This window comes from Patella vulgata, chromosome 8 (assembly GCF_932274485.2).
Source record: "Patella vulgata chromosome 8, xgPatVulg1.2, whole genome shotgun sequence".
Classification (NCBI taxonomy): domain Eukaryota; kingdom Metazoa; phylum Mollusca; class Gastropoda; family Patellidae; genus Patella; species Patella vulgata.
Genome location: NC_065886.2, coordinates 48,993,728 through 49,136,664, shown reverse-complemented (window position 1 = coordinate 49,136,664; position 142,937 = coordinate 48,993,728). Strand labels below are relative to the sequence as shown.

At 35.6% G+C, this 142,937-nt stretch overlaps 4 protein-coding genes across 10 annotated transcripts; 1 reads left to right on the top strand and 3 right to left on the bottom strand.

Annotated features, from left to right (window-relative positions):
* Positions 1–21,758: 21,758 nt before the first annotated feature.
* LOC126830388 (ubiquitin carboxyl-terminal hydrolase) lies at positions 21,759–41,951 on the bottom strand. The gene is made up of 9 exons (XM_050560773.2): positions 41,810–41,951; positions 41,685–41,696; positions 39,372–39,500; positions 33,252–33,393; positions 29,586–29,668; positions 28,942–28,989; positions 28,264–28,339; positions 27,125–27,183; positions 21,759–24,274 (listed from the first exon to the last, which is right to left on the bottom strand). The coding sequence occupies exons 1-9, from the start codon at positions 41,849–41,851 to the stop codon at positions 24,185–24,187; spliced, it is 681 nt and encodes a 226-aa protein (XP_050416730.1). The 5' UTR covers positions 41,852–41,951; the 3' UTR covers positions 21,759–24,184.
* Positions 41,952–45,933: 3,982 nt separating this feature from the next.
* Positions 45,934–104,211, top strand: LOC126829623 (TBC1 domain family member 1). Of its 6 annotated transcripts, none has more exons than XM_050559590.2 (18): positions 45,934–46,786; positions 63,214–63,957; positions 65,066–65,158; positions 65,441–65,582; positions 66,424–66,515; positions 67,694–67,819; positions 68,594–68,686; positions 80,262–80,351; positions 85,369–85,628; positions 86,412–86,599; positions 87,635–87,763; positions 91,429–91,584; positions 91,726–91,884; positions 95,302–95,453; positions 96,070–96,162; positions 96,539–96,698; positions 98,509–98,678; positions 99,021–104,211. In XM_050559590.2, the coding sequence occupies exons 1-18, from the start codon at positions 46,379–46,381 to the stop codon at positions 99,546–99,548; spliced, it is 3,783 nt and encodes a 1,260-aa protein (XP_050415547.2). In that variant the 5' UTR covers positions 45,934–46,378; the 3' UTR covers positions 99,549–104,211. The 6 variants fall into 6 exon arrangements, with proteins under 6 accessions (XP_050415547.2, XP_050415548.2, XP_055958590.1 ...); XM_050559591.2 differs by lacking the exon at positions 45,934–46,786 and adding an exon at positions 54,911–55,049; XM_056102615.1 differs by lacking the exons at positions 45,934–46,786; positions 63,214–63,957; positions 65,066–65,158; positions 65,441–65,582; positions 66,424–66,515 and adding an exon at positions 66,585–66,607.
* Positions 104,212–105,417: 1,206 nt separating this feature from the next.
* On the bottom strand, positions 105,418–112,636 carry LOC126829644 (ubiquitin-conjugating enzyme E2-17 kDa). Its single transcript, XM_050559653.2, has 5 exons — positions 112,476–112,636; positions 111,819–111,899; positions 111,608–111,723; positions 110,955–111,043; positions 105,418–105,866 (listed from the first exon to the last, which is right to left on the bottom strand). Exons 1-5 carry the CDS (start codon positions 112,517–112,519, stop codon positions 105,702–105,704), a joined length of 495 nt encoding a protein of 164 aa, XP_050415610.1. The 5' UTR covers positions 112,520–112,636; the 3' UTR covers positions 105,418–105,701.
* A 16,090-nt stretch (positions 112,637–128,726) lies between these two features.
* LOC126829630 (uncharacterized) lies at positions 128,727–140,719 on the bottom strand. 2 transcript variants are annotated; one of them, XM_050559612.2, is made up of 8 exons: positions 140,559–140,707; positions 140,367–140,392; positions 132,689–132,984; positions 132,283–132,426; positions 130,959–132,059; positions 130,491–130,760; positions 130,057–130,182; positions 128,727–129,864 (listed from the first exon to the last, which is right to left on the bottom strand). In XM_050559612.2, exons 3-8 carry the CDS (start codon positions 132,942–132,944, stop codon positions 129,668–129,670), a joined length of 2,094 nt encoding a protein of 697 aa, XP_050415569.2. In that variant the 5' UTR covers positions 132,945–132,984; positions 140,367–140,392; positions 140,559–140,707; the 3' UTR covers positions 128,727–129,667. The 2 variants fall into 2 exon arrangements, with proteins under 2 accessions (XP_050415569.2, XP_050415568.2); XM_050559611.2 differs by lacking the exon at positions 140,367–140,392 and having other exon boundaries at positions 140,559–140,719.
* Positions 140,720–142,937: the final 2,218 nt, after the last annotated feature.

Below are 142,937 nucleotides of genomic sequence, written 5' to 3'. Positions count from 1 at the left end.
ATCTGGATGAACTTTCTCGGCCAATGCAGGCTAGCGAGCTAGCGTCTTACCCAATTAGCCACGTGATCCCTAATAATATGCAACGTTAGCTTACAGTTGTTGTACAAATAAATAAATATTGCGCGTATATAGGAATTTACACCCCCTCCCCCTCCTCAATCTACTGTATAAAACAAAGTCTAGTCATATTACTATACTATTATATTGATATACAGCTATTTGATGTTTTATAAACACCCCATTACTGATTTGTCAATATAATTATTTAGTCAGTGACAAAATCACTTTCTCTTTGTGGAAATATTTAGACATATTTTAACAATAAAATATATATCTTAAATACTGAATTGAACCTTTATTACAATATATCTTCATCTGATTGACACCTAATTTATTCCTTTAAATTATGGCCCCCCGTATATACCCCATAACAACCATGTTCAACGCCTACTGTGTACTTTTTAGACACCGATGCTAATAAAACAATATCGGAAATTATTCAATATACATAATTTTAAAAATACCCAAAAAACAATGTGGGAAATATGCATATCACACACAAAGATATTATACAAACCATCAAAGTTATTTAAAGCTGTCATGTAAAAATATATGCCCTTTTTTACTCCTTAACTTTTCTATGTATATTTTACACGGAGAGATAAAAAATAGTGTATATTTTATTTGAAGAAAAACATAAATTCTAATCCTTTTTCTTTCTGACCACACAATAATTCTCTAATCTGTTGAATAAACAGGTTTAACACGCTACCGTGGTACGTTGTATTATTTATAATACATGTATTTGTAAAATACACAAAAAAAATCAAATATCTACAGCTATTATTCATAATATACAGTATATAATCAAGACATCTACATCAAAAAATATAATAAAAAAATAGCTGTTGATACTAAATACCAAACCGGCAATGTAGTCTTTGAAATGTATAGTTAATTAATTTAAAGTTTGGGATTGAAACCCTTGCAAACCACAATAAATCGAATCTTGAATTGTAATAAAACAGAATATATTTATTTTAATAGAAATAGAATATAAAAGTTAAATCTGTGAATAGTTAATCACCAGCAAACTTTAAATTAATTATGAAAGTTGCATCTATAAACGGAATATAAATAAAAAAATAGTCCAGAAAGAGAGAGAGAGTTAAACGGCCACTCGACACAAACTAGGTCATTTCGGGACTAACATGGTTTAATTTTATTTCAATAATTCGCTTGCGCGTAGGGATCTTTAGCAGTGGGAGGAAACTGAAAGATCCGGAGAAAACCAACGAGGTTGGACAGGCGACCCTACTCCTTGTCATTACAGACCTTATGATATAACCCGCACTCGCTAACCATTCTACCATCGACCACCGCCCCCCCCCCCCCCGTCCAATTTTACAAAGACACAATGAATCGAATGCAGACGACTATAATGAAGGATATAGTCAACATCCGCCATAACTTTCGCCCAATCTTTAAATGATGGACCTGTTTTTTATTTTGTTTTCTTAATTACATGTTAAACAATCAACTATGGAGTTCGATCCCTGCATTGGCCGAGAAAGTTCATCGTGGAAAATTTCATAGTTTCCAAAAATACAAATAACGCACCGTATTCAATGAACAGTTAGCACCGTGAAATCGTTTACTTGTCAGTTGTATACAAACCCCAAACTCTATTCTTTTCATATAATTCACGATACATACAAATGTGTTAATGTGAATTTTTAAACATTTACAATGTCACGTGTACTTATATATTATTCAAATGTTAAACATCTAGTGATAATAACTAGACATACAAACTGCTCTCTGGTTTCTAGGGATCCGTGTCGTTAACAAGGTGTTGGAAGTACAATATTTAACAAGTATATAATTATTTGTCTAAGTGAAGCAGTATCCGTGTCGTTTATATTAATATATCAACAAATACTTGTTACTGTAACAACCTAGAAGGAAAACTTCTTTTGAACCAAGTGCATGTAGCGGTATTCCGACAGAATGTCATCCCAGTAAGACTAGAAATGCATACAGATGTCCCTGTTTGACTGGACACTTTTTGGGACACAATAACTTAACTTCTAATTGAGCTAGAATGTTTAAACTTGGTGTAGGTGTTTATTAGGTGAATGCCTTGACGGTTGATGCTTTGGGACACGATAACTTTAGTTCCAATTAAGTGAGAGTGATGAAACTTGGTGCATACTTCATTACACCAATGCCTTGACTAAGTTCGATTATGAGCATTTTCTGCTCAGGGTAAGCAGAGCGATAAGCAATTTGATTGGTCAAGACTTTGTAACACAATAACTCTCCTGCCAATTGATGTAGAATGTTTAAACTTGGTGTAGGCATACATTAGGCGAATGCCTTGAGGGAGTTCGAAGATGAGTATTTTCTGCTTAGGGTAAGCAGAGATAATTAATTTAATTGGTTGATGCTTTGGGACACATTAATACCGTGACTAAGTATTATAATCAGTATTTTCGGTTCAGGGTAAGCAGAGCGATAAGCAATTTGATTGGTCGAGACTTTGGAGCTCGACAACTTTGATTCTAATTGAGTGATAGTGGTGAAACTTCGTGTATAGTTTCATTACATCAATACCTTAACAAAGTTCGATGCTGGGCATTTTCTGCTTTGTTTCACTACCAGGTACTTTAAAACCTGACTAAGTTTCAACGTGAACATTTTATGCTTAGACAAAGCATAGATAATCAGTTTGACCACTCGATACTTTTGAAAAAGATAAACCTGCAATAAATTAATACGTGTCATCTGTTTATTTTGGGATTTCGGCGGGGGACATCAGCCTCACTGTTGGCTTGTTTGTTCTGTTACATGACGTGTTTTACGAGTTGGAATGAGTACTGATTACTCAATAGACGTAACAACACTGGTTCTGACACTGTTCGGCCATGCTAGGCGGCCTTACGTCGGACCAATTCTGACTCAAATCATCACGAAATCCTCACCTTTCAGTATACACCAATGGACTTCCTAAACACAGCGTGCACGAATGGCTAACCCTCTATCTTTTCAGCTCACCAATAGAGAATATGTAAAAACGATATAGGATCTCGTCTCTCCCATACTGCAAAATCTCCGTCAACTGGAAGCAGCATTGCTTCGGGAGTGGTGAAGAATTCTACAAGCAACCATTCAGAGCCTTGTCTCCACCATGCAGTGACAATGCGTAACCTGTGTGACTGCTAGAGGTTACTTACGTTGTGTCTATTTTTCAGCCTAAAGTAAAGTGGCCTACGTAGATTGTTGATTTTCTTTTATCGGTAGATATCCAACCGAAAACATGCCAAAAACCCATGTCAACAGTATTATGTCTCGCTAGTCAAATCAGCGGTGCGTTTTTATTGCGTCACAGTATATTTAAAAAGAAAACATATTTAACAGAAAAAGGAATCACCATGAAAACATACATAAAGATATAAGACGAAACAAGGTGTTGTGATTCAAGATACGCCCACATTTTGTAAGAGACGGACAGAGAATAAGCTTTCGTTCAATCAGGGGCCATAAACCAGGACGTTACGCGACCATATCGAAAGGAATCGAGATCTTGGGATATAAACATGTTTTAAATCTCATCATAATCGGATAAAAATTGTGACGTCTAGAGTTTCCACAAGCTAAAAGCGTGATTTGTCATACAATCAGGTGTCATAATCCATGAAGTTACGGTCCAATACCTGCCAACATCGAAAGGAACCGAGATCTTTGGGATATAAACAAATATTTTAGTTTCGTCAAAATGGGATAAAAATTGTGACCTGGAGATTGGCACTAACAAAATGTGAACGGATGCACGGATATACGGACTGACGACATAATACGACCATGCACACGGAACCGAGTCAAACCTGGACCATTAATCAAGAAATGTTGTTTAAAATTATATTTGTCAGACCATTGCGACAAGAACTAGTAAACGTACTAAATGTGCTATGTATATATTTTTTGGAAAAAAAAAACCCCAACTAAAAACAACAATACTTTTTGTATTGGGCTAAAAAAAAAATCACTGGTCTTAATAAATAAAATAAAAACATAAAAACCTAACTTGACACAAACTAAAAGAAAAAAAAACATGACTTGAAAAGAGTATAATACATGTGCTAAAACAAAGTGTAGAGATTATGCATTATGCAAATAATAGTGTAGCTAATTTTAACATAAAAAAAATTGATTGGTCGATAATCTTTTTAAAAGTTTAATAATAAAAGACAGAAGATTACCGGCTTTAGCTTAATTATATCAGCATGAACTCGTTGGGACTTTCATCCCTGAGGTGGTATCACGCTATTAGAATGTCTTCTATCGTAAAACCACAAACGCATTTTCATGACGAAAACTTTGAGCAAATCAATCAGATATCATTTTCGTCAGCTGACATGTTTTAGCTTACAGTTAGAACGGAAATAGCAACTCGGTAATGTGCGGGTATGTTTGTGTGATTATCCAATGAACGTCAAGTAATTATCAAATCACTAGCCTCAAGCAGTTGTTATTAACATATTGGTAACGTAAGGGATAAGGTCTTGTTTATCAAGCATAAGTTGTTATTCCATCTAAAGACTATACAGCGTCCAATAATATACTCTTTTTGTTTTTTTAATGGTACTAGCACGGCTTTTGCGTCTATTAATAAACACTCTTTTTCCACCCAACTCCTTTGTGTATTGTCTTTTTTATTCTGTTCAAATGCCCTTTTCAAATATACTAAATAGCGGCACTACAATGTGGTGCCGAGGTACGGAATAACCGAGTTCCCTAACTAGCAACATAATAGTGAAAAAGCTTGATATTTTATTAAAATTACAATTAGTTTCCCACTATTTGATCGCCAGTATCATCTCTTTAAAAGTAGGCTACATTTTGGTTGTTGCAAAAGAGACGATTATACGATTAGGTATATGTTAAGGTATATGTGTAATTAAATGAATTATATACTAAGACACTATGAAAACACACCTCTGATTTGACTGGAAGTGCTGGCAAACATAAAGGAGCAAAAATATGAATTTTGGCATGATTGTAATATTGGCTGGACATTTACTGACACAAGATAACACGAAAACTTTACTTTAAAGCGAAACGTAGGCAGTAACGAAGCTGACTCAGAATTGGTCCAAAGAAGGCCGCCTGGCACGAACAGTGTCGGAACTGGTGAACCCATGCGGAGCAGCAGTACCGGAAGCCGATGGCGTGCGATCCTACAGATCTTGATGGATAATGTGTATGGCGGGGTATCAGGTTCAAAATGCGATCTGCATTAGAAAGTAGAAAATAAAAAGCAAAAGAGAAAATTATTATCCAAAATGGACATTTTCGTGATGGAAACATATACCGCTCGTGCTTTTTAACCTAATACGTCCACCTTTTCAACTTTAATTCGTAAATATTCTACAATACGGTATTTTGCCGTAAAAATAAACGATCCCATAGATACCGTATTTTAATGACATGCAGAAATAGTCACGTGATCAAATTTATTTCCGTAATATGCATGGAGAAAATCTCGAGCAGAAAATCTTGTGTAGAAAATCTGAAGTTGAAAATCGAATGTCAAAAGTTGATTATTGAAAGTAGAAATTCTGTTGTTGAAAGTAGAATATTTACGACTTAAAGTTGAAAAGGTGGACGTATTAGGTTGAAAAGCACGAGCGGTATATGTTTCCCACACGAAAATGTCCATTTTGGATAAGAATGTTCTCTTTTGCTTTTTATTTTCTACTTTCTACTGCAGATCGCATTTTGAACCTGATACCCCGCCATAAATGTGCGGCTTCTATCGAAGTGTTGTCATGCGTTGTAGTCTAGACCTTGGCCGATCTCTAGTTAACGACGAATACTGGACACGATTGACCAGTCTCGGGAAGGTAGTGTGGTGGCATCCCAACCTTCTTGTGACATATCTGGTACTCAGTATGCTGTGGTTTGCGCCTACTCTTCATCGAATTCTAAGTATCGAGGATTCTTTTACGAGCACGCCAAAGTGTTTCGTTCCATTCGAATGACTGGTCCCACTGACTTGGAGAACATCACGCTGAAAAACTGCGAGCACTGTTTCAGCCAACACCGGGATCAAACGCCCTGGCATATCGTTTATCAAAATAGTCAAGAGCCGAGAAGGGAGCACTGCAGAACACCAACGGTTACATCCTCGGGGTCTAAGGAGACGTTCTAGTACTCACACATATTATACACATATTTCACTGGTCTACTGATTCCTGGTTGTTTGTTTGAAACATAATAACTTCACTAGCCTTAATTCGAACATCGCTGCTTTCCTTGCATGTATAGTAAGCTTACTTTAACTGGTTTGGTCGATTCTTTCAAATGTTATGAGTTTACCTTCTAATCAAAACATATCAACTAACTTCAGACTAGTGCAATTTTACTCAACCGAATACCGATTTTAGTTGAGTATCACACAAAAGGTGAAAACTAAAGATTTTAATTAAAAAGTTTTAGAAAACCCCTAAATTCGACCCCGGAATTTAAAACAGGGAAACTGTGCTTCATGACAATGTTATCCCAGGTATCCAGAATCCCTCCATGTTTTGCATTAAATATATCTTTATAATTTTTCAGTTTAAATGGGCGATAAATAAGGTGATAAGGCGGAGTATATGTGGCCAAAACCGTAGGTAAACGGAAATATTCACTTTCCGCTGTGATCTTCTAGCGCGTGCTTTTAAAACCTATGTGAATAGAAGTTACAAGCAAGAAAACAGTATCAGTAAATTGTGATAAAAGTCTACACCTTCAAAATAAACACACCGACTTCGTCAAAAAGCATTGCCAGACATTTTCTGTAATGATCCAAGGGAGACAATTCTCTAGGTAAATAAAAACGGACGACATTTACACGCGGATTTATTCCACGGTTTTTCAAACCAAAACACAATCTTAAAGCGCGGTGGAAAAAAACTTGCTTCTGAAGTATGAAGATTTGGGCACTGTTCAAACAAAGCGAAAACCTTATCTACTTTTATCATAATAGGACACGCGGGACTAGGAAAACACCTTACTCAAATAACTAGTAAATAGTACTGGTTGTTCATGCTAATTGCATGTCGACTGTTTTGATAGTAAATTGAAGAATACATTAAGTACATTACCCTATTTAGTTCTACTGTTTAAATAAACCGGACAACCTTCACTTTTTAAAAATAAATATGTTTGTTTGAAGTTACACTACGGCCTACGAGTGAAAACCTCAAATATAAACGTGGACTAGATCAGCATTCCCCGGGTGTGGTTCTCTTCTTTCATACATATACTTTTTATAAAAGTTTATATAAATAAATTTAAAAAGGTAGAAATCGATACTGGTCAAGCGTATAACAAAATATGATAATCCTGATAACGATAACCACAAAAAAGGTAACTAGCTTACTACAAGATTTAACCGTTATGCTTAGGAACGCCAAATTAATTAACGACTAGCTACTTGAAAAATATTATTACTGAATTTTCTTCCAAACCACTATCTAATATATAAAATAAATTACTAAAAAAATACAGATTCGTGAGTCCAAACGAGTCATTTTAATATTTACAAACAACATGATAGACGAATGTCATATCACATCATTGGCCATTTTCCATCAACAACAAAAAAAAATACCTCCATCATTTGTATGGAGAATAGTAGATAAAAAAAACGACCGAGTAAAATGTCAGGTGCTGGATGAGAATTCTAATATTTAATATAGAGAAGCATGTCAGATGATGGATGAGAATTCTAATATTTAATATAGAGAAGCATGTCAGATGATGGATGAGAATTCTAATATTTAATATAGAGAAGCATGTCAGGTGATGGATGAGAATTCTAATATTTAATATAGAGAAGCATGTCAGGTGCTGGATGAGAATTCTAATATTTAATATAGAGAAGCATGTCAGGTGATGGATGAGAATTCTAATATTTAATATAGAGAAGCATGTCAGGTGATGGATGAGAATTCTAATATTTAATATAGAGAAGAATGTCAGGTGATGGATGAGAATTCTAATATTTAATATAGAGAATAATGACAGTTGATGGATGAGAATTCTAATATTTAATAAAGAGAAGAATGACAGTTGATGGATGTGTATTTTAATATTTAACAAAACATTTTACCATCAATAAAAAACTACGGTCTTTAAATTCTACAAATGAGAAAGTAATTGTAATGATTATATTCTGAAACTAATGTTGTTAATTATACCATTGATGAAATGGTCCCATGCAGTCAATTCTGGATAAAGGAGAACTACATATGGATTAATATAGTTCTAACATTTAATATAGAGGGGAATGACAGATTCTGAATGTCAGATGATGTATGATTTTTAAGATATGGGAGAAGGTCTGGTGATAAATGATAGTTATTTAGATATTTTGATCCCAATGATGATGATTGGTGGGGTGGGGGGGGGGTGTCAATATTTAGAATAGTAGATAGTTTTAAGATATTTTTGATATTCCACTTTCCTCACACCTAATACTGTGCTTTTTCTTTATACACATTTCTAAACCTGATATTACGAATTTACCCCCATTTACCCCCAATGTTTTATAACATGTTAATTAGTATTCAAGTCACGTTATCAAGTAAATATTGACAACCTACACTCGTCTAATCCATAGCTAAACTTATCACATGCTATATCACATGACCGTTGAAAAGTGTCAGTTATTTTACCGTTTGTACCGTGTAAATATCTAGGAATTCTTGTGACAATTTACTATTTAAAGTAAAACTTCTGAGTATATGTACATATATTATGCCAAATATCCAATGTTTTCCGTTAGTGTCAAGTTTGTTCTTACTTGCTTATAAAGGTCACGAATGCAATAAACAGCCCGTTATAGTACGCCGTTGTTTCTGTTACGACAAGCAGCATGCCCCACCACCCTTTGATAAGGATAATGATGAATAATGAATTATCAAGCTATACATTCGCTTCAGAGATCTACAAAAACATAATTATAACATCATTAGAAAATGAATGCTTAAAATAGAAGAACCCCCCCCCCCCTAAAGATTAACCAGCGGCTGTCAGGCAGGATACGCCCACATTTTTGAGAGATGGATAGAGAACAAGCTAAAAAGAAAGTGATTTTTCCTACAATCAAGGGCCATAATTCATGAAGTTACAATTCGATATGCGCAAATATCGAAAGGAACCAAGATCTTTGGGTTATAAACTTACATTTCAAGTTTCAACAAAATCAGATAAAAATTGTGACCTCTATAGGGTCTACAACCTTGATATACCATGTTTTTACGCTATTTGAGAACGAAGGGCGGCCATTTTGTCTGTCAATTTTGGGCTGAATTTCACGAAATTCGAACTCAGCCGTCCTTAGGGTGTAACGGTGATATAATTATACGTTTTTTTAAATCGGATAAAAATTATGACCTCTATAGGGTCCACAAGCTAAAAACGCGATTTTTCGTATAATCCGGGGCCATAATTCAGGAAGTTATGGTCCGATATGCGCGAATGTCGAGAGGAACTGAGATCTTTGTGTTATAAACTTACATTTCAAGTTTCAACAAAATCGGATAAAAATTGTGACCTCTATAGGGTCCACAAACTTGATATACCATATTTTTACGCTATTTGAGAACGAATAAGGGCGGCCATTTTGTCTGTCATTTTTGGTCCGATTTTCACGAAATTCGAACTCAGCCGTCCTTAGGGTGTAACGGTGAAATAATAATACGTTTTTTTTAAATCGGATAAAAACTATGACCTCTATAGGGTCCACAAGCTAAAAACGCGATTTTTCGTACAATCAGGGGCCATATTTCAGGAAGTTACAGTTCGATATGCGCGAATATCGAAAGGAACCGAGATCTTTGGGTTATAAACTTACATTTCAAGTTTCAACAAAATCGGATAAAAATTGTGACCTCTATAAGGTCCACAAACTTGATATACCATATTTTTACGCTATTTGAGAACGAACGGCGGCCATTTTGTCTGTCAATTTTGGGCCGATTTTCACGAATTTCGAACTCAGCCAGCCTTAGGGTGTAACGGTGATATAATAATACGATTTTTTAAATCGGATAAAAATTATGACCTCTATAGGGTCCACAAGCTAAACACGCGATTTTTCGTACAATCAGGGGCCATAATTCAGGAAGTTACGGTCCGATATGCGCGAATATCGAAAGGAACCGAGATCTTTGGGTTATCAACTTAGATTTCAAGTTTCAACAAAATCGGATAAAAATTGTGACCTCTTTAGTGTCCACAAGCTAAAAACGTGATTTTTCGTACAAACAGGGGCCATAATCCATGAAGTATCGATCCAATACATGCCAATATCGAAAGGAACCGAGATCTTTTGGAGATAAACCTATATTTCAAGTTTCGTCAAAATCGGATAAGAATTGTGACCTGTAGAGTGTCCACAAACAAATTGTGGACGGACGGACGTCCGGACGTCCGGACGGACAGGGGCGACGACAATATACGTCCACATGAAAATGTGGGCGTATAATTAAAATTGTAACCCATACAGGGTCCGCAACCTTGATTTACCATATTTTTACACTATTCGCGTACAAACGGCGGCCATTTTGTCCGGCAATTTTGGTCCGATTTTCCTTAGGGTGTAACGGTGATATAATAATACGGTTTTTTTAAATCAGATAAAAAGTATGACCTCTATAGGGTCCACAAGCTAAAAAAGCGATTTTTCGTACAAACAGGGGCCATAATTCAGGAAGTTACAGTCCGATATGCACGAATATCGAAAGGAACTCAGATCTTTGGGTTATAAACTTACATGTCAAGTTTCAACAATTCGGATAAAAATTGTGACCTCTATAGGGTCCACAAGCTAAAAAACCGTGATTTTTCGTACTAACAGGGGCCATAATCCATGAAGTTTCGATCCGATACATGCCAATATCGAAAGCAGCCGAGATCTTTTGGGGATAAACCTATATTTCAAGTTTCGTCAAAATCGGACAAGAATTGTGACCTGTAGAGGGTCCACAAACAAATTGTGGGCGGGCGGACGGACGGACGGACAGGGGCGACGACTCAATATACGTCCACATGAAAATGTGGGCGTATAAAAACACATTTTATATGGAAAACAATCACTGGTTTGTACACATATAGCACGCCGTTTCAACAAATGTCTTTAAATCGTTTTCAAGCACAAAACGATAAGAAAACTTTAAAGAGTTACTGTGTCCCAAAAACTGTGACGGACAGACAGATAAGCTGATGAACTGTCGACCTGGGGAAGATGATAAAATCAAATTGAGATTGTTTCTTAACTTTTAATTAGAATCCAATATGATAGACGAGAAACAAGTATTCACAACAATAACTATATCACATAACATGGCACGTGTAAAATAACAATGCGATATTTTAACGAAATGGCTATAATTACATGGCTTAAAGTACAAAAATTCAAAGTCCGTAGACTGGATATTAACCCAGAAGACGTCATACTCCTTATATTAGTGTTCTATCAAGATCTAGGCTACATAAGGCCATGACAAGCTTCACACATTGAATATGGCTAATGGTTTTAGGTTATTTGGGCAATTTTATACAAAGCTAAGTCAGACAGGGGCCAATTCCATATGCAAGGAATATCAATGGCATATGATAATAACTTATCAAAATAAATGAAGGAATGGCTGGAACAAATAATATAGTGGTTACACTTATTGATAAAACTCATGTACACAGTTTTTATGCATGTCAGCGTTGTGAAAAAACTTATATAATAGACCTCGTTTGTTGTTCAGTCCCTTTAAAATGAATAATGACTGTTTAGAAGATCAATATAAAACTGGAGTTATGTTTAAGACTTTCATTATAAGCGTAAATAAATATAATAACCAATTTTAGTAATATAAAAATATTTCCGATGAAAACTATGAGCGCATGGTCACGTATGATATAAAGTTGCGATATTTGCCAATACATTGTAGTTCCAGAATTAGTTTTTGTTGTGGGCGATCCAATCTAGGGTTGGGGTTAGGATTATAATAAGCGGGGGTTATAATTACGTAATTCCCCACAAAAAGGTTGATGACGGAAATTAAATGGGGTTTAACATCCTACTGTTCTGCTCCGACTGGACTAATGAAGACGTGCATACGTCACACAATTTGCTATGAGGGAAAATTTGCCCGGGGAGCGGCACTACGGCCTACTCTTATATCGAATTCCAACAGCTGAGGTATCTTTTTCATGCATGCCAATGTGTACACGGAACCTATAGGTTTTTCGTCCAATCCGAACGAATATATATTTTCAATATACGTTTGTACATAAATCTAATGAGTACTCATAGCTTGAAATGTTCGCCTGTCTACTGCGTCGAATGGTGATTTTTACGCCTGACAGGTGGACTAAATTTTACTTGATGTTCAGTAGGCTACACAATACCCACGTCCACGTCACGTACATTTAATTATTTGTTTCTAAATGCAAGAATTAAGCATGGAAATACCGCGAAAAGCCGCCATTTGTACTGTTTACATTTCGCTCTGTCGTAGGCTACAGTTACACACAGTTTGGAAGTAGTCAATTTTATAATGATTAACAATGAATTTCACGCCATTTACGCTGGTTTTCATCAGCTTGACACTAGTTTATAGCATTATGAAGTATTATATCTAAATAAATTAAAACGCGCCCCTAAGTCACCTGAAATAATTCTACCGTAACGACACCACAGGAAAAAATTGAAATCTTTGAATCTACAGTCATTTATTGCTTTGCCTAGCCCAATTACAACAACCAAACTTTTTCAAAAATTCGAATTTTTTCCACCCAGCTTACCTAAATTTCATTTCGTCTTATATGGCCGAAGTATGTAAATTTATATGTAGATTTCAATGGCGTCTGCAAAGCAGTTTAGCAGAAGGGGATGTATTTTTTACAGCATGTTGTGTTGCACATACTGACACTAGCGAGGTAAGCAAGATCTTATTTTCTTACTAAAATGTTCCTTTACATTGTGCACTGGGATTGACACGCGACCGTTTAGCAATTGAAAGTGTTTCGACAAGGATTCAACAGGACGTAAGTTTAGTTATAGTCCGGTCGCCAAACCCAATATTTCGAGTGAACCTGGAAATTATCTACAAAGGTTTTTTTTTATGATTGATTTTAGTAGACTATCGTGTCCTCTTTCAGAATCTGCCCAGTGAACCTCGGTCACCCTTGAGCGTTTTGAGAAATTCAAGATGGCGTCCAAGACAGTCACCATTTCAAATAATCCCCTATAATTCCCATACTATTTAATCTAGGATGATAAGTTTGGTGTCTAAAAGTATGTTCCAGGGCTCAAGGAATACACTGAAATCATTCATTATGTTGTGGGGTGATTAGATGATAGTAAAATCTAAAATGCCAGACAATATGGCCCTTTAACTGATTAGCGTCGGTTGAGAGCCATTATTTCATCAAACCAAACTATATCTAGAGACAGACTATATATTTCTGGACCAAGGAGCATACGAGTGATACGATAAAACCACATACATGCCTACCAGCGGCTCCATGGCCACATGGGCCGGCCCTGAAAAAGGGGGCACAAGCTGTTGTTTGAACATTTAAAAAAACAAATTCTACCCACAAAATGACGAAAATAAACCCAACAAAACTAGGCAATATTTAGTTTAATCCTTTGATCGTGTTTCTGGCTGCAACCTACGATAGTACAAGAGCAAAATACTGTACATTCTAAATCATCCCTAGTGCATCTACAAGCAAGCGTACTGCAAGGGGTGTCACTCTTGCATCCGCATCAGATGAGCCACATGACAGACCCGGAGGAAGTTGGTTGGTTGTAATGTTCTGAATTTAGTATCCTTCACCCAGCAATACAGTTCCGGATCAAGTTCCAAAGGATTACCATCTTTCAAATGTATCATTCATTGAGCAAGACTACATGGTTTGGATGGGATGATGACATACATTTCCAGTTTTGGATGCCCATATCCTCCAGTGTGTTTCAGGCATCGATTTGCTAGATCTCTGTCCATAACAATCTGACATAAATACAGTGGCCCGCGTTAGCACTGATCCGACGAGTGAGAGAGAATACAATCAAACTTCCGCCACTTCAAAAGCTGTTCCTTTTCCCATGACGTAGCATCATGTAACCGTGTCATATCGAGTAAGAGTATGAGCTGACAGGATTTCAATGATAACTGACATGGGTTTCTCTGCAGTTTGACCATGATCAACGGTTGTTCTTTCTTTGATTGCTGATTCCATTGTAACGTGATTCTTGTCAGCTTGTTATTGACAGAGCGCATGCAAATCGATGCCCGAAACACGCTGGAGGGTATGGGCATCCACAACTGGAAATATATCATCATCATCCCCACCTAAACCACGTAGTCTTGCTCCAACGAATGATGCATTTGCAGGGAACGTAAAAAGATGCCACTACCATGCTATTGTGTTCACGGGAAGATCGTAATCCGCCGGAACCTGATCCGGACCTGTATTGCTTGGTTAAAAACACTAAATTGAGAACATTACAACTAGTTAACTTGCTCCTGTGGCTCATCAGATGTGGATGCAAGAGTGTCGCCCCAAGTATTACGCTTGCTTGTAACTGCTCTAGGGATGGCTTAGATTGTACAGTATATTGCGCCCATGCTGTCGGAGGTTGCAACCAGGCACACGACTAAAAGATTAAACTGTTATATTACCTAGTTTTGTGGGGGTTATTTTTGTATTTTGCGGGTAGAATTTGTTTTTTTAAATATTCAAAACACAGCTTGTGCCCTTCTTTTCAGGGTCGCCCCATATGGCCCTGGACCCCCGGATAGGCATGTATTTGGTGTTATCGTGTCTCTAGATATAGTTTGGTTTGGGGAATTAATCGCCCCCAACCGCCGCTATCGAGTTAAACTTAAAGGGCCATATTGTCTGGCATTTTGGATTTTACTATCATATTCTAATCACCCCACAACATAATGAATGATTTCAATGATTTCCTTGGTCCCAAAAACATACGGTTAGACACCAAAATTATCATCCTAGACTAAATACTATGGGAGTTATAGAGGATTATTTGAAATGGTGGCGGTCTTGGACGCCATCTTAAATTTCTCAAAACGCTAAAACCCGGCAGATTCTGAAAGAGGACACCCTGGGCTACTAAAATTAAGCATAAAAACTTTGTAGACAATATCCAGGTTCAGCCATGGTTCTGTCGGACTATATTTATTATGGGTGAATGAGCTGTCATGAAAAATGTTGTGTCGAACTTCAGAAGACAGGAAAGTTCACCCGCGGATCCCAAGTGATAGCTCTTAGTTTTGTAGCTGTCATTTCCCGAATCCACCAAATCCATCATCCAGGCAAAAAATAACAAACATGTACTACCAACAGCGTTTGTTATATATAGAAAAAACAACATTGTGGCAGATGAGAAGCGCGTGTTTAGACTTGACCAATCAAGTACCGTTTTACAAAATGAACAGCCAATCGGAATTAACAAGACACAGAAACCCGTTATATCTGTAATTAAATGGAGTTGCTTCCCTTTCACCACTGTGAATCTCAAATTTTAAGTGACAGTAATGTAACGGGTAAAACACAACATTAGTCTAGTTTTCAATTTGTTGATGTTATACACAGTTTGGAAACAACTTTCAGAATTTACAGTCTATCTCTTATATTTATTATTTGTAATGATGACTTCTCCTAATGACCAACAAATTTCAAGTAGCCTATATAGCAATATTCGCAATCTGTTTTACAGAGTATTTGATTAACGAAAGTCTTTTAATATCTCTGTAAAAGATGACTGCCATCAACACATGACGTCATAACACGCGGCGTCATTCATTGGCTCCATGGCGCGTGCATTGTTTACATAAAACATTACTGATTTGTAGCAGAATGGCGCGTTTTACTTATTTTAATACCCATTTACACTAAAATAGGAAATAATTTTTACTTACAAATATTTCAAACGTCATTATTTATTTTTCTAATACATAAAAAATATGTTTTAGAATTTAATTAGTCGGAGGAAAAAAAATAATATTTGTGGCTCATTAAGTCGCATTGATGTCATCCTTATCAGTGATTGTTGCGGCCTCGCGAATATTCACTGCGGATCAGTGTGGTATATTCGTTGTTGAGTTACAGCAATAAACATGTCCCAAAAATAACCATTTTATGCGCTATGCTGTCTCATTTGAATAAATTGCATTTTGAAACTCAAATTAATATATTTTTGGTGACTTTTTGGAAAGGATATAAATGCATGCTTATAGAACATTTCCTTTAATAACTGTTGGTATTTGAATTATACAAATAGACAGTGTATTAAGGGAGTAATGACTAAATTACAAAAACGTATTTCTGTCAAATTTTCAGAATCACAGTGGACATGTGTTGAAAACCACTGAAAACATACAAAAATAAAATGTGATCTTCAGTAATATTATACTTTTCAATGTGCAATTTTAAAATCTGAAATATTTTTTATTTATTTGAATTTGAAGTTGATTTTTTTTTCTCACTTTTTAAAGGTTATAGAGTGATCATACTTAAAAAGCTGCTGAAATGAAAAAAAGTATAAATTATAATGACTAAAATATTGAACTATTGATATAGGCAATTATTTTTTTCACCCTGGTGAGACACTTTTGTCACAAATACTGTGTTTTAGCCTAATTTATAGTGGCGATATCCTATTGATTTTCAACGCGTTCTGATAGTTTGAAATATCTTGTGAAGCTCTAGAGGCAAAAGTAAATATCCGATTGACTTTATATTTACATACCATAATATAAGGTCCTGAGTCGAAGATGTCTATTGATTTTCAACGATTTCCGATAATTACTGCTAGAGTTATAGACCTTGATATTAAATGTTTTGTATAGTAAATGTTAGCATAGGGCAGAACTTGAAGCCAAATGGGTTGTTACTCGTAATCAGATTTTAGCGTATGTTTCGTTGTGTGGCAACCTATCTGAAATTCAAAGCTCTATTCATTATTATAGGTAAACCTGGAAAGGTCGCCCTAAAAATACATATTTTAATCTGTTATTGTTATCAGCTTGGTCCATAATTCAGAGACCTTATGTGGACATTGTTTCATCTCCGAGAACAATAATCTGTTTAAAATGTGTCTGGTGTTTCAGGTAACGAACTGTAGTAATTAACAACCACAGCATATTTACATAAGAAATTAAAGTAAGTCTGAAGATTTGAGATAAAATGAGAAACATTATGTTTCTAAAATTAAAGAAAAAATCGGAATGTCATTATAAAAAACCCAAAAAAACCCCAAACCAATTCCTATGTCCACTGTCCAACTCTTATCACGTCTAGACTATAACTATCAACCAACCCAGATTTTGGAAGATATCAACATATCGAAGAGAAGTGATAACATTTACACTTTCCTTAATATCAGTATATGATTACATATCTCGCTATTTAAATGCCTATATTAAATGACTGACTGATATTTGTCTTAATGGTTCAACAAAATAAGGAGTAGTTACGACATTCACATTTTAGCATCGTATGCATGCATGGACGTTGCTGGTGGACCTTATTGGAGCGTTAAAAAACAAAATGTACACTTGTAATAATGATGGAAATCATCAACTATTTCAACAATATATATTCAGATTAATTATATACAATCTTAAAGAGAGAGAGAGAGAAATGGGGTTTAACGTCCACTCGACACAAACTAGGTCATTTCGGGACTAACATATGGTTTAATTTTCTTTCAATAATTCGCTTGCGCATAGGGGTCTTTAGCAGTGGGAGGAAACCAGAGGACCCGGAGAAAACCCACGAGGTTGGACAGTCGACCCTACTCCTTGTCACGTACAACCGGGGATTCGAAACCACGCCAGTCGACTCAATGACAGACTTTATGATACAGCGCGCGCACGCTAACCATTCAACCATCCAACCCCCCTTACAATCTTAAAGGCAAATGGTATAATATAAATAACAATCAACCTAATGCTTATAGCCTATATAAAACTGCTTTCAGACTATGATATGAAAATGAGCTGGTAATGCAATAAAATAAGAATGATTATGTAGACTAGGGTTTTAGACTATAGTCGTGTGAAGAAAAGTGTTAAATAATAATTTAAAAAAATAAAATCAAACAAATGAGAAAGGAAAGAAAATTGGGGGAGGTGGGGAGATCGGCGTGCATGTAAAAAAACCCATGACAGTTGGAATTCGAAATAAGAGTAGACCATAGCACACTGTATGCAATTTGCGAGTCTTCATTAGCCCAGTCAGGGCAGAAAAGCGGGACGTTAAACCCCCTTTCATTTGATTCCATGCCTTGGAATTGGAGCAGTTATGTTGCTGCTGTCCTCCATAATATGATCTCAAGTACACGATGAATTGTTGGAAATGTATAATTATAGACTTGTCACCTTAGTCAAGCGTGAATTACTTGTAGTCTTCTAGCTGTCTCCTTGATAGTAGTGATATTGGATCGTTTGGTCGATTTACATAAATAGCCTTTGAACTGTCGCAAGGTTGATCTTCTCTTAACATGTTCTGTGAAATTATTACCAGGGGAACATGATGGAAGGGCGAAAATACATGCATATTTTCAGTATTGCGATTGGTTACGTGTAACGTGGGGATTCAGGGCAGTGACACAAGGGGAAAAATTATATGGAAGTTTCCACCAATTAGGGTGGCACCTAAAATAGGGTAACTTCAAACCTTTAGTTGTGTTAACTGATAACACCATATTCGGAGGAGTGTAATTCAGGTGGCAACTGCTACTTCCATTAGTGTAACGTCTCAACTTTAGTGGCGTAAACTGATACACCACATTCGGATTACATTTAAATAATTTACACTCGTGGGTTTAAATTAAGTACGATTTGTATAATTTACACTTCCATGTTAATTATTATACCCTAGCTGGTATATTTAAAACATTGTTGTAGAGAAGTGTTGGGTTGGATATTCCTTTCAAGCAAAGGAATTCTAAGTTAAAAAATCATGAAATTGAACATAGTTCTCTATGGTAATAAGTTTAGGGCGTTAGTCCATTGGCTAACTCGCATCATTTTACAACGACTTTAAATTTACAAATATCCACCAGGGCCCTTATTCACGATAACTTAAACTAAGATACAGTCGAAATTTTAAGAAATACTGCAATTCGATTGGCTGACCAGTAAAATTAATTTGCATATATCCAATTTGCATATTGGTCAGCCAATCGAATTGCAGTATTTCTTAAAATTTCGATTGTATCTTAGTTTAAGTTTTCGTGAATTAGGGCCCAGACTTATTTAAATTTAACTGATGTTCAGCAATTAGACACCTTGTATTAATTTACAGTGAATATAAATCTTGAAAAGATAGGTTGCCAGGCAACGAAACATACGCCCACAGCAGCTAAATCGTCCGGACAGTCAACACGAATTGTCACATATTTTTACTTTTTCGGTAATGAAACATTTATAATACATTAAAATCTGATTAAGAGTAACAACTCATTAAGTAATTATCAGAAAACCATTAGAATTGGTTTGGTTTTTATAAAGTTTTGCCCCATGCTAACGTTTAGTATAGGAAACTTTTAACATCATGGATTTAGCTGTTCAAGTCATAAAAATTCATTGCAAATCAATATACGTGTTTGTCTCAAGACCTTAAACTCTGTGTATGAATCTGAAGTCAATCGGATGATAACTTTAGCTTCTAGAGGGTCACAATGTTTTTAAAAGAGATCAAGGGCCATAACTTTGGCAGTAATTATCGGAAATCGTTGAAAATCAATATGATTCTTCGTCTCATGACCTTAAACACTGTGTATCAATTTAAAGTCAATCGGATATTAACTTTAGCCTCTAGAGCGTCCACAAGCAACTGTGGACGCCTGACGGACGGACGGGGGCGACGACAATATACGACCACATTTCAATGTGGGCGTATAAAAATCAATACATATTCTTACAACTTAGTTCATTTATGCACGTCATATGAATTAAGAATACCATTTAGTACCCGATAATATTTTGGATTATTTAGAGAGAGAGAGGGGGGGGGGGAGCTGGAGAGAGAGAGAAATGGGGTTTAACGTCCACTCGACACAAGCCAGGTCATTTCGGGAATAACACATCGTTCAGTTTTATTTCAATAATTTGCTTGCGCGTAGGGGTCTTAAGCAGTGGGAGGAAACCGGTGGACTCTGAGAAAGCCCACGAGGTTGGACAGGCGACTCTGGTCCATGCCACGTAAAACCGGGAAATCAAAACCACGCCAGTTGACTCAATGACAGACCGTGCTAACCATTCGGCCATCCAAACCCCCGGATTATTTATACTTGAGCTATTATTGTAGTTTGCTGTATTTAACCTTTGTAGTTTGCTGTATTTGATATATAAACATAGTAACAACATAAACAGTGTTTCAGACTTAATTCAAATAAAGTCCTAGACGATAGTGTCAGTTCTTAATAAATCCCGATGGAACATTGGGCTTGAATTGGGATGTGCGGTAATTGTGATATTAGACGGTAATTATGATATTGGGTAGTAATTGTGATATTAGACGGTAATTATGATATTGGGTAGTAATTGTGATATTGGGCGGTAATTGTTAATTGACGATGATAGATTCTCCTGTGCTTCTTTCCGTTGATCTAGAACTACAAGGTTTTCTAATAGAAGAATTGTTGGTGGATTTGCCAACTTCAAGCAACATGATTTAAAGATTTTGTGATTAATACAGCAAGTGATGTGGTAATACGTGTATCTCGAATTTCTGATTCCCTAAATTTGAAGGTTTCAAGTTCTAAGTCATTAGCCGGAAAAAGACGGTAGTGAGTCGTCGTATGAGCTAACTAAATTGGATTGGGCAGTACATTAACTATTTTGTCTTGTTCAGATACAGGTCATTTCGGGACTAACATATGGTTCATTTTATTTCAATAATTAGCTTGCGCTTAGAGGTCTTTAGCAGTGGGAGGAAACCAGAGGACCTGGAGAAAACCCACGAGGTTGACAGGCGACCCTACTCCTTGTCACGTACAACCAGGGAAACGAAACCATACCAGTTGACTCAATGACAGACCTATGATACAACGCGCACGTGCTTAACCATTCACCCTTCACCCCCCCCCCCCGTTTTACAAAGACACAATGAATTGAATATATGTTATCGAATGCGCACGCGCTAACCTCTATAATGCAACTTAATGGTTCGATCAAGAATCTCTGAAATGAAATGGGGTTTAACGTCCTACTGTTCTGCTCCGAATTGGGCTAATGAAGACGGCATATGCCATACAGTGTGCTATCAGGTAAATTTTGCCTGGACAGCGGCACTACAGCCTACTCTTGTATCAAATTCCAACTGTCAAGGGATCTTTTATGTGCACGCCAATGTGTTCACAGGACCACGTTTTTTTTGTCCCGTCTCAACAACTAGACCGCAGTCCTTGTCAGGCCCTCCGTCCTGCATCACTGATAAGTGGGAACCACGCCGGAAAATCTGGATGGACTTTCTCGGCCAATGCAGGGATCGAACACCCGACCTCCAGGCTAGCTAGGCAGCATTTTACCACTTAGCCACGGTGACCCCCTCATGAATCTCTACCTTATGGTATTTTATACTTGGGGGTATCTCAGCATTTTGGTGGGACTTAATAGGGGGCTCCTACTCATTGGTATATGACTAATCTACTGCTACAAATACCTGTATATGTGTGTAAAACATTTATTTCCACAATAAGCACTGAGCAGTTAAATATTTACATCCCAATACAAAGCACTTCAATTTTACTTATCTATAACATAAATTAATGTCACTGATTTCTACCACATAAATATAATAATATTTATTGGAATGTGGTAAGAAATGACAATCTTGGAACTGGTACAGAATTTCAAACTAGAGGTCAGGATTATTTTGCAAGATATATATTGCTTGGAATTTGAAAAATTGTGTAGCCAAAAATATGACTCACTCCCACATTTGATTTAAGTTGGTTCTTTGCCCGTGGCCTTTTGTTATGTTTTTTAAAAAAGATCTCTTGCAATCAACTATACAAAAGTAGATTGCCAGGCAACAGAACATACACACACCACGGCATGCCTAAGTTGTCCCACAGTTCATAATAGTTGTCACTTATTTATTCTTTTGCGGGTAATAGACGCATTAAAAAAGCACTAAAATACTGGTCAAGAGTAACAACCCATTTAGTAACTATCTCAGAAATTTGATTGTCGTCTTGTGCTAACGAGAAATATGAATGACATACCAAAGGAAATACAAGCAGACAGACGGCGTGGCGACAATATAGCACTACAATAAAATATGATTACATAAATTAGAACTGATCTCACGAATTTAGACATGTAATGGAATGCACAGCCAATTCTAAATTAAATTGTTTCAAATGCATTTAATAACTGAACTTGAAATACACGGGATAATAATTCTATAGAATATAATCACTCTTTATTACCGAGCGACGTCTTGACAAGGCTTTATAAACACTACACAAGCTTAAAGTTGAAACATAGCTCAGTAATAACAGTACCTGTATTCTAAATTATGAAAATCAGCAATCATATCAAGGCCTACAAATACAATAGAAAAATAGGTTCACAATTGCAAAAGTACAAAAACCAATGTCTTCAATATAAAAATAAATGTCTGCTCAATAATATTTATTTAACCTACAAAGAATCTTTCTGAAAAGATTAATAAATCATTATATGATATTAAGTTTTCACCGGAGTTTGAAGAATTATAATGGAAATTGGCCACCTCAATAGTCAATACAATTAATCACTGATTGATGATGTTAATTCTGTAGATTTTACAAACAGTCGGAGAATAGGTTAAACAGATTCCAAATATAATCTTAGAGTAAATATCTAGGCTATGGTGGGGGTGTGAGGTGGATATTATAGTTGGTCCATAAGGTTTTCATCAAATGAAATGAAATGGGGTTTTAATGTCCTATTGTTCTTCACCAAGTAAGCAAACAGGTAGACACTGCGTCTGCTTTTCTTAAAATTCCACTTTCAAGTCTTCTTTCTTTGTCCCTTCCACATGACCAGATGATATCTAGCCTTAAAAAGTAGGTGATGTACTGAATGTTTTTTTCTTCCTAAACTTTCTGGTAACAATGGGTCCTTAGTGTAGATATTTGTGTTAGAATTAATATCCTGTCACAGCCTCAACTTACAACTCTTCATCTCCAGAATAATTAAAAAAGCCGAAATCTTCTGTATAGCTATTACATCCACAACTTGCTTTCAGAACTTGTGGATCAACCATACCAAAGATCTTTACTTATATCTGGAATATGTTTTACCATGTAAAATAGATGAACAGCAATCAATCAGTCACTTTCTGTATATAGCATACACACTATTTAAATTTGGAGTATTAATCAACTTGTAATCAACAAAAGAATTGTCTGGTAAGTATTTCTTTACATAAACTAAACAGGTGTCACAGTTTGACTAGATACCTGTTTCGTTAGGTTCCTTTAATATGGATTTTGTTCTGATTTCATATGGAACTTATTTTATGACAGCTTTGTTGCATCACTTATCTTTTTATCATTTTTAGAAATCTTTCCAACAACCATCTTTATGTAATACTCTGCTAGACAACTCTCCAACAACCAAATTAGTGTAAATAATTTATTTGGTACTCTATTTCTTATTTATTTCCATTTTTTTTTTTACTACTTATTTTTATTTGGTTAAGATCTATTGAGTACTATTATGTAAGCTATGGTTGTTTTGTTTGAGTTGTAACTAAACAAAAATTAGGTACTGTGTCAGATAATGACACCGAAAGTGATACAAACCAAACAGAACTTCAATTACGGATATACAAAATGACACTCCTAAATAAATTATGCATAGAAAAGCAGTTTGAAAGCTATTAATAATGTGGATAAAATGGTGGATAGACTAAATGTAAACAATACATTATAACTCACAGTCATCATTCTATACTATATATTGATCATTAAATAATAATAGTGTTGGTGATGATTGGTTTATAAATAACAGATCAATACAATAAATACAAGCTCCATTTTATTGTTTGCAGACAATGTAGCAATAATCCTGTGTGTAGTGGTCACCATCATTTAATCTCTCTAATCTTTAAGACGTATCAAAGCCATTAAAGTAAATGATATTTGGTCTGGATCCCTTTTCATAAATTCTTTTACCACATCTGCTGTATCCTATTTAAATAAGCAAATAAATCAGATTCTATATTAATATGTCATGGCATAAAAATTATCCAGGTCTAAGCATAGGCATGAACTATAGTATTCATAGTACACGATTTTACTCAGTGTCCATAATCTTGTTGTTTATTTATGATTACATTGTCACTTTGTAAAGTGCCCCTGAACATGTTATATAAAAGGGCGCACTATAATAATAATAATAATAATAATAATAATAATGTTGTGTTTACTGAATTCTGCATTCAATTTAAACAGTTGAATGATTAATATCCCATCTGTCGAATCAAATATACATTATGTAGTACTTTAGAAGTAAACCACAAATTCAGATTTAAAAAACACACACGTTTACTTAATAATGAGTGGTTAAAACAAAGTCAAGGGTATCACAAAACATCTTTTATAGCATCTAACGTTTCGTAAGTGTAAAAACTTACTTCCTCAGAGGGGGGGTTGGATGGCTGAATGGTTAGCATGTGCGCGCTGTACCATAAAGTCTGTCATTGAGTCAACTGGCGTGGTTTCGAATCCCTGGTTGTACGTGGCAAGGAGTAGGGTCGCCTGGCCAACCTCGTGGGTTTTCTCCGGGTCCTCCGGTTTCCTCCCACTGCTAAACAACCCTATGCGCAAGTGAATTATTGAAATAAAATTAAACCATATGTTAGTCCCGAAATGACCTAGTTTGTGTCGAGTGGATGTTAAACCCCATTTCTCTCTCTCTCTACTTCCTCAGAGAACACAACTACACAAATGAAATTTGAAGCACAAGGGAAGTCATAGTAACCAGTGATGTCATAATGTTAATATGACATAAAGAATCATTCTCCACACAAGTATCCCTCACTACATTGTTTTACCTAGAGGTCATCGGTCACGTGATTTACTACATGATGAAAATGTCATCTGTCAGAAAAAATCCTGGCGTTATAAACACTAAAATGAATTTTACGAAAAAATGTCATCAAATACTACTCAGAAAAAAAAACCCAGTTTAAATGAGCCTGTTTCGTGTGTTTAAAACCAACTAAATGTATTAGGCCTGACGTTCTAAAATTAGCATGATAACATGCACAGTTCGTATTTACGACCCTTTAACCCAGAAATATTACTAATTTTAATACCCCTGTGGTCATCTTTAATAGACAGTATTTACAGTTTCCCTTCATCACTGAGTCTTAAAAGTATTAAATAGTGAAATGGTCAATTTGATACTACAAATTCCTTTAAAAAAAAGGCAACTTTCTGATTTCTGTTTGCTAGATTTAAAGATGTTGAATCTGCTTATTTAGTTAGGTTCTTGCTAAATTTCAATGTGACATAAAAAAATTTGCACTGCGAACAAGCATAATCAAAAGTATCGAGCAATCAAACTGATTATCAACTATACACTAAGTTTCATCCCTCTCTATCAGATAGAATCAAGTTATCTTGTCCCAAAGCATCGACCAATGAAATTGATTAGCTTTAGCGGGAAATGTTAATCATTGAACTCGGTCAAAATATTCACCTAATGAACATCTCCATCAACTTTAAACATTCTATTATTGAATTATTATTTTCAGTTCTTCTTATGAATAGCCGGTTTCCAACTTCAGTCGGTAACACTAAATTATTTCCTTTATTTGCACTCATTTCAGAATCTACAAATTGTTGTTACAGATACACCATGGCAAAGATCTCCATGTTAAAATTATATTTAGAATCTTTTTTTTTTACCATTTCTATCACATGTAAACTTGGGGGTCGGCAAGATTTTCTTTTAATTATTAATTCAAATGAACTTGAAAGATATTTTAAACAACAACTTTTATTACTATACCCCCTTGAGTACAGACGTGATTTTAGTTTTTGGAAAATATAGATTTGGGGGACCCTCGTCTGAAAATGGCGATTTTAAAGTAATGAAGGGATCTGAAAATAAATTTTAAGGTGCTTTTCGTCAACTAATTTACTATGAATCTTTGCCTAAATTTAATTTATATTTGTACCATTTACAGAATACTTATTAATCAAAAAAAAAAATACTGTCAATTCCGTAATTAATATCTTTCCGGCACAGTTCACATTTTGCTACTCCTTGGACATTAACTTTACTATTTACAGAAGACTTGTCAATTCATACATTTTCAGCACATTTCACATTTTTTTACTCCTCAGAAGTTAACTTTACGAACAAAACGTCCGACAAGCTCGCCTTCCACCTTCCCACTTCCATATATTTTTAAATCCTTTGTCTAATAATTTGGTGTCGGCATCTCGATCCACGACCTTAGAAATGGTATAAAATAAGTGACAGAGTTATATATATTTCTATATAGCTATGTTACGTACACAGTGACATGGCGATCTTGCAATGTTGTTTTTTGCCTGTGTGACTCGTATTTCCCGCCACAACGAACCATTCTAGTTAGCTTTTGTAGAAAGCAATGAGACCTCGTGGACAAGTGCCATTTTAGCCGCGAAGTAGTTTGTTAAACGGAGAAAATTAAACTGGTTTGTATTAGCTAATATCAGTGCACGCTTCGTACTACATTGTACTACACACAAAAGGATTCGAGGAGACGATTACGTGCACAGTGACATGGCGATCTGGTAATGTTTACATTGCCGATATCCGCTTAGCAGATTTAGAAGTAATGGATAGATATTTTGAGGTGAATGAGTTACAAATTTGTTAGGAAATGATTTTTGATGATATTAGTGTGCACGTTTCATTATGCTTTCGAAACAAGGACTTGAATTAAAGCAGAACAATATAAAAACAAGAGTGTTGTCAAAAATTGGAACTGACTCATGTCTCTGAGTAAATAATGTAAACAACAACTGTTTTTGCTATACTACCTTAAGTAAATTATCAGCTGTAGTATCACGATGTCGTACTGGACCTTCCTTTCTTCCATCTGTTAATAGATATTGGTACAAATATTCAAATATATTGCTAAACATAGATCAGTTCTAAATTCTTAAGATTTGTAGCAATAAATCACTGTATTGCCTTTTATCTGTTTAATTTTCAGTATCTCTAATAGGTTGGTGGTCAAGTGGTTTAACATAATGACTTATTGAATCAAGTTGTTTAAAGGAGCTAAATCAATAATACTTGGGACCTAGAAATTGACACAAATGGGTCACAACGCATATAATTACGTAATATGAATGTATATAAACTGATTTACATTTAATTGTTTCTATTTTTACTCTAATTTCAAATCAATTATGTTCGGTGAAATATGCCAGAAGTCTCAATCGAGTGGCAATCTCTAGCTTCTGGTTATTTCAGACTACTCCGACAGTATTTATTGCGCATGCTCTCCAGATAAGAATATGGTGTCACCTTTTCACATGACTTATGGGATATGTCTAGCCTCATTCTTTGAGTCCCTTATTACAAATTGCACTGAAACGCATCCTGGTACACGATTTGTTTACCAATGGTAAAATGGTTATTTTGTCTTAAATATTGAATATCAGAAGCCCATCTTTCCCCAGTAATTCACAACATCAATGTTGATTTAAATTCACAAATAATTTGTGTATTCAATGTCGAATACTGTGGAAGATAATGAGTTAAAGACTTAGGTACTTTAACACAAGGTCTCATTGAGTCAAGTGGTTTAACATGAGGTTTTACTGAGTCAAGTCGTTTAAGGTTTCGTTGAGTCAAGTGGCATGATTTCGATCCCAAACATTGATGTGGGTTTCTCTGGGTCCTTCGGCTTCCTTCTATTTAAAGTCTCTTTTGAACGAGTGAGTTATTGAAAAAATTGTACATGTTAGTCCCAAACGACCTAGTTTGTGTTGAGTAGATGTTAAACTAGCTATGTATTTTCAATGTATGGAAGTGGTTACTATATTTGAATATTCAATAGTTCTGTGTGCAATGCAAGACATAATTTTTGACTCTAACCTTACACCAGTGATCACTTTAAAAACTATGATAATAATTGAAGTCCATGCAATACTAGTAGTCTAAGACTTACCAAGTTCGTATAACCCACCATCTTTATGAATGAAAGTTACAAAATGTGGATTGACATCTTCCGCTTGTGAAGGAGCCTTAATATAAAAAAAACCCCAAAACATCACTACATACATATTTACACATTCCCTATTTTTAAGTAATTTACAGCCGTAACATTCATCCAATTTTTGTGTCGATTTGTATCTGAGATGAAGCCTTAAAAAAAAAAGTGAGGGAAGAAATCTGATGGCGGGAGTAGGCTACACATTGACAAGGGAGAACCACGCCATACAGGGGTAGCTTTAGTGTGGATAATTTATGGATCTGTTCCAGAGTCGTAAACCTCGTAAATGTCTTTTTTTCAAACAATATTTTTGTTCAGGATGACTGACTATGTTTAGATCATACATGTATCTACGAGCCACATCCGCCTCCATATCTTTTTTTTTCCACCCACATCACATGCTCGACTAAACAACTTATTATTTACCCCAGGACACTGCGCTACTTTTTGGCTGGACACACCTATGGCTTGTTCTTATGTCAGTATTGTAAGATATTTACTCAACGAACTGGATAGTGATATATATTATACAGCAGATTTGATCTAGGATCCATCAAGGAATCTAATCTCTATTGTGTTCACAAGCTTTTCCGACACATAATATAACCCTGGCTAATCAAGGCAGAAACATACCTGGGTTTGTCCTTCTTGAGCACTGTCATGATGAGCTGAACCCATTTGCTGCAATATAAATATAGACCAGCATATACTTGTCAACCATTTTTTATTGGAGTTAATAGATGCCAGAATAAGGTAACCAGAAGTCGCGGTCAGGTTCAGAAAATAGAGTCAATAACCTTCCATTTCCATTAATAAGACTTCAACTACAGATATTTCTTATGTTATGTAGTATATTGTATTCTGAATAATATTTATGATCCCCACACTTTACCCAATTCATGTAGGACATGTCAGGCATACATGGATGAAACAGAATCCCTGACATAAGACTGAAATTTGCCCATTCTAACCCACACACCATAATAGTGAAATTGTTTCATAATTGGTGCTATTTTTGACAAGAATATGAATACGTAGTGTCAAGTTAATGTTTGTAAAATATGTAATTGTAACCTAGGGCAAGATTCACAGTTGTCCAAAGAATCCAACAGATGGTTGCCATGCAAGATACGCCAACATTTTGCAACAGATGGACAGAGAATGAGCTAAAACAAAAAGTGATTTTTTTTGTACAATCGTGGGCCACATTCCAGGAAGCTACGGTCCGATATGCACGAATATCAAGAGGAAGTTATATAAATACACAGTCAACTTACCTTATCACTTTCCAAAGCAGCGGCTCGTTCCTCTGGACTTAAATCTTTTGTTGCTTTCAAAAATTTGACAAAATGTTTGGTATCTTCAAAAGAGAAAGATAGGATGCCAGACAATGAAACTTTAGGTAGATAAAAATTAAAAGTATTTGCTAACGTTTCCAAATTGTGGACGGAGAACAAATTATAGGGTTCATCCTGTCATAGTCCCAATTTGTCACATCAAGAACACTAGCCTCCAGCACATCTAAAAAAAAATTGTTGGACTAACGTATCGGTCAATGGAGAACGATAAAGATAGGTTGCCAGGCAACGAAACATAAGCCCACAGCCGCTAAATTGTCCGGGCAGTCAACAAGAGTTGTCGCATATTTTTACTTTTTTCGGTAATGAAACATTTATAATACACTAAAATCTGATAAGAGCAACAACTCAGAAAACCATTAGAATTTGTTTGGTTTTTATAAAGTTCTGCCCCATGCTAACGTTTTGTATACAAAACTTTTAATACTGTATCATGAATTTAGCTGTTCCAAGTCATAAAAATTCATTGAAAATCAATATACTTGTTCGTCTCAAGATCTTAAATTCTGTGTATCAATCTGCAGTCAATCGGATATTAACTTTGGCCTCTAGAGCGTCCACAAGATTTTTCAAAGGGATCAAGGGCCATAACTTTGGCAGTAATTATCAGAAATCTTTGAAAATCAATAGGATTCTTCGCCTCGTGACCTCAAACACTGTGTATAAATTTAAAGTCAATCAGATATTAACTTTAGCCTTTAGAGCATCCACAAGGTTTTTTAAGTGATCAAGGGTCATAACTCTGGCAGTAATTATCGAATATCACTGAAAATGAATAGACTTCTTCGTCTCATGACCTTAAACACTGTGTATAAATTTAAAGTCAATCGGATATTAATTTTCGCCTCTAGAGCGTCCACAAGATTTTTTTTAAGTGGTCAAGGGCCATAACTCTGGCAGTAATTATCGGAAATCGCTGAAAATCAATAGGCTTCTTCGTCTCATGACCTTAAACACTGTGTATAAATTTAAAGTCAATCGGATATTAACTTTTGCCTCTAGACTGTCCACAAGATTCTTTGAAGTAATCAAGGGCCATAACTCTGGCAGTAATTATCGGAAATAGCTGAAAATCAATAGGCTTCTTTGTCTCATGACCTTAAACACTGTGTATAAATTTAAAGTCAATCGGATATTAACTTTGGCCTCTAAAGCGTCCACAAGATTCTTTGAAGTGATCAAGGGCCATAACTCTGGCAGTAATTATCGGAAATCGCTGAAAATCAATAGGCTTCTTCGTCTCATGACCTTAAACACTGTGTATAAATTTAAAGTCAATCGGATATCAACTTTAGCCTCTAGAGCATCCACAAGCAATTGTGGACGCCGGACGGACGGACGTGGGCGACAACAATATACAACCACATTTCAATGTGGGCGTATAAAAATCATCTTTAACACTATTTGCGTACAGGGAGCAGTTTCGATCCTTTTTTCACAAAATTCTAACTCAACCATCCTTATGGTGTTTTCATGAAATTCCAACTCAACCATCCTTATGGTGTAACAGTGATATATTTAAACATTTTTTTATAAATTGGATAAAAATTGTAACCTCTAGAGTGTCCACAAGCTAAAACGAGATTTTCCGTACAATCAGGGGCCATAATCCATGAAGTTACCGGCCAATACATGGCAATATCGAAAGGAACCAAGATCTTAGGACGATAAACCTATATTTCAAGTTGTGTCCAAATCGGATAAAGATAGGTTGCCAGGCAACGAAAAATACGGCCACAGCAGCTAAAGCGTCTGAGCGTTCGACAAGGGTTGTCGCACATTTATTCTTTTGTAGGTAATTGGGGGTATTTATTTACAAGACGATTTCATACAGATCAGATTATAATTTTTCGTCGTTTGAGGGTTCACAAGGTTCTACACACTAAAGGAAGGGCCTTAACACTGGAAGTAATTTACAAAAATTGTTGAAATTTGACCAGCTTTTTCATTTTACTAATTCAAATAATGCATATAAATTTCATACAGATTGGATTATAACGTTCACAAGTTCAACAAAGTAAATCAAGGGCCATAAATTAAGAAGTGATCGACAGAAATTGCTGAAATTCAATAGGATTCTTGATTTCACTAATCTAAATAATGCATATAAATTTCATATAGATTGGATGATAACTTTCATCATTCAAGTGTTCACAAGGTGAAACAAGTGCCATAACTCTACAAGCAATTATTTGAAAATGCTCGAAATGGGCTTAATCTCTAAGTCACATACTTTTTCCCAGTATAACTGAGACATCGGGTGGATCCAACAAGTAGTTTTCAAGATTGTATGCTCTAGTGGAAAATAAAGCGGCCACCATCACTAGAACTGCGACGCAGTAATGACCGGTTTCACTGGTGCCACTTTACCCTTTGATTTTATGTCACTTCCGATGCCTCGTTACCCTTGTAATTATGTCACTTCCGGTACCAATGAAACCGTTAAACAGATTTCCAACTACGTATTGCACATGTGTTATAAAAGAGACACAGAATCAACCAAATCCAGCAATGCGGAATCAACCAAATCCATCATGCAGAATCAACCAAATCCAGCAATATCAATTCCATTTATACATTTGCTACATGTTAAAGATAGGTTGCCAGGCAATGAAACATACAACCACAACAAGAGTTGTCGCAAATTTTTACTTTTTTCGGTTATGAAACATTTATAATACACTAAAATCTGATTAAGAGTAACAACTTTATAAAGTTCTGCCCCACGGTAATGTTTGGTATACGAAACATTTAATAGCATGGATTTATCTGTTCAAGTTATCAAAATTCATTGAAAATCAATATACTTGTTCATCTCAAGATCTTAAACTTTGTGTATCAATCTAAAGTCATTTGGATGATACATGTAACTTTAGCCTCTAGAGCATCCACAAGATTTTTCAAAGTGATCAAGGGCCATAACTCTGGTAGTAATTATCAGAAATCATTGAAAATCACTAGGCTTCTTCGTCTGCTAACCTTAAACACTGTGTATAAATTCAATCGGATATTAACTTTGGCCTCTAGAGCGTCCACAAGATTTTTTGAAGTGATCAAGGGACATAACTCTGGCAGTGATTATCAGAAATCGCTGAAAATGTAGAGGCCTGTTTGTCTCATGACCTTAAACACTGTGTATAAATTTAACTTCAGCCTCCAGAGCGTTCACAAGATTTTTTGAAATATCAAGGGCCATAACTCTGGCAGTAATTATCGGAAATCGCTGAAAATCAATAGGCTTCTTCGTCTCATGACCTTAAACACTGTGTATAAATTTAAAGTCAATCGGATATTAACTTTAGCCTGTAGAGCGTCCACAAGCAATTGTGGACACCGGACAGACGAATAGATGGGAGCAACAACAATATACAACCACATTTTAATGTGGTCATATAAAAATTGTGACCTGCAGAGGGTCCACAAACAAACTGTGGACATCCGGACAGACAGGGTTGATAGCAATATACTTCCATATGGAAGTGTGGGCTGTAAATGAATGACAATGGTGCTCTCTCTGACGTCCGAACTTAATGATATCTATGTGATGTGTATCCTCGTTTAATAACGTTATTTTAGTTCTCTTACCATCAAACTGGATGTCATCTGCATTATTAGCTACAGCATGAACCATGGCAACTGTTCCACAAGCATTACGAATTGACTGCTTCATATAGTAAATTGGCACTGATGGATTTGGTTCAACAGTTCCAATAGGATTCTGCTCAACCTACAATTATACATTTTTTTTTTTGTAAATATACTCTTAAAAAAATATAGGGGATATTGAAATGCAAATACATATACCTATGTAGGTTGTGATATGATAAATAGTCATGGACACTTGACATGCTTTGAGAGTAAATTCACAGATGAAGAACTTATCGCTCCAACAGAACCACTGAGCTGCACTTGCGACACGCAATAGCGCCACACACGTGGGAGGGGTTCATTGTCAAATTTGACACTTCAAGGAAGGGTTGATGAAAACTGCCGCATGCTGGTTTATCCTATCCATCTTTGCTTTATCTTCCTATCGGTTCTTGCATAAGACTTACTGTTTAGCGTATCTTTGCTTTAGTATGTTACATTTAATTTGCAATGAGAGGTCTTCAACATGATGAACGTCTATGTGCTATTGGCATGCTTGAAATGGGATCTACACAGCGAGCAGTAGCCAACATGCTTAATGTGTCACAGTCTGTGATCAGCAGACCGTGGAACCAGTACCAACAAACACACAATGTTGATGATAGACCTCGTTCAGGTCGTCCTAGAGCCACTACACAAGCCCAGGATCGATACATTCGTACACAGGTCCTGCGAAATCGAGGACAAACAGCCAATCAGCTTTCTGTCAATTTGTATCAGGTTACAGGAATTCGAGTTTCACCCCACACAATTAGAAATCGGCTACATGCAGCCCATTTGCATGCGCGACAACCGCATGTTGTTCCTCCATTAACTTGCCAGCACATGGCAAACAGGCGTCAATAGTGTAGGCAGCGTAGAAATTCGGGTTATCGTTGATGGGTGCGTGTAATGTTCTCAGATGTGTCTAAATTTACTCTGGATTTCACCGATGGGCGTGCTTGCTTTTGGAGGCGTGTAAATGAGTGTCAGTCATGCTAACGTTAACGTCAGACAGTATGACAGATTCGGGCGTGGGTCTGTTATGGTGTAGGGAGGAATCACCATGACTTGCAGAACGGACTTGCATATTGCTCAAGGAAGGGTCACTGGTGTGTACTACCGTGACCACATCCTGGCACCGATAGTTCTGCCCTTTGCTCAACGTGCAGGTAGACGTTTCATCTTTCAAGATAATAATGCCCGTGCCCACCACGCTCGTGTCATGAATGACTACCTCCAGCATCACCATATTGTCCATATGCCTTGGTCAGCCATTAGTCCTGACCCCTATAGAGCATGTCTGGGACATGATCGGGAGACGTGTTCGTCGACGTCAACGGACAACACTGCAAGAACTGGCTGTGGCACTGCAAGAGGAGTGGGTCAGATTGCCCCAAATCGTGATTGGATGGTTGATTAGGAGCATGCCACGTCGAATTGCTGAATTGCTGATTGGTGGAGCAATTACTCATTATTAAGACAAAAAATCAAAAACGTCCATTTTCACTTTTGACAGTGTATCTCTTTGCATGTGAAATGGGACCGTCAGATAAGCCGCCCTTATGAACTGTTTATGTTCATGTGCAGGCAATTGGCCTGTTATTAACATACACTGGTTACCTCTAATAAAAACAGCAGTGCATTTCCACAGTTTTGTATTGTTTCTGAATATCCCCTACTTTTTTTGAATAGTATATGTTATTTCCATTTTACAAATAAAATATTGATCCACATCAGTCAACTGAAATGATCCATAAGTCAAACAAGTGGTTGTCATGCAAGATATGCCCACATTATCGGAAATCGTTGAAAAACTATAGGTATAAATAAAAAGTCAATAGGGTGATAACTTCAACCGCTAGCATGTTCAAGATTTTTCAAAGTGATCAAGGGCCATAACTCAGGCAGTAGTTATTGGCAATCGCTGAAAATCAATAGGCTTCTTTTTCTCATGACATCAAACACTGTGTATAAATCTTAAGTCAATCGGGCATTAACTTTAGCCTCTAGAGTGTCGGCTCACGCACCAAAATGGTTGCCGTCCATGCTTATCAAGTTCATAAAAAATCCAATCAGAATTGTGGCATGTATATATTAACTTTAGCCTCTAGAGCGTCCACAAGATTTTTCAAATTGATCGAGGGCAATAACTCTGGCAGTAATTATCGGAAATCGCTGAAAATCAATAGGCTTCTTTGTCTCATGACATTAAACACTGTGTATAATTCTAAAGAGAGAGAGAGAAATGGGGTTTAACGTCCACTCGACACAAACTAGGTAATTTCGGGACTAACATATGGTTCAATTTCATTTCCATAATTTGCTTGCATGTAGGGGTCTTTTGCAGTGGGAAAAAACTGGAGGGCCTGGAGAAACCGGGGATTCAAAACCACGCCTTACTTAATGACAGACTTTATGATACAGCGTGCACGTGCTAGTATAATTCTAAAGTCAATCGAATATTCACTTTAGCCTCTAGAGCGTCCACAAGATTTTTTGAAGTGATCAAGGGTCATAACTCAGGCAGTAGTTATCAGCAATCGCTGAAAATCAATAGGCTTCTTTGTCTCATGACATCAAACACTTTGTATAAATTTTAAGTCAATTGGGCATTAACTTTATACAGTTCCTCCCAAATTTTTTGGACCGAAATCGGGGCGACGCGACGAAAAAAACCTCTCAGAATTCTCTTAGATTTCGCGGTGAAATTTCTCTTGATTCTGCGGCGATTTTTCTCTAAGATTCGCTTTGAATCCACCGTGTTTCGCTAGGAATTTACCGTGTTTCTCTAGTAATTCACCGTGTTTCGCTAAGAATACACCATCTTTCTCTAAGAATACATCGTGTTTTGCCATGCTTCCCGCCAGGAATTCGTGAGCCTACCTTAAGTTAGGGTCGAACTAATATTGTCTATAATAAATTGAAGGAGTTGTAATATAGTAATGCTGCCGTGAAAATGGGTACATATATAATGTACAGGCCCATTTGAATAACAACAAAATGAGTTAGGTAATCCCGGGAAAACGTTTATTGGCATTCTGTATCGGTTGGAATTTTTTTTCCAACGCACTGTACATGCATTACGTGGGGCCAAAATGTATGCAAACTATGAACAACTTACAATTTTTTAAACATATAAATTCATCTACGTCTATAACTTAGATGTAATCCATCAATTATTGGCTGCTACCAAATCCAAACTTTAAATTATATACGATGAGCTTTTTCACATTACTTCATTACTCGCAGCTTCAGTTAATCTAAATCAATAAAGCGCAGTGTCATAAATCACTCCACGGTGCACTTAAAGGTAAGTCACGTGGTCAGAAACGTGGGAAAAGATTGTTACTATATTCTTACGCTGCGTTATTCGGCGAAAAGTATTTAGTAAATCTTGACTGTCACTGGTATATGATAATAATGGATTACGACGCATTAAAACAATATGGGTAGGAGGGGTACACTGTGAAGATCACAAAGGTGACAGCGTCATGTATTTGTTTTTTTACAAATTATGTATACATATAATACCGTACATTAACATGCATTCAACTAAGGAATATTCTTATGGGATTTTGCGCAGCCTTAGAAAAATCTCCGCTGTGACAATATACACTACACTTTTTGAATAAAGCCATTTCACACATACAGACATGTACATTACATGCACATGTCATATATTTAAACAATGGCCACGAGTGTGTTAATTCTCTCCTTCACTCCGTTATAATTTACGTATTTTAAGTACACTTTCTGAATGATTCCATTCTTTTGTACAAATCCATGTTTTAAATGTTGTTTTAATAAATTGATAATTGTGTTTGTTTTAATATGCATCTGTTTTCTTTGAAATAATAAAGTGTTATGCACTTATGCGTAGTATTTTTTCATCATGAAGTACATCGAAGAAAAACAATTAAATTGTTGATATAATAAAGATAAATATTTGCTAATATGTACTTACCGGCAGCGGACATTGTTAAGTTATGTATATACTCACCTATAAATTATTCGTCTCTTTGTATTGTCATTTAATTATAAATAACATATTGTCTGTGTTATATTTTTAAAATGAATAAGTCAAGCCTTATAATATAATTTAATTGGTCTGAGTAGCAAAGATAATATGGGTCCGATATTATGCAATATCGATGCAGGTTCAATCACGAAACTTGCGTGTACACCGCCTAAGTAGTATAACTTTCAAGCTTCTAGATTTTAAACGTAAACATATATGTATAGGCTTATAGATTGCAGTTACACAGGGTACATGTATATGCAGTAGGAAATCGGGAAATTGGACGTGCAAAAAAATGGAATCATTCAAAAAGCGTACTCAAAATAAGTAAATTATAACGGGGTGAAGGAGAGAATTAACACACTCGTGGCCATTGTATAAATATATAATATGCGCATGTAATATACACATCTGTGTGTGTGAAATGGCTTTATTCAAATCCGCTTCTACAGAAATGAATTGGTCGACATAGAGTAGATGTGTATTGTCACAGCAGAGATTTATCTACGGCTGCGCAAAATCCCGTAAGAATATTCATTGGTTGAATGCATGTATATGTACAGTATTATATGTATAATTTGTAAAATAACAAATACATGCCGCGGTCACTTTTGTGACCTTCACAGTGTACCCCATCCCACCCATATCGGATAGACAAAAAAAGTATTCGGATCACAAATCTCGATCCGATTTTCAACACTATACAACATGCAAGTTTATGACTGAGTGGGGATGTGGGATTTATTCACCGTAGAAGGTATTGATTACCGAAACGTATCACAAATACTTTTTTTTATTTTCTAAAATTATTGAGGGGGCAAACAGAGGGCAGACCAGGGAGTTTTTCCGCCGTGTTCAGCGATTCTAGTCCCAAACTCCAGCCGCGTAGTGTAGCCTCTAGTGTCAGATCATGCACCAAAATTAATAGTTGCCGTCATTGCTTACCAAGTTCCAAAATAATCCAATCAGAATTGTGGCATGTATACGATATACACAAACACTGGGCGTGACTCTGTCCCTTGGGGTTGGGACATGCACCAAAATCAATAGTTGCCGACCTTAGGTAATAAGGTATACATATGCCAAGTTCCAAAACCATGCATTAAGAATTGTGGCCTGTAGATAACACACAGTCACACAAAGAAAACATTTTTGTGGCTCTGCCCGTGGGATCGGGGCATTCACCAAAAACAATAGGGATCATCCTTAGAGTATAAGGAATAGGTATGCAAAGTTTCAAAAGGATCTGTTAAGAATTGCGGACTGTAGGTGATACACAGCCACAAACAAAAATTGGGCATGGCTTTGTCCCAGGGGGTTGGGCATGCACCAAAATCAGAGGTCATACCTAGGGTATAAGGAATAAGTATGAAAAGTTTTCAAGACGATCAATTAAGAACTGCAGCCTTAGGTGACACAGAAAAAAGAAAATGGGCGTGGCTCTGCTCCTGAGGGTGGGGCATGCACCAATATTGATGATCCTTAGCGTGTAAGGTAGAGCTGTGCGATATCCCTGGAAAAGGATATTGCTATATTTTTTGAAAATATCGCGATATAATCACTCTATCGCAATATTCTATGTAATGTCAATAATTTCAGTTTATCACTTTTTAATCACTGGAAATTTAATAGAAGCATGGATAATTATAACGGTATTGGTTGGGTTAAATAGTGAGCGAGAAGTCACGTGATGTAAACAAACCCCATTATCAGCATTTGCTAACTTTGTGGAATGAACACTCAGGAGTATAACAGTATATGTTGGTATTTATTCTTCATTAAGCAATAAAATATCGGAAAGACATTTTTTCAATATTTATGTTAAAATATCATCTAGAAAAGTCAAAATCGCGGTAAGTTCGGTATTTCGATATTTTTCTAAAGACGGTATTTTTGACGGTTTTTATTTCTGTGAGTGTGACGGTTTTATTTTGAATAAAGGATTAAGTATCCAGCCTGTAGACGACAAACAAATACAAAAAATGGGTCTGGTATGCACCAAAAACAATATGAATGTGGATGTATAAAAATAATAATCACTATAGCAAGCTACCTACCTTTTCTGTAGAAGGAAAGAGAAGAATAATGGCATCAACAGGTTGTGGAACCATGGCTAAAATTTCATCATCTAATCCATAGATATCGACAAACTGACAGCTCTCAGGTATACCCAGGGAATGAATATACTACAATTATAAAATATTACATACTGAGATGGAAAATATTACAAACTGAGCTGGAAAATATTACAATTATAAAACATTACAAACTGATCTTGAAAATATTATAATTATAAAACATTACAGATTTTCGGGAGTGAACGCCATATTTCGGATAAGAATTGAGTGGGATATGCAGCCACTGGTTTGATCAGCACAAGTCTAATAATAGATAAATTGACAATAGATAACTAGCCTAACAATTTATATAGAACATTTGAAGCCAAAATATCGACCTGCAATAGGCAGATTTAACTCTTACATAATGCATCTTTAAAATTGAAAGCTGATTCAAATCATTATAATTTACACAACATAATGTAGTAATTATCGAATTGTTAATAAACCATACATATACCTGCAGATATAAATCCAAGGCCCAAGCCAAACATAATCTCCCAAATATTTAGTTGAAGAATGGTACCACCTTCATCATATGGAAGATGAAATGGGACAATATTCATGATTTGTGTTTCTACACTCCAGTTTCAACATTTTATATACAAAAGCAATATTTTAAACTCATCATTGTTGTTTCTACATTTTTATGCACAAAATCAACATTTTTATAAAAACAAAATATTAACTTTATGTTTCAATTTTGCCATTTTATCGATAACATTTATATCATTAAGTAAAATCAAAATTTATAAATTTTACTTGACAAAGAAATAAATTCATTACGTTTCAAAGTCAAAATCTTGAAATGAAAAAAAAATGTCCCGAAAAATATATTTGAATTATAGAGATTACTTCCACCTACTTCACCGCTTAGTTTTTACCAGTTTTTCTCCAATCTACGGCTTCATTTTTACCAACATTATTACACCAAAGGGCATTGTAGTACCAACATTATTACACCAAAGGGCATTGTAGTACCAACATTATTACACCAAAGGGCATTGTAGTACCAACATTATTACACCAAAGGGCATTGTAGTACCAACATTATTACACCAAAGGGCATTGTAGTACCAACATTATTTCACTAGAGGGTGTATGTGTACAACTTTGATACAATCTATAAATTAGTCTCACTAATAAGACCCATATTGTCCCATTTCGTCTTCCATCCCATAAAAGCTGTTAATCGCAGGCAGATAAACTTGCTTTCGTTTCGTATTTACAAACTACACAAATGGTAATTAACAACTTACCAAAAGGCCCTACTCTTGAATTGAATCACCTCTGGTACAATATAAAATCCATTGTACATTCGAAAGCATAGGCTAAATAAGTTCTCGCTTGAAACAAATGGGGCTGCATCACTTGAATCAGGATAGGTCAATTCGAATAAAAGGATGAAAGTTATTAGTCCGAACTCAGTTTTTAGTTTGGGCGTTCGCTGTTAACACATCTAAATATGCCGGTTGTCTGTAATATTGTTTCGATCTCATATCGCTTGCAATTTTCTTGCTTTATCTTTTGAAATATTTTTATGACAAAATTCTACCCTGTATTACAGTGTATTCGTAGAATATTGTGGTAGGCTACATATTTGCCCTTCCTGTAACTTATGGAGCAGAACCCACCCTTAACCGTCTAATGCTTGTGCTAATAATATGTTTACTTTTAATTTACCAGCATTTATTTCTATTAATTTAAAGCATATGGGTACTATCTAAACAGATATTTTTGAGAGAGAGAGAGAGAGAGAGAGAGAGTGGGAGGGCTTAATGTCCCACTGACACTCTAGGTCATTTCGGGACTAAAGAAATAGAAAGACATTAAAATAAAATGTTCCCCCCACAATCTTTCGGTTCAACTCAACTACACTTGTTTGTACTGTAGCCTTCATGCAGAACTCTTCCAAGTAGTTTGTTCATACTGATGAAAACACTTTTATTATTTTGCATGGAGAATTTATAGACCCTTAACAAATTCACATTATATTAAGAAAAATGTGACAATAAAATAATTGTAGTGCCGGTTGAAGTATAGCCTACAGTACATTACATTTTAACAAAAGTAAAGCAATGTCAATGCATCTGATGTCATTTGCACTGTCTGTACACCAATACGTTGATGGTCCGCATCATAATTTGTTCATTTCATTTTCTACATTTATGTAAGCCATGTCATTATGTCTGACATAATGTCTGACATTCTCGTTCAGACGAGTCACAGACTGGATTGACAAACAGGACATACCTTGTTGAGTACCTGGAACAGAAAGGAATAACGGATAAAATAATAACATACATATGTCACAAGATATATAATAACTTATGTTACTTTAACATGTCGATGTAACGAACAACCAACTATCAACTTACTTCGGGATTTGACTCCAAGGGGATCCAACGCTGTTCAGACATTTTCTCAGGAATCGTCCAGATTCCTTGTATCGATTTTATTACCCACGTGCACCCAACCGATACAAGTTGGCAAACAACAGGTTAACTGTTAATAAGTTTATATCAAGCCAGCAGACATTAGTGTAGTATACATGCAACATTGACAACTCTTCCAAACCAATTTGTATATGGTTGAGCAACCTTCGATTCAAGTGTATTTTATTATAAACCTTATATTGCACCTTGTGGAAGGCATTCAAAACTTTTTAATATGGTTTGCCTATGGAAGTTATTCTATAACACACAGTGTGGGAGACTTTGTGTGGATAGGTTGTATACTATACGTATATTATAGGCTACGAAAATAAATCGAAAAATAGTTTGTCGCATGGCTATAAATCAAGTTGTCTTAAGTGCGCTTTTTCAATTTTCCTTGATTTGATATCTGTAACATGGCCCGACTGCCCCCCCCCCCCGCCCGCCACCGAAAAAAAAAGTTGCCGACCATAGTTCTAAAATACCTATATTGTTTTTAATAGACAGGGATCGTCATGTGGAGTATTGATTTGGGGACTGTCGCGTGGGCTCCTGCCTTGTCAATAAGCTCATTGTTCAGAGTTCGCTTGAGAATGACTTTCTGGACTGGAAAACGCGTTTGCGGTCGTCCAATTTTCGAAATTTTCCGGGAGAGAACTCCGGCACCCCCTCCCCCCCTTCGTCGGTCCCTGGGTAACCACATTGTTATTAGAGACAAAATAACACCGACACTCAACGGTCTTTGCATATCCACACCATTAAACATGCATTATGTAATCGCTAATTCCTCTGTCTACATGTATTTTGGCTTCAAATGTTATATTACGTTATTATTTAGACGTTTGTTCACATGACAAGCCTATGACTCTCTAGACTAAGGATGGCACAGATGTACACGGATTTTAAATACGATCGACATTTAATGATTTAATTTAAAAATGGAAAAGAAGCATGCAAGGTCGTTTTTTTTTTCGTTCATTCCTAAAGTTTTACGTAAAGTGATATCGTAGACAGTAACGGTTTGCCTGTTTCATTGTTTGGTCTTGTTATTTAATTAATGGGATTTCGAGTTTTGATTTTACATAGTTAAAAAAGTAAAAAAGGGTGCATGGGTTGTGGTGTATATATGTTTCTTTTGTAGGTATACCGTTGAAGTTTTGGTCTTCGTTTTGTGGGAACTATGGAAATTGATTCTTATGTTTGGTGGAATTTATTTTTTGTATCCTTACATATTGAGGAGTTACTTTTGTTCTAGAAGGTTTTGTTGTACATTTCACTTTGAGGTTGTTCATCAGGTGTCAGTTTGTCACTCATTATAGCGATAATGAACTCGTATTTAAGTCAATTTCTCACTAAGTTTTTACACTTTAGATTTCTTCGATTTACGTAGATAATTAACTAACCTAGTCTCTATCAAACAGACAAACAGTTTATTTTTTATAACTATAAGGCAACAGCCTACAGTACACATACAAAAACTGACAGATAATGCTATACGTTATATCAAATGTTCAAATTTTATTTTATTGCAAGTTACTTTCTATCTGATGACACATGTGTTTAACGAAGGTAAGAGGTATCTCAACAAAATTGAAACTTATACGAAATTTGAAATATTCTTATGGAAGACGATATTTACAATTAAGAACTTACTATTATGGTTAAAAATATTCACAATAAATAAAGTAACTAAAGTTAAACCTTCTAGTAATAAACTTTGATGTGTCTCTTTAATTAAAACAGATATGACGCCACCCTTTGATGTTTTTAACCAGTATAAGTGGGTGAGACGCTGGCTCGCTAGCCTAGAGGTCGGGTGTTCCATCCCTGCATTGGCCAATAAAGTTCATCTAGATTTTCCGGCGTGGTTCTACTTGTCAGTGATGCATGCAGGACGGAGGGCCTGACAAGGACAGCTGTCTAGTCGTTCGGATGGGACGAAAAACCGAGGCCCCGTGTAAAAATTGGCACGTAAAAGATCCCTTGGCAATTGGAATTCGATATAAGAGTAGACCGTAGCGCCACTGCCCGCCCGCCCCCCCCCCCCATATATAGCAAACTGGCGTATACCCGTCTTCATTAGCCCAGTTTAGGAGCAAAACAGTAGGATGTTAAACCCCATATCATTTCATTTCATTTCATTTTTAACCAGTATATAGGAGAATGTACGCTTTTCTTAAACAATTGTCTATTATTTATAAAACTGTCAATTATTTATTGAAAATAATGGAGAGTTTTACCAATAATAGACACTTATCTGAAAAATGAACATGTATTTTGGGATAATTTATTCTCTGAACAAATTAAATTACAGTACATGAAGTAACTTTAAAAATTCATAGATTTCGAAATGTCAGATGACCGAATGTTGATTTCACGTGTTTGTCCATGTGTAGAATTGACTGTTTCCATATTATCTATTTTGTTGTCCGTGAATTTGTTCGGCACTTGATCGATGACACGTTTTTATACGACCACATTTTCATGTGGACGTATATTGACGTCGCCTATGTCCATCTGGACGTCCGTCCGTTCACATCTGTGTTTGTCGCCTATGTCCGTCCGGACGTCCGTTCACATTTTATTTGTGGACACTCTACAGGTCATAACTTGAAATATAGGTTTATATCCCAAAGATCCCAGTTCCTTTCGATATTGGCGGGAATGGGACCATAACTGCATGGATTATGGTTGTCACTGTATGGTACCGTACTCTAGAGGTCACAATTTTTTTTATCCCATTTTGTTGAAACTGAACAGTACCTAAACCTTGCGATATTGGCGCATATTGGGCTGTAACTTCTGGATTATGGCCCCTGATTGAACACAAAAATGCGTTTTTAGCTTGTGAAACCTATATCACCATAATGACGGTTGAGTTCGAATTTCGTGAATTGGTGTGTGCCTTTGATCCAGTGTTACTGTCACATATATCAGAGTATATATTAAATTTCAAATCAAAATTTGGACGGCTAGTACCATCCACATTAACCACAGTACTAAGAATATTATCAATATCTAAATCATTTTCGTGAGTATCCTTTCCATCACAACTTTGACGGCTATTATTCCCCATATTAAAAACATCACAATTTCTACGGCTATTATGTTTCATATCATCTTACCAAATGTAATCAGTACCCAAATGCTTATCACAAATATTCTCATCCATTAATATTTGTTTTCGACTGTTTTATAAATATGCCGTCTCCACTTGAAGAATATTTTGGACTGTCTATGTATGCTTGCATTATGACTGGAATGTTTGGTTTGGTTATATGCATTTATTTGCATGCTGTTTTAAGAATATATCCATTATTTATATGGCTTGTTCTTTTAGAAAACTACCCATTATTTGTATCTCCATCCGTGCTATGTTTTAAGTTAGATAACAGCCCCCCCCCCCCCGGAATTTACGCCCCTGCCTGGGTGATGCGCCTTCGGCCATTTTGTGATGGTAGTTGCACTTAAAATATATGCTGTGGGGCACATTATATCGGTTTGTCACATAAATTAGTATTTGTAGGAGCCAGTTCGTAATTTATATCCACGCCTGTTTTTGAATAGCCTGTTTTTTTTTTGTTTTTTTTTTTTTGCGACGTACATGTTTTGACGATCTTTCACAAACAAATAAAACCAATCACACTGTTTTTTGATTTTGATACCCTTATGTGTTTTGTGTTATTATTTTCAAATGAAAAAAAAAAACTGATTAAAAACCGGTACATTAAGGCATATATATATATGAGACAAAAAGAACCCCCAAAACCGGGACGTATGACCAGTAACTTGGAGCAAGTTGTGTTATTGGCTGTGTTAATGTCAACTGGTTTGATAATAGTCTATTGCCTGCCAATTTGTGTTCGGTCGTGACCCCTCGCAGTCTTCTATTTACTTCCGGTTCATCGAATATTAAAGTTATTGCAATCGTTCGCTGTGTAAATTATGAACGATTATATACATTGTCATGAAAAGAGTCGTTAAGATTTATGTTCACACGTTAGTCTTAGAAAATAACCCTCAAGGCCTACAGTATTATTTTTAAAGATTCTTTCGATTTAATTAGTACAGTATGACGTCACACAACATCAATGGCGGCCTTGTAAAAGAGTAAACAGGTTAGGTTGAATATCCTGCGATTCTGTTTATATATGGACTGCTATATTGCATCGCCGAATGGAACTTGCCAATGCCTTTGTTCGTGTAAATATTTTCATACCTTTCATTGTGCTGTCAAAATAAATTAACGGAATGTTTTTTTGGAAAACAGCTTGTAAGACTGATTGCGGTCGTGCCTTTGGCCTTTGCTATTCGTCTGCTTTATGACTTTATGAATTGCCTTCAAACGACACCTCACACCTTTCCTCTCGTTTTGATGTGCACACATTAAAAGTGTAACACCGACAAGGAAAAAGTTACGTAGAATAACTTACGCAATGACATTTATTTTCGACTTCTGTTTAGTCTGAGTTAAAGTACTTTTCGGGCAATCATAGGGTCCAGGAAGGCAGGATGGAGTCAAAGAATGAGGTACACAGCCACACTTCGGCTAATTTGAAGACCGTTTCACACAGTCACGGATCAACGCATCCAAATGTTAAAAGAGTGTTCGAGGTGATTTACATGGGGTCATCTGTAATGGACAGAAGATATACACAAAGTGTGCAGCCATGGGTTATGACAGAGATCCGAAGAAGAAAATATGGATCTCGAGAAGTAACGCTTCAAGTTCTGTCACATAACCTGAAATGTACAGCATGCGATGCTGAAGGTCTTCAAGACCTCTTTGATCACAAATTAAAAGATCTGACAAGATTTGCCAAATTGCATCAAGATCCAAGATGTTTTGCCTATTTAAGAAGGCAACAACTGAACAATGATTTTGAATGCCACGTCTTCATTGCAAATAAAGAGTCAGTTGTAAGTATACATAGCAGCTCTTATAATATCAAACTGTGTCACTGTTGTTGTTGAAATGCATAATTCCGAGTAAATTCAAGGACAACTCTTCACTTCAACATAAACAAAACCCACTTGCTCCAAATACAGTACCGATACATGTCCGGGAACAAAATAAATGTCGACGATTGGTTAGCATTGCGAAGCAGATTTAATAAATTTCACTAATCAAATAAAAATATTATTAGCAGTTTTGATTAGCAGTTTTGGTCATTTGAGGTGCAGTTACAATTTATCATGAATACTCAATAATTAAGCTTATTAATTAAATGTAACACTTTTCTTTTATTTACCATAATAGCCTACGTGTATTTACAGTAGCCTACGGCAGTTATTAAATTTTGGCGGTTATTGCTATTTTGGAAAATATTATTTTTTTTTATTCATTTTTTGCGCATAACTTGCAAGTTACTGGTGTCACACGACATGAATTGTATTGTGGATGGAATTTTCGACACCAAGCATTTACGAAGATTTACAGGTGCTAAGCAAATTCCAGACGACATATTTCATGTTGATGTCATGTGGTCTGAATTACCCCACGGCAATGATGAACTGGGTGTAATTTTGTCTTAGTCAATGTCACATATATAGCCGTCATGAGTTTAAAATCATACATAATTAATTGAAAATGCATGTAAATAAATTGTTATTGATTCATTATGTTTTATTGTGCAGAAACTGCTTTGAATGCCAAACTTTCAGTTTTGCAAATCGGCAGCTTCCAACTAATTACTAATTCAAGCATTGTTTTGATCATTGTAAAAGTTATTTCACATCGAAAATCATGAATATTATGACCAGACTAGGCAATAGAGAAACGAGTGAAGACACACAACATAGTAATCAATCTTTCCAGACGCATAACAAATATTTCCATGCATTTATTATGTCTGGATAAGCGTGACGAAAAAAGACTGACTCCCGAAATGAATGACATGTTGTAAAATGTAGTATATATTTTTCACGTGCTCTTGGTTCCACAGTCTTCGTCATAGTTCTCTATGATGTCATTTCTGTTTCCGTAGAGTTAGTTAGAGATTATTTTTAAATGTTTTATTTAATACCTTGAAGAAGAAGAGGGTACCTCTTCGAAACGTTGGTCTAACAATATCTGATGATGAAAACAGTGTTAGTGTCTTTTTTTTTATCTACTTTAATATTTATCTAGTGAAGAACACTTCCGTATCGGATTCCTCGATCCATTGTTTTAATATTCCTGTTGGCCGCGGATTCTACACAAGTTATGCATATTATACACTTCTTAAAGGACCTAAGTCCGTAACTCAAAATCCTCCAAAATCTTCGACATCGAAAACACGAATTATTGGTCAATTTAAATCAACATTGATGATGTAAACTTACCGGGAAAAGATGAGCCTCTGATATCCGATATTTAAGATAAAATAATTTTTTTAACATTGGTACACGAATCGTGTACCATAATGCGCTTCAGCCCCAGTTGTATTGAGGGACGAGGCTAGACACATTGCACCAAATCAAATGGAGTTATGTAGACTAGAATAACTACATGTAGACGCTAAAAATTTGCACTCGATTGAGATAGATGACTTATTTCGCCGAACATAACTGATTTGAAATTGGAGTAAAAACGGAAACCATTAAATGTAAATCAGTTTATATACATTCATATTACAGTATTATATGCGTTGCGACCCACTTTTGTGAATTTCTAGGTCCCAAATGTTAGCGATTTAGCTCCTTTAAATCAAGGTTATGTACCGTAATCAGATTAAAATAAATACAATTACATACTGGACATCACCGCATAGTTTTTGGATGGTCTCTCTTATTATGGTCAGGTCAAAATGCATTGGCTGAGAAAGTTCATCTGGATTTTCCGACGTGGTTTCCCCTTGTCAGTGGTGCAGAACGGAGGTCCAGTATATACACTGGAATGCATGGAAAAGGTCCCTTGGCAGTTGGAATTCGATATAAAAGTAGGGCATAGTGCCGCTGCTCGGGTAAAATGCCCTTTATAGCACACGATATGGCATATGCCCGTCTTCATTAGCCCGGTCGGAGCAGAACAGTTAAACCTCATTTCATTTCATTTCATGATCTGCACAATTTCATGATGAAAAATATGTGAGATCTCAAGCAATGTATCAAGCAATATTTAGTTATTTTGAGAAACAGAATAAAATGAAATATAAAAGTTTCAAAAAAGAGATTGCCTATGCATTAAATATACCTGTAAAATCCGCCTAATAACTTCAAGGCGTTATGGCTCAACGAAGAATGCAAAAGGAACGACAATTCGAGGTATGTCACTAAATATTTGCCATTTTGCTATTTGAGAAAAAAGAAGGTGTGTGTGTGTGTGTGTGTGGGGGGGGGGGGGGCTAATGGTTTAACGTGTGCACTTTAGATCATAAGGTCTGTCATTGAGTCCAGTGGTGTGGATTTGATTCCCAGCTTGTACGTGACAATGAGTAGGGTTGCCTGTCCAAATACATGTAACTCTCACTTGTAGTGTAGTGCTATAGAAATACATGTAACTGACGCTTCTAGTGAAGTGCAATAAGACAATAATCATAATGTAGACATTTATAAAATGCTTTATTTCATATGAAAATATGTAGATTTTGAGTAACATTTGATATTTTGTTAAAGATACCTTCCCGCATACAAACATGTACAGTGCACTCTGTCACATTCGACTTCTGATCACTCCGGCACTCTGTTACATCCGACACTATTTTCATGTCCCGATTTATTTCCTTATTACTTCAGCCAAAAAATCTCTGGGTAATTCGACCTCTGTACGTTCCGGAGTACGACATCAATCAGCTGCCCCGTCATACGATTTCCATTGAATCGACACCGTATAATCCGGCCTTCAATCGGTGGGTGTGAAGCAAACACTTACCGATCAATTATCCGTGAGATTAAAACTGGATGGGTGTGAAGCCACAAAAGATTAACAAGTAATCACCAATCAATTATCTGTGAGATTAAAACTCGCTACCATGGGTCTTTGTTGATTACTTTGATAATTGTAATCTCTTGTACGACAGTTGTGACAAATACTCAAGAATATCCACGAATTTTCCCCCCGAATTCACAGTCGTAAAAATATTCCTAGCACCTGTTGGAAACATTCGTTGCGCATGCCGATTGAACCTGAATAACCTATAAGTTTGGTAACCCTACGGATCTCTTCGCACCGTGTGCCGACGACCTGGGATGCTCGAGTCACAGTCCGGAACGTCCCGAATTGACAGAATTGCAATCGAGTGACGCGGAATTCAGTCCTGTCACAGTTCTCTCAGTCCCGACGACGGAGGTGGTGTGAGTAGAATTGTGACGTAATTAAACACGACGAACAGGTTTCGGCTGCATGGTTGGATGAGATATTTATATATCCAGTCGACGCATGCGTTGTAGTCCGAAGTACCCATGTTCACTCGATTGTCGCTACTTTTGGGATAGAGAGAATTCAATTCCGGAACGTTCAATCGAATACGCCCATTATCAATGAACACGTGATAGCAAAGACAAGAGTGCGATCAACTGAAGACGGCGAAGAAGATAAATTAACGACAGACTTGACCTATTTAAAATGCCTACGCATGTTAAATGAAATAAAAATTATGTAATAAAATTTTGAATGTGCAGAAAGGTCGGATGTGACAGAGTGCACTGTATTTGGACTAAAAACATATTCAAACTAATTAAAGGGGCATTATGGGAGATTAGATAAAGAGTTGACATTCTCTTTATAATAGTTAAAAAATAGATAACGTAAATAGAATATGCTGAAAATTTCAGTCAAATTGCTCCTCTCTCAACCAAGATATTAGCTTTTGAATTTTACGTTAGTCTTGATCATCATTGCTAAAGTCGGTACGATGAAAAAAAAAAGTCTTGATTATCCATTTTTACGTTTTAATTATTTTTCAAAAAATGTATTCCAATCCGCTAAATATCGCAGACTAGTGATGGCATCGAGAGTTGATTATGGTCTGGATAAGTTAATTAATGTCTAATTCATGATTTAGATAACATTTCAGGCCTAAAGAAAGACGCTGCAATAGGCAGATTTAGCTCTCGCATAATGTATCTTTAATCTATCAAAATTTTGCTTCAAGTCCTTCTCAAAACATTGTATTCGTGAGGGAGAATCCCTGCTATAAAAAATTTATTAAAAACTTCATGTTTGTGTCATATGACTTGGCTGACGCAGTACCTAGCAACGGGTTTGATGCCGAGGAGAATTCATTTACAAGATGATGATGTCTTAAATCAATGTCCATTTATTATAAATATCGAAGCATAATTAGATTCTCTGATTATCCACTGCCCATGTCTTTTTCTGTGGTTTTTATCTCAGAAATTGTTGTACGTTAAAGCTTACCATCAAGTTTATAAATGCTGGGAAATAAGACAATCTTTGTGTGCATCCTTTGATGTCACTCAAGCAGACATCCCTAATCGTCGGGTTGTCAGTTAAGGGAGGGGGAATTTGGATGGCCGAATGATTAGCGTGTGCGCTCTGTAACATAAGGTCTGTCATTGAGTCAACTGGCCAGGTTTCAATTCCCCGGTTGTACGTGACAAGTAGGGTCGCCTGTCCAATCTCGTGGGTCCTCTGGTTTCCTCCCACTGCTAAAGACACCCACGCACAAGCAAATTATTGAAAAAAAAATTAACCACATGTTAGTTCTGAAATGACCTAGTTTTTGTCGAGTGGACGTTAAATCCCATTTCTCTCTCTCTGTCGGTTAGGGAAACAGAACCCTTACATTTTTGTCCTGTATGTGCTCCATGGGTGTTTTTCGGGGAATCCGGTATTTTTCTAGTAAGATTGGATGTTTCTACTTTTGATACATACCAAAATTTGCCATACTCTTAATGGAAATAACCACCCGATAAATACTGTTGTGGGAAAGTATCTTTAAAGGTCAACAATATAGATTTGAAAAATCAATGAATTCCACATTTGTACTTGAGCTTCTGTTGAGCTGTGCCTCAAGCTCTTGTCTTATGGCTTGTAGGCATAATTAAAGACAAAAATAAGGTTAAAGTAAGGTTATTCATGTTAATTTTATGAAATATATAAATATTTGATTCAGTGTATTGTAAACATTTTGAAGAAAAAGATTAAATCAATGATTTTAAAAAGAAAAGAAAAATTTGTAAGCTCTATGGGTCTGAGTTTTTGAGACACATGTTTGGCTTTGAATGTTGGGCTATTTATAAGGAGGAATCCGACCGAAAATTCGAAGAGTTATTATGCATCAATTTTATGTGCAGTTATTGGCTCAGTCTATGAAATCTTGTAAACACTCTAGGGCAGGTCAGAGTTTGTTTTTAAAACTCTTTTTCTAAACTTACTTAGATTGTTGAGCTAGTGATATTAGGAGGAAGAATGATGTTAATGTCAATTGTGCATAAAATTTCTATAATTATTGCTTTGTAAAGCTACACTGTTCAGAGTTTTGCAACAAAATGTTTTTGACTTGATTGTTTTGAAGTTAAAAGTAGGATACATGTACCTCTTGAAATTCTAAGTTACATGTACATGTACCCATTAGAATATCTCTGAAAATTTGTGTAAACATCCTTCGGTCAGAATTTTTTAGATTCTTAAGCAGGCATTACATGTATGCAAGAGCTCAATCAGCCTATTGCAGGTATTTCTTTAGGCCTTAAATGTTATATAAATTATTAATTCGACATTAATTAATTAACTTACCATGACCATAATTGACTGATGCCATCAGATTTTTTCAATATTTAGTAGATTTGAATACGAATTGTGGTTGATGAAATAACCGTAAAAATGGATAATCAAGACTTAGTTTATTAATATTATCGTAACAACAGTAGCATTGACAATTGAGGCTACACTGTCACTGTTTTTGTAACCCCGATATCTAGGCTCAGAGTGAAGTAATTTGACTGAAAATTTCAACATACATGTATTCCCTTTTTGTTATGTATTTTTTAACTGTTAGAGCGAGAACTGTGAGCTCTTTATCTAATCTTACCTAATGCCCCTCTCAGGAAGAAGCCATCAAGTCGTACATTATTTTGTATCTAAGTTATTACCCCAGTCACTAAATCAAGTAAAGACTCAACCAGTTACAGTTTTTGCTTGCTATTTTAAAACCAGTAAACCCTCCAGAAACTTTTTTTATGCCCACATGGAAATGTGGTCGCATATTGCCATCGTTCCATCCTCAAAAACTTCTTGTGAACACTCTACAGACTACATTTATCATCTGATTGTTTTGAAATTAATATATGTTGTTTACACCAGTTAGATGAAGAGGCCTATTTAATTTCAATAATTTCTGTTAATTTTTTCTCGAGTAATTGCCCTTGTTTCACTTTGGTGAACCTTGTGAATACTCTAACAACAAAAGACAAAAGTTATCATTCAATCTGTATGAAATTTATATGCATCATTTAAATTAGTGAAACGAAGTAGCCTTTTGAATTTCAGCAATTTCTGTCAATTACTTCTAGAGTTATGGCCCTTGGTTTACTTTATAGAACCCTGTGAATGTTTGAATGACAAAAGTTATCATCCGATCTGTATGAAATTTATAATGCATTATTTAAATTAGTAAAACAAAAAATCCTGTTGAATTTCAACAGTTTCTGTACATTACATCCAGAGTTAAGGCCCTTGTTTCAGTTTGTAGAACCTTGTGAACCCTCAAACGAAGAAACTTATAACCTGATCTGTATGAAATTGTCTTGTAAATGCTACAAATTACCTACAAAAGAATAGATATGAGACAACCCTTGTCGACCGCTTAGACAATTTAGCTGGTGTGGGCGTATATGTTTCGTTATCTGGCAACCTATCTTTATATATGGACGTCACCCCTGTCCATCCATCTGTCCATGTTTAATCTCATGAGACGAATAAACCAATTGATTTTCATTGATTTCCAATAATTACTGCTAGAGTTATGGCCCTTGATCACTTCAAAAAATCTTGTGGACGCTCTAGAGGCTCTAGAGACTGAAAATTTATACAAGGTGTTTATTCCTTGATCACTTTGACAAATCTTGTTGATGCTCTATAGGTTAAAGGTATTTTTACTCAGTGTTCAGTGATTTCAGATAATTATACCCCCGATCACTAGAGGCCCACTAGAGGGTAAAGTTATCTTTAGAGTGAGTGCCTTTAGTGTATATGGTCATGAGATGAAGAAGCCTAGAATTCCTTTGAAGTTATTGTCCTGGATCAAGTGATTTTCTGATTGATACACAGTGTTTGTTCTGATTACTGGTACGTGTTATATAATAAATTAGGATGAACTAGAAGTCAGAGGGGTTGGGATGTCCTAGTTATGTAGAGTGTCGCGCTTCAGGCTCTAGCTTGGTTCGATCCCTGGTGTGAGCTTGGAGATAGGGGTGCCTTCACAACCTCTGGTTTCCTCCCACAGGAAAGATCCCTGCACATGCTCTAAGATAATAAGATTAAGACACCTTGTCTGCGATATCACCCTGGGTGGTAGCAGACGTTAAACACCACGAACAACAACTAGAAGTCAATCAAATTTTAATTATTTCTGATGATTACTTAATAGGTTTATAGTATAAACTTTATACTCTTGATCAATTTTTAATTTCTTGTAACTAAAAGCTCCCATTACCTACTAGAATATGCAACAACTGTTGTGGACTGCTGTGGTGGACGTATGGTCTATTGTCTGGCAACCTGTGTTTTGATTAACTGATATTTCTGAATATCTGTTGAAATATTTCAAGAGAAGTTCTAATGAAGCATTGGATCGTCTACATCTAGTTTAATAGCTTATTTTTACTTATCTGCCTTCTCACAATTTAATTTTCAACTTGTTTATGAAAACATTGCTATGCTCTGTTAAGAATAGGAGAACGTAGTATTAGGAGTGGTTATTATGCTGCTGTATAAATAATTATAGATAACCTTGGTATATATTATATTGACAGTGGTTGTTATCTTCATCAGTTTATTTCCTATCGATATGATGACATAATTCAGCCGGACTTGATGAGATCAGTTATATCACTTATTATCATATAGGATGGTTGATCATGAGACGCCATATACCACAGGACTCTTATAGTCTTTCAGCAATTTTGTAATACATTTAGTGAGTAGGCTACAGAGTTCATCAGTATGCATATCCACAAAGGCGAAAAAAGTTTACTTAAAAGATTGTTTCATCGTAAAAAATTACAAGACTTGGGACAGGTAAGGCTTGCAATGTCATAATTTACTGGATGTAATCTTTATGTAAAATTTATGTAAAAACAATAATAAATCCAATCTGATTTGTTCGCACTATCATCCGGGATTTATTGATCTGCTTATTAGTCCACCTTAGACAATAGGTTGTATGTTCAATCTAGTTGGGGGTGTAAGATTGAACACAAAAATTAACAACTCATTTCTTCTCTGTATACGTCTATATTCTTGGACAAATCTTATAACAATAGTAATATATATACAATAATGACCAACAAGCTAGGTAACTTAATAAGGAACAGCATCTAAGAAATAACTTATCAGAGACCTGCCCTTCAGTGTCCTTTTTGCTGCCTGTGGTCAACTGCCTTTTAATCTACAATCTTTCCTCTAATATACTAGAGGGTACTTGGTAAAAATAAACAATAAATAATAATTTAAGTCAAGTGACAGTCATTCATTTTTTTTACTGAGGTGACTACTTGGGGCCTTGATTATGTAATGTATATTGATGGATTATCCCATTAGTACTATTGTCTATAATCGTGGGTGCCCAGTGCTCTTCTAGTATTAAATACTATCAGGTACTACTATCAGGGTCATATATAGAGAGAGTCTACCTACTGTTGCCATGGTTGCCATTTTGTTACAAAACCTAAGAAATTCTGCTGCGACAACAGGAGTGTCTTTTGTGTGCCCAGGAGATAATGGGCATTTATCAAACACTATAATTAGTTTTGATAGAAATCTTGAAACATAAGTTGAAATGGAATTTCACAAAAACTCATATTTTACACACTGTTTTTCTCCAAAAAGCAGTAAAAACTTAAAAATATACATGAAGAGTTCACATCAGAAGTTTACTGGTTTACCACTTTTAAAGGCTCCTTATTATGTAAACCATGTGGGTTGTCAGCCATGATATCATTCATTTGTTGAGTAGAATATTTACCCTACTATACTTTTATATGCCCACAGTTTCATGTGAATCCAAATAAATATAAAGAGAGAGGAATCCAAAACTGGTTGAATAACATAAACTTAGATGGGATCCAAGTCATAATAAACATAATAAGGTGACACCAGTAGTAGGAGTGATTAAAAACATCTTTTATAGCATCTAACGTAAAAACTTACTTCTCCCAAAGATCTCAGTTCCTTTTGAAATTGGCATGCATCGGACCGTAACTTTGTGGATATGACCCCTGATGTTAAAGAGTTTGGATGATATTGAGTTAGAGACTTAGCTACTTTAAGTACCAATACCACTGGCCATTCTTAAGTTACGTTTTTATGAATGAGTTGGTAAACAGTATACTTACCCAAGAGATGAACATTTTCCGCAAAAGTGAGATTAACACGACCTTTTCACATAGTCCTACCCATTAAACCGGGTAACCTGCAACCTAAGAATTCCCGTTCTGGATATCGGGCACTATGACCCATCTACTCGGGAAGGGGGTAACCTTTATTAAAAAAAACAACCAAAATTTGTCTATGCTTTTTAGGCAAAACAAAAGATACCTGTGTCTATGGTTACATGGCCACAAAAAAAGGGTTGGTCTGTTTGAAAATCTTGTTTATTTTATTTTTGTGGGGTTTGTGGGGTAAGGCTGGATAGAACTAACTGAAATAATAAATTAATTTTTTAAAGACCTATATTGACACATGCAATCCTAAGCCTTTCTCATGTCATTTTAAATACTATAATGTATTTCTAACTTAAGATTCTGGAAAATAATGTTGATTTGTATTGTTGTAAATACCAGAATTTCAAAGTCTGCAGAAAACCATGGCAAGACTGATTTATAGGACCAGGGAAATAAGATTTTAACTTAAAAAAATACGTTTAGTTTGGTAACCATAAACGAAAACACAGGTATTGTTTTCTTTCGCCTTATGGCTGCGGACTCTCTCTCGTTATATACAAGTAAAATCGAAATATTTGAGAAAAAAACCCATTTAAACTTCAATTTCTGACTAGTGCTTTCATCATGTTAAAACAAATCGTCAGGCCATTTTATTTCGTTGCTATGCTGTTACAATAGCGCTGCGTCATAACAGAGGAAAATGACAAATTTAAATATAAAAACTAAAACGAAATAACAATAAAACATGAAAATTAATCATTAATTAATCAAAATGTTATAATAATCATCCCTTGGCATTCAAGCTTGAATTATATTTAGCAATAAAATTGCTTTCTTTTGTGTACACGTAATTTAAAAGAGCTAAATCGCTAATATTTGGGACCTAGAAATTGACACAAATGGGTCGCAAAGCATATAATAATGTAATATGAATGTATATGATTTACATTCAATCGTTTCTGTTTTTACTCTAATTTCAAATCAGTTATGTTCGGCGAAATACGTCCGAAGTCTCAATCGAATGGCAATCTTTAGCGTCTGATTATTCCAGTCTACACCGATATTATTTATTGTGCATGCTCTCCAGATAAGAATATGACATCACCGTTTGACGTGACTTGTGGAATATGTTTAGCCTCGTTCTTCAAGTCCCTTGTTACAAATGGCGCTGAAACGCATTATGGTACATGATTCGAGTACCAATGGTGAAATGTTTATTTTGTCTTAAATATTATAAGATTACAACATCAATGTTGATTTGAATTGACAAATAATTTGTGTTTCAAAGACTTTGGATGATATTAAGTTATCGACTTAGCTACTTAATACGGTTTGACCTATTGTTAGCTATTTATAATATCATATGATTATCATGTGGTCATACTGATTTTAAACATCTCATATCTTGAGTACACACTTCACTATTTTAATTGATACATTGTCTATTCACATGTTTCATTTTCTGCATACAGGGATATATTGTTGTATCTAGAATGTGTTCGACATTAACTTTCCGTTCAAATTGATCCACTCCTTCACGCAAATAGTGGCAAAGTATGTAATACATATATTTTGATGTGTATCAGAATGCAACTTCTTGGTTTGTGTCCCCTGTCTTGTACGCAAAATGTGGAATATGTTGTGTGTACAAAGTTTGTTGACCCTCTAGAAGTGCACATTGTTATGTCATTTCCTGGGTTATGCTATGGCCCCTGCCTTTTAATCAAAATGTTGTTTGATTTACATGAAACTTAAGATATATTGGGTGTTCCAGAAAAACGAGTACACTATATAAAGTGGAATAATTCAGAAAGTGTTGTACCTAGACTATATATATCATTAACAATAACATTTCACAAGTTGTTTAATATGGATGGTTAACAACTTTACTCCAAAAGGCAGGTCCACCGCTCAGATAATGTTAACATAGTACAAGTTTTAAAAACAGAAGGTCAAATCATGTTTTGCTGACTGAGAAGTCATATGACACTAACTTCAGTTTACATAAACAAATGGTCAATATGTTCTGCATCGTAGACAGCACATAAGAACCTTTTCCACCCAGAAATCAAATACCTTATTTCTTCTAAGCTTATTTCTGCATATTGTGCCCATATTGTTTCCTTCAGTTCATTTTCCATAAATGGTTTGATGTGTCCTTGATCAGGGGCGCCGGAATGGCGCTAGGACTAGGGTACCAAAAGATAGGGGTGGAGGGTCCTGGGGGGGGGGGGGGTGTCTCTTTTCCCCGGGCCTCTAGAAAATTTTGAAATTTGTCAATTCTGAGAATGCTGTTTAGAGCTCCGCTAGCATTCCAAATTCCAACATAAAACCCTTTAAAATACATGATAATGAAAGAGACAAAAGCCTGATTAATTACAATTTTCGTATCATGAGCAATTCATCTCATAAAAAATTCTTTTTAATTTGACATTCAATACACCAATCTTCATCAAGAAAATAGAATAAGCTTTTTGAACGAGACAGTAGATTTAGAGACATGTGGCCAAGGCATGCACTGATAGCTGATAATGAGAGTGCGACCGACCAGAGATCAATTACATATCTATCATTTAAAAATGAATAGACTTGTAAAAAGGTTGAAAATTTTCATCATTAAGGCATCATCATGGGTATACATGTATACCCCAGAAAAGGGCAGGGTACCATTTGTATACCCTGGTACCCAGGTTCCGACGCCCCTGTCCTTGATAAACCTTTTTCAAACCACTGTTCAAGATTGCACAATTGATCAGATTCAGATCCGGGGACTGGGGTGGCCACTGGCCTTTTTTTAAAAAAAATCTACAGTGGCTTTCCTGATGGATTAATGGATTAATAATGGATTGCCATTGACTCCATCCAAACAAAACAACTATGTATTCCAGCCTGGTGGGACTGCAAACCACAAAAACTCGAGAAGGCTACCCAAGACTTAACCCTTTCACTGCGTATACCCGGTAGTACCGGGTATTATAAAATGTCGGTAAAATGCCCGTACCCGGTATTACCGTGTACTCAGTAAAGCCCTCGCTAAAATTAGTACCGTAACTGCAAGTGCCATCTATTGTATTTTCTATACACTAGAAAATATTTCCACGTGTTTCAGAGCGGCAAACCGTAAAATGGCGGAGTGCATTGTGACAACGTAGACGATGCACTCTCGACGAAGTCGTGAATGACGTCTTGCTGACCAACATGTGGACAATTTCGAGGCGGGTGATACACATAATTCGTTTCCAGTTACTTGATAATGATAGTAGTCAGGACAGTGATTGGTATTATGAAGTGTGTGATTTGTTGCGCGACGTTCCGCCCATGGCTAGCTATGTCTCCCGTGCATGATGAACAAGCCCAATGTGAACACGATAGCCCTGTGTCTGCAGTAGATTCTGACAATAATTCTGATGTTGATAATAATGCTGGCCTGCTGGATCGTAAAATACGTAGGTAATTCCTGATTCCCGAACGTGTAGATCTATTGACTGACTATATTGATAATGATATAGGACTTGGGGATGAAAGTGAAAGTGAAAGTAAAATCAAGGTATTGCAATCCGCACGTGGTCATGGCAGCGGGAGACGTGATGCGCGTGTTCGCGGCGGCATTGCTCATGGCTGCTGTTGATATTTTTGTTCATTTTATATATCTTTATCAAAATCCAGTAAAAAAAACAATATCTTTTAAGTATTTCATGGAGAAAAATTCGTTTTCGTGTTAGCTTTAGTGTGAAATGAGAAATCCAAAATGGCCGCCATGACGTCACGTGACTACATTATTATGCAAATTTCCAAAATTCTATTTTTTCCTCTTAGCCCAACCTCATGCCCATCCCAACAGACAAAAAGATTTTTCATAAAAGCTTCCATAAGTACTGCTTGGCATTCAGTTCCAACCTCCCTTTTTTCCTCAAAAAAGGGTCTAGCACAGGCAGTGGATTTACGTCTAGCATTGAAAGGGTTAATAAAGAAAACAAATTTATTAAATAATTACTTACAAATGTGATGTGTGACTCTAAATTTAATCTCCATATAAAACAGTCTTTATAAAAAATGATCAGTGACCGCACAGTCCCATGGATTCAGTCCCGGCAAAACATTATTTTACATTCTTTTTTGAAACATGTACTATGTTAACACTATTTGAGCGGTGAAGTTGCAATCTGGAGTGAAGTTGTCAAACATTCATATGAAATATGTTATATACAGGTCACAATACAATTACTGCTTATTACTGAGGGACATTGCGACTAGGCTTCTCTAGTCATTATACAGTCATTATCAAGTAATGACTAGAGAACCCTAGTCCCAACATCCCTCAGTAATAAGCAGTAATTGTATTCCATAGAGTTGTGACCTATATATTCCAGTTCAATTACTAAATGCCATTTAAACAATTTATGTGAAATGTGAATGATAATATGTACTGTAGGCCATAACTTTTCTTCGAATTAGATGAAACTTAATAAGCGCATAACAAAACTATATATACTTAAAGCCGGTGTGTATTTTATACACTTACAGCTATTTAAATTTACTCAAAGTCACAAATATAGACCTCCCCTAAAAATGACTTTGCCAAATATCGAAAACACTCTTAATCCCCCAAAGGCCTGTGAAGTAACAGTGATTGGAATGCATGTTAGCCATGTTTATTCCTTAATTACCCTGACTTCATTAGTACAGTGGCATTAGAACAGTAGGACGTTAAACCCATTTCATTTCATTTTCTTAATTACCATCTACAATCCCCTAATAAGATTAAACGTCTGATACATCATTTTAGTGCTATTAAAATATCTAGTGTTAATATTTTGATTTTGTTGAATGTTAAATATTAAATTTAGCATGGATTAAGCCATTAGAAATTTGATTTTTAGCAAAAAATGCAAATGACACACTGTTACATTAATTAGCATAGCTTGAGTGCTTTAATATTAGATCCTATTTAAAATATGTCTTATAAATGCCGTAATTAGCCACATTCCCCGTGTCCTTTTTATCATGAAACATTCGAGTAAGCCAACAATACACAATGAATTATAGACTTCCAATTAAAACAAGATGGGTGACGAATTGCTATTGCACAACCCTCTTATCACACACATGACATAATTCGCATTTCCCATACAGCATAATTTCCAGTCACAGGGTTATAATTTAGAATGAATCAAAAACTCTCCACTAAGTTTCATACATTCGTTACCTATGTTTGTGTTTATTATTTACAACTTTACAGTCACATATTACACTTTCTCCATACAGTTTATTATAACTGTTAATTAGAATAAATTAATCTCAACAAGTAATTAATTAATTAGCACCTGACTGTTCTGAGGGATTAAGATTGTTAATTGGGTAATCAAGTTAAGTCTGTAGCTAGATCATCAAAGAAGTCGAAACAGCTGTATGTGTGTTCTGTTATCTTTGTCAGCCGACTGAATTAAAATAAGGTTTATCTGACATGCCTTACAATGGAATATCGGAAGTGCTAATGTTGAGAAAAGGATACAAACTTAATATGTCGAATTCCAGTGCAGCTTGATTCATTCTATATTAACTTTTAATTTACGTATCTTATACGATACCATATTGATTAGTTTAAAGAGTCAAATGTTAATTGAAGCGTGATATGAATAAAAATTGCCCATTCGCTTCGTAAAAATTCTTCTGCCTTAAATAGTGTTTGCTTATTTGGAGCTTAGATAATAATTAGTTCAGTCAGTATATTAACTGAACCGCCAATAAACATTAGTGTCCATCGTGTCCTGTGACGTGACACACCAATCTATCGGATTAAGGTTGTTATTGAATTATTGAAAAATTGTTTTAGAGCGTCTGACACATAAACCACAATATATCGATTAATTTAATCAGATTGGTGTGAAATTGTTATAAAGTATATATAGTAAACACTATCTATATACTCTTTAATTTAAAGTTCAAAAGATTTCAAATTCTGATTTTTGTCTGCAACTGACTGTTAATGTTACAGAAAATGTGTAGAACATCTATTGGATAGTGGATTCAGTTAATGATTGTTAGGCTTTAGACTACTATTTTTATAAATATTATTGTTAATGTGCCTATTTCTCAATGCCTATACATGTAGTAGTTAGTGCCTAAATATATATGACTGTGACAAAGGTTTAAGTTTCTGAATGATTTCTTTTTATCTGTCTGTCTGCATATCTGTGAGCATTTTGTTATTAATACTAAAGACTATATTCAAATTTGGTGTCAACCATTACTTATTTACGAGGAGGAACCCTGTTAGTAAGTGCAGGAGAACAGAACTACAAGCAAAATAAACTGATAAGAGAAATCTGCAGACAAGACAAACTAATAGGCTTTGCAAGAAATAAACAACATTTCTCAAAGGAAGAGAATAGATCCAGGTGTCCACTGCTTTGTACAGTCCTGAGTCCTGACCCTGTAATGATACAGGCACCACTCAAAATCCCCCCCCCCACCCCACACAAAAAAATTGTCTCTTGAATGGCGATAGTCTGCCAGTTTCAAAAACATTTAACAACAATAAGGCCGATAATCCAGATAGAATCTCGGAAATAAAGTGTAGTGAGCAAATTTCCCACATTATCTCTCCGTCCATCTGTCCGTCCGTTCATTGGTCAACAACTTGATGGTATTGAATGCCATAGTTTGGTGTGATGAATTATGATTATGTATACTTTAGACATAAAAGAAGTGACTGGAAGCATGCATGAATGGATTCTACTTACCAATATCTATACATTTGTAAGATAATTATTGTATACCTTTTTAATTTGATATTATAGGTACCAGAATTGTTTCATACTATTCAAGTGGTTTCCAAGGATTTTGTTAAGGATACGGAGAGTGAAAGCCATTCCACAGATCCACAATCTAATATGGTTGGCATAGATCAGTCGAAAGCTCGATATGAGGTGATGTATGTTGGAAGAGCTAAACTCAGTTCCAAGAAAGTGCCTACAGGTTATATTGATGAACTTGTTGATAAATTACATGCTAAAGATGAAGAAAGACGATTAAAAAAATTGGAAGAAAGTGCCAGACGACAACGTAACCTCAGTGGTAACAGTGTGCGCAGTCTTCCAGCAACTTTGGAGGAAACAGTCGCAGTTACAGAAAATGAACTCATAGGTCAAAAAACTCGTCTTCATAATAGTGATACACAGTTTTCCCCAGCAGAAATGTTGTCAGAAGTTCAGTCTGATAGCTGTGAGAGTAGTGTGGATGATTTATCAAGTTGTGGAGATAGAATGATGAACTCAACAGAGAATGTAAGTGACATTGTTACAGAGAGACAGTCAAGATCATCAGTATCAAAATTAGATAGCAGTGAAGATATCAATGAACAACTGGAAAATAAAGAAACTGAGACACAAGATGTATTTTATGATCACATACCAAAATTTAGAGATGAAGTGAATCGTACCATGCTCTTACAAATAGGACCTGTAGATCTTTCCTTTATCAGTTTAGACAAGAAATTAACTATTCTTGAAAAAAGATATAAAGATATATCATTTGTTTCTCAGGTAGGTCTTTATATTATGTATATGAGACACAATGAAAATACTCGACTGGTTTTACTGTAAGTGCTGGAGAATCATAATGCAACAGGACCCCTCACAGTAGTAGAAGTACAAGAAAATGTCAATATGCGATTCGTCAGCTTTGTTGAGGAGTTGTCACACTTTGCTGTCCAGTCCTTGGGTGATCTCGAGGGGACCCTATCTTCTGGAAACGATTGACTAATCGCAGGATGCTAGTCTGATGGCATCAAAACCTTTTGGTGATGGGTCTGGTACTAATGCCCTGTTGAATTAATGCAATTGTTAAGACTTCCGCAGAGCTGTGGGAGTTGTACTGACCCTAGCTTACAATTTTTGTGTTTAAGAGAATTGATTTGTGGTGCATTTACGTGATAGTCCAAACATTATTCAAACATGTTATCGTCATGATCTGATAGTGTTGCATTCAGAATTACAAGATTAAAATGTATCTATTAAAATGAGATTTACAATCATTCATTTATAAAAGTGTCTCAGATAACAAAATTTCTTCTTATTTGAGAATGGCATATTAAAACAAGCTACTTCAATAAATAATGTGACAGACTAACACTCCTAGTTATAGTGCCATACCCGGTACTAAACGAACTCAAACACTAATTATTGCTCAAATTTTTTTTAGAGTCATCCATTGATTGATTAGCCTGCCAATGGTTGAGCATCTAAATTGAGTCATATAGCAGATTTCTTCATGAAATATAACACTGTCACAAGATTGACATGAAGATTTTAGGGGTCTCAAGTAATCAATTAAAAAACAAGCATGACTGCCAAAATCAATAATTATTAATCCTTATATGAAACAGTAACCCTTTTGATGTTAGTGTACATGTACATTCAGTGATTTCTTAACAGTATTCTTTTTCTTTGTTTATATACGCCCACACAGAAATATGGCCGTATAAAGTTTTAATGAGCTCTAAAATTCTTTGAACTCATATGTATTCTCTTGCTAACGTTATTCAACATGTGTTTTTGATTTTTGCATAGTTTCAAAATTTATGACTTTCTGTTTAATAGACTTGACATCAATTTATTTTTGAAAGTGATTGAAATTGTTTTGTTTATGAAGGGTAACAACAAGTTAGATGTGTTTGGAATTATTGCCCGGGAGTCAGGAAGAGAATTTATTTGCCATATACTCAAGTGTTACTCAGAATCAGTGGTAAGATATTAAGTGATAGATCGAGATGAGAGTCTTATAAAATTTAATAGATGTGTAGAAAAGTGGTTTTCCAACACTCACAAATGATCTGTCATTGGCCCAAATCCTCAACAACCAAAGAAAGTGTGCAGTATTAGGTGAACCCTAAAAGAAGATAAATAAATAAAGAATAATTGCAAACTTATACAATATTGACAAATAATGATAATTTTGTAAACACTGAATATTAATGCGAGAGACATTCCCATTGTACTTTTTTTTATCTATGATTAAATATTTAAGGTTACCGATATTATGAATACTCTACAGTCAGCATTTAATTCAGCGTTTGAGAAGAGTAGAACTATTCAACCTTCAACACAACATCAGATCTGCGTAATGTGTCCACTACACCAGTTACACAAACTCTGTCAAGAAATAAATGGTAAACTAATAATTCTTGTTTAGTGAATAAAATTTGTCTGGAAGACAAAGGCTGTTACTATGAGCTTGCAATTACCACAATAATAGACTGTCAAGTTTATTTTTTATACATCCACATTTTCATTTTATTTTCCAAACATCTCTGTTCTTTTCAATGTGGCCTGATTGTATGAAAAATCACGTTTTTAATGTATGGACCCTTCAGAGGTCACAATTTTAATCTGATTTGATGAATCAATTGTGGCCCCCTGCTTGTACGAAAAATGACGTTTTTACCTTTTAAAATCGTTCAAATATATCACTGTTACACTCTAATTATGGTTGAGTTCTAATTTTATGAAAGATCTTTGATAAATTTCGATTTTGGTGCCCCCTGCCTTTTACACAAAATGTGAAATATGTTGAAAGTTTGTAGACCATCCGAGTCAACAATTCTTGTCCTATTTAGATGAAACATATATATATATGTTACGGATCAAAAGACTGGATGAGTTTTATTTTGGTGTACATTATTGAGCCCCTGCTTTTATTGCAAAATGTCAATATGTACAAAGTTTGTGCACCACACCCTCCAGGGGCCACTTTTTTTGTCTGATTCAGATGAAACTCAACATATACGTAAAAGATTAAAAGATCTGGGATGAGTTTGATTTTGGTGTGTATCAGACCTTTGTTCTATTAATTTCCCCTATTCTCTGCCCATCTTTTGCAAAATGTGAGCAGTGCAGCCTCTTGTTTATTTCTGTCAAAGGCTATTGTCGTTTTTGACAATAGATCTGATCAATTGTTTTCTGCATATTTCATTTACTTTATTTATTAATTATTAAGTGTTATTATTTTAGGTATGAAAGGACAATTGGCACATGAATTATTAGCAAGACGAGTTCAACATTTATCTGAAGCTGATTATAATGAAGTATTAGACATGTTAAGGGTAGGTGTATATTGAATATTATAATGAAGTATTAGACATGTTAAGGGTAGGTGTATATTGAATATTATAATGAAGTATTAGACATGTTAAGGGTAGAAAGAGTATTATACACAGTGGCTCAGTGTGTAGGACACTGGCTTGCTAGCTTGAAGGTCGCAGGTTTAATCCTGGTGTTGGCTGAGAAAGTTCATCAGGGTTTTCTGGCGACGTTTCCCCTTGGCAGTGGTGCAAGACAGAGGACCTGACAAGGACAGCTGTCTTGTCATTCGGATGGGATGAAAAACTGAGGTCCTGTATACGCATATGCCTGTCTTCATTAGCCCAGTCAGAGCAGAGCAGTAGGACGTTAAACCCCATTTCATTCATTTCACACTAATAGGTTTGTTACTGTAAAGACTATAACTTTATGGCCCTTGATCATTTTTTTTTTAAAATCCTGTGGCCCTTGGATCTACTTAAAGTAGCTAAGTCTCTAACTCAATATCATCTAAAGTCTTCGACATTGAAAACACAAATTATTTGTCAATTTAAATTAGCATTGATTTTGTGATCTTACCGGGAAAAGATGGGCTTCTGATATCCAATATTTAAGACAAAATAAACATTTTACCATAATGCGTTTCAGCGCTATTTGTAACAAGGGACTCGAAGAATGAGGCTAGACATATTCCACAAGTCATGTCAAATGGTGACAACATATTCTTATCTGAAGATCATGCGCAATAAATAATATCGTTGTAGACTGGAATAGCCAGAAGCTAGAGGTTGCCATTCTATTGAGAGGTATGGCTTATTTCGCCGAACATAAATGATTTGAAATCAGAGTAAAAACGGAAACGATTGAATGTAAATCAGTTTATACATTCACATTACATTATATGCGTTGCGATCCGTTTGTGCCAATTTCTAGGTCCCAAATATTAAGGATTTAGATCCCTTAAAATTGATACACAGTGTTTAATTCATGAGACAAATAAGCCTATTGATTCTCAACAATTTCCGATAACTGCTGTCTATCTATGGTCATCTTTTTTTTTTAGTCATAGCTGCCGATAACTGCTGTCTATCTATGGTCATCTTTTTTTTTTAGTCATAGCTGCTGTATATGGGAATCTTTCCATGTATTGCATGGCTATCTTATTGTTATGAGTAGTTCTTTAGAAAGTTTTATTTTGTAGGATGAAAATCCTCAGACACATGAAGAAATGGTAGAATTAATCATGATATCTTTACGTCAGTTGTGTGAAAGAAAACAAAAAGAACATCTTCACATTTCAGAAGGATCAAACTCAAGTAAACCTGAGGTAAATTTGGTAGTAAAATAAATACAATTTTATTTTTGTATGCAGAAGAGAAGGATTTAGTTTAAATATCAGTATTTCAACCCTCTTCCAAATCAAGGATAAATAAAACTCCTCAATTCATCCTTTGGATTCATGAGCCAGTATTTCCTTTTAACTGCATGGTATGAAAGTTGATGAAAGATGAATTATGTAAGATTTAGATAAAGAACTGACATTTCTCAATATAATAGTTTTAGAATAGATAATGAAAAGGGAATATATTGAAATTTCACTCAAATTACTTCATTCTGAGCAAAGTTAAGACTGTTTGAAGAATAGTGTAGTCTTGATTTTTATTGCCACTGTTGCTACTATAAAAAACAAAGTCTAGATTATCTATTTTTAAATTAAATTCTTATAATGGCAACCGTTTTTTTATCCATTGAAAGTCATAACCATCCAATGGTTTAGAGGGTTGATTATGGGCTTGTCAGGTGAATAAATATTTAAACAATAATTTATACAACATTTGAGGCCAAAAGAAAGACCTGCAATAGGCAGATTTAACTCTTACATAATGCATCTTTAAGTCTATGGTGCAAATAACCGTGGTAAATTAAAGTTCCACGTTAACTGGATGAAAAACAAAACAAAACAAAGGTTAGTGGGGGCAACATTAACATGTGTGCCCAGATGATTTGTTTCTGCTAGTTGAGCAATAATTTTATGTGAACAGATTGTAGTTGGTAATTATTTACAGCTCTTTATTCTGTATAATTATTATGGAAATTTCAGTTCAACTTGCTAGAAGATAAAACTAAATTCTTTGACAACTTTCGAACTAAAGCCAAGAAAAGTTTAGCAACTTCTTTTGAGAATCTACTAAGGGTAAGATATTTATTATTCAACACTTGGTCCTATCATTTGTTAATAAGCAGGGTGAAGACGGGAATATTTGATTGGCTTAAAAACCATCAAAGTATACAAACTTAGTTTAAACAATATTTTATTTCTTAATGAGTCACAGATATGTTTACATACTATATATGGATACAATAACAAGTATACAAATTGGTTCTAAAGTAACACAAACCCTAGCATTTATTTTTGTTGAAAAATAAATGTTTTATTCTGTATTTTTTTGGGTTGTAAATATGTAATTTACAAAATTTTGTTACTTATTAGTAAGTGCAGGAGGAGTATTTATCTATTTTTGAGTAGAAGTAAAATTTCTATGTTATTTTGTGAACAAATGATTGATATCATATGTCGTTGTCAATATGACAATTTTCAGCAGACATATAACTGACTACTTAGGGGTGATTACAGTACTAGCTACAATACAATATCTTACAATAATTAATCTATCTTTTTTGACTTTTTGAGGTCATGAGATATTGTCTGTATAATTAAAGGTACATTCCCACGAAAGTATTTATAGGGTAGTTATTTCCAATAAAAGTATGGCAAATTTTGGTATATATGGAAAGTAGAGACACCCAGTCTTACTAGAAAAAAACTGAATTCCCTGAAAAACATGTGGGATGTACACAAGACAAAAATGTGAGGGTATCCCTGAAAGACAGCCTGGAGTGACATTAGAAGCACTTCTAATGTTGATCTAATGGCTAACGTTTTGTGAGAACATTAAGAGAATTCAATATCCAGTAGACCTTATGATTAAACATCACAAAAAGAAGTTGGCAGAGGATGATCCAGGAATTTACTAATGATAAATCCAAGCTGGTAAATGGGTACCAGTGCTATTTTTTTATATTTGTTGCTGTACCATCTTGACACATACTCATAGCCACATACGTAGATATATTCACTTGTTAATATAATGTTGTAACTAATAGTTGGTACATTCATGAAGATTTAATATGATGAATATAAATTATGATGTCTATGACCTCTGGCTAATCCTGTACAGTTATTTAATTGATGTAAAAGTTTAGTATAGTATATAGTGTGATATGTTAATATAGCCTGTAGGTATTGACTTGAACTACCATACATATAAACTAATACATGTAAAAAAAAAAGGCCAGAAGGCATAATATTATATACTGGGTATGCCATATTGGACATTAACCGTTGTTAACATATAACTTATACTTATGTTTTTGAATGAGGTAAATAAATCAGGTTTATTATTACAACAATTCTCATTTGTTGTTGACAAATATACTGTAATCATTGAGTCTAACAGTATGGTTCATTGGCTGCTCAAGGTAAGCCTGCTGAATGCTATATTCAACCTTTTCTATGTTGAGTCTTTTTCACTGAATATGTTTAAGTGTCAGTTAAAGTCTCAATGCCAGAAGTCCAATCGATCATTTTCCGTATTTAAAAATAAATTCAACAAAAATAGTGACTGGAAAGTTTTCTTTAGACAGTATTTTAAATGATTAATACCATGTACAATAAACCAGTGTTAGATATATACCATCTACTGCTTTTTGTTCATGGATAGTAATTTAATTATAATTCAAGTAATCAGTTACAAGATGGTGGCAATAGGGAATAATTTAATAAAAACTTTAGATTGGTTTTAATCATTTTTGTAAACTTTATGATAGCCTTGAGGTGATAAACTTTTTATTCTGTATGATCTGAAAGTCTATATTTATCTTTTTGTGTGAAATGTTACACCTTTAAGACTCTTTTCAAGCACAATTTTTTAGTTTGCTTACTATATACCAGCCTAGAGACTACAGTTTGCTTACTATATACCGGCCTAGAGACTACAGTTTGCTTACTATATACCAGCCTAGAGACTACAGTTTGCTTACTATATACCGGCCTAGAGACTACAGTTTGCTTACTATATACCAGCCTAGAGACTACAGTTTGCTTACTATATACCGGTCTAGAGACTAGTTTGCTTACTATATACCAGCCTAGAGACTACAGTTTGCTTACTATATACCAGCCTAGAGACTACAGTTTGCTTACTATATACCGGCCTAGAGACTACAGTTTGCTTACTATATACCGGTCTAGAGACTAGTTTGCTTACTATATATATACTCTTCAAAAAAAAGTAGGGGATATTGAAATGCAAATACCTATGCAGGTTGTGATATGATAAATAGTCATGGACACTTGACATGCTTTGAGAGTATGTTCACAGATGAAGAACTTATCGCCCCAACAGAACCACCGAGCTGCACATGCGACACGCAATAGCACCATACACGTGGGAGAGGTTCATTGTCAAATTTGACACTTCAGGGAAGGGTTGATGAAAACTGCCGCTTGCTGGTTTATCCTATCCATGTTTGCTTTCCTATCGGTTCTTGCATAAGATTTACTGTTTAGCGTATCTTTGCTTTAGTGTGTTATTTAATTTGATCGGGAGATGTGTTCGTCAACGTCAACGTCAACCGACAAAACTGCAAGAATTGGCTGTGACACTGCAAGAGGAGTGGGTCAGATTGCCCCAAATCGTGATTGGATGGTTGATTAGGAGCATGCTACGACGAATTGCTGATTGTCTGAGGATTGGTGGAGCAATTACTCATTATTAAGACAAAAATCAAAAACGTCCATTTTCACTTTTGACAGCGTATCTCTCTGCGAGTGAAATGGGGCCGTCAGACAAGCCGCCATATGAACTGTGTATGTTCATGTGTAGGCAATTGGCCTATTATTAACATACACTGGTTACCTCTAATAAAAACAGCAGTGCATTTCCACAGTTTTGTATATTTTGAATATCCCCTACTTTTTTTTGAAGAGTATTTATATATATATACCAGCCTAGAGACTACAGTTTTTAACAAATTTGTTTTCAAACTTGGTGTGAAGCATTGTAGTCATGAGAGGTTGAACCCTATGTATTCTTTTAACCTTAAGTCGTGATGATAAAGGCTAGAGATAGTAACTGGTGATTATTAACAGCTAATAATAGAGAATGCTTTTAGATGGATATATTTTTTTGTATTCCCAGAGAATGTTGTTTTTGACATGGAAATTGATTAGAATATTGTGATGTTGCATGAGACCATGTGACCGATTCTTGCCAAGAAAAACGATTACTGATGAAAATATTGTGTTATCGTGATGAACATTTTATTTCCGTCAATGTTTCTTTGCCATGAAAAATTATTGAAATATTCTGATGGTGATAAAGATCCTGGGTTAAACTATTTGGCTGATAATTATGAAGAAAAGTGATTAATTTTGGGATATCAGTAAGCTACTTAACTGGATGTGTTATGAATAATCACCAAGATCCTATTTCGTTTCGATTTTTATAGTTCAAAATTTCATTTTTATACGCCCACATTTTCATGTGGACGTATATTGTCGTCGCCCCTGTCCGTCCATCCGTCCACAATTGTTTGTGAACAGTCTACAGGTCACAATTTTTATCCGATTTCAATGAAACTTGAAATATAGGTTTATCACCCTAAGATCTCGGTTCCTTTTGATATTGGCATCTATCTGACCGTAACTTCATGGATTATGGCCCCTGATTGTACGAAAAATAACGTTTTTGGCTTGTGAACACTGTAGAGGTCACAATTTTTATCCGATTTTGTTGAAACTTGAAATGTAAGTTTATAACCCAAAGATCTCGGTTCCTTTCGATATTCGCGCATATCGGACCGTAACTTCCTGAATTATGGCCCCTGATTGTACGTAAAAACGCGTTTTTTGGCTTGTGGACCCTATAGAGGTCATAATTTTTATCCGATTTTAAAAAGCTTATTATTATGTCACTGTTAAACCCTAAGGTTGGTTGAGTTCGAATTTCGTTAAAATCGGCCCAAAACTGACAGACAAAATGGCCGCCGTTCGTTCTCAAATAGCGTAAAAATATGGTATATCAAGGTTGTGGACCCTATAGAGATCACAATTTTTATCCGATTTTGTTGAAACTTGAAATGTAAGTTTATAACCCAAAGATCTCGGTTCCTTTCGTTATTTGCGCATATCAGACCGTAACTTCCTGAATTATGGCCCCTGTTTGTACGAACAATCGCGTTTTTAACTTGTGGACCCTATAGAGGTCATAATTTTTATCCGATTTAAAAAAACGTATTATTATATCACTGTTACACCCTGAGGACGACTGAGTTCAAATTTCGTGAAAATCGGCCCAAAACTGACAGACAAAATGGCCGCCCCTCGTTCTCAAATTGCGTAAAAATATGGTATATCAATGTTGTGGACCCTATAGAGGTCACAATTTTTATCCGACTTTGTTGAAACTTCAAATGTAAGTTTATAACTCGAAGATCTTGGTTCATTTCGATATTTGCGCATATCAAATTGTAATTTCCTGAATTATGGCCCTTGATTGTAGGAAAAATCACTTTCGTTTTAGCTTGTTTTCTATCCATCTCTCGGAAATGTGGGCGTATCCTGCCTGGCAGCCGCTGGTACTTGTCTTTACTACAGTAGGATCTGGAAGAGTTGTTATATAACCAATATTCTGGATGATGTATGGGATTAGCCAATGAAACATAACACACTGTAACCCAGGGCCCGGTTCCTAGAAAATTCTTAAAGTAAGCACAAAGTCATGCTTCACGTTTTCTTATGTAAGAAACTTATAAAAATACCGTCCCTAGAAAATTCTCAAGACCATTCTTACGAAAGCACAAGTCAAGTATAAGTCTAAGCACATTGTGACTGGTAAAGTTTACCATAAACTGAGACTACGATGCTCTTTAACGTCATAAAAACAACGTTGGTATGCGAATTACGTGTTAAATTTGTCGTCTGCGTCATTGACGTCATGTATATATTATATGGTTCATTTCGATGCATTTGACATGTCCCCTATTCACATATAAAATGTGCCACAAGATAAAAAACAAAGACGCATACAAACTAACTGAATAATTGTGAGAGCGCCTGATCTTAAAGTAGCCTGTGTGTTTGTAGCCTATTGTTTACTAATTGGCAAATAAATAAAATGGTTTCAGGGTAGGCCTAGAAGCGAAATTTTCTATAGCATTCTTAATTTGAAATTTCTTCTGGAGAAAGATTTTCTCTGTCTTGTAATTGTCTCTTTGGTATCAAAAGGTGTCGAAAATGCCGTCGAATAACTCTATGGTCAGCCATCTTTTTGAAGCAGAAACAGACTTAAGATTCGTAAGCAAGCCGAATACCTTGCTTGGGACTTGTGCTTAGATTGACTATGTTTAAGAACGAAGTTGTGCTTAAGTTTTTTCTTGGAACGCATAATAACGTTCTTGTGCTTACAATGAAGTCTACTTAAAATCTAAGCACAAGAACGTTCTTAAGAATTTTCTGGGAACACAGAATAAGGTAAGTTTACTTAAATGCAAAGTCTACTTAACCCTTTCACTGCGTATACCCGGTAGTACCGGGTATTATAAAATGTCAGTAAAATGCGCGTACCCGGTATTACCGTGTACTCAGTAAAGCCCTCACTAAAATTAGTACCGTAACTGCAAGTGCTATCTATTGTATTTTCTATACACTAGAACATATTTCCACGTTTTTCAAAGCGGCAAACCGTAAAATGGCGGAGTGCATAGTGACAACGTAGACGATGCACTCTCGACGAAGTCGTGAATGACATCTTGCTGACCAACACGTGGACAATTTCGAGGCGGGTGATACACATAATTCGTTTCCAGTTACTTGATAATGATAGTAGTCAGGACAGTGATTGGTATTATGAAGTGTGTGATTTGTTGCACGACGTTCCGCCCATGGCTAGCTATGTCTCCCGTGCATGATGAACAAGCCCAATGTGAACACGATAGCCCTGTGTCTGCAGTAGATTCTGACAATAATTCTGATGTTGATAATAATGCTGGCCTGCTGGATCGTAAACAACGTAGGCAATTCCTGAGTCCCGAACGTGTAGATCTATTGACTGACTATATTGATAATGATATGGGACTTGGGGATGAAAGTGAAAGTGAAAGTAAAAACAAGGTATTGCAATCCGCACGTGGTCATGGCAGCGGGAGACGTGATGCGCGTGTTCGTGGCGGCATTGCTCATGGCTGCTATTGATATTTTTGTTCATTTTATATATCTTTATCAAAATCCAGTGAAAAAAACAATATCTTTTAAGTATTTCATGGAGAAAAATTCGTTTTCGTGTTAGCTTTAGTGAGAAATGAGAAATCCAAAATGGCCGCCATGACATCACGTGACTACATTCTTATGCAAATTTCTTCTTAGCTCAACCTCATGCCCATCCCAACAGACAAAAAGATTTTTCATAAAAGCTTCCATAAGTACTGCTTGGCATTCAGTTCCAACCTCCCTTTTTTCCTCAAAAAAGGGTCTAGCACAGGCAGTGGATTTACATCTAGCATTTAAAGGGTTAAATCTAAGCACAAGAACGTGCTTAAGAATTTTTTAGGAATCGGGCCCTGGTATCGTTTAATCTTGTGTATCTAACACTAATTTCTTTCACATTCGTTTAATATCCAATCTTTGTTTAAAAATTGGTAAAAACTGTTTAAAATCACCATAAATCGTTTAATTTGTACTTCTGTCCAGTTTAAAGCTGACCATTCAATTTTGATAATGAGCGTCAAATTTGTAAATTGGACACTCATTATCAAAATTAATCAGTCAGCTTAAACTGGAAACATGTACAAATTAGATGATTTTTGGTGATTTTAAACAATTTTTACGAATTTTTAAACAAAGATTTGATATTAAACGAATGTGAAAGAAATTAGTGCTAGATACACAAGATTAAACGATACCTGGGTTACAGTGACACTGATTGATTAATCAAATGTCTGATGTCACAGGGTCAAAAGCCACTTGTATGATCTCTGACACGACCTTCACTACAACCGGTCAGATCTTCATGTAGTAGAGGCCATCGAAAGTATAAAAGAAAACGAAATATAGATCTATATTTTAATCAAATTGGTATATTAATGGCATTTGGAAAAATAACTTTTGTCGTTAATATCCGATTGACTTTAAATTTATACACAGTGTTTAAGGTCATGAGACGAAGAAGCCTATTGATTTTCAGCAATTTCCGATAATTACTGCCAGAGTTATGGCCCTTGATCACTTCAAAAAATCTTGTGGACGCTCTAGAGGCCACAGTTAATATCCGATTGATCTTAAATTTATACACAGTGTTTAAGGTCATGAGACGAAGAAGCCTGTTGATTTTCAGCGATTTCCGATAATTACTGCCAGAGTTATGGCCCTTGATCACTTTAAAATATCTTGTGGACGCTCTAGAGGCCAAAGTTAATATCCGATTGACTTTAAATTTATACACAGTGTTTAAGGTCATGAGACGAAGGAGCCTATTGATTTTCAGCGATTTCCGATAATTACTGCCAAAGTTATGGCCCTTGATCACTTAAAAAAATCTTGTGGTCGCTCTAGAGGCCAATGTTAATATCCGATTGGCTTTAAATTCATACACAGTGTTTAAGGTCATGAGACGAAGAATCCTATTGATTTTTAGCAATTCCCGATAATTACTGCAAGAGTTATGGCCCTTGATCTCTTTGAAAAATCTTGTGGACGCTCTAGAGGCCAAAGTTAATATCCGATTGACTTTAAATTTATGCACTGTGTTTAAGGCGATGAGACGAAGAAGCCTATTGATTTTCAGCGATAACCGATAATTACTGCCAGAGTTATAGCCCTTGATCACTTTGAAAAATCTTGTGGACGCTCTAGAGGCCAAAGTTAATATCCGATTGACTTTAAATTTATGCACAGTGTTTAAGGTCATGAGACGAAGAAGCCTATTGATTTTCAGCGATTTCCGATAATCACTGCCAAAATTATGGCCCTTGATCACTTTGCAAAATCTTGTGACGCTCTAAAGGCTAAAGTTATCATCCGATTGACTTCAGATTGATACACAGAGTTTAAGATCTTGAGACGAACAAGTATATTGATTTTCAATGAATTTTTATGACATGGAACAGCTAAATCCATGATATTAAAAGTTTTGTATACAAAACGTTAGCATGGGGCAGAACTTTATAAAAACCAAACAAGTTCTAATGGTTTTCTGAGTTGTTGCTCTTAATCAGATTTTAGTGTATTATAAATGTTTCATTACCAAAAAAAGTAACAATATGCGACAACTCTTGTTGACTGCCCGGACGATTTAGCTGCTGTGGGCATATGTTTCGTTGCCTGGCAACCTATCTTTATATCTTCAAGTTAAACAATATTCTTGAAATTTGGGGGTTTGTAAGGGAATATTATATATATTAAGAAGTTGCCATCAAATTTTACAGAACAAGTACCATCTACTGTGTATGGAATGCCTTAAGTGCCAAAAACTGATATTTATGCAAAAAAAACAACAACAATATTTTGATACAGTGTAGACATTTTACTACACTATATTAGAAGTTGTTACTGACCACATGTATAATGTATCAATGTGCATTGTTTGAATGAACATTATTATCTTTGTCAGTTTCTTGTAAAATTAGCTTTAAAAATCGACTCGCACAGGAAAATAGCTAAAATCACTCCTTTTCAAACGATAACCATATATAGGCGCCTTCCATGAAAAAATATGAAACTTGGGGAAAATGTTACATGTATGTACACAGTAAATTATGATTTTTATACTCCCACATTTTGATGTGGACGTATATTGTCCAGAATTTGTTTGTGGACACTCTACAGGTCGCAATTTTTATCCGATTTTGACGAAACTTTAAATATAGGACTATCTCCCAAAGATATTGGTTCCTTTCGAAATTGGCATGCGACCCCTGATTGTACAAAAAATCACGTTTTAGCTTGTGGAACCTCTAGAGATCACAATTTTTATCTGATTTTAAAAATATGTTCAAATATATCACCATTACACCGAAACTGCCTGACAAAATTGCTGCTCCTTTCTACTTAAATAGTGTAAAAGTATGTAATACCAAGGTTGTGGTATCCGATTGTGATAAAACTTAAAATATATGTTTATATCCCAAAGATCTTGGTTCCTTTCGATATTTGCGCATATTGGTCCATAACTTCCTTGATTGTACAGAAAATCATGTTTTTCTCTTGTGGATCCTGTAGGGGTCACAATTTTTATCCGATTTTAAAAAACGTTTAAATATATAATTGTTACACCCTAATGACGGATGAGTTCAAATTTCGTAAAAATCAAAACGAAACTGCCAGACAAAATGGCTGTAATTCTATATCCATTTATCAAAAATTGATCATTTAACACTTATTTGATTATAAAGACAACACTTTTAAAATACTTTTGCTCAGAAATTCACAATGTTTTAAAGTAAAATTATGATGCTAAATGTGAAGGTATAAAAATTAAATTTTAGCTGTTTCTACTACATAACTCAATACTACTTCATAACTCATAACTCAACTGAGCATGGTGTTAAATAAATATTAAAGGTGAATTGCGCAGGTGTACATGGCTATATTTATCTTACAGTAATATTGCCTTGATTTCTTTACTTTATTTACAACCTCGTCTTTTTACTGTATAATCTTTTCAACCAGCACAACTAGCTCATTTAAATATCCTGTTCTGTTTATTTTTTATTTGAACTATTTATATCCTTATTACGGGTGCACTACTGAATGATTCTAGTCGAATTTATGCTGGTACATAATAGCACATTACCATAACAATATTGACAGGAAGTTAGTCCTCCTTGAGCCTTCCTTAAAGGGACAATGTGGAAGATATATGATATTAATATGTAAAATATATTCTTAGTGTCCCTGGCTTTGCAAAAATAATTCAGTTATAAGAATTATTTTGAGAATATACACCTATTTAATACATTTAGAAATTAGAAAACTCATCTAAAATGAAAAGAGATATTAGATATTGTTTGGTCAAGTGTTTCTTTAAAACAGATGTGTGTTGCTAAAAAAAAAAAAGATTTGTATAAGGTGTTGTATTTTATAGGAGATATAGTGGTTGTAACATTTGATACATATTTATTGTTGTAAATAGCGTGTATTGTGGACTGGAGATTATCGAGAAGTTTAGAAATTGAATCAAATATGGATGATAATAATCAGTATAAGCAATATGATAAAAACCATAATATTACTTCTGATTTAAATTCTACTCTGATTGAGGAGCCAGCTCCATCAACTTTCTTTAATAGGATACGTAATGCTCTTACACGTAGTAAGAGTGGAAATGATCCTTTTGAAAAACAGGTTCAGTTCGCAGATTCAGTGGAACAAGATAAGGTATTAAATATTTAGCCTCATGTTTTAGGCCCAAAAATGTCATGTATTATATTTTTTTTATGTACTGATTACAAGTGATTATGTATACTCAATTTTAGATGTTAATTTGTTTTTATACGCTCACATTTTCATGTGGATCTATATTATTGTTGCCCCTGTACGTCTGGACGTCCGGCCATCCGTCCACAATTGGTTTGTGGACACTCTACATTTCACAATTTTTATCCGATTTTGACGACACTTGAAATACAGGTTTAAATCGCAAAGATCTTGGTTCCTGTCGATATTGGCATGTATTAGAATGTAACTTAATAGATTATGTCCCCTGATTGTACGAAACAAAAGGTTTTTAGCTTTTGACACAATCTGATTAAAACACAGATCCTATTTCATTTTTTATAGTTCAAAATTTAGTTTTACTTGTTTTTACTACACTAGGATCTGGAAGAGTTGTTATCATTGACGTGTTCTGGGATGATGTGAGGTTTTAGGCAATGAAACGTTTGGCATGTGGTGCACGGAACTGTGGGTAATCCACTAGAAACATCAATGCTGATTGGTTAATCAAATGTCTGACGTCATACGGTCAAAAGCTGCTCGCATGACCTCTGAGGCGAACTATCAGTACAACCGGTCAGATCATCATGTAGTGTAGGCATCGAAAGTATAAAAAAACGAAACGAAATATAGATCTGTATTTTAATCAGATTGCTTGTGACACTCTAGATGTCACAATTTTTATCCGATTTTAAAAAATGTTCAAATATAACAGTGTTACAGCATATCGATGGTCAAGTTTGAATCCCAATTTTAACCAATTGAAAAAAAACCCCAACGTTTAAATATATCACCATTACACCATGTGGACGTATTATTTCGTTGCCCCTGTCCGTATGGACGTCCGTCCACAAGTTGTTTGTGGACACTGTATAAGGTCACAATTTTAATCTGATTTTGACGAAACTTTAAATATAGATATATCTTCAAAAGATCTTGGTTCCTTTTGATATTGGCTCGATACTTGTGTGAATAAATTTCTAAATAATAATTTATATAAGATTTGAGGCTGGTAACAAATAAAGACCCAACAATAAGCAGATTTAGCTCTTACATAATGCGTCTTTAAAGTTGCCATTTATCTACAAAAGGCATCGATTTTACTAGGCTCTCTCCCACTGTTTTTTTTCAGAGATGAAGTTTCATTGTAGTGATTCAATCCAAAATTAACGGAAGAGGGGTGTTTAAGTAATGTGATTTTTTTCTTTCTCCATTATAGGGTAGAAAGAAAGAAGATAGTAGAGAAGCATTTCGAAAGAGAAGTTGGACAAGTGAAAATGAGAGTATTTCTAGCCGAAAAGGATCTATTGTAAGTCAATAAATAGTTATATGTACATGTATAGTATGGGTATCAACCACTGATTCTGTTTTGTCTGTGTATGTTTGACATGCCCGCCTGGTTTAGCAATAATGTGACCACAAATATGCATAATTGGACGTTTAGAGTCTCGATGCATGATTTTAAACAATAGGAATCCCTTGCAAATTACAGTATTTTGAAAGATGAATCCAATAGCAATATCTGTCCAATAACTATTCAATTCCATTCAGTATTTACAAAGATAAGCGATTTGATTTGTCAAAACTTTGGAACACAATAATTCTCCTTCTACTTCTATTTGAGGCTTTGATGTAGAATGTTCAAACTATAGGCAGGTCTGAGAGCTGGTCTAACGTATAAATGAGATTAATGCGTTATATATAAGCAGCAAAAGAAACGTCAGGTTGGTATGTTACTCTGAATAGACGCATTGCATAAAACTTGCCAAATGTTTTTATTGTATATTTGTGACCACATCTCCAACTTTACCTGAGCAATAAGACTTATTCCCAAAGATAGAATTGAACCCAGGAAATGTTCTCAAAAACGCAACCTGACTTCTGAGATGGTAATGTGTTCTCCATGATTTTCATGTAGCTCATGCTGCACGTGCTGTTCACTGGGACCAGCCCTATAAAATGCAAACCCATACTTGCTTGAATCATTCACACTACAACGTCAGCAGCATGCCACGACTTACGACAGCTCAGAGGAATCAGGCACTTTGAAGACTCAGCGCTGGCCACACTGCCCAAGCCGTTGTCAATCACTTCCAGGTCAATGTTCGGACCATCTAAGGCTTCAGCAACGCTTTCAGGCCACCAACACCACAAATGATTGCCCCCGAACTGGTAGATCAAAGGTTACCACAACCTGACTTCTGAGATGGTAATGTGTTCTCCATGATTTTCATGTAGCTCATGCTGCACGTGCTGTTCACTGGGACCAGCCCTATAAAATGCAAACCCATACTTGCTTGAATCATTCACACTACAACGTCAGCAGCATGCCACGACTTACGACAGCTCAGAGGAACCAGGCACTTGGAAGACTCAGCGCTGGCCACACTGCCCAAGCCGTTGCCAATCACTTCCAGGTCAATGTTCGGACCATCTAAGGCTTCAGCAACGCTTTCGGGCCACCAACACCACAAATGATTGCCCCCGAACTGGTAGATCAAAGGTTACCACAAGGCGACAAGACCGCCATGTTGTGCGACTGCACGTGCAGAATCCCTTCACACAGGCTTCTGAGACAGCATGTCAGACAGTTGGAACACACAGAAGACCCATCAGTACCGATACAGTGCGCCAACGTCTCACCAGAGAGAACATCCATTGCCGTAGACCTTACTGTGGACCGATCTTCACCCCTCGACATTGACGTGAATGTCCACAGTTTGCCCAACAACACCAGAACTGGCGACATAGGCAATGGAGAACTGTTCTGTTCACAGATGAGAGTCGGTATTGCATATCAACTGCAGATGACAGGACCAGAATATGGCGTCAACGTGGCCATTGTTTTTCCGACCAATGTGTCATGGAACGAGACTCATGGGGAGGTCCAAGCATAATGGTTTGGAGTGGAATCGGCCTGAACCAGAGTGTGGGTCCTGTGGTGTTTCAATATCTTGGTCCAGGGAGAGGAGGCGGCATCACAGCAGGGTGCTACATCAATCACATACCACATTTTGCACGGCATCGAAACAACGTTTTCCAACATGACAATGCCGCATGCCCACACCGCCAAAGTTTCTCGGGATCTTCTACAGCAGAGCGGTGTCAAAGTTATGCACTGGTCAGCCCTTAGTCTGGACTTAAACCCGATTGAACATCTTTGGGATGGAATTCAGAGGAGACTTAATAATGTCGTACCGACACCAAACACAACCAATGGATTGTGCCAGGCTTTTCTGAGAGTGTGGTTCCTGGTGCCAATGGTGTTCATCAATCGTCTTGTCCACTCCATGTACAGACGCTGAGCTGCTGTTATTTACACTCGCGGTGGACACAGCAGATACTGATGAACAGACTGTACAGACTCTAAACCTTCTCGCAATGTCTTAGAATTGTGATGAATTAATCACTAATGTGTCAACATACTGTTCACAAAAAAATTGCTTTGATCCATTTAGTAAGTCATTTTTTAGAATGATTTGATTAAAGTGCCTCTCTGATTTTGAAATTGTACTGAATTTTTTTTTTGCTGTTTAGTATATTTGGCTCGAAAATCGTTTTACAGGCCCACGCAAGGGCCTAATTCAAATTATCACTCATTAACTTTAAAATTTTAACGTGTTAACCAGTTAAAGCAACATTTTAACTTGCTTTCAGCTCTGACTATACATTTGTAGGTATTTATTAGGTGAATGCCTTCACTGGCTTCGATTTGAGCATTTTAAATGTAGGCTAAGCAGAGATACACAATTTGATTGGTTGAGACTTTGATTCTGATTAGGTGAAAGTTATGGAACTCCAAGTATAGTATCATTACATTTTGAAATACCTTGAACTGAATTTGATCTTAGCATTTTCTGCTTAGGCTAAGTAAAGTGATAAGCAATTTCATTGATCAAGAGAGGGGTGATATAGGCCTAGCCTGTTCCCCAATCCTATTCTTATTGAATAAAATATAGTTTTAAAAAAAAAAAAAAGACTTTGGAAAACGATAACTTGTTTTTAATTGAGTGAAAGTGATGAAACTTGGTGTATTGTTTCACTGTGTACATCAAAAACCTTGACTGAGTTTGATCATGAGCATTTTCTGCTTAATCTAAATATAGATAGGCAGTTTGATGCTTTACAAAAAGATAAATGTGCAATTAATTAATAATATGTGTCATTTCATTTTGTGATTACGATTTTCACATAATAATACTTAATACCTAGCTTATATATGATGATATCATTATACGCCCATATTTTCATCCGGATGTCCACATTTTGTTTGTGGACACTCTATAGGTCAAAATTTTTATCCGATTTTGACAAAACTTGAAATATACGTTTATCTCCCAAAGATCTCGATTTCTTTCGATATTGGCATGTATCGGACCGTGACCCTCTTTGTATGAAAAATCATGTTTTTAGATTGTGGACACTCTAGAGGTCACAAGTTTTATCTGATTTTGATGAAACTTAAATTGTATGTTCACTTCCTTTTGATATTTGAGCATATTGGACTGGAACTTCCTGGATTATGGGCCCAAATTGTATGCAAAAGCAAGTTTTTAGCTTCTGGTCCATCAAGAGGTCACAATTTTTATCCAATTTTAAAAAAAATGTTTATATATATCATTGTTTCATCATAATGACAGTTTAGTTTGAATTTTGTGGAAAAAAAAACGAAACTGCCCCACAAAATGACCGCTCCCTGTACGCAAATAGTGTAAAAATATGTAATACCAAGGTTGTGGAACCTCTAGAGGTGACAATTTTGATCTGGTTTTGATGAAACTTAAAATATATGTTTATATCCCAACGATCTGGGTTCCTTTCAATACTTGCCCGTGTCGGACAGTAACTTCCTGGATTATGGCCCCTGATTGTACGAAAAAACACATTTTTCAGCTTTTCTGTCCATCTCTTGCAAAATGTAGGTGTATCTTGCATGGCAACCACTTGTTCACATTTCTTGTTACAGTTTATTATTGATTCACATAGTTATTAAACTGTACAACAACATACTGTTACAAATAATTGTAATGTCAGAGTTGAATATATTATAATCGAGAGAAAATAATGTGTAGGTATTTCATAATAAATATAAGGTCACATTGGATTGTTAATATAATTAGTCAATAATTCAATGTACTGTGTTGGAATTTATACTCAATATTATATGGTATTACAGTACAAGATAGTAGTGAATTAATTAAAGGTAGGTCAACAGTGTATGTAATGAGTCGAGGTTAATAATAATGTGTATAGCATTGGTTGACAGTGTTGAGGATCTGTTTTACTTTCTTGGAAAGAATAGGGTGAAACATTTCAAGAGTTTATAAGATTTTTTGTGACTATAATTTCGAACTTGTAGGGATTCCGGAGAAAAAAAATTCAATATGTTATTAAAATCCCTGTTAATGTATGTTTCATTGTATGTTGATAGCCAGATGAATTCTACCAATAGTTAGATTTACACATCAATTATTCATGGTGCTATTGCACATGTTTGAGCCTTTTGCTCATGGATATGAATATTCAAATTCATGGTTGAGCATCAATTATTCTTAAGTTATTACCCATGTCATTTAAACCCTGCAATCGTTCTAAATGTTGGGATTTTTGAGATTACTTTTCAAACTGCCTAGAATTGTTTGACAAGTCATAAATATGAACCAAAGAAATCAAACTATGTATTCGCTCTGCAGACCAGAGTTTTGGGTTAATTTTGTTATTTTTAATCAATGAATGCCCACTTTCTCTCAGTGGCTACTATGTGTAGTTCAAGATACTTTTAGATTTGTTTTCAAACCGACTAAGGAAAATGTAATGGAACCTGTTAAAATCAGTGTTTTACTTTAAATTGTTTTCAAAATTGATGTGATTAGTGTACGCTGAAAGCTAGATTGTGTCTGAATATAGATTATAAATGACCTATTAAAGTAGTTAGCAAACTACAGTCCAAAACGATACATTGACATATAACTGGGTAGATTTATTCTCAGAACAAATAGAAAGTTATGATGTCATCTGCATTGATAAGCGTGGTGAATTGGCAAACCAGTTAACACTGAAGTTGAATTTCTGCACCCAAAATAAAAGTATGATATGTATAGAATAGGATAATCAATAGGTTTGAGTATAAAACTATTTGTGACAGCTGGTTTTCTAGTGATTATTAAAATGACTAAAGTAGTATTTGTTATATATATGTTGTATCTGTAGGATGTTTGAAATATTGAGTAATCTGTGGTTACAGTTGAATCAGGTGAATCACTCCTAGTCAATATATACATCTCTTTAGTCTTAACATCATAACTAATTATTCTGTTTGTTTTCAGGATTCCTCTCCTACATCTACACCAGATGCTTCACCACTTGCTTCACCTGTATCAAACAATTTCCGTCATACATTTCCAAGTCCACCGTCATCTCCTGATGCCCCAAGAAAACGTAGTTCAACAGTTGGTGCCATTCCAGATCCAGCCATTGCTGCTAGTCGACTTACTACAACGGAAAAACATAGCGCAATCACTAAACGTTACAGACATGTAGGTCGTAATATTAACAGGAATAATGGCAATAGCCCTATTAAGAACATGTAAGTTGCATTAATTGCGTTGATAATTATATAGAGAACTCGAGGAGAGAGGCAAATTACAGAAAACAATTTTTTTTTGTCCTATTCCATGGCATATTTGTCTTGCTGTGATTCACAAATTTATTAATCTCGATATAATTCGCGCATGGTCTTGAATAGTCTTGAATGGTGTAATACCTTGAAAATTCAAATACCAGTGTAGTGGATCATCACTGATTATTTAGGGAAAAATAACAATTTGAATTATCCAGAATTACAGAATTATTTGTTCAGTAAATTTTGAACCCATTTATATCTCAGTTTCTGGAGGTGACCATGTAATTTTGGTAGTTGTGTACCTTAAGTCTGGTCAGTGAAAGGAAGTATCCTGTTTATTTCCATTTAACTAGTTTATTTCCATTCAATATTCATGCATTTTATATTCATACATTACTGGAGCAAAGATACTGTTTCTTGGATATGTCTGCATGTAGTCTAGAAAAAAGACAAGAAGACACTTGAACAATTTGATAGATATTTGAAAACAATATGTTTTACATTTGTACATTTTGATATACATTGGTACCAGTGGCACTTGCTATACAAAGCAATTTTCACTTATGTCAAAGACTCTTTAAGCTGCTAGTGGACAACTTATTATCATAGTTGATTTTTTATATTTTTTCTCAATTTTAATAATGATCCCTTTCAAAGATTTTCATTTAAACCACAAGTAATTCGAGATATTGTTGAAATAATTTGACCTTTTTTTGTTCAAAATTAAGTCAATTCTTCTTTTTCCAGTTTTTTATTTGCCAGTTCGCCCCAACCCATGGACACACCCCCTTCTTTTACAACACAAGATTCAACCAATGAATTGACACCATCTATGTGTGTTACCCCACAACGCCAACGTAGAAGTTCATGGAGACAGGAAATATTTTATCGTGTTGTAACTCCAGTTCAAGTTCCAGAATCTAAATCTATTACAGGTAAGTGTACAATACAGAAACTAGACTGATTCTCATCACGTAAAATCACTTGCACATTGTACACGCTAGTGCTGTATTGCTCGCCCTCTAATTATCTGATAGCGCAATTAAGCATCTGCTAGTCGAGCATCGGCCTTAACGCTATACTGCGTGAGACCAATCAGCTTCTTTCTATTGACAGTATTTATTTCTTAAATTAATGCTGATTGGGTGAAAAAAATAAATCCTCAAATGAAAAGGGTTGTTTGTTTCACCAATTGTCCAATCAAAATAAATTGTTTCAACAGATGTTCTCCCGGAATGTATGTAATAGGTCAGAGTTGAAAATTCACACAGTGACAACTACTGTCAACGATTTTGGCATTATTCCAACATTATCAACCATTAACTTACACCTAATAATACTACTTCGAGAGTGATATGGAATCTGACATTTTATGATATTTGTTGACGTGATTTTACTGTTATGACAGAGAAAAGACATACTTTCAGTGAAACATAACTTTCCAATATGATTTATTACTATAATTCCACTTTATATCATTGAATTTATATCATTGGAAAGTATAAGACAATCTGTCCATTTTTGTAATAAATAATTTGTTTGTATAAAAAATAGTTTGTTAGTTATTTGCCATTATAAAGTCTCTAAAGAGGGGATATAGATTAACACAAATCCACTATTAAGCCCTGTGGAATTGATTATCTGTAGGGATTAGAGAGGTGGCCTGTAAATGGATTAAAGTGTGATTTCAGACTATACATGTATAATTTTATCAACAAAAGTTTACTAAGTCTGACTTTGTGTGAATGGTGAAAGAAGGCAAGCTCCACTGTGGATTTGTAATGGTATATGTACAGAAGTCAGATACCCCAGTTAATTCTGCTGTCATATATACACATAAAGGACAAGTTAGGGACAATTCATAAAGTTTCAGAAAATGTTATTTTGTATAAAGGAGGATTTTGTGATGGTTTGTAACCAGTACAGTAACACAAGGTGACTATTAAGTATTTTAAGGTATATATTTTCAGAGAGTCCAGTACAAGATGAAGTGGATGGTTGTAAATTATCTAGTAGTGAATTACGTTCTCTGTGGAAGAAAGCTATTCTAGAAACACTATTATTGATCAGAATGGAAAAAGAAAATCACAGTTTAGTGGGTAAGTTTATTACCACTTAATATCTTTGTCCTACACCTTTCGACAACAGTAGGGGACTATTACAGTAGGTTGTCCGTCTGTCTGTCTGATGAACATTTATGGCCCAGGCTAAGCAGAGATGAGAAATTTCATTGGTAACAGTAACTTTGATTCTAATTGGGTGAGAGTGATGAAACTTGACTAAGTTCGATGATGAGAATTTTATACTTAGGCTAAGAGTAGCGACAAGTGATTTGATTGGTTAAGACCTTGGAACACAATAACTGCTTTTAGTTGAGGTATAATGTTTGAACTTGTTGTAGATGTTCATTAGATGAATGTCTTGACTGTGTTCGGTAATCACATTATCCACAATTACTAAGCAAAGGTAAGCAATTTGATTGGTCAATAATATGTGACACAATAACTTTGATTCTAATTGAAGGAGAGTGGCCAAACTAAATGTATAGTTTCACTACGTCAAAACCTTGACTAAGTTTAATCATGAGCATTTTCTGCTTAGACTAATTATAGATAATCCATTTGATTGCTCTATGCTTTACAAAAAGATAAAGGTGCAATTAATTAATATGTGTCATCTATTTATTTTGGTATTTTAAGGGCCTCAATGTTGGCTTGTTTATATGTAGATCATTAATCATTACTAACTACTAGTTATCATGAATCATGTTTCATACATGGGTCATGATGTTGTACTGTAATTACGTGGCATACTGTACTGTATGCTATAAGTTTATGAGGCATGCTCTATTTTGTAAATTTTACAAGTCATAGTGTATCCTATAAGTTTAGACGGCATATCTTGTGCTATAAGTTCTTGAGGAAAACAGTATATGTTTATGAGACATACTGTATTATAAGTTTACGAGGCATACTGTATGCTATAAGTTTACGATGCATGCTTTATGTTATGAGTTTACAAGACACACTGTAATACGTTTAAGAGGCATACTGTATGTTATAAGTTTAAGAGGCACACCTTATGCTATAGGTTTACAAGGCATTCAAGACATACTGTATGCTGTAAGTTTATGAGACATACTGTATGCTGTAAGTTTATGAAACATACTGTATGCTATAGGTTTAGGAGGCATTCGTAACATACTGAATTATAAGTTTATGAGGCATACTGTATACTATGAGCATACGAGGCATACTGTATTATAATTTTTCGAAGCATACTGTGTGCTATAGGTTTACGATGCTTACTTTATGTTATGAGTTTATGAGACAGGCTATGAGCATATACGGCAATCTGTATCGATTGAAGTGGACAAGGTTATAATAAGTTGATCTATTTATATATAACAGGATATTTTGTTATGTATGGTTCTCGTTCTGTGGTCATGTTTAAAGGTAAGGGGTGTTACTAGAAGAATGTTAGATTACGTTATATTTGTGTTAGTTTTATCACTCTAGTTGCACATGTTTGTTGTTATAATAGACACTTTACTCTATAAACCCCATATATAGTATTCAGTCTAACCGTCCTCGTTCTCTAAAACACCAAACTGAAACTAAGTTATGATGAAATTCTGAGGACGAATCCAGTGTTGTTCGTCTGTTTGTTCGAAGTTGTCCTCCCTTTGTTGAAAGAGGTTAAACTTTTTCAAATTCGGTTGTAGGCATTCGAGTCATGAGAGAATGAACCCTATCGATTTTTAGCTTTCCATGACTTTCTGTTCAGGAGTCATTCTCCCTTCGCTGAAAACCTTGTTAATGCAATATAAGCTACAGTTTTTAACAGACTGTCTTGTGAAAGTGATAGAGGCTACTGTTTTTGACGGATTCTTTTCAAGTTTGGTGTGAAGCATCATGGTCATGAGAGGACGAACCCTATCAATTTACAGCGTTCTGTGACTTGAGTTATGCCCATTTTCACAAAAACCTGAACGTGATAGAGGCTATATTTTTCGAAATTTGGTGAGAAATTTGTTAATTACTTCTAGAATTATGGCCCTTGTGTCACTTTGTTGAGCCTTGTGAATGTTCAAATGACAAAAGTTATCATCCGATCTGTGTGAAATTTATATGCATTATTTGAATTACTAAGCGTTATAGCCCAGGTTTTCCTTTGTGGAAACTTCTGAACAAAAATAGTTATCGTCTGATAAGTATGAAATTGATATGCATTATTTAGATTAGTAAAACGAAGAAGCCAACCGAATTCCATCAATTTCTGTTTATTACTTCTTGAACCTTTTGAATGCTCGAACGACAAAAATTATCATCCGATCTGTATAGAATTTATATGCATTATTTAAATTATTTAAACAAAGTTCAACAATTTCTGTTGAGGCACTTGTGATCATTGCCCCTCCCCCGCCAAATTACTTACAAAAGAATAAATATGGGGAAACCCTTGTCAGCTGGTCGGATAATTTAGCTGCTGTGGGCATATGTTTCGTTGCCTGGCAACCTATCTTTCAAATTTGTTGTTAAGCATTGTGGTCGTGAGAGGACAAACTCTATCGATATTCACTGTATTGTGACTTTCTGTTCCAGAGTTACCACCTTTTAATGAAAACCTTGTGAGGCTGTAGCTTTTGACATATGTTTTTCAAATTTCGTTGGAAGCATTGAAGTTTTCATCAATATTGAAACAAATAATCTGTCCACATTATTATTTTGTGCTTGAACCAAATATAGCCTTATGAACTGAACAGCCTTGTGATCGAAAAGCTAAAACTGTTTGACTTGTGTTGAACCTACTTAGTTTAATTAATGAATGATTAGTATAGATATGTGTTCTAGCTTGTATTATATATAAAGAGATATTTTGTCATTATTTTATGTTCAATCAAGTTGAAAATCAGCCAAATGGCTGATGCAGCCACTTCTGTCTTTCATCCATCATAAACTACTGGTTCTGTTCAAGATATTTTGACTTTATCAATTAACATTGCTTTGAATATGAATAAATCCAGTAGTAGTATACAATGTACATAGTGCACATTCAGATTTCTGTACTCCTGATTTTATAGGACGATTCTTTCAATGGCTGAAATTCAATCACCGTTAGTTCATAATGACGGTTGAGTTCGAATTTCGTGAAAATCGGTCCGAAACTGCCTGACAAGATGGCTGCTCCCTGTACACAAATAGTGTAAAAGTAGAAAGGCAACCCCTTTAACCAGAGAAGATAGACAAACTCCTGGTAGATTATAAACTAGTGTAAAAGTATGTAATACCAAGGTTGTGGACCCTCTAGAAGTCACCATTTTTATCTGATTTTGATGTTTATATTCCAAAGATGTGGGTTCTTTTTGATACTTGCATGTTAGTATCGGACCGTAACTTCATGGATTATGGCCCCAGATTGTACAAAAATTGCTTTTTGTTTTAGGTTGTTCTCTGCCCATCTCTTGCAAAATGTGGGTGTATCTTGCATATCTTCCTATTTTGCTGAAACTTAAAATGTATGTTTAAAAAATCCTGGTTCCTTTCGATATTGACACATGTCAGACTGTACGGTAATATCCTGGATTATGGCCCCTGATTCTATGAAAAATTGCTTTTTTTTAGTTTGTTCTCAGTCTGTCTCTTGCAAAATGTGGGCGTTTCTATGCTCTGCAAAATTGTTTTTGTTTAAAAAACCTGTATCTGCCCATGATACTGTCCATTAATCAGAAGACTGGCATATGTAAATTTGTTTTATATTCCAGCTAGACAAGATGAAGCCCAGTTAAAAAGAAATAAGTTAGATTATATGGAAGTGATACCATGTTTAAAAGATGTTACTAAAGATTGGGAGAATATATTGAGTAAACCTACAGATTATAAATTTCATATGTCAAATTTATTAGAATGTGTCAGAAAAGGTAATAATCACAACATTGTAATACATTTTATTGTATTATTCCAATTCAACATGGAATTGACATTATATTATACAGGAGTTGAATATTAAAATTTGTATTTTAAAAGTTCTGATATAATGATGATGTATGTTTGTATTGTAGGTGTACCACGATGTATTAGAGGCAATATCTGGCAATTACTATGGAAACAACATGTTATACATAAAACCCAATCAGAGTGTGAAATAACATCGCATGCTGATTATTATGATTTATTAAAACAACTTACAACTCATCAACATGCTATACTTATAGATCTAGGTATATTTCTTATATTATAGTCATATATTTTTCTCAGTCCCTCAGTCCACAACCTCTTGTTAACAATGTTATATATGTGAAACTTAATGTTGGATATGAAGAAATTTTAGTAGGTTGTTGAGCTTGGCATTTTGGATGCCCAGTGATGGCAGCTTATTAACTCTCCAATGAGGGCAAGTATCATGAAATCTTTGAAAAAACTTAGATAGGAAATATTTTTTATCCAGATATATGAAAGATGCATTATGTAAGAGCTAAATCTGTCTTAACCCTTTCAATGTAAATCCACTGCCTGTGCTAGACCCTTTTTTGAGGAAAAAAGGGAGGTTGGAACCGAATGCCAAGCAGTACTTATGGAAGCTTTTATGAAAAATCTTTTTGTCTGTCGGGATGGGCATGAGGTTGGGCTAAGAGGAAAAAATAAAATTTTGGAAATTTGCATAAGAATGTAGTCACATGACGTCATGGCGGCCATTTTGGATTTCTCATTTCTCACTAAAGCTAACACGAAAACGAATTTTTCTCCATGAAATACTTAAAAGATATTGTTTTTTTCACTGGATTTTGATAAAGATATATAAAATGAACAAAAATATCAATAGCAGCCATGAGCAATGCCGCCACGAACACGCGCATCACGTCTCCCGCTGCCATGACCACGTGCGGATTGCAATACCTTGTTTTTACTTTCACTTTCACTTTCATCCCCAAGTCCCATATCATTATCAATATAGTCAGTCAACAGATCTACACGTTCGGGACTCAGGAATTGCCTACTGCAGACACAGGGCTATCGTGTTCACATTGGGCTTGTTCATCATGCACGGGAGACATAGCTAGCCCTGGGCGAAACGTCGCGCAACAAATCACACACTTCATAATACCAATCACTGTCCTGACTACTATCATTATCAAGTAACTGGAAACGAATTATGTGTATCACCCGTCTCGAAATTGTCCACGTGTTGGTCAGCAAGATGTCATTCACGACTTCGTCGAGAGTGCATCGTCTACGTTGTCACTATGCACTCCGCCATTTTACGTTTTGCCGCTTTGAAACACGTGGAAATATGTTCTAGTGTATAGAAAATACAATAGATGGCACTTGCAGTTACGGTACTAATTTTAGCGAGGGCTTTACTGAGTACAAGGTATTACCGGGTACGGGCATTTTACCGACATTTTATAATACCCGGTACTACCGGGTATACGCAGTGAAAGCGTTAATGCATATCTTTCGTTTGGCCTCAAATGTTATATAAATCTTTAATTGGACATTATTCACATGCCAAGCCCATAATCAATGCTCTAGACCATTGGATGCTTTTGATTTTCAATGAATTTAAACACGATTACTAGTTTTTGATTGAAAAATGGATAATCAAGACTACCCTGTTCTTCAAATGGCTATAAATCTGCTCAGAATTAAGTAATTTGACTGAATTTTTCACCTCATTCGCTTTTCATTATTTTTATATGCCCACATTTTCATGTGGATGTATTATGCCGTCACCCCATGTGTCTGTTCACAATTTTTATCAGATTTTGACGAAACTTGAAATATGGGATGTATCGGTCGGTAACATCCTGCTGATTATACAAAAATTTTGATTTTAACTTGTAGATCCTCTGGGGGGCGCAATTTTTATTTGATTTTAAAAACCCATCAAATATATCACAATTTTTATCTGATTTTGATGAAACTTAACATCCTGGATTATGGCCCCTGATAGTATGAAAAATTGCTTTTTCAATTTTTGGCTTGCAAAATGTGGGCATATGTTGCTTGGCAACCGCCTGTTTAACTATTAAAGCGAGAACTGTGAGCACTTTATCTAAATCTTACATAATGCATCTTTAAAATGCCTTTAATTTTTATACGCCCACATTTTCATCTGGGTGTATTATGTCATTGCCACTGTTCTTCCGGACATCCTAGTGGTCACAATTTTTTTCTAATTTTCACAAGACTTGAAATATAGGTTTATATCCCAAAGTTCTCTGTTCCTATCAATATTGGTGCATATTGGACCGTAACATCCTTGATTACGGCCCCTTATTGTACAAACAATTTTTACTGAGATTCTATCTGGATAATCGCCCTTATTGTTAAAATTATTCGATGCTCCAACTGGCAGACCATTGCCATTCAAGAGACGACCACTGTCAAAATTGGTCGCATTAATTCAGGATTATTAGAGGCCCGGGACTGAACAGTGCAGAGGACACTTATGGCTGGCCCCCAGATCCATTCACTTGATGTGATATATGTTGTTTATTTCTTGTAATGTTTATGTAGTTTGTTCGCGCTACAGGATTGTCTTGTCGGTTTTGTTTGCGTGTCGTGTGGTCCCCCTGCGCTTACTTTTCGAGGTCACAGTTTTTATTTGATTTTAAAAACTGTTTGATTATATCCCTGTTACACCATAAATATTGTATAGTTCAATTTTATGAATATTGGACCAAAACTTCCTGTCAAAATGGCCCCTCCCCTTTTCGCAAAAGCATGTAATACCAAGATTATGGAGTATAGACCCACTATATCTATACTAATATTTGTGACTGTCGTTTGTCTGTCTGTTTGTCTGTCTGTCTGTCTGTTCGGGGTTGGCGGCTACACTAGGTCTGCCCTGAGTCTGAAATTTGGGGTATAGGGGTAGCTCGGACCGGGGAGTAACATAGGCCAGGTGGCGTTAGTCTACCACTTCCGGTTTCGGAGTCGAGCGAAGCCGGGCAATCTTCTAGTAAGTTATATAGCACAGCTTTCATAAGTTAACAGGTATAACTAGAGGCCAGAGGCCTAGGTGTTAAACCTGTTAACGAATGAAGTGTGCTATAAATGACTTGTAACACTGACACCTGCTCAACATGCTCGTTGTTATTGCACAGAAAACCCACCCCACTTCTCTATATGATTTCTACTAAAACTAGTGTAAACCAGCAAAAGTGTGCAATAACATTGAACACATCCAGTTATTGCACGTTTAAGCTCCACCCAATCTACTAGAGGGAAAACAATCTGCTTATTCAACGAAAAGAACAAAGGAAGATTTCCCGTCCGTGTTACAGTTACAGTTCCTTATATAAGAGTTTAATCGAAGTATTGATAGCCCCCGGATCCATTCACTTTTTTTTAATTGTCTGTATGTTTGTGTTTTCCTGAGTGTGATGTCCTGTCTGTGTATTTGTTTTTGTGTAAATTTTGTGTGGTGCAGTCCCCCTGCACTTACTAATATTGTACATTACTGGTACTGGTATGTAGATCATTTGAAACCCAATCTACAAAGATTTATATATATAAGGTATTTCCTGCGATAGTAATCCATTATATTCTATGAAATAAAGGTGTATTTTCAATATATTTATTATTAGACATTTTTCAGACATTCTAATTTTATGACAACAATTTTATTTTAGGTCGTACATTCCCTGGACATCCTTATTTTTCTGTTCAACTTGGACCAGGCCAATTAGAATTGTTTAATATATTAAAAGCCTACAGTTTATTGGATCAAGAAGTAGGTTATTGCCAGGGCCTTAGTTTTATAGCTGGTATACTCATCATGCATGTAAGTATTCACATTGATCATATATTTAGCACAAACTGGTTCAAGTCTCATTGCAAACCCTTGCAAACTACAATATTGTGCAAGATGAATCTCTAATTGGAATATTGATCAAAAAATGGTTCAATTCCGTTCAGTCTTTACAAAGATATGTTGAATTAAAATTTCATCGATCTATGCTGCTTGCTATGTAATAAGCCTGTCGCCATTTTGTTATTGTTTTAAATCTGACTGAATCCATGCTGGGACATTATCTAGCATTGGTATTTTAATTTTGTTTTCTGAATTAAATGTTAAATAATCTGAGTACATATTAGTGTAGATTAGGCCATGAAACATTTGATATTTTAGCTTATCAATGTTAAAAGTAGTTATTAGTAACCAATGTAATAATTTTATGATCATGTTTTCAATTGGCCCTTTAACTTAATTTAAGTATTGAAGATTGTTTTACCAAAGACCTAATAATATCTATATAATAAAACACCATTTGTTTTGTTTGTAGGTTCTCTGAACTTATAACCAGTTTTTAGAAGGAATTTACTGGTGCTTATTGTGTTATTATGGATGTTATTAGGATACATTCTAGGAAATTTGACTTATTATTTTCTACTTACAGATGGAAGAGATTGAAGCATTTGATACTTTAAAGTATATGATGTTTAATTTAGGTTTACGTATACAATATCGTCCAAATATGATAGCTTTACAGGTAAATATATTATGGTCAACAAATTTCAATTCCCATAAACATTGTCTTGACAATAATCTTTTGTGGCATTGAGCGATTAAGGAACACATTAAACAGAAAATAATTATTGTGGGATATTGATCACTGGTCTTATTTTACAAGCAAGATATTCCAACAAGTATAGATAAGAGGATACTTGTCGAATTACCATGCTTTTAGAATAAAACCAGTGATTGATATCCCATAAAAATTATGTCCTGTTTAATTGTCTGGACAAATTTACTATATATATTGGTACGTTGGCTACCAATTTTGTTTTATGCTGATTAGTTGAAAGATTTCATATTCTTATCTCACATCTTATGAATTCAAATTTAATATATTATTTTTTATTCAGATAAAACTGTATCAGCTGACACGTTTAATACATGATCATTATAAGGATCTTTATGAACATTTTGAGAAATATGAAATTGGTCCTACATTATATGCTGCTCCTTGGTTTTTAACTCTGTTTGCTTCACAGTTTCCGTTAGGTTTTGTGGCAAGGGTATTTGGTAAGTAATAAATACTTGAATAAATTTACTACCAAAGTCTCCATTTACTTCCACCGACAATGAGTGTGGTTAAAACAAACCCAGGCGATTTTCATCAATAGACTACCTTGACTAAATTCAATGAGAGATTTCTGCTTAGGGAAAGTAGAGATAAGCAATTTGGTTGAGATTTTGTAACATAATAAATCAGCATTTAATTGCGGTAGAATGATTAAACTTGGTGTATGTTTTCATCAGGTGAATGTCGTGACGTAATTTGATAATTAGCATTTCCAGCTTAAAGATACTTTTCCACTAAAGTATTTATCGGGTGGTTATTTCCAATAAAAGTATGACAGTTTTGGTATGGAAAGTAGAAACATTCAATCTTACTAGAAAAATACTGGATTCCCTGAAAAACACCCAAACCAAAAATGTAAGGGTTTCCCTAACTGGCAACCTGGCAATTGGGGATGACTGCTCGAGTGACGTCAAGGGTTGCATGCGAAGATTGTCTGATTTCTCAGTGTTAGAGAGCGCTTGATGTATATTTTGGTACACTAGACAGCGAGCTGAAGCGTACAACAGTTTCTAAGATAAAAACCATGGAAAAAGACTTGGGCAGTGGATAATCCGAGAATTTAATTAGGCTTCAATATTTATAATAAATAGACAGCAATTAAAGACAACATTGTCTTGTATATGCAATGAATTCTCCTCCAGCTTCACACCCGTTGCTAGGTAGGCTACTGCGTCAGCCAAGCTACGTGACACTAACATGACCTCTTTTAATATATATTTTTATAGCAGGGGTATTCCCTTGTGAAGACAATGTTTTGCGAAGGATTTGAAGCAAAATTTTTATAGATTAATTAGTTTGAATATGTTTTTAGTCCAAATAGATCATCAAATCCCCCAGTTTGTATGCGGGAATGTATCTTTAAGCTATGTAATTTGATTTGTCGATGCTTTGAAACACGGTAACTCAGATTCTAATTGATGTTAGTTTTATTATATCAATACCTTGTTTTATTATTTCAATATCTTGACTAAATTTAATAATGAGCATTTTCTGCTCATGTTAAACAGAGTGATAAAACTATTTAATTGCTCGATACTTTTCAAAAAGATAAATGTGTCATCAATTAATATGTTTCATCTATTTATTATTAGATTAAAATGGGTGACATCAGGCTCACTGCTGATTTGTTTATATTTGTTTTTACATGCCCACATTTTCATGTGGGCGTATACATTCGTTGCCACTGTCCGTCCACAATGTGTTTTTGATCTATAGGTCACAATTTTTATCAGATTCTGACAAATCTGAAACTTCATGGATTATGGCCCCTGATTGTACGAAAAATATATCACCGTTACTTACACTGTAATAATGGAAGAGTTTGAATTTTATGAAAATTGGACTGAAACTGTCTGACAAAATGGCTGCTCAATGTGCGCAAATAGTGTAAAAGTATGTAATAACGATATTGTGGACTCTCTAGAGGTCACAATTTTTATCGGATTTTGATGAAACTTAAAATATCTGTTTATATCCAAAAGATCTTGGTTCCTTTTGATACTGACGCATGCCTGACCATAACATCCTGGATTATGGCCGCTGATTGTACGAAAAATCGCTTCTTTTTTTTTATAGATTGTTTTCTATCCAGCTCTTGCAAAATGTGGGCGTATCTTGAATGGCAACCGCTTGTTTACTGTAAATAACATTACTGATTAAGTTTTATGATGTGTAATGAACACTTGAGTATGATAAATACATATATGTACAATGTTCCTGTATTTCTATATTATTATTTATGTTTTTAAGATCTGCTGTTTATACAAGGAGTGGATGTGATATATAAAGTTGCTCTCCTTTTGCTTGGAACCCATAAAGAGTTAATCATGCAGTGTGATAGTTTTGAAACTATTGTTGAATTTCTTAAAACAACCTTACCTGAAATGATAGAAGTTCAAATGGAAAGGGTCATAAACCAGGTAAAAATTTTGTTTCAAACTATATATGGCTATATAATATCTATTCTGTGGTAATATTCAAAAGTTTCTGCTGACATATTGGGTGTAGTACTTGGATAAAATACATTCAGAAATAAAAGTGCAATTATTAGTGGGATCAAACAAGAGGTTTTTTTTTTTCATAGTCCTTTTTTCTGCATCTTCATAAGCCTGGTTGGGACATTGAACCTCATTTGATTTTGTTTCTTCTCGGATCAGATATTTATTGTAGGAAGATAAAAAATCATATTCTTGGTTGTTCTTTGATTATAGTATTTTCACATCTTTTTTTGATATTGTAACCATGTCTATTGTTTTGTACAGGCATTTGATATGAATATCAGTAAACAACTACATGCGTATGAAGTAGAATATCATGTTCTACGTGAAGAAATGATACATACTTCAAAACGTGGTGATTCTGATCTGGTTCATCAGCTGGAAAAAGTACATCGTAACTTACGTCAACAGAACATGGACTTACTGGAGAAATTACAACAGGCTCATAGTCAACAACATAGTCTTTCATCTGCTTTACATGATTCTCAAGTTAATGAATCAAATCTTAAGTCACGAGTACAGACATTAGAATTAGAACGTGGAGCACTATTAAATACTGTAGCTAGGTTAAGGAAACTTGTTCCTGAAGAAGAACTCGGTAAATTAGATTCTAGTTCAGAACCTATAAACCCTGAAGTAAATAGTGTATCTGATTTGATGTATACCAGTTATCATGACTATAGTAATAGACCATATTTGGCAAATTCTTCTCAGTCTTCAAGTGTTGATCATTCTAGTGAAGATTACCAGAAAAAGACAATGATACCACTGTCAAAACATAATTCCTGTTAAATTGCCTTATGTTATCATTTGCAGGATAAAGTTGTTCTTTGTCAGAAAGTTCAATTTTAACTGGAATTTTCCTCTAGTTATTGTTTTGTAGTGATATTTTGTTCTGTTGTGCCATTTAAGTTTAGACTTAGTAGCTATTTGTTTTGTTTTTGGTCCATATGCATGGATCGTTCTTATCTAAAATATCTACATAAATAAAGTATTTAGTCTTGAGGGAGTTGAGCAGTCTAAAATGCACATTTTAAAGCTAGGGCTGTATGTTTTGTGCATAAGATATGACATTTTTTTGTTATTTGGGGTTATAAACTACATATTAATCATCAAAAAATTAGCAATTTTATTTACCATGTTCCAAACTTGACCCAAATGCATGATAATAATGGTGCTGATGACAACAAAAGACAAATCTTCTCAGTTATGCCTGCTATATATTGTGATTTGTCTTGGTATTCATGGAAATTTCGACACCAAAAATCATTATAAAATATCAACTTAAAGTATTTTAAAATATTTGTTGATTATTTACCTTCAAACGAGATTCTTTGAATATGTCCCCATTCTTTACATTCAAAAATGGTAGTCTTCGACCATCAAAAAATGAAATCAGCCATGTTCCAATCGTGATAGATGGTAGATCTGGATAATCCCATATTAGAGGAAATTCCTTCTGATGTCAATAATCTAATGTGAAACTGCTGCTGGAGGCGGCCATGATTGTTTACAGCGGATGACGTGAACAGTGTGTACGACATCATAATTCATTTAAGAACTGATCTACATGTAGGTTGGGGAAAACGTATTGTTTGCTATAAATAGTTTTTTTCTTTCCGCTTGTATCTCCATTATTACACAACAAGTGGTCAGACTGTAATGTGCCCTCTGGATTATTTTATACGTGGAACAAGTTAGCAAAGTCTTAATAAGATTGGTGTTGAAAAGTTAGTGTGCGTATCTTAGACTACTCATCTATCTTAGACTACTCATCGCCCTTAAATAAACTATATACAGTACATATCTTTATATAATTCACATCTTTCATGTAAATGAACTGTAACTTTAATAAACTTTACACCCATAGATATAACGACTGGTGTTCTGTAAACAAACTCCCATTCACTACAAAAATTTAGAGGTCAGGACATCATTAATCGAAATAACACATCAAATAAACCCAATTTAATACTTTATTTTGACCCAAGGGGTCTTAGCCTCTTTAAATGGTTTAACTTCTCATTGATGTTAATTGTATTATTTACATATTTCAACCTCAAATATACAATTTTGAGTTTTACTGGTATATTAGGTCTTTATGAAAGAGATGGTGATATTTAAAAAGTAGATCTGATAGATTGTCTAGGTGTTAGATTATGTAAATGATGACCAGTATTACTCAAATTTACATGTAAATTCTGTTGATCTAATGTTTTGTTGTTGAGAAATATATATATTTAAATGTTGAAATGTACATCACATGGTTTTTATAAGGGATATTTTAATTGTAACTGCCATTTTTTTTTTTAAGTCTCATTTTTATGTCATTAAAATCTATTTTGTTCGACTAATATATATATATATATATATATATATATATATATAATATTGATATTATTAATTTGACAGGATTGTTAGAAGTCGGATGACTGTACTAGTAGCTTCAAAGTGCTGAACAGATTTAACGAATGTTTATATATTATTTTTTATATACATATATATTTAGATAATTATTAAAATAAGATTCTCAAGAAGAATTGAAAAGCTTATTGAAGAATATGCAATCAATGCCACGTAGATATTAAAGTCTTAACAAATACTAGTTAGGCTTATCAAACGAACAGATATAAGGGAGGTACATATATTTCTGTGTAAAATGTTGTCTTTTGATCAGTAGTTAGATTTTTTTTGATAATATATCAACATTATTATTGCTAATAATGACCATGTTTCAAATAGTTTGAACTTCCAATTAAAACGGGAGGTAACTCTTCAATAATGTAGTGTTTTCTGATTGACAACATAAATACACAATGTTAAATGGTTTGTATCTCGGTCGGCACGATTAGGAGTGGCCATTAACTAGAGTGTCATTTAAACCAGTAGGCCTACATAATATTTAATTTAGGAACCATGCTATGCTTAGCCTACTCTGGAAGGACACCTGTAACAAGACGTCTAAGTCGGGCTTACATGTATGTCAACCTTACAACTGGGAACAACTGGCTTCCAACTGAAAATGGTCGACCTGAATGCCTCTACAACTGAAAGCTACTACCGGTAGTTCCAGTCAGTTGAAACTAGTTGCTATTGACACAAATGTTCTTACTACTGACTCAAACTCGTTTTCACGGAAACATGAAAAAGTCTGAAAAATGTCTTGAGAGTGTCAAATACACAGTAGGAGCCTATGAAGACCAAACAGCTCTTTATTCTGTGTTGTTAATTCTTAGTTCTTGTATATTCAAATTTTAGCCTATCTTAAAATCAATATTTGTTTTACAAATCAGACATTTGTCATATCAGATTTTAATTGTATCTCTGTTTAATTTAATTGTATTTTAATATAATAATAAAATTTCTTTTAGAAAATCAAAGATAGGTTGCCAGGCAACGAAACATACGCCCACAGCAGCTAAATCGTCCGGGCAGTCAGCAAGAGTTGTCGCATATTTTTACTTTTTTCGGTAATGAAACATTTATAATACACTAAAATCTGATTAAGAGTAACAACTCAATCTGATTAAAATACAGATCTATATTTCGTTTTTTTATACTTTCGATGGCCTACACTACATGAAGATCAGACAAGTATTGAAAATCAATATACTTGTCGTCTCAAGACCTTAAACTCTGTATATCAATCTTAAGTCAATCAGATGATAACTTTAGCCTCTGGAGCGTCCACAAGATTTTTTGAAGTGATCAACTCTGGCAGTAATTATCGGAAATCGCTAAAAATCAATGGGCTTCTTTGTCTCATGACCTTAAACACTGTGAATAAATTTAACTTTAGTCTCTTGAGCGTCCACAAGCAATTGTGGATGCCAGACCGACGCGACGACAAAATACGACTACATTTGATCAGGAATTTTATCATATTAAAATACAATTAAATTAATAATTTAGATGACATATAAGGCCTAAAGAAAGACCTGCAATAGGCAGATTTAGCTCTTGCATAATACATGTTTTAAGTTGCTGTTGCCTTCTTCATTAGCCCAGTTGATGTAGGTTGTTAAACCCCCATTTCATTCCAAGTTGCCATTAATATGAGCGCTCTTACAATGGCCATTTACATTTTCCATGTAAACAAGTTGAGAGAAATATGTTAACAGGTAAAATGGAAGCTATTGAAGGTATCAGCCTTTTAAGTGTCAATGATGTCAAACAATTGTGGGGAAAAAAGAGACCATGCCTTTGGGGTGATGCATCTTCTTAGGCATTCACCATTTTGTTGGTCATGGGATAAATTAACATTCACCATCAGTTCCAATTTGATCTTTATAAGCATGTTTACAACTAGCTGAAAGCAGTTTCTCCCCACTTTAGCTATAAAAAATATACAGGTTTTGATTAATAGGGGCCCTCTTGTGACATATAACTCTATATTATTAATAGATGAAGCTTGTTAACAGATCATAGTATCAGTATTGTTCCAAGTAAAATTTCAAGTGTTTGCTCAGTAAAAAAATAAACCTAACTAATTGGTGTCATAAGTCTTAGTTCTATACTATTATAAGTACATATCATAAATATTTGTTTTTTTTTATATCCTATATAATTATGTGAACCGTTGTTGTGGTTATTTGAAAATCAAGCAACCCAGAAAAAGTTGAGGGAAATTTCCTCCTGTATACATATTTATATGATCATGTAGATTAATAAAATAATATGCATAATAGATGTATGAATACAGATAAAGGGCTTGTTGTGATACATGATACATGTACATCCATCCTCTTCTTATAAAGTAGAAGGATATTTGAATGGAATCCGGTAACTTTAGTATTGCTCCATATTGTAAGAGTGGGTACAGCTAAGTAAGAAAAATTATTGTGATTCTTTAGGTAAAAAAATCTTTGCATTGCACTGTAAAATATAATTGGCACATTGATAGGTTTCCATGATGTACCAGTGATCAAGTGCAATTATCAGAAACTGTTGTAATTTAAATGACTTTCATTAAACAAAGAATACATGTATCAATTTAAAGTAGATACAATGTTTGCTATAACAAAACTCTATAAAGTCAGCAAGGGCCATAACTCTTAATAGTAAATAACAAGAGATTGTGGACTGACTGACGGCGGCGTGACAAAAATGGTTAACTGTGTTAACCGCAATGAAAAGTGGTATCAATTTTCTGGAAAAAGTAAGTATACCTTTTTTGCGTTAAGCACCGATCACCAGATGCAGTGATAGTTCAGTTATGTGAGGTAATAGTAGAAACTGAACATGCAAGAAAATATCAAAGACAAAACAAACTGATGTTTACAATCTTTTACACTTTGTACATATAGCTATAAGTCTCACATCTTCATTTACAAATAGTACCAATATAATACATAAAGCTAGTGAGCAGGAAACAAATATAACACCATGCCAACTTCATCCAAATTATTGTCACTTGACTACAACTACATAAAGTTCAATTCAGCTCAAAATATCAGTTTAACTCCCAACAATGATATACTGAAGCCCTTATGAATAACCTTTCTGTAATCTTTGAAATTTATTATACCATATTCACCCATGAATATTTCAGGGCTGTGTGTGTTAATCACAGTTTATCATTATGAATAAGTTGTACTTTTGATGCATGTACTTGACATAATGGGAAGATGCTGGACCACAGTGTATTATTATCATCATTGATACCTACCCTCCAGATAAGCTGAAACAATAAAGTCCAAGAACATACTTTACACATACTTTAGCAAATTGAGTGAAATTGCAGGTACATGAAGTCAAATTATTCGAAATAATACCACCCATACAAGTATATACATGTAACTAAATCAAATGCATGTATTGATTATAATAAGCCATAATGTGCTAACAAACCATGTGTAAATAATGGTATTTATTTGAATGTGACATCTTATGAAGCTGATTAAGAAATGAATGTGGGTCATTTCACATTAAAAAGAATCAGTAACTTGCTATACAAAGTGACATAACATGTCTTACATATTTAAGAGATCAAAAGGTAATCTTGTAAGAATAAGCATGCCCTGAATGTGCCATTTATTCCTAACAAAAATCATTCAGCTTCATAGATACTAACAGAACATTACTTACACTGATAAAGAATTGTGATGTGAATACTACATTTACTTGTGTTGTGAATAAAGTTTACTTAAGCCGATGTCCATAACAATAATAATCTTCACCTCCCCTATGAAAACTCATTTATTATTGATATATCTTTGACCAAGTACGGTAATATATGTTTAAGTCTATTTATATTGGTCATTTGTCACTGTCAATTTCGCCTAAAAATATCCAACTTTCTTCCACAACAACTTTAACCTTCTTTTCATATTCTCGGCGATTTTCTTGATACATTTGGGCTGCTATGTTATTAGCTGGGCTGTTCGGATTAGGTTCATCAAGCAAAGACTGGAAAGTTGAAAAATATACAACTTAAAAGGGGTGAGAAAGAACTATCTGAATATTGATTATCTGAAGTTGAGGATGACAGGGGTACACAACAATCTGTGATTCATTCTCAAGTTACAAACTTTAATTGCCAAACCGCAAATTTCATAGTTGTCCTGATATTACAGTATAAAAAGATGACAAAAAAGGTTTCTATATAAAATGAGATTTTCATAAATTACACTTGACAAAAGATTAACATTAACAACAAATAAACTATATACTTTTCCTTATTTCAAGAATGTATATACACCATTCTGTACTTACACTTTTATAATAAAATGAAATAAATAAGTTCTTTTATCAGAAGAATAACATAATATTCTTCTTATATAAACACAATGATGTTACCAGTATACTTTTATCTTATAAAATGGTAGCCTTGGGTTTATTATACATTTACATGAAAAATAAACAGTGTCTTTTTTTTTTCTTTGGGCAATAAAACCGCACTAAAATATTATTTAGTATTTTTATTAATTATAATATCACAGGTTGCTAGGATTTTTCCCCCTCCTCCTCATCTTCATCATCGTCATCATCATTCCAACTCTCCTGTACAATTGCAGCTACTTTTTTTTCATACTCCCGCCGGTTTTCTCGATATAACTGTGCCGCTTCATTGTTGGCAGGACTGTTGGGATTTGGATCATGTAAAAGAGACTACAAAGAAAACAAAAATTTGTCAATCACAAGTATCAATATTTAATATGTATTTAATTATAATTATATTGTTATTTTTAATTTCAAGGATGATATAATAACATTAAGTAATGAAGTGATGATAATTAAATGTAAACTTTGAATGATGATGATTGACAACATTTAGCTTTCTTAAATAATCCCTTTTATATTATATCCATATCTCCCAGTTTCAGGAAGTTTAATGTGACAAGTTCCGATAACGTTTAGGACTTGAAAGACTTGTTAAACAGCAACTCAAATGAGGCAAAAACATAGGTAAAGGGTGTCATTAAAACGCTTGTTCACAGTTTTCGTCTTTCTTGGTTCGGTCATGCTTCAATGACGTACATTTACATTGCTGTGAGCTGTTACCAATTCGAATGAGAACCAATACATTATTTAATTGTGACCCCGCTGATTTTGTGAGCCAGCGCCTTGCATACTGAGCCACTGTAGCTCCCAGTGTGCATGGCTTTTTGAACTAAAATATAGACAACAGCTTTTTCTAAAAGAAAACTTGCATATTGACCAAATTTGATTTATATGTTTAAAAAAATATGATCTCTTTTGTTTTGACAAGTTTGAAAAAAATCTTTTATCTTTAGTCTCTATAGCATTCAACAGGTTTCAAGAGCTGGGGAAGAAGGGTCCCAAGATCATGGAAAGCTGAATATTGATATGGTTAGTCCTCTCATATTCAATTTGAAACAATTCTATTAATAACTGTAGTCTCTATAATAATATTCACAAGGTTTTTTGCAAATACATGTAGGGGGCAACTCCAGAATGGTGAACTAAATATAAAGTAGTCTGAAGGCTCAGCGCGGGGAGGTGTCCAGGCAGGATAAGCCCACATTTTGCAAGAGATGGATAGAGAACAAGCTAAACAAAAAGCGATTTTCCGTACAAATACGTTAAATACCATCAAGATTCATCAAATAACGCCCAGTTTGTGCTATCGTTTAGTTTAAGAAACCCCATTTAGTTTTGACATCGGTCATCTACATGTAGTTTATGACCATTTAGTTTAGTTTTGATATTGGTCATCCAGTTTATGACCATTTAGTTTTATGACTGGGCGTTTTTGATGAATCTTGATGGTATTTAACACTTTCTGCATGGCAATCTATTAACTGAATATGTGTATTAGATTATAGATGGTAAGCTCAGTTTCTTTCCTTTTTTCATCAAATCTGAATGATACCCGGACCCTAGTGTCGAAAGGGACCAAGATCTTTGGGTTATAAACTTCTATTTCAAGTTTCAACAAATTCTATAGGGTCCACAACCTTGATATACCATATTTTTACGCTATTTGAGAATGAGGACGGCCATTTTGTCTGTCAGTTTTCAAACTCAACCCTCCTTAGGGTGTAACGGTGATATACTAAAACGTTTTTTTAAATCGGATAAAAATTACGACCTCTACAGGGTCCACAAGCTAAAAACTTGCTTTTTCGTACAACCAGGGGCCATAATTCAGGAAGTTACGATCCGATATGCGAGAATATCGAAAGGACTTGAGATCTTTGGGTTATAAACTTATATTTCGAGATTCAACAAAATCGTATAAAAATTGTGACCTCTATAGGGTCCACAAGCTAAAAACATGATTTTTCGTACAAGAAGGGGCCATAATCCATGAAGTTTCGATCTGATACATATCGAAAGTTTCGTCAAAATCGGATAAGAATTGTAACCTGTAGAGTGTCCACAAACAATTGTGAACGGACGGATGGACGTCGGCAACGGCAATATATGTCCAGGCAGGATAAGCCCACATTTTGCAAGAGATGGATAGAGAACAAGCTAAACAAAAAGCGATTTTCCGTACAAATACGTTAAATACCATCAAGATTCATCAAATAACGCCCAGTTTGTGCTATCGTTTAGTTTAAGAAACCCCATTTAGTTTTGACATCGGTCATCTACATGTAGTTTATGACCATTTAGTTTAGTTTTGATATTGGTCATCCAGTTTATGACCATTTAGTTTTATGACTGGGCGTTTTTGATGAATCTTGATGGTATTTAACACTTTCTGCATGGCAATCTATTAACTGAATATGTGTATTAGATTATAGATGGTAAGCTCAGTTTCTTTCCTTTTTTCATCAAATCTGAATGATACCCGGTCCCTAGTGTCGAAAGGGAATAAGATCTTTGGGTTATAAACTTCTATTTCAAGTTTCAACAAATTCTATAGGGTCCACAACCTTGATATACCATATTTTTACGCTATTTGAGAATGAGGACGGCCATTTTGTCTGTCAGTTTTCAAACTCAACCCTCCTTAGGGTGTAACGGTGATATACTAAAACGTTTTTTTAAATCGGATAAAAATTACGACCTCTACAGGGTCCACAAGCTAAAAACTTGCTTTTTCGTACAACCAGGGGCCATAATTCAGGAAGTTACGATCCGATATGCGAGAATATCGAAAGGACTTGAGATCTTTGGGTTATAAACTTATATTTCGAGATTCAACAAAATCGTATAAAAATTGTGACCTCTATAGGGTCCACAAGCTAAAAACATGATTTTTCGTACAAGAAGGGGCCATAATCCATGAAGTTTCGATCTGATACATATCGAAAGTTTCGTCAAAATCGGATAAGAATTGTAACCTGTAGAGTGTCCACAAACAATTGTGAACGGACGGATGGACGTCGGCAACGGCAATATATGTCCACATGAAAAGGTGGGCGTATAAAAATGATCGAAAGTAATCACTCTTTCAATAAAAATGTACACTTGCTAAATTTGCCTTTGTTCTTTGTAATCCCAGAGGTCAAAAGGTGAAATTTTTCGTTTTAGCACTAGGAAGATTTAAAGCAATAAATGTCAGCGTAAAATATAAAGATAGGTTGCCAGGCAACGAAACATACGCCCACAGCAGCTAAATTGTCCGAGCTGTCGACAAGGGTTGTCGCATATTTATTCCTTTGTAGGTAATTCGGGGCCTTTACAAGACAGTTCCATACAGATCAGATTATAATTTTTGCCTTTTGAGGGTTCACAAGGTTCTACAAATTGTAACAAGGATCTCAACTCTGAAAGTAATCTACAGAAATTGTTGACATTTGACAGGCTTTTTCGTTTTACTAATTTAAATAATGCATATAAATTTCATACAGATCAGATGATCACTTTTGTCATTCAAACATTCACAAGGTTCACGACCGTCATATTGACGGAAATTGCTGAAATTCAATAGACCTCTGTGAATATAAATTTCATACATACATGTATCGGATGATAACTTTCATCAATCGTTTATTAACAAGGTTGAACAAAGTGAAACAAGGGCTATAACTCTAGAAGTAATAAACGGAAATTGCTGAAATTCAATATGATTCTTCTCTTTACTAATTTAAGTGACACATGTAAATTTCATATATATCGACAGATAACTTTTGATGTTAGAGCGTTCACCAGGTTCAATAAAGTGAAACAAGGGCCATAACTCTAGATGTAATAAATGGAAATTGCTGAAATTCAATAGGATTCTTCGTTTCACTAATTTAACTTTCATCAATCGCGCATTAACAAGGTTGAACAAAGTGAAACAAGGGCCATAACTCTAGAAGTAATAAACGGAAATTGCTGAAATTCAATAGGCTTTTTCGTTTTCCTAATTTAAATATTGAATATAAATTTCACAAAGATTGGATGTTAACTTTTGGCATTAGAGGGTTCACAAGATTTAATAAAGTGAAACGAGGGCCATACCTCTACCTCTAGACGTAATAAACGGAAATTATTGAAATTAACTACGCTTCTTCATTTCACTAATGCAAACAACATATATCAATTTTAAAACAACTGGATGATAACGGACCGACGGACCGGGGCGACGGCAATATACGTCCACATTTCTATGTGGGCGTATAAAAACTAAAGCGAAATCTATTCTAATTAATAATAGGAACATTTAAAATGTATCTTTTTGTGCTCTTAGCACCAAACTTTTACTTTGAAACATCGAAAGAGATCTTGCATAACTAAACCAAAAGATTTGGAAACCGGTTTCAATAATACGTAAAAACTGTCAAATCAAAATCTTCCCGAATTAGTTTTACAACGAAAGCTATACATAATGATACTAGTTGTCTGAAAAAAAAACAATTGAACAGTTCCATGGCTAGACTCTAGTCAGCAGGCCGCGTCACAAAGTCTACCAAACTTTTCCCCGGTAACATTTACCAATACGACATTTATAGCCTGTGAGCTATTATGTACAATGCATCCGTCGGTTTATGAAAACTCATAAAATAATTTGCAAACTTTAAATCTCGTCATTAAATACATGTTTACCGGTCACAGATAAATGTTGGTTTTCCAAGACTGGGATTCCCGGAAATCCACGCGGCCTGCATGTTCAATTGTTTATAATTTATAGGACAACTATTTTCATAAGGTATAACAATCGTTGTTAAACAAAATCGGGGAGATTTTGATTTGACAGTTTTTATGTATTATTGCAACAGGTTTTGAAATGTGTTGGTTCTGTTATGCAAGATCTTTTTCGAAGTTCCAAAGTAAACGTACGGTGCTAAGACCACCTAAAGATAAGTTTTAGTACTATTGATTAGAACAGGTTTTGCTTTAGTTTTTATATTTTACGCGGACATTTTATTGCTTTAAACCTTCCTAGTGCAAAAACGGAAAATTTCACCTTTTGAACTCCGGGGTCACTATGACTAAAGGTGAATTTAGCAAGATTACATTTTTATTGAAAGAGTGATTACTTTCAATCATTTTTAGCCTATTTTCATGATACAATAATGAATGCGCATTCACTTCCATGCAAATGACCTCATTTGACCTTTGACCCCGAATATCTCGGAAACGCCCTAACGGCGGACTGATTACCACTTGGCATCTTACTATACGCAAAATTTTACTATAGAAAAGTAGGGTCTGGTTTTGTGCCCATCTGATGGACACCTCCCGTGGGCTGAGCCTCCGGTCTATAGGGTTTCGTCCACTCCGGAACCTAATGCTTCACCTTTTATTCGAAAAAAATCTATTAAAAACTGTGGCCTTATATCAACAATTACTCACCTGAATAGAGGTTAATATTGCAGATACATCATATGTAGGGCTCCATCTATTTTGTAAAATGTCCAAGCATATACTCCCATCGGCGTACACTGAAAACATTTTCAAAATATAAACAATAACATAACACAGGACATGGTCTCTAGAATTTATCTACAGTAGAATAACCCAATAGCTTTATCACAAACAGATACCAAGATCTTTGAAATAAATATAAACCTATATTTCAAGTTTCATAGGGTTTTAAAATTAAAATTAAATAGAACTATGCATATGAATATTTAAAACAAGGAGTAGGGTTGCCTGTCTAACATTGTGGGTTTTCTCTGGGGTCTCCGGTTTCCTCCCAATGCTAAAGGCCCCTACACGCAAGCGAATTAATGAATAAAATTGAACCACATGTTAGTCCTGAAATGACCTAGTTTGTGTCAAGTGAACGGTAAACCCCATTTCTCTCTCTCTCTCTCTGTTTGAAATATATGTCTAATTGCATACTGTTATAAATTCCGGGAGCGTATTCTGAACGGTCGACCAGTAAGAAAAGTTTTTCATTTCTCTTTACATTAACATTTTTTTAAAAGTCGGCAGATTTTGTGATGGGTTGGTTGGGTTACTGGAAACAGAGCATTTATGGGGGTTTAAAAGTATCAACTTACCATTTGGATGAAACATTTTTGATACAAATCTAACTGTAGGTGGTTTATTGGGATATTCCTCTGTGAATTCTATTGTCAATTTAAAAGTGCCATCTTCAAATGGAGTATCATGAGGCCTAAAATAAACCATTAAAAATATATAGACGTTTCTCTGTACACTGTGGATGGGAACTAAATTCTCATTTGTTGACATTTTGATTACGTAACTTACCCAAATATAACAGCATTCCATACCATAATATTATTATCTGTAGGAGCTCCACTAACACCAGCCGGGGGATCTTCCTGTAATCTATAATAAAATAAATAGGGCTTTAAATTAAAATGAAATTTTGTAGGCCTATAAAATCAAACCACAAATTGAGTTAGCGTAGGCCTATCAGGATCCGTTCTGGCTAAAAAAGGGTGCAATGTTTTTGCATCTTCTTGCACCTTGCAACAGTTCACAGACCATTTATCACAGCCAAATGTAAATACAGCTTATGACCAACTGGCAAGCAAAGTGTAAGCGTACTGGAAATGGCAATGATATTGATATTATAGTTATAGTGTGAGGTCAGTTTCTGAAGGGCCTAGCACTAGCAGTAGTACGTTGATGTTACCACTGTTGGCTTCGATTCAAGCCCCAAATTATTTGTGTACTTGCAGTGTTATTCTAAAAGATTTCATTGTTTTCCTTGATCTAACGGAATTGAAACACATATATATAAATATCAGTGGGTGTAGACTACTAAATTATTATTAATATTTTCGTTTACACACACTCTAGACGGAGTCTAAGTCGGCCATTTTGGATTTCCTCAACAATCTCATTTCATAATAATTTCAATATAAATATACCCACATAATCATAAAACCTTCATTTTACCTTTTAAAATCCCTCATAAGTCTCCGCCTAGCTGGTGTAGACATCGTGAAGATTCTTGACGCGAACTAGGAGTACAAACGAGTGTTTATTTCTCCTTCAGTGACATCGAATGTTTTCTTTTTGTGAATAAAACCTACATCCGGGTTCCTTTCATATGGCTAGTAACATGCGTGTACAGGCTATAAATAGAATTATGACTATTCTTTTGAAATTTCCAGTCCAGGGGAATTAACTCTATTATATGAAAACAAAATACGCAGTTGGATTTACAACAGTGAATATTCGTATAATTGATATATAATAGTCACTTTCTGTGACCTTCATTTGCATGCCAAAGTTTTGGCGAAGAATTCACTTTATTCCGTCCAAAAAAAAAAAAAAATATTCACGATTCTAAAGTGAATAACCCCGAATCGCAAAGAATACTAGAGTTTTCTATATTATATAATACTGAGTTTTGCGTTTCCCTCCTGAGGCAGGGAGGGCGTGGCCCTTAATAGAAGATATAACTAAGATAAGATTTTATTGTATCACAACGCCATGATAGAATTTTATTGTGCTAAGTAGGCCTATTCTAGGAAATACCGGACCCAAATATTCTACAGATTATATAGTAAAGATAGCCTTCTGTACGATCTCGTGCGGTTTATGGGAAATTTTCTAAAGGAAAATATCGTTATAGTATCCTATAGATTTTGATAGAGCTTTTAGGCCTGCAGCTCAAATTTTTATATTGCTTAGAAACACAATTCCGCTACAAGGTCCTCCCTACAAAACAAACTATATACATTTGTGGAAAGCTTATCACACCAGGAACACAGATCCAGAGAGTTCCAAGCAAAATGTTTAGGGCCAGATGAAAATTGTGATAATTGTCAATTAAATGTTATATTTATACCATGGACCTTATTATGTTTATACTAACAATTGTGAAGTGGACATAAAATTAAATATTGGAGAAAACGCCCAATGCCTTCAATCTCTCACATTATGCCATAGGGGAAATTTGACCCAAACAGTGATGTTTTATATCTCATCAGAATAACTAGACGTTGCCTATCACAGCCCCCACCCCTTCCCGCACCACTGACAAGGAGAAAAAACGCAGGAAAGTTTGGGGAACTGTCTAGGTAAAACCCTTACTAGGTCACCGCGACTCCCTTGCACTGAAGCCAAAGGGCCTTGCATGGAAAGCAGGAATACTAGCTGTACACGTACAATAGTAAAGCCCCCCCCCCCCAATATTTTGGCCGCAAGTACCCTTTTCTCTAGATTGTTGCACGCAAGTAACTATTCTATTAATAACAAAAAGGCTTGAATTTAACATAGACGTAAGTAGAAGTGAGACTTCAAGAACACAGACTTTCAGAAGAAGAAAACCCTGCTATGCTCTATACTGTTCCAAGGGTAATGAGACCCGCGGTTGCGAGGGTCGCGATTAGATAACTGAACGGTCGATCTTTATTTGAAGTCCATCTCATGTCTGTTGTATCTATGACATAATTAGGTAATTAGAAAAACGACGGGATAGAGTTTTATTTATACTCTTTCCTTGTGCCCCTTATCCATCAAATAATTCACTGCTATGGCCAGTTGAAACAAGCGGTTGCCATGCAAGATATGCCCACATTTTGTAAGAAATGGACGGGGAAGGGGTAAAATCAAAAGGCCTATCCTATCATTCAAGATCATTTGATTCTTAACATATTTAAGGTACATCAGAATGGGACAATGGTAGTCCCCCCACCTGGGGTGCCTACAAAATCCGTACATATTTCAGATTTTGCGTGAAAAGCAGGGGCTATAGCTCTAGAATGTAAGGTCTGATACTACCAAAGTCGAACTAATCCAAGAACTTTTGATCCTTAACACAAAGTTGAAGTTCATAGTGAAAGGTACACAAACCTTATTCATATTTAACATTTTGTGTAAAAGGCAGGGGCAGATGCGCAAGCAAATGGAACCCATCCATGAACTAGTGATACTTTTTTATAAGTTTCATCTAAATCGGATAAAATTGTGACCTCTAGATGGTCCACAACCTGGGTATTACATGATTTCATTATACTATTTTCGAAAAGGGGAGTGGCTATTTGAAGTTTCGGTCCGATTTTGCAGAAATAATTATTGTGTAACGGTGATATATTTGCACAGTTTTGAAAATAAGATACAAATTATGAACCCTAGAGGGTCCGTAAGCTAAAAACATGATATTTCCTACAATCAGGGGATCAGAATCCAGAAAGTTACGGTCCAATACGAGCCAATATCGAAGAAACCCAGATCTTTGGGATATAAATATATATTTTAAATTTCATCAAAATTAGATAAAAAATTCGAACCGCTGGATGGTCTACAACCTGGGTATTACGATCAGATCCTAATGTTAAAGCTACTGGCAGATTTCGTCAAGGTCACGACATATAAACAGGGTTAGGGCAAGTGATTGTTGCAGAGGTTTGTGAGTTAGGGAAAGGGCTAGATCTTTGGTTAGGTTTTGCGCTAGCCTTGTTTACATCACGTTACATTGGCGAAATCTGGAGGTGGCCTTAATATTTAGATTAAACTGAATATTGTATGCTTTTAGGGGAGCGGCCATTTTGTCGGGCAGCTCGGACTTATTTTCAGGAAATGTGAACTCAACCGTAGTTATGGTGTAACGGTGATATATTCGAATGCCTTTTAAATCGAATAAAAATTGTAACCTCTAGAGGGATCACAAGCTAGAAACGCGATTTTTCGTACAATCAGGGGCTATAATCCAGAAAGTTACAATCAGATATGCGCGAATATGGAAAGGAACCAAACATACATTTCAAGTTTCATCAAAATTGGATGAAAATTGTGACCTCTAGAGTGTTCATAAGCTAAAAATGTCATTTTTCGTAGAATCAGAGTACATAATCCATTACGTTACGGTCCAATACATGCCAATTTCGAAAGAAACCAAGATCTTTGGGAGATAGACCTATATTTCAAGTCTCGTCAATTTCGGATAAAAAAATTTGACCTGCTATAATTGAATGTTTTTTTTACAATCAAATAAAAACTGTTACTTCTACTGGGTCCACGGTTCGTGAAATCAGGGGCCATAATCCAGGAAGTGACGGTCCTATATACGCCAATATCGAAAGGAACCGAGATCTTTCGGTAATAAACGTACATTGTAAGTTTCATCATGCATTATGCATATATTTATAATTTGTCAAGTTCAGCATCACAGGATTAAACCACCATAGATTGTGTTTTTATGGTAAGGGAGTTAAAAATGAAATGAAATTTCACTTCATTGCTGAGTAATTTTATTAGCCAGAAATCGCTTAGAAAGCGTCTCCGAAGATCTAGACCCCCAAGAGCTTCCCGGGCCCAGGCGGCCCTGGACCCTCGCCTAAGGACCTAGGATGTTAGCCCCCCCCCCCATTAGCTTCCGCCGGCCCTGCTTTGAACCCAATATCAATAATTCTCGGTAATGAAGTTTGTTCGTGCAAAAGCAACACTTGTCTTTTTTCACGATTTTAAGCAGTTCCATGTCACACGTTTTGCACGTGCATTCCCTGCACTCTGGCCCTTTAAATACAGATCAAAATTTCAACATTCACCACTTCGCAAAAATGCCACGTCTTACAGTTACACAAGAAAACAGGAACAGAGCTATTGGCAAGCTGGATCAGGGGGCTTCACAGGTAGCCGTCGCTAGACACTTTAATGTCCACCCATCGACCATTGCTCGCCTCAGGCAACGCTTCCATGCCACTGGAAGAGTTGCCGATCGACCCTGACCAGGAGCGCCACCTGTAACAACGGCTGTTCAAGATCGCCACATCCGACTACAGCATCTGCGCAACAGGTTCCAGCAGTCAGCTACTGCTACTGCCAGAGGAACTGTTGGAACACGGCAACGTCAGATCAGCCCAAAACAGTCCGAAGGCGCCTGGCTGCTCTTGGGTTACGCTGCCGTCGACCTTACCAAGGTCAAATCCTTTTGCATCGTCATCGACTTGCCAGACAGCAATGGGCCGCAAATCAGGGGTATCTGCACAGCACACTATGGCGAAATGTCGTCTTCTCGGATGAATCCCGATTCAACCTCAGTTTTCCTGATGGACGTCACCGTATCTACCGACGTCGACATGAACGCTTTGCTGGAAAGAGATCGTTTCGGGGGAGGTGGCGTCATAGTTTGGGCCGCTATCAACGTCAACTACCGGTCCCAGTTGGTGGTGGTCCAAGGCAATCTCAACGCTCAACATTATGTTGACGTCATCCTTCGTCCGGTGTTGCTTCCAATGCTGGCTCAACATGGCATCCGTCGACAGATGGTTTTCCAACATGACAACGCCCGACCCCACACTGCCAGGTTGACAAGAGACTTTCTGAACAATCATCATATCCGTGTTATGGATTGGCCCGCTATGTCTCCCGACATGAACCCGATCGAACACCTTTGGGATGAACTTGGACGACGGGTTCGAACTCAAGCCGTGCCACCACGAATTTTCATAATTTCTGGGTAAACATCCGCTCACCAACCCTTGCAGTCTCCTGGGACCCCATTAACGGTATAAATATTGGGCTTGTCTGCTCACACGGTCTTGTGCGTCATACAGCATCAGCAGTCAACATACACCTGAAATACTGTTATCAATTGCAGACATTTGACAGAAAGGGAGATAACTCTCTATTACCGTTCATCGATTTCCAAAATTCTGTATGTTCACTTGTCCATTATGTTTTCTGCATTTTGGTTTAAATCAAAATTTAACTAATAGCATATTCTTTGCCGAGGATGAAGGCATTGGGTGTTTTCGTCAATATTTAATTTTATGTCAACTTCACAATTGTTAGTATAAATATATCATTTACTTGAAAATTATCACAATTTTCATCATCGAGTTAGTACAAACATTTACCTTGGAATTGTGTTTCTAAGCAAGCTAAAAATTTCGGCTGCAGGCCTAATTGTTAGTATAAATATAGCATTTACTTGACTATTAAATCGAGATATTGCAAACATTTTGCTTGGAACTCTCAGGATTTGTGTTCTTGGGGCCTGTTTCACGAAATTTTAACTAAGATAAAATCTAGGTTTTAGTAATTTGATTGGACAATATTAGATTGATTTTAGTGTTTAGTCAATCAAAATTGAAGTATCTACTAAAATTTGGATTTTATCTTTAGTTAAGATTTCGAGAAACAGGGCCCTGGTGTTATAAGATTTCCACAAATTTATAGTTTGTTTTGTAGGGAGGACCTTGTAGTGGAACGGCAAGCTAGAAATTTTGGCTGCAGGGCTATTTCTGAAGGAAAATCTACAGGAAGAATCACCGCTGTTTATTGTAGAAATAGGTACCGGACATAGTATTCTATAGATTGATTGCTCTTTATTTTGAAAACATGGTACGTCCTCGGCTTGTTTTAAATTCATAAGCTTATATTTGAATACAGGATACCTAACTATTTATACAGTACATTTTTTTTCTTCTAGAAATACATAAATTGCGTTGCTCGATACAAATGCAAACTGGCTGCTGGGTATCATCCTATAGTTATATTTGAACATAGAACTAAATGTATTTAATTCTAAGATTTAAATGAAATGAAATGAAATGAAATGGGGTTTAACGTCCTACTGTTCTGCTCCGAACTGGGCTCATGAAGACGGGCATACACCATACATTGTGCATTAAGGGACATTTTGCCCAGACAGTGGCGCTACGGCCTACTCTTATATTGAATTCCCACTGCCAAGGGATCTTTTACGTGCACGCCAACGTGGACACGGGACCTCGGGTTTTTGTCCCATCAGAACGACTAGACAGCTGTCCTTGTTAGGCCCTCCGCCCTGCATCACTGACAAGGGGGAACCACAATATTTAAATGACCATAGCAGATTTGTGTATAATACCTAACATTGTTGGCGCCAGCAACAACCATGAATACCCGTCGACATCTTATCTTAACAGTCAATTTACTTTTTCGATGTAGCCTATATATACAACTTAATAGAAGTTATCATTAAAGTCTCCAGGACCTATTTTAACGTGCCTACACGGATGTGCCTCGAAATGAAAGATGTGTTTTGAGAATCTAAAATCCGTGTTAATCTTGTATGAGGAAGCTTAGCAAGTGTGCCACCAGTCACGTCGTTTGATACCGATACGCAGCTATAAATACAAATCTGTCAATTATGTAAATTTTTATACGGCCACATTTTCATATTAATTTGCGCCTCAATTTTTGCCCGTTTTAGATGTTGTGAAACAAAAGATGTTGGCTGAATTTGATTTTGGTGCAACTGCTTGCGTTATGGCCTTACATTCATAACCTTCTGTTCCGGAGTTAAATCCCCTTTCAACCGTGTTTTTGTTTTCAAATTTGGTGTGAAATGAAATGAAATGAAATGGGGTTTAACGTCCTACTGTTCTGCTCCTATACTGGGCTAATGAAGACGGGCATACGCCATACAGTGTGCTATGAGGGAAATTTTGCCCGGGCAGCGGCACTATTATATCGAATTCCAACTGCCAAGGGATCTTTTACGTGCATTCCAATGTATACACGGGACCTCGGTTTTTCGTCTCATCCGAAGGACTAGACAGCTGTCCTTGTCAGACCCTCCGTTCTGCACCACTTACACGGGTAAACCACGTCGGAAAATCGGGATGAACGTTCTCGGCCAATGCAGGGATCGAACACCCGATCTCCAGGCTAGCGAGCCAGCGTCTTAACAACCTAGCCACCGTGGCTCCCAAATTTGGTGTGAAGCAATGGGATCATGACTCATCGATATTCAGCGTTCGTGACCTTTCGTTGGGACCATGAGAGAATGAGCCCTATCGATTTTCCCCGTTCCTTGTTCATCTCTTACAAAATCAAGGCGAATCGTGTAGGTCAACCGCTTGTTTGGTTATAAAAGTGTAAGCATGGTGATAATTCAGAAAGTTTATACTTTACTTTCTGGTGAGCCTTTTTTCTGTCACAACTAATTGGTCACGATTTCAGAAGGTTAAATTCTGACATAGGTGATAGAAGAAGCTAAAATGAGCCCATTAAGTTCTGTGCGAGAAATTGTGAGTCATGTTTTTGAAATTTTGTCAGAGGGGAAATACCCATAAAAAAAACTCCACATCTCCGGAAAGCGTGCTTCGTCAATAAAACTTTAAAATAGGCCCTGAAAGTCTCCGAGCGTTAGTTGAGCAATTAGTAATCCCTTGCAAACTACAATACAATAGTGGCCTACCAACCGGTGCACCGAATTCCCCGTTCAATACTATGTATATAGAGCATATATCGAAAGTAAATCCCTGCAAGATGGATTTGGTACAGATGTCTGGGGCAGGTTCGATTCAGTCACTGCTGGGATAATCAATCCACTTTCTCAATGAAAAGGTTTCTTTATGCCGTGGCAAGTAAATTAGAAAATGGTAATGTATCACACTGGAAGACCTGTCTCTTTAATGATAATAATCAGTCAACTGGCAACAAAGTTAGACCCTATAGAATATTGTCTCATGCCTATCACAGTCTGGATGGAAGTGCTCCAAAGTACCTGTGCGATCTCTTAAAATTTTACATCCCATCTAGACAGTAATTACGGTCACTTAATCAGAAAAAACTCTGTGTTCCTCAGTGGAAGTTAAAGTCATTCGTTGGTCGCTCTTTCCAAGTCGCTGCATCTACTAAGTGGAACAAACTACCATTAGACCTTCACAGAAGTACCACACTTAATAAATTCAAATCGGACTTGAAAACTTATCTGTTTAAATTATATTATTAGAGGCTTGTGTTATGCGCCATGAGCAAGTTTTGTGGATATAACGCTTTATAAATGGACATATTATTATTATTACTGGTATTATTATCTATAAGAAAGAATTTAAGATGGGATTATACTTAATTAATCTTAATATATGTAGAGAAGATGTAGTTCATTTTGCAAAGATCCGAATGATTAATCTTAAAGGACAATATTGGTGCCAGTCATTATCACATATGTGATAGAACTGGTTAAACACGTTCCAAATATTATTTTTTCACAGAGATCATTGCCACGATAGATGAGTAATCAATGTTTTAACAATAGGAAGTGACGAACGCAAAAGGAAAACACGAGTTATCCCTCTATAAAACTGACGCGTGATAACAGATACATGGGCGAATTTCTTCTCACAAAAAATTCGTTCGAAGATCAAAAGTTGTTATATGAGACTGTAAGAGTATATCTGACAATTCAAAAATGTACGGAAAAAGTCCGTACATTCACGGGTGTTTATTCATTCTATACTTATAAAAACATGGTAATGCACGGACTTTTCTATTTTTCTTTCATGTTCTCTTATCTAGTGACAGTCAATTTTGTTTATGAATTGTCAGATATACTTTCACAGTCCCATACAACAACTTTTGGTTTTCGAAGGAATTATTAGTGAGCAGAAATTCGCCCATGTATCTGTTATCACCCGTCACTTCAGCCAGTTTTATAGAGGGATAACTCGTGTTTTCCTTTCGCGTTCGTCACTTCCTATTGTTGAAACATTTATTACTCATCTATCGTAGCAATGATCTCTGTGAAAAAATAATAGTTGGAACGTGTTTAACCAGTTCTATCACATATGTGATAATGACTGGCACCAATATTGTCCTTTAAGGTCGCTATTGAAACTGGAAGACACAGTAAGATGCCTTTAGGCAATATATGTCATGCTTGCTCATAAATAGTATATAGAATATGAACAGCATTTCTTGTCTTAAAGGTTCTTTTAAAAGAAATTTATTGAGGGACGTTGAAAACATTATCCCAGATTTTAATTTCATCATGCCATGTGTAAATGAAATGAAATGGGGGTTTAACGTCCTACTGTTCTGTTCCGATTGGGCTAATGAAGACGGGCATACGCCATACAGTGTGCATTGAGGGACATTTTGTCCAGACAGTGGCGCTACGGCCTACTCTTATATTGAATTCCAACTGCCAAGTGATCTTTTGCGTGCACACAGACCGCGGGTTTTGATACCATCCGAACGACTAGACAGTTGTCATTGTCTGGCCCTCAATCCTGCACCAGTGACAAGGGGAAATCACGTTGGGAAATCCCGATGAAGTTTCTCTGCTGATACAGGGGTTGAACACGCGACCCCCAGGCTAGCGAGCCAGCGTCTTACCAACCGTGGCTCAACATGTGTAGATGTTTAATTCATGAAATGTTTTGTTTTTGTCACGTCTTGGTGATAATCTCGTATTGTAACTGACCATTATTATTATTATTATTATTATTACAGTAAGTGGGGTTGTCTCCCATGAACTACTGGGAGAATTATAACGATCACCTAAGAGTGCCCTCCCCTTACTGATAGACGTCTCTGTTGTATGACCATGATAACCATGCCTGTTGAATTAGTACAGATCATTACTTGTCTGAATAGTTGTTTAATCTCCGTGTAATACCTGTAACTATCATGCATGGGGCTGCAAGTTAAAATGTCTTTGAACCTGCATCAGCCTACAACGTTCCTATTTAAGAGCTGGAAGCCGACACAAGGTACCGGTGGGCCTAGCCTACAAATTTTGACGTTGTCGTTTGGTTTAAAAAAATGGAATTTTAAAGCTTACAGTTTCATTACCTGATCTTGAAACACAAATGGCTGCATTGAATCTAACTTTATCAGGCAAGGCACGTAAAATCGTTAATCATCTGCCAGCTGAAACTGAAGATAAAATCTCGACAGATGGAGTTGTACTTGTAGACAGATTCCGCTCTTTGTTCGGTCCGCTTCTGTAATTCTGATTTTTCGCCGTCGGTTCCGATATTGTTCCGCTATTATCCAAGCTACTTGTTTCAAAAGCGTACGCTAATATCATAAAAAAAATCATGAATTATTTCCTGACGAATTTGTAACTAATTCGCCCCAAATTATCTATCCGTTACTCTTAAATCTGCTAATATATAACCGGATATCGGTGATGTAAACATTAACTGTATATTCAATTCACGCGAGATTGAGTGAGATCGCCATGCCACTGTACTTGATCGTCTCGAGTTCTTTCGTGTGTAGTGCGGTTTTTGCTAAATGACCATAATCGCCACCAACACCAAAAAACAGTTAAATTAACTTTGTATATAAACCCAATGTATTGTATGTATTTTAATAAAACTAGGAAATATCAAGAACTAATTTTTCATCACCCTAGGTCAGTGCTTATGTGGATACCTTTCCCCCAAATTCTTAAACCTTACATACAATCTTGCCAACAATCACGTGCCCTAAGCTTATTTACATTTAGGCGACCATGACAAAAACTGAACTGGCCTTAGCAAATAGATTTAGCCTGTGTGGTACAATGTAGTACGAAGCGCGCACTGTTATTAATAATATAAACCAGTTTAATTTTCTCAGTTTAACAACTACTTCGCGGCTAAATGGCACTTGCCCACGACGTCTCATTGCTTTCTACAAGAGCTAACTAGAATGGTTCATTTTGGCGGGAAAAACGAGTCAAGACAAAAACATTGCGAACATGCCTGCAGTGCATATGGGTGTCGATGCTACACGGATGGAATTTTAAATACTGTTTTATATGACAAACGATGTTTCGACAACAAAAACTACTCTTAATCTTTGAGGGGCATTTAGTAACTCTAGATAGAGCAATAAACTATAACACATAGCCTACTTATGGAAAAACAGCTACTTATTTATTTGGGCGACGTTTTGAAGAGTAACGTTGAGAGAATACTCTTCGAAACGTCGCCCAAATAAATAAGTAGCTGTTTTTCCATATGTATGTGTTATAGTTTACAAACTAATCTTATTACCGACGTTTTGCTTTCATGTTCTGCCGTATTAACGAAGACAAGTAATTTTGGAGGAATAATACTAGCGTGAATTTCATTCTATCGTATTACGAAAACACGTAAATTCGAGGAGATATTACTGACATCAATTTGAACACCGTGCGGGAGTTAAATATGAAAAATAGCGAGGTGCACCTATATTTATACGCCCACATGCCTTCGCCCCTGTCGCCCGTCCAGAATTTTTTTTGTGGACACTCAACAGGTAACAATTTTTATCCAATTTTGACGAAACTTGAAATATAGGTCTATCGCCCAAAGATCTCGGCTCCTTTCGAGATTGGCGTATATCGGATGATATAACTTCATAGATTATGGCCCCTGTTTGTATAAAAAAAATCACGTTTTTAGCTTGTGGACACTCTTAGATTTCACAATTTTCATCTGATTGTGATGAAACTTGATGTGTATGTTTATAACTCAAAGATCTTGGTTCCTTTCGATATTCGCGTAGGCCTATATCGGATCATAACTTCCTGACTTAAGGCCCCTGATTGCACTTGTCCATCAAGAGGTCACAGTTATTATCCTATTTAAAAACCGTTCGAATATATCACCGTTACACCGTAATGTCGGTTGAGGTCGAATTTCGTGACTACAAAAATAGTGTAAAAGTATGTACTACCAAGGTTGTTGACCCTCTAGAAGTCCTTATTTTTTATCCGATTTTAAGGAACTTGAAATGTATGTTAATAACCCGAAGATCTGAGTTCGCGAATTTCAGACTGCCTGGATTATGGACCCTAATTGTACGAAAATCCGCCGTTTTATTAGCTTGTTCTCTATCCATCTCTTGCAAAACGTGGGCGTATCATGCACGGCAACCGCTGGTATTACTTACTTTTCAAGCCCCTGTTTTATGGAATAATCGGAATAATCTACCATTAAGTTTAAGATGTTGCACATCTCTATATTCTTTTCATTTGCGTATTTGAAATGTATTTGGCCGATATCCTCTAGAACTTTTTTTTAAAAGGGAGACACAAAAGGCACAGGGTCCTGGCCCACGAAGTCAAATTGCCTGACAGACCACTGCTGCATATACGATGTATACTCTATATTTGACTGATATTAACTCCAGGTGTTATACACTATTTACAAAGCATTCACCTTATTAGCACTGTAATCCTCCGTGAGTATGTCCACCTAACAACGTGAAGAAAGGTGTGATCCCAGCATGCACACAACAACACACCACCTGTACACACACAATATGAAATTGTAGCGGTCGATAACCTTGCATTGCATCATCGTCCAATAAAACAGACCTGGTTTTATGTTGCTTTAGTGTTTATTACTACAAAATACCTTCCGAAGATCATAGGTCCGAAATCCTGGTAATTTCAGTTCATATATATTTAGAGTCTAATTTTATCACAAAAACAACCAATAAATTATTAGCGACTACTCCCTACATGTATGTGACCGGTCTTGATGATTGGAAAGTGTGTGGTAGGAAATACAAATTGTAATATTATTGTTAACATTATTAATATCATACATGCTACATTCTCTTGTATTTTCATTTTCTTCTGTGATGCTTCTTTTCGTTGCGAGTGTCTTGGTCAACAGTTCGAATTCAATTATATCAAATTGTTTTAGAATTGAGTATATGTAGATTTAGCATTTATAAGGACAATATGACTTTTAAATCGTGCTTATTGTCAAATTAGATGAAAAATACTCCCTGAACATTCATGTAAGGATATGTTGCTTATAAAATGTTAAAAAAAACCCAAGATGGTGATTTAACGGTATTTACAGTGATAGTGGCCCTTTTTTAAAACTAAATATCGTACCTAAAAAAAGTAAGTCACATTCCCTATCTATAGTCAGCAAATTGACATTACTGCACAAGTCAGGGTCTGTTAGAGGAGAGTTACAAGTCTACACATCCTTTGTCCATTTTCTATCCTCGCATGTGAATGGGCGTCATTCATGTTTGTAACAATATGTCAACATTCCTTTACTCAATGATGCATCCAACTCTGTTTATGTAGTGAAGAGTTTCGTGCACATGGCAAACGTATCTAGAACACCAGACACCACTTTCTATTGAAACGTTGGCACATTAATCTGAATTTTTTACACGTGATACATTGATGGAACCGAAACAGATGAATGCATCACTGTCTACAGATTCCTTGATTAATTTGCCCAGGTCTAGAAAAAAATCGAAATGGTCAATCCCTTCAATATTCGTCAATGAGATGCTTGGTTATCTCCCAAACCTTAAGCAGCCATATCTCAGACAGTGAAGTAGAGGATTAATTTAACACACTCCCCATAGCTATATAGCTATAATGGAACAGTCGTAATTTGAAGTTATGTCTGTGCTCATTGGAAATCTCTACATGATGAATGAATAGGTTTAATTTTGTATCTTATAAAGTAATTAAAACAATGGTGTTTTGAAATTATTCCCTTTAAGTTGTTTTTTATCTTTTACTCAAAGTAGTTAAAACAATGATATGTTTTTAAATTATTTTCTTTAATTCTTTTATCTTTTACTCAAATAAAAACAGCCTGTTTTGTGTTGGGTATATAAAATGGTGTATCAGGGTAGATGCATTATGTCAGTATGACTGGATTAAGGAAAGTGGGTTTGTCGCATCGAAGAATGGTACACCACAAGTCTTACTTAATGGGTACCTCTACAACCGTAACAAAGTTTAGCAACATTGCACAAGCTGGAGATGCGTAGTCACTGTATGCTCTGACAAGTGCACTACTGTTAGCGAATATTGTCGGAATGTCAGCGGACATGTCAATCCCCCAGAAGATGCCTAATTCAAGTTCTTCAGCACACTACCCAGTCTCGTTCTTTGGAAGGAAGTTGGACACAGACATCAGATAGCCGACCTTCACTCCTCTTCACAGATGAATATGACGATACTTCCCTGGTCTTTGCTCTTCTGCCATATCAACAAGCTACATATGCCAGGCTTTCTGTTAGGCTGTTCTATTATTTAGCAAAGATAACAGCATCTCAATATGCTGTGCATCCAAACATAAATATTATTTTAAGGTGTTTAAGATATGGGTGTGTAAGTTTTGGGAGGATACCGATACCATTGACTTATGAACATAGACCTTTCTGTCATCATACAAGGGATCGTTGCTTTAAACACAATTAACGATTAGTACAGAAAGTAGCGAGAAATTATACAGTGGTCATTACTTAGCAGATGTGCATATCGCTGTAAAAGTTGTCATTTCTGCGAGTAGTGTAGTGTAAAAGCGTAATAACCATCACTATTGAATACACAAACCCAACCAATAGTGGTGTAACTCGTTCAATAGACACAGTTTTTAACACGTTAGACGTAACACTTACTTAATAACTACTGCCTGATTACTAACAATCTAAACTGACTGATAAACATGTATACAGCGGTTGCAATGCAAGATACGACCACATGTTGGAAGAGATGGATAGATAACAAGCTAAAAACAAAAAACCCGCCATTTTTTGTATAATCGGGGGCCACAATCCAGGAAGTTATAGTCTGAAATGCGCGAATATCGACAGGAACTGTGATCTTTGGGATATAAAAATATATTTTAAATTTCATCAAAATCGGCCAAAAATTGTGACCTATAGAAGACCACAACCTTCGTATTACGTACTTTTACACTATTTGAGTACAAGTAGCGGGCATTTTGTCGGGAACTGTCGTTCCGATTTTCCCGCAATTCGAACTCAACATTGATATATTTAAACGGTTTTTTAAAATCGGATAAAAATTGTGACATCTAGAGGGTCCATAAGCTAATATCGAGATTTTTTCGTACAATCAGGGCCATAATCCAGGAAGATTGGTCCAATATGCACCAATATCGAAAGGAACCGAGATTGTTGGAATATAAACACACATTTATTTAAGTTTCATCAAAATCGGATCAGAATTGTGACCTAAAGGGTCCACAACGTTGATATTAACACCATTTGCGTGCAGAGAGCGGCCATTTTGTCCGTCAGTTTTGGTCCGATTTTCACGAAATTCGAACCCAACTATAAGTATGGTGTAATGGTCATATATTCGTTCGTTTTTTGCTTAAATCTGATACAAATTGTGACCCCTAGAGGGACCACAAGCTAAATCCCCGACTTTGCGTACAATAAGGGGCCATAATCCGATATGTGCGAATATCGAAAGGAACATAGATCTTTGGGTTATAAACACAGATTTCAATTTTCATCAAAATCGGATAAAAATTTAAATGGTTTACGTCTAGTGTTCACAAGCTAAAATCATGATTTTTCGTACAATCAGGGGCAATAATCCATGAAGTTACGGCCCGATACATGCCAATGTCGACAGGAACCAAGATCTTCGGGATATAAACCTATATTTCAAGTTTCGTCAAAATCGGATAAAACTTGTGACCTGTAGAGTGTCTACAAACGACATGTGGACGGACAGGTGCGACGACAATATACGCCCACATGAAAATGTGGGCGTATAATCAAATGACGACTTAGATGTGTTTGCGTCATGTGTTGTCATTTATGAACGTGTATGTTTTTGTTCACAAGTCAACCATATTAACTTTACAGTATTTTGACATGATAGTCTGTTTGTGGTTCTTAAAATGATCAAAATGATCGACAACAAAACCCCACCCAAATTCCCAAAAAAAGAGACGACACATTAATTAATTGCACATTTATCTTTTTCAAAAGTATCGAGTAAACAAAATGATTATCTATGCTTAGTCTAAGCATAAAATGTTCACGATCAAACTCAGTCAGGTTTTGAAGTACCTAGTAGTGAAACTAAGCAAAAAATGCTTAGCAATGAAACCATACACAAAGTTTCACCATCACTCAATTAGATTCAAAGTTGTCGAGCTCCAAAGTTTTACACTGAGCCGAAAATAATGATTATCAAACTCAGTCAAGGTATTGATGTGATAAAACTATACACCAAGTTTCTTCACTCTCACTTACTTATAACCAAAGTTATCGTGTCCCAAAGCATCAACCAATTAAATTGCTAATCTCTGCTTACCCTATGCAGAAAATGCTTATTTTCGAACCGCATCAAGGCATTCACCTAATAAACACCTACACCAAGTTGGAACATTCTACCTAATAAACGCGACAGACCCATTTTAATAATGACCGACTACCGCCCGAATTCGATTTTATTTATGAATATGAACTAACCGACCTTCGTCCTAATACTTAACTTCAGGTTAATGTTATTTTTGAAAGATGTTCGATTTTTTTTACTCAAGTATGCTCACGTGCAATTTATTCTGTATTTTGTTGAGCAGTCATCCAGCGCCGTGTTTAAGAAGTATAGTTTGAATAAATCCATTTCTTAAATGTGCGAAAGATCCAGGAACCGGCTCTTCTTTTGCTAGGAATATTTCAACACAACAAGGAACACAAAAGGACATTAATTTTTAATCTTACATCGATAATTAGTCCCAAAAATGTGCTGACATCTTTATAATATAGAAAAGATTCTGTCAAGTTACAAAGAAAAAAAATCACAGAAAACGTCATAGCACTTATCATCGACTACAATATGAAAACATATGGTATATAATATACACGATGTAATTTAAATGAAATTTAACAAAGAATAGAAATAAATTTATTAATTGTAATAATCTCGGTCGCTCCGTTTCTCTCTCGCACACACATTTTAATCATATACCGTCCATTATCCACAAATGAAACGTATATTTTGACTTTGCGATTCACATAAATCAAACAGCTCGCACTGCACTCGTAGCAACACTGGAGTTTTTTTTTAAAATCTAGTTATGGCATTCCAGTCCTGAGTAAGTAGGGCCCATATTAATGAGATCCGTTGTACTTCAATAGTCCTAACCAATGAAAATGAAAGTAACTTTGATAGTGTTTGGTTAATTGAGTACCACAACGTCAATATTTTTTTTTATATCTTATTTATAATAAATAGAATACACAGACACGACCCTCTAAAATATTACTATAAATATATCATTTTCTGTAGTCGCTATCATAAATATCACACTAATTGCTTCATTTTGTTTTATAGAGTCAGATTAATTGAATATATTAAAAGATATCACCATTATTATGAAAATGTAAAAACAGTGTATTTAGATTTCAGTGTCTGCTCTTTCTACCTCTCTCCGTAGTCTTGTATGTACGCATGCTCTTACAAACTTTTAACACAAGTTTGATTTTGTTGTATTTGATCAAACCAGATTGAATGTCTGTCATCATGATTGGAGTATCACCCTCACTAGTGCTTGTTTGTTCTAGCTTAATCTACGTCCAAGCTTACACAAACTTGCCATTTATATAGTCACCAATATTGTTGCTAGTCTTTAAATTCAAATTGCCGTTTCAACTTGTTCAATCTTCAAAGTTTCGTTGATTGGCATCTCTTCTGGGAGAGGTGGTGGCAGTTTAGCCTCATCCCACGACTTTAGTAGACGCAGAGGTATTCCCATGACCCCCGAGACGGCTATCAATGCACCGGCAAGATAAAAGGTTCCATCAACATTGGATGTTGCGCATATCAATCGACCTGAAATATATTAAAGGTGTTATAGTAGGTAGGGACGCACAACAATTAGTTATACAAAAGCATAGATAATGATCATATCACCCAAAATCGATCGACGACTTAATTATTTGACGGTATATTTATTATAGTTAGCATTTCCTGGTTTCGCTAATAATTGAACCACTGATTGCCAAAAGAAATAAAGGTACAAACCTGTTAAAGGCGAACCAGCAATTGACGCAATACCTTGAAACAATATGAGAATACCAAATGATTTGGTCAACATTTCTAGGCCCAACAAGTCCACCAGAAGAATCGATCTCAAGGACACAAAAACAGCTGGAATGATAAACATAGGAAAACATAATGAAATCTCAGCTTAGCATTGTGCTTTGAACAAAGAAATGGCGTCTCCCCAACACTATACTACTTTGTTTACTAAAATCATTCTTTAGTTGTGTATATTATGAAGGAGAATTTTACAATTTCCGTTTACAATGGATTTGTACAGGAGACACCGGCATTTAGTTCCAGACACAGTTCCTTCTCAACTTGGAAGAAAGCTTAAATTGAAAGATATCCAACGTTCTTCCAATGCCGATATCCGAAACATTCTAGTTGTGATGTAAAAGGATAATAATACTGACCTATACCGATTCCAAATACAGCGGAATAAAATGCCAGTCCAATATAACTGTTAAAGAAAGGACAAACTGCTGTTGCTACTCCTGTTAATATGAGTGCTCCATTGTTAATATACAAAGGATCAGCCCAAGGTCTGTCAGCTATCCAACCACTTATCACTCGACCCAATGTATTTGTCATGCCAATAATGGATAATAAAAACACCCCTTCTTTCTGACCAACGCCAATTTCGGAGGCTTTTTTGACGAGATAGAAAAATGGTACAAAAAAGCCTGAAATGGAAAAGAATATGACGATAAACCAACCCATTATTGATAATAGCATGTAGTATTATGGAATAATGAATAACAGGCCTCCACTATAATATAAATATTGGATAAATTTATATTCACATATATTAGCAAATAGTCTTACATAGTTAAGATAAATACAAATAGTTTAATATAGTAAATGTAAAGAAAATAACTTACCTAACATAGTTAAAATGCTCGAAAAAACTAAAAGGGAAAACATTCGGCTTTTGAGCAAGTGAAAGTCAAACATTTCCTTCAACACACTAATAATCTTAGAAGAAATAGACCTCCCATCGTTCATCTCCGAGTCAAAACTTTGTACACTTGCACTGTATTGGGGAATGCTCATTACACTACCACTGACAATAGTGGCTGGATTCGTTAGGCGACTACTGTATGACATAGATCTACTGGATCTGATTAAGCGATTGTTAAGGTGTTGAAGACTAGTACGACTTTGAGTTGCGGCTACAGAAGAGTTGGGAATCACCTGAATACTGATTAAACTGGCCCCTAAACCGGATGTCATCACGGAGTGTTGATTCACGTTGTGATAACTCAGACTTTTTCTATTTAACGAGTTTTCTATCGAGAGTTTTGACCATGGGTCATTCTGAGGTATCATGTCACAACTCCTGGCTTTAATTATAGCATCAAGCGAGGTGCTGCAACCACTGTCACTACTAGGGGATAACGCAGGCTTAGTGGGTGATTTAATGCCAGGTTTATAGATGGGTTTAGTCATCTGTGGTGAACCGTTTGCAATTAAAATACTCGGTATGACTAGGCTCTTTTGACTTTTGTTCAAACTCTTTGTACTGAATCCCAAAGATTCTTTTAATCTGGCCACAAGCGAATTGTTTCTGCTCTTCGCGTCAAAAAGTGCCGGGTCGAGTTTGATGAGTCTATTGTCCTTCGTGATGATACAGTTATCTAGTGAACCGTTTGAAATTGTTCTCTGTCGTTTTTTCTCTTCAATCAACGCCTTCATGATAGAACCACGCTGCACAACACCTCTTTTAGCCCTTTTACTACCACGCTTTTGCAGTGGTCTAAATAAAGCTCCACAAACCATACAGTTCAATATAATCCCTGCCATGATGGCGTTCGTACCCCTCCAACCGTATTCATCTAATAAGTAGCGACCGAATGGGGCAAACACAAATGTTCCGATTCCTGAGCCACAAACTGCTATTCCAGTAGCAAAGGCACGTTTTTTCTCAAACCAATATCCCACCATCACAATTGATGGCAAATAGATCATTCCAAACCCAATACCTGAAATCATAAATAAAACTATAATACAGGATTCTACTTATATCGATACATCCTCTGATTTTGTTGTTGTCATGTATATCGGATTTGTTATTAATTTGTCTATATATTTGCCCCACATTTGTATTTTTATATTAGTTGACAGAATATGTCATAAGTATGTGTTTTACCTTATTACTCTATTAAGTTACTAAATACCACTAGAAGATTTATAATATATACTTACCACCAAGTAAACCGTATGTAATTATGAGCATCTCTAGACTGTTCGACTGCGTACTAAGTAAGAATGCTCCGGAAGCTACAAGACTGCCTATTATAGTCACCTTCCGACACCCATACCTCACTGCCATGGCACTCACCAATGGGCCTGCATAATTAGAAAACAAATCAAAAAGCATGAAAATGTCAAACCTTTCAGTCAATATCATAAATTGCCACCAACTACAACATTTGCAGGAAAACAAGTGTATTAACCTAAAATGATTATTGATTTAGAGGTGGATGGGAGAGGAAGGTGTGAGTGTGGTGGGGTCTATATTATAAGGTTGGTTTAATAGTAAAACTAACACAGATACCACAGCCAATACACATTGATAATGGACGACCACGTACTGGTATTATTTACTTACCAACGGTCAGGTAGCTCCCAGTCAGTAAAGAACCGACCCAGATCACTTGAGAGATTGGAACATTGAACTCTCGTGTCAGTTCCTCTGCTACTACTCCAAATGTGAGACATACGCCATCAACTATTACGTTACACATCAGAGAACCCAGCATCACTACCCAACCCCATCCTCCATCTGGAGGTCCGGATTGCCCTTCTCTCTCATCTTCTTCATCTTTCTTGTCTTCTGCTTCTTCTGAGTGGTGATTAAAACCCATTTTAGTCAGCAGCTCTTTAGTTCCACATTACATCATACAGCTGAAAAGTGAACAGACCAAAGTCCCCTATTAGCATTTGTTTAAAGATACATTATGGGAGATAAGATAAAGAGCTGGCAGTTCTCACTATAATAGTTAAAGAAAGGTTGCCAGGTAACAAAACATACGCCCACAGCAGCTAAATCGTCCGGGCGGTCGACAGGGGTTGTCGCATATTTATTCTTTTGTAGGTAATTAGGGGCATTTAATAGACAATTTCATACCTTAAACAAGGGCTATAACACTGGAAGTAATCTACAGAAATTGTTGAAATTCGACAGGCTTTTTCGTTTTACTAATTCAAATAAGGCATATAAATTTCATACAGATCGGATGATAACTTTTGTCCTTCGAAGGTTCACAAGGTTCAACAAAGTAAAACAAGGGCCATAACTCTAGAAGTAATTAGTTTTCACTATAATAGTTAAAGATAGGTTGCCAGGCAACAAAACATACGCCCACAGCAGCTAAATCGTCCGGTGGTCGACAAGGGTTGTCACATATTTATTCTTTTGTAGGTAATTAGGGGCATTTAATAGACAATTTCATACAGATGCCAAATTTTCGTCGTCTGAGTGTTCACTAGGTTCTAAACCTTAAACAAGGGCCGTAACACTGGAAGTAATCTACAGAAATTGTTGAAATTCGACAGGCTTTTTCGTTGTACTAATTCAAATAAGGCATATAAATTTCATACAGATCGGATGATAACTTTTGTCGTTCGAAGGTTCACAAGGTTCATCAAAGTAAAACAAGGGTCATAACTCTAGAAGTAATTGACGGTTATTGCTGACATTCAATAGGATTCTTCATTTCACTAATTTAAATGATGCATATGAATTTCATACAGATTGGGTGATAACGTTTGTCGTTTGAGCGTTCACAAGATTCAACAAAGTGAAACAAGGGCCATAACTCTAGATGTAGTAATTAACAGAAATTTGCTGAAACTCAATAGGCTTGCTCGTTTTACTAATTTAAACGATACATAAATTTTCATACAGAACGGATAATAACCTCTGTCGTTAGAGCATTCACAACGTACAACAAAGTGAAACAAGGGCCATAACTCACGGTGTAATTAACAGAAATTACTGAAATTCAATAGACTTCTTCGTTTCACTAATTTAAATCATGCATATAAATTTCAAACAGACCGGATGATAACTGTTGTTATTAGACCGTTCACAAGATTCAACAAAGTGAAACAAAGGCCATAACTCTAGATGTAATTAAAGGAAGTTATTGAAATTAGATAGGCTTCTTCATCTCACTAATGCAAACAACATATATCAATTTCAAAACAATCAGATGATAAATGCAGTCTGTAGAGTGTTCACAAGAAATTGTGGACGACGGACGGACGGACGGACCGACAGACGGGCGGGGGCGACGGCAATATACGACCACATTTCCATGTGGGCGTATAAAAATTAGATAATGTAAAGGCAATTTGCTGAAAATTTCAGTCAAATTGATCCACTATGAACCGAGAATTAAGCGATTGAAATTTCGGCCTAGCCTCGATCATCATTACTAAAGTCTGTACGATAAAAACATAGTCTCGATCACCCATTTCATGGTTAAATTATGAATGGAAGTCGAACAGCAAATCGGAACCTAATCCAATAAACATCGTATGCTAGCGATGTCATCGAGAGTTGATTATGGTCTGAATAACTTAATTAATAATTTAGATAACATTTCAGGGCTAAAGAAAGACGTGCAATTGGCAGATTTAGCTCTTGCATAGATATGTTTAAGTAGGTCTTAAATTTGAAATGAGAAATCTTTCAAGCCGATAAAATTAAATTTGAGGGGTGTGTTGAACACATGAAAATATAAAGTCTATAGACGCATAAGTCAAAGGACCCTAGGGATACCTATGGCCTCTCAAACGTTAACAAGGATGGCACCTCTGTTATCAGAAATCAGAAATTGTTGAGATCCAATAGACATCTTTATCAAGGTCAAGTGAACGACGAATAAAAATATTTAAAAGACCCATTGATAAATGTAGCCCCTAACGTGTACACGGACGATGGTATATTACCTTAGACAATGTTTAACCTTCGAATATATAGGATGATAATTTTGGTCTCTAGAGTGTTCACAAGAGTTCTCAAAGTAATCAAGGATCATTACCCTGGCAGTAATCATCGTAAATCGTTGAAAACCAAACCCCGTGTATCAATTTCAAGCCAATCGGGGTGATGACTTTGGGTGACAGCGTCTACACACAAAATTTTAAAAAATAATTCGTTGGAAATCACGAGACTCTGCCCTCCAATACCCTGAACACTGTGTATAACTTTAAAGTCAATCGGATAATCACGTCGGCCTCTAGAGAGTATAATATAAAGTTTGTCAAAATGATCAAGGGCTATAACTCGGACATCGTTGGATAGCAATAGGGTTCTTCTTCTCATGACCTTAAAGACTGTGTATTAATATCAAGTCAAATGGATACCTTTGGCCTCGAGAGCGTCCACAGGGACCATAACCCTGGCAGTAATTATAGCGAATCGTTGAAAATTAACGGGCGCCTCCGTCCCATGGCCGTAAACACTGTATATAAATTTAAAGTCAATCGGATGTTACTTTTAGCCTCTAGAGCTTCGACAAGCAACTGTGGACGGCGGACGCGAGTGACGACAATATTCGACCACATTTCTATGTGGGCATATAAAAATGAGCAATAATGTAAATGCCAACAAGCCTGCATCCTCTTTTTATTGATTATAATTATAGAAAAATAAATATTTTCTTTACTGAAAATGACGAGACATACATTTATATATTACATGTGTATATATCGCTGCTATAAAAATAACTGCGTAGATAGAAATTTGTTCTGCAATGGTTAGCTTAATGATATCAAGAAGCAATAGGTGCACAAAATGAATCTAAGTATACTTTCATCATTCTACTGTGGAAATTTTCCGATTTGCAATGAAATACATTACGCATAAATAACAAGGCCTCCTTTGCTTTCTATTGGTAAACTAACTAACCTACTTTTTACGCTACGGCTGAAGAGGGTATTTACCGTATATTACAAGTGACCTGGATACAAGCCTAATGCGATGTTAGTTCTTACTCTCGTATAAAACCCAAACCTAGATTATGTAGTATCGCTCTGTGAGTAGCTAAACATAGCCGAATTGCACTACACAATATGGAAAACGAGAATTCCGTTTATACTATAAAGAATAATTGATTAAAGAGCAATAATTATTTTAAAATAACTAGCCAATAGTGATGTTCAAGTACAAAATAATTACATGACCTATTTTAATTAATTAAGCTAGCTATATTATTCCTTTTTTTCAAACCACACTGTTCGATTTTAATCATGCATACACTTACACAGTGTTACCAAGGTAATGATAATTAATGTAAACAAATCAGATATGACCATTGGACCGGAGCAAAATATTAGTATTTAACCGATATTATATAGTGCAGAGAAGTCAAACTATTAGAACAATTGAAAACAGCTGCAATACAAGGCTATGAGTTAAAAATTCGGGCATCATTGAAACATTAAAAAAGAGATTACATTATAATATAAAAATATTAAAGATATATTTTCCTCTGCTAAAGTTTTAACGGACTAGACGAGCAAGACCTTAAATAATGTACGCACCAAGAGACGGCAAAGCGCTAAACACAATGTAATAGTCAACTAAGTAATTATATAATGTGGGTTAATTGGCAATCTGAGTCATAATAGTCTTTCTTACTATTCGTGTTTTTCAATAAATAAGGTCTAGTACGTTTTATAAATTTTCTCCCAAGGGGCTCAAATATTTTAGAAAGGACGACTGTTTTAAAACTTAGACAACAACAAACGTTTATTCATCTAACATAATCGTTGAAAGACCATTAATATTCTCTGTCGATCCCGTCTTAATTAGCCCAGTCGGACTAGAACAATAGGACGTTAAACCCCATTTCATTTCTCTGACAATCTTCAGTAGGCTGTAAGACAGTAATTTCTGTTGAGTGTGTATGTCTAGATAATGTTTGCAACCAGCACCTGTTTTCTTGGTTGGTATTATGACAAACTAATGACATGAAAATTATCACTGGTTACAATGAAATGTATATACTGACTTTTTAATATGTGGCTGAACAAGTAAAAACAACATTGTTCTCTTAGTGTTTTTGGAAATTACCTGGATATATGGAAACATATTTCTCAACTATAGCTACATGTACCAATATCTTGTCTGTCGACCATGATACAATATGTGGTTGATTGTTTATTTTATTTCGCATGTTGTCTGGATCCCTGGCTAAAATCTTCCACCAAAGTATGTTATGAATTTGATTTCAATTTCTGGCAACGCGCGAAAGTACAGATGCCATCGAAGACTTGGTGAATTTAAAATCAAGACATCTTCCTCCCAGGACCTTAACCTATTATGTGTATAGATTTCACGTTTATCGGATAACACTGACCTCTAGAGCATCACGGACAATAAATATCGGAAATCGTTGAAAACCAATAGTTTTCTGTGTCGCATAACCTTAAAACACCGTGTATTCGTTAAAATAAAACCCCGATGATTTTCTCAACCAACAAGAGGATGAAGCCTAGGATCCCTTGGTTAATTAGCCAGCGCCTTACTCACTGAATTACACATTCTATGTCATGACGTGAGTGTAACACCCCAGTACTCGCTGCTATTTGAGAACCACTGTGATCGATTGGTTCTGGACCTTCGGCTTGAATGCAATGATTTCGCCGCCCCCACCCTGCCCAACCATGTCTGATAAGAATACAAATTAACCAACGAAATCCCTAGATCTGTAATCATTTTATGACCTGGGGGAAAGGCGGCATTGGCTATTTTCCAACTAATGTAAGTATATCAATACTTCTTCAAAGGAAATATTCATGTATTGTACTCCTTCCTTCCCGTCGCTAGTTCACTATTCAGGAGATCCCATGTGCCTCGGGATAGAAATTGGCATGGGCGTATAAGAGCACTTGACATTCGGAATTCAACGAAACGGAGCCGAGTGCACTATTGCCCAGATAGCACACTACATAGTGTACGGCCGAATTCATTAGATCGAATAGTGTATAAAAGTAGGATGTTTAAACCCCATTTCATTTCATTTCCTTCTTGTATATATCAGGCCATATTTGATGAATATATTTATTAACAACTAAGTCAGGATTTTGATTCGTCAAAATTTAACCATAATTAGACACTGCATCAATGAAACTCCGAGCAGTTAGTTTAAAACAAACGAAGTAACACTGATGTGTTGAAAGATAACAAATGAATAAGGACAGTACGTATTGATGTTTTTCAACTGTTGTCGGCTGTTTATCATGACCTTGACCTAAAACTCTTATTTGAAGAACTCAATGTGAAGGCTGTTGATCTTATTATAGCTCAACTGGGTGATATGCACTGTTGGTTTTTTGTAGGATCGAAAATGCGTTCTCTTTTGAGCCGTGACATTTTCGGGGATTATTTTTTCCAAAGAGATTTATGAAATAGTGCATGCAATGAACACTAAATAATTAAAAAAACACAATATTCATTTGGTTAACCGGTTATATGTTACACAATATTTATAAAGTTGGAAAACGTTTTAGTGCAGGCCTCTTTATTTTATTTGAAAATGTAGAACGTTTTACGGATCAACCCACTAGAGTACTTTGTGAGTGTAGATGAAATAAAAAAAAAATTATAGTTCAGATTTGATTAAATACGAAAACGTAGAAGGCTGGAGGGGTCAACATACTGTGATATTTTGTGAATGTATTTATGATTTACCCTATTTGTCCGCGACAGATGGCTAATAAGACTATAGATCTGTAATACGTTGACCCGATAATAATACCTAACAGAACGAATGAAGGGGGTCAACATGTCAACACGATTACGTCTGCAAGATGCAACAGGAGAATCTGTATGCGCTCATGTGAGCTCGGTGTAAAATATCAGAAAAATAATGACTGATATTTTTTATGTGTTTTACTTCTTTTTTGTAAATCACCGGGTTTTTTTTCATTTTGAATGAAGCCTGGAACTGTACAGCGCAGTGGACGCTTACGGCTGCCCCCCCCCCCCCGGATCCATTCACTTGATTTGATATTTGTTTATTTTTTGCAATGTCTATATTCTGTCTTGTCCGCAGGTTTACCTTGTAGATTTTTGTTTTGCGTGTGGTGCGGCCCTCCTGCACTTACTAATAGGGTGACACAATTGACCGAGCAATACCTACAAATAGCATACATTGGAACCATGGACCCGTATATTAGACTGTAATTCAAATTTAATTAATTGAATTCCGGCCTAAGTCTTTGCTTTAACAATGAAGATTAAGATGACCGCAATGTATATATATTAGGGTCATTCACATTTTAATCAGATAAAAATAGATCTAGAGACCTACTTGTCCTCACACTCAATTATCTAATGCGTCGTGTTAATCGTCACATAGATAGAATGTAAAAATAGTTACCGTTTCCACCACCCCTCTCCATGATTGAACAAGAAAAGCTACTACCCCTCGCCCCAGCCTTACTACGGTCCCGCTTAACGGGCTGATTTTCCAACATTCTGGAGAACTTTGAACTCAAGACGACAATCCGTGACTGTACACGTTGTCACCTTAGATAATATATCTCATGATAGAATATGAAAGACATTTAACTGATTTCTGATATCCTGATGTGATCCATTTAGTGTAATATTGTAGGTGAAATTGAAATATTAGTACCGTATAGTTAAATCTAATATTTGTTGTAATTCCAACTGTCGTATCAACCATGTAACAGAAGATTCCAATGACGATAATCCCAATTCTTCTCTTCATTAATAGATTATGTGTTCGGGTTCATTAGCCGTGTTGGTGCAGCAGACGTTAAACCCCATTTCATTTCATTTAGCGTCAATATCGTTGTTATGACGTAACCTTTATTTCTGATCTATATGAATACCAGGAAGGAAAGGTACCGTATTATAGATGGTTTTTTTTTAGAAATAATTGTATCCATACAACAATATTATGACGTGCATCGTTCTTCTACAACTAAAAATAGCAGCTGATATCAGCTGATTTTCCAAAGTGATGTAATGGCCACGTGATAAAATACTTTATGAAACAGTGTTTGAAGTGTAATGGTGATATTAATTAGATAGTCCGTAATATCTGATATTCGAAGTTTGATATATATTCCGATGATTAACGTCTATTTTTATTCTTTCTGTGGTACCCACTAAACATGAATAATTCATTAGAAGAGATGTGCATTCTGGGAAAATGTCGTCATCCCCGGATCCTTTGTCAGAAGAAAGCCCCAAAACACAAAAAATTTCAAGGGCAAAAGGAAAAAAAGAAAATCTACATTACCTTAGGAAAAATTTGAACTGACGCTCCTAAAATAATAAGAATATCCAGGGATATAACTGCAAAAATGTCCCGCGTTAACTGGGGTTACCATATATTCATTATACATCATTATATTATTTTCTAACTCAGAACACAATGATGAATAGTCAAACCACATTTTATACGGCACAAAGATTAGTCTACATTTCTCACCTTATGTTGTCAAGGTCTCGAAAGAGACTGGGGTGTAATTTTGACGATATATTATAGTGGCATTCGTCCTTTCAGCCACTGACAGCTTCGTATAATCACTGTTACAATCGTGTAGTCCCTTCCACTAGAACAGCTGATCGGCCGCAAACCAACTCTTTATACGTACCGACTACAGCTGAATCTTGCTTTCTGATTGGCTGAATACTATGACGCTTCGCACACCCATTATATATTGGCCTATTTAGTTTTCTGCTGTCTGCATGGCTGAAAAATAAAAATACTTTCTTTGCTCCAAGTTGACAGATTATACGTCATGATTTGTAATTTTGCAACCGTTACTGTGCATACTAGATGTTATAGTTGCAGTTAATGTGCGACTGCAAAGTTTCTTCTTTGTTTGCACAATAAGAAGCGTTGTGCAGCCAGTAATGACCGGAGCCCCGGCATTCGATCAGCTGATTCACCGGTGCAATTTATCGGCTTGAGCATAACAACTATATTTTATACGACGAATGGGTCATAAAGTTCGATATTAATATGTTTATTTACAGGCATAATATTAATCTCTGCATTACAAGTATGGGTGCATATTTTTATCTGCCATGCACGTTAATACAAAGCTTAATTGTTTGTGTTTAACAAATAGTACAGGGTCACTCAGCTGTCGATAGTTATAAATAGATTGATTATGAGCACCCAATGCTATTAACTGAATTTCAGGTCTTGCACCCTAAACGGTATAGCAGAGTGCACTTAAATGCAATCATGTAAATAGTAAGAACATGTTGATTACACCTCCAAACATATCAGACCATAGGAGTGGAATACTGTTGTGTGTCCAGGAATTAGGTCTGTTGCGGTATCTATGTTATTTTTTTTAGGAAAAGCAAATTCTAGAAACAGCAAGGTGCATGAAAAGGACAAACAGCGTATTGCTATGGGTGCAGACGACCATTTATCAGTGCGCAATCGTGACACAGTGCTTACTCAACAAAGTAAAGGGTAGCATATAGGTCCCTACTAGCGTAATATAGATCAGTACTAGTTCGCGGGGTTGGGGGAATTGTGTCGACTCTTCCCGGTAGGGCAATGTTTTAGTATAGCAACTAGTGGCACAATACGGTTGATATTGTCAAGCGAAAATAATGAGCTTTTGATACTATTTAAAGAGGAATGAAATGGATCTTAACCTATTCTGTACCGACTGGGCTTATGAAGACGGGCATGCCATGCAGTGTGCTATGAGGGAAATTTTACCTCAAATTCCAATGTGTACTCGGAACCTCTTTTTTTGTACCATCAGAACGACTATACGTGGTCCATTCCCCCCCCCCCGCCCTACACCACGGACAAGGGGGAACCACGTCGGAAAATCCTCATGAACTTTCTTGGCCAACGCAGGGACCGCACACGGGACAATCAGGTTAGTTATACTCACTAATAAAGCCACCAACACTGGGAGCGAACCAGTTACCCCTTGCTAGCGGCTCCCTATTTGAGCGGAAGTTGCATATTTAGGTAAACAACACACTTATAACTTACAAGACATACAATTCTAAGATACGTTGAAATGAAAATATTTTCGAACCCCGCAAAAGACCACCACCGTATAGACCCCGCCCTCCCGTTTCCCTAAAAAATGCCCTGCTTCCCCGAATTACCGCAAACCTACCACTGAACTGAAGTAAATGCATTTAAAAGCAGGATGCATGCTGCTTATATGTTGCCAATTCACTTTAATATAGCTTTCAAACCGTCAAAACACTGGTCACACCCTTCTAGCCCTACGGGCTTATATCATATTATTAATATTCAGCTATCTGCGCCTCTCCGTTCCAGATTTAGCCCTCATTTACTGAAAACCTTGTAAACGCGATAAAGATTACAATTTTAAACTGATTTTTAAAAAGTTTGGTGTGGGTCATGGGAGCCCCCCCCCCCCCTTGCTAAAAACCTTGTAAACGCGATAGCGGTTACAATTTTTAACTGATTTGTAACAAGTTTGGAGTGAGGAATTTGCGTCAGGGGAGGACGAACCCTATTGATAGTTCGGGTTTAAAATTTACAACAATTTGTATGAGATTTTTTCAAGCTTTAAACAGGGTAGAGGTCAGATTTCTTTAAGGCAGACATCCGTATTAAATTAGGTCAACATCTAAGTTTTCCTTTCGTATAAGCTTCTGTCGATACATAGATGCTGTGTTGGCGTATGTCCATGCTTATCCATGCTTTGTGTGGCTATCTTCTATATATTTGAAATGAGAAAATACACTTCAGAAAGATAACTACACACTTACAGATGAATTATGTAAGATTTAGATATAGAGTTGAGCGTTCTTGCTATAACAGTTAAAAAATAGATAATGCAAAATGAATATA

Bases quoted from the DNA above. Each gene is read 5' to 3' on its own strand.
- LOC126829623 (XM_050559590.2), top strand. From the start codon at position 46,379: ATGGAGTCAAAGAATGAGGTACACAGCCACACTTCGGCTAATTTGAAG. The intron at 46,787-63,213 runs GTAAGTATACAT...TTGATATTATAG, and splicing joins TTGCAAATAAAGAGTCAGTT to GTACCAGAATTGTTTCATAC. The intron at 85,629-86,411 runs GTAAGTTGCATT...TTCTTTTTCCAG, and splicing joins AATAGCCCTATTAAGAACAT to TTTTTTATTTGCCAGTTCGC.
- LOC126829644 (XM_050559653.2), bottom strand. From the start codon at position 112,519: ATGTCTACACCAGCTAGGCGGAGACTTATGAGGGATTTTAAAAG. The intron at 111,724-111,818 runs GTAAGTTACGTA...GGTTTATTTTAG, and splicing joins TGGAATGCTGTTATATTTGG to GCCTCATGATACTCCATTTG. The intron at 105,867-110,954 runs GTGAGTAATTGT...TTTTCTTTGTAG, and splicing joins CAATATTAACCTCTATTCAG to TCTCTTTTACATGATCCAAA.
- LOC126830388 (XM_050560773.2), bottom strand. From the start codon at position 41,851: ATGTCTGAACAGCGTTGGATCCCCTTGGAGTCAAATCCCGAA. The intron at 28,990-29,585 runs GTAAGTTGACTG...TTTATATTGCAG, and splicing joins CTGCTTTGGAAAGTGATAAG to CAAATGGGTTCAGCTCATCA. The intron at 24,275-27,124 runs GTAGTATAGCAA...TTATTTAAATAG, and splicing joins CAGCTGATAATTTACTTAAG to GATACAGCAGATGTGGTAAA.
- LOC126829630 (XM_050559611.2), bottom strand. From the start codon at position 132,944: ATGGGTTTTAATCACCACTCAGAAGAAGCAGAAGACAAGAAAGATGAA. The intron at 130,761-130,958 runs GTAAGTTATTTT...TTTCCATTTCAG, and splicing joins GAGCATTTTAACTATGTTAG to GCTTTTTTGTACCATTTTTC. The intron at 129,865-130,056 runs GTTTGTACCTTT...AATATATTTCAG, and splicing joins TGCTGGTTCGCCTTTAACAG to GTCGATTGATATGCGCAACA.